Consider the following 123860-nt stretch of genomic DNA (forward strand, 5'->3'; position numbering starts at 1 on the left):
TAACAGTTTGCTATGACTATCTTCAAGACATGTTATTTTCAATGTGGTTTTGCATTTGGTATATCCGTATTTGCCACAATCTTTAGGATTTATAGATTCTCCGGATGTGTGCTTTATCTATACACGTCTATTATTGTGTTGTCACAAAGAAGTTTGCCTTCACAAAATATGTTTTGTTTTTCCACAAACATATTTTCGTGCGTGTATAAGTATGACAAGATTTTCACCATGCTGTCTGTTCTTAAACGTAAAATGCATTTAATTTTCAAACACATTGCTGGTATTTGTATTTGTCTAAGTAAGACTTTTAAACTATTTTAGTGATGTCTTTAAGAAGTTTGCACTTACAACATGGTTGTTAATCTGAATACACAAATATGCGATAAACCTTTTTCGCCAGTAAGTGTATAATACATGTACTTGAAGACAGGTTTTTCACCATGTTGTTTGTTCTTTGACAAAAAGTACCTTTGCCTCAACGTTTAAATATAATAGACTAGTATGCTGTTTATTGTGTGTGTCTAAGTAAGACTTAATCTGTACATGTATGTTATAGTGATGTTTTTAAAAGTTGACATCACAACAATTTGTTTAACCCCCAACCACAAACATGTAATTTATATATTATCGTAAAGTGGATATGATTTCTTCTAACAATTATGAGCAAAGTCAGCTTAGAATAGGGCGTTTTAATTAATTTTGTTTTATATTGTTCATTGTTTTATTTCTGTTCAAGATTGAGTATTGAAAGGTTTTGCTGTTGTTGTATTTTTGCCATGCATTCATAACAGCAAACATTTATTATGTAGATTTTGTAAATCATGGACAACATTGATATGGTTTATCAAAATGGAACTACGTTGTTTTAGTGCAATAAATATGCAAAGAAACTGTACATTATTGTAGATTTGGGTTTGATGAATGTTCATTATTTTACAAATCTCACTACAAAACGAGCAAATAAAGACAGAAACATACCTAACTTAAAACTTGCAAAATTCAGATGCAAAACAAACAAATTCAACAAAGCTATAATAATTGTACTATATTTTGAACATTATATTATATATGATCGTTTTTCAATAAAAAACTATTATTTGTTTTATTTTTTTTCTATCTCCTGAAAAAAGCGATTTTTTGAGTTAGGCCTTTTACGTCCGAAAGCGACGATATGTATTTAACATTGGGTTAAACATGTATAGCCTTGCCAGGATTCGAACTCCAGACTTTCTGTAAAGACCATCTATACCGAAGGTCGTGAGCTCAACTCCCTGCTTGGCTACATATAGTTTCTATTCATCTAACCCTCTCCAAACTGTGCTATTCAATTTACATCAATTCTATGTATTTGTTTTTCAATTGAGTTGTCAGTTCAGAAGCAAAAATATCTGTATTATACTGCATTGGTTTAATACGTCGGTATTAAAGCCATTAAACTAGCCAACAAGTTTATTTGAAGTTCGTATTCCCTAATAAACATGAAATTGTCAAAAACATCTTACTCTCTGACATCAATATTTGACAGAATGAAAATCCATATCTAAGCAACAAATATATATGGAAGTGATTTAGCAAGACAGTCTCATTTGCACGAAAAATACCTTCATGACATACTTTGTATTTAAAAGAAAATAAACAAAAAAAAATAAAAAAATAAAAATAATAATAATAATAATAATAATAATAATAATAATAATAATAATAACAATAATAATAAGAAGAAGAAGAAGAAGAAGAAGAATAAGAAGAAGAAGAAGAAGAATCCCTACCTACCCTACATAGTAGGTTTGGGGATATTACCCTAATCAAACAATTGTTAAGGCCTTATTAAAAGACATGAAGAATGACGGAAGTATTTGGCCATATGTTTATTTTTGTGAACATGCATTCGTTTAGAAACATTTAGAGCATTCTATTTGACGTATTAGTGAATAATTATTTGGACTTCAAAAGGCGTTGATTTAAACAAGTATACAGTGTTCCTAAAATTACTCTTTTGTCATGACAAAGAGCTCATCTAAAAAGCCATGAGTTTCTTCAAGTCAGTCATACACACAAGAAAGAAAGAAAATCATCGACCTGTTTTATTGCTGTTTGCTTAACAATCGTGGAAAAGCTGGCGCCAGAATGTGCAGTATTCAAATCAATGTAATAAACATGGCCTACGTGAAAGACTACTTAAAGTGACTTTTACACTAAAATGCTTTTAAAAAATATATTGTGTCCGATGAAAGTGTCTTGCGTGGAAATCTCCTAAAAAAGTCTGAATATTTGAATAAATAACGTGACAAAACCAGTGTTTTACTACTAAATACAATGCTTCAGATGGCTCCTTCTTGTGTATAGATGTCTGTCTTTTTTGTTCTGGTCGAATCTTTTAAAAACCTTTTGCAAGATTGTATCTAAAACGTGTCTTTATTAGAATGATGCGAAGCATGTTTTTGGCATTTGTTTCCAGTAATGAATCCATCGCTGTTGTCGCAATAATACAATATAATACAATACAAAATACAGGGATAAGCAGGAAATTCCAATATTAAACCCTTGTTAGGGGCAAAAGGCAAGGACCCAAACGTTAAGTCATGCTAAATGCCAGTCATATGATTAAACACATTTGTAAAAATATCAATGATATACATGAAGATAAGAATATGATGTAGATCATAAAAAATACAATTAACCACATGCATAAACATAACTTATTTCTTAACATAAATGTGTTCTATCATATTTTTTTAAATGGGACGGTCAGAAATAGTATATAACATAATATCAAAAGTATATATTCAACTTACACTTCTAACATGCTTTGTTATTATGTAAAATCAAAAGAAGATGGTAGAACAGTGTTTTGTTCGTGAGATAAATCTCCTACGCAGTAATCGCTCTGTGTCGTTAAAGTAAGAAACGTTGTTCTGTCCACCATGACATTGTTCGAGTGATAGCTGTAATAATGCAATTTGTGCAAAGTATTTGCATCAATATTAACTATTTATGTATTGTCCAAGGTCAAGGTATTAAGTCACAGGCCGTTTCGAACTCGTATGGATGAAGGGAAAACGTAACACTAGCTTTGAATGAAAATAGAGAATTTATTAAAACCATTATTTTTTTTTCGAAATATCGTCAAATGAAACATAAGTCAATAGCACGTGTAAAATAACATTTCCCGAAATTCATATCTGGATGGACCAATACGCCCGTCCTGAAATGTGTTATGTGAAAATAAGGCTTGACAAAACTTTTGAATAGAAAAGAAACAAGATACTGTAACAAAACATATGGTGAGGAAATATGAAAACATGGTAAAACAATGTGTTGTACTATCAAAATAGGGCATTATGAAACGAATATAGTTTCTCGAAATATCGTGACTTGAAACAAAGAGTCAACAGCATGTGTATAATATCATTTCTCGGTTTCCCAATCCGCCGCCAGGAGAATCCTCCGCCGCCACCGATTTATCGCATGTACAAAAAAATATCAGTGTTAGTTGCTCCCATGTTGATACCATTTCTGGTCATTATAATATGGAAATTGAAGTCAAACACGTCCATATCTTACAACCAAGGCTGCAGTAAATATAACAACAAGAGAGCCGCGGGCGGATGGCAACGTCTGTCCGTTTTGTTTTGTTTTCAATTGGTCATCGGGTAAAGCCTTACAGATGCCTAACTAATTAATGTTTCTGGTCACGCGTGTACTACGTTTTATATCAGCGGTTTTATCGTAACTGTAAGTTTGTTCTTTTTGCATTTTCACGAACACTATCTCGATAGTGTTTCTTCTAAACCCAATGAAGCTTTAAACGCTTCTGACTAAAGAAAATATGTTTTCAAGTATAAGTATAATGATTGAATGTATAAAAAGAATATGACATATTTTAACTGTGTTAGTACTATTCCATAAAAGTAAAAAAAAAAACAATGTATGTATATATAAACCAGTTATCAGTCAGTCAATGAAGGAACTTAACTCGACATATAGCTTAGTCATTGCTTAGAGATATTCTGTCTTGTAATGAACAATGTTCTTAAATTTAACCACCATGCAAACACCAAGGCTATGACAATACCTCTAATCTTTTCATCGCGAAATATACAAGCTTATTCTTAGTAACTTGAAACTTTTTGGTGATGCCACACCAAAACGCAACATTTGACGTGCCGAGTTGTTTCTAACAGTTATTTATGCGAGGCCTAGGTTCGGCATGAGTTTAGCATGTCACCATAAAATACATAATCCCGTATGACCATTGTAACTCTACGTATCGTCTCTAGGCAATAAAAGGGAAATCACCTTTCAATCTTCTTCGGTATCTTCAACGAAATAAATACCTTCTTGTTTCTGTATTATCATAATTGTAGCATAAGTATATCGAGGGTATTATTTCTGACGAAATGTTCACGTCTAGTTCGGTGTGTAAACGCGTATCCGCGGTCAAGACAGATGCACGTTTATACACTGAACAAGACGTGATTCAGATCGGGGACGAGAGAGAGAGAGAGTGTGTGTGTGTGTGTGTGCGTGCGTGCGTGCGTGCGTGCGTGCGTGCGTGTGAGAGAGAGGGGAGGGGGGATGTGCATAGTAATATACGAGGATGTCTTGGATAACCTTGCTCTTAGCAAATGTTCGTCTTGGTTCTTTAACGCGCTCGGTGTAAGGTTATTTTTTGCTAATATGTTTTAACATATACTATAAGCTATCTGGGCGGTTTTACCATATCAGAACGAAACGCATGTACAGTTAGAGATACCACAGTATAAAGCTATGCGTTTGTGATATTTATCAACATTTTCAACATTTGACTATAAAGTTTACTTAGGTGAGTAATATTATGTTTTGGACAATACGCGCTTGGATCATGATATCGTTGAAGTATAATCAGTAACGTTACCACTCATATATACTGATATATTATGCAAGGCCGTAATTAATGCTTCAAATGCTCACCCACTGATCAATATGGATGAGTATATAAGATATTATCTTTAATTATATACTCAAACTATATTTTTGATATGTATAACTGAACAAAACAATCATCGGTACATGGATATTATCAACCACTGTGTGCGTGCAGTTTCGGTGCGCCCTAAAGTGCTGACCATTTAGCTGACGTTTTTAAGAGGTATTTTGTTTAATTGATGTTTTATTAAGTACTCCTTTAGCGAGAATAGAATAGGGTATAAGCCTTTTTTACCCTCATCATCAGGTTATACCCATTTGGCGAGCAGGCTACAATTTACAATAATTCTACTTCGAACGATGATAATAAAAACAATCTTCAGTTAAATGTTCAATTTAAATTATCTGACTCACTCACGCTCACGCTCCCTCGCTCACGCTCCCTCGCTCGCTCCCTCACTCACTCACTCACTCACTCACTCACTCACTCACTCACTCACTCACTCACTCACTCACTCACTCACTCACTCACTCACTCACTCACACACACACACACACGCTCCCTCGCTCACGCTCCCTCGCTCGCTCGCTCACTCACTGTTATGTTCAGAATGAATTGAGATATAAAACTTCTCATTTCAATAATAAAATGTTCATTTTTTATCTAATACGGTCAGCAAGTGGTCAGCAATCTTACTCTATTTCTATGAAGGGCGCTAATTTGGTCAGCACTTTAGCACGACCCGTTTTTCCTTGGGACGTTTTGATGAACTAATCGAAAACGAAAGTTGGAAGGTAAGAATTTCGATCGTTGAATTTTTGCTATAAAATTATGTTAATATAGCAAATAATACTGTGATGTAATGGGCTTGAAATGTGAAAAATGGTTCTTGTAAAAAACTATATATTTCATGTTTAATCTAGCCAGTATGTTAAAATATTAGTAACTTTCACCCGCCACGAAAATGCATTACTCCCCCCCCCCCTTTTCAATAAAGACTGCATTGACCATTGTTTACACCGTTCCGTATCTATAACATGGCTCATAGTCATACATAAGTTCTAAGTGTTATCTCATTGTTTATTGAGATATCTTAGTGAAACACTTTGTTTTGGGGTTCCCTATTACTCATTTAATCTCTGGTTGTAAGGGAGCGAGACAAATCGGCCCCTTACCAGATCGGCCTACTACCAAATCGTTCCCTGAGACGTTTCGGCCCTGCCATTTTGTCCACTTAAAGCTGCACTCTCACAGATTGAAGTTTTGACAAGTTTTTTTATTATTTTTTTGTCTTAAAACAAGCCAATTTTGCGAAATTCCATGGCAACCAGTTATACAAGACTGCTGACAAAAAAATAGATCGCAAATTTTAATATTAAAGTTCAAAAATTGATGTTTTATGCAGTTTTCTTAAACCGTTAGTAATGGTTTAAGCCATTAAATATTAATTTTGGAATGGAAATATAAAAATCTGCGATCTGATTTTTTTGTCAGCAATCTTTAATCATTGGTTTGCAGATATTAACGCAAAATTTTGATCTTTCCAAGACAAAAAATAGAAAAGTTGTAAAAATGGTAAATCTGTGAGAGTGCAGCTTTAATTAAATTGACTCGAGACGTTTTGGCCCCTTACTGATTTTCAACAGAGACATTTCGGCCCCTTAATTTTATTTTATGTTTTATTTTGAATATAAAGAAAAAATATAATTTGTCAAATTTTGATTTCAAAAGAAGTTGTAAATGAGATCTATAAATTCACAAATAAACAAATATTCATGAAATACATTGATAAGATTGATAAAATCATTTAAGTCTAAAATTAAACCCTTTTTTTTAAAAATAAAATTTAAAAAAAATGTAAGAATGTATTTTGTGACTGTGAAAAATTAATTGATCAATAAAGAATGCATTCTTTGCCAGGCAAACTGCTGTCGTTATGGGTGTGAAAACGACATTCAAAGACGTGTGAATGAATAAGTTTTTTTAATTTGTTTAATGTTATTTACAGTTGATGAAAGAAGATTTCAAGTATATATATTAACGGGGAACCACTGGATCTGAGAATATGCAGATTATGCCAGCAAAATCATATTGAAGACGAGAAACATTTTCTTTTTGAATGCAATCGTTACACTGATCTAAATTCCGAGCTTTTAATTTTAAATATAAAAATGCATACATAATAATGAAGTTTAGTTGCTGAGTACTTTTAGACGAAAAAAACTTGGAAGCTTGCAACCAAAAGCCATGGTCAACCATGTATTATTCTATAATTAAAGATTATTTCAAGATTTTTTCAAGTTTAAAGATTTTTTTTTTAACTTTATTTATTTTTATAAAAAAATCTCATGAATAAATGTCTTTGTTGAGATGTATATTTGTGTTCAAGTATAAAGATATTTTCTTTTAAATCTATTTTGTTATGCATATTTATAGCTTTATGTGAATAATTGAAATTTTATGTTTTTTTCATGTACCTGGTATTTAGAAATAAAAAAACAAAATAATAATAAGGGCCGAAACGTCTCCGTAATCAGGGGCCGAAACGTCTACAGGATGGGACCGATTTGGTAAGGGGCCGAAAAGGTAACCGTTTTAACTAGGGGTCGATTTGGTAAGGGGCCGATTTGTCTGGTAGCCGTTCGTAATACATGCATTAAAGGTAAATGCTATACCTCTATCATGCAGGTTCATGTAAAAAATCATGATTTACATTGTTGACATCATTGTGGATCATGCTTTCAGGAGACCAGGATGTAAAATAGTAAAAAAAATCATAGATATTTAATATCAATTTATCGAATATATTTTATCAAAGACATACAGGTAGAGGTGCAACGATTCTCCGATGCATAAAAAAACCGGTTTTAAAATCACCGATTTGCTTCAATACAGAAACCCCGAAATTTGATTCTATCCGCATATAAAACATGCATGCCAAAAATTTACCAGTTGTAACGGCATTCTAAACATGTCAACTTTTTTTAACGCGGCAGGGGATTGGTTAATAGTTAATCTGGCATCCAATCACTGATGAGTTTCATTCTTAATAGCCAAGTAACATGGCGTCTCACTCATTGTAAGTTGGTCTTAAAAAACTAAAATCAAGAGTTTGGGCATAACTTGATAAAAAGTATTTGAGGACTTTAAACCTCATATATAGAGATCGGTTTCTTTGAGGAGAACTCTGGGTGCAGTATTTGTTTGGTTATTACCCTCTGTTGAATTTCATATTAATTTTTGTCCTGAGCATAACTGAAAAAGTCTTGATTTATTGACTTCAAACCTGATATATACTGGTAGATCTCATTGAGGAGAAGTTTAATGTAGTCTGTACATGAACTCTGGCTGCAGTGTTTTTTGAGTGTTTGCCCATTAATTTTTAGCTTCACTATTTAAAGAATAAGGAGAGCTATATTACTCACCCTGGCGTCGGCGGTGGCGTCGGCGCAGGGCCCTCGCTCTATTTCGGGGGAAGGGGCCCACAGCCTTTTTGAGGGGGAATTTTCGCGTCGTTTTCCCAAAATAGGGGAATTTGAATTATAGGGGAATTTGTATTAATAGTTAACTACAAAGGTTTCAAACAAACATTATACATTTAAAACAATCTTTAATCACTGAGTAACATTGCAAACAACATCAATTCAATCACTTGAACAGTCAACTTAGAATTTAACCATTCTATCTTTTTTTCTACCGAAGTAGGCAATGGCTTCGTTCAATTGTTCATCAGTCAAACATTCCTCGCTGACGACCCTCATAAGCTCTTCAATCGTCTTCTGGGACATGGAAGCCTTAAGTGGCGTACACAGCCTATTCATTAACGAGAAAACTCTCTCGACCACTGCTGTTGAGGTCGGGATCAAAGCCCCGACCAACATTAGATACCCCATGGCTGGGTAGTCCTGCTTGATTCCGACATCCTTCTGAATCTCCATCAGCATGAAGTTAGGGTCAGCTATCTGTTCAGGAGTAGCCTTTCTCCTGAAATTATATTTAAAAATGATAATTAATACATCATTAGTATAAATTAATTTTAATCATTTATTTAAGTTAATATTTGAAGTACAGTGTCGATGAGTGAGCTGAAATAATTATTTACAGGGCTTAAAGAATATCATTTGTTAACAAAACATAATTAAAACAAAATCTTTACAGCATACTTCCAGTAAATATATTAATAATTATTTAATATTAATGCAGTTAATGGCAAAGCTTTTTATAACCAACAAGAAACTCCTGAATATGTATACTTTCTGAATCCTGCTTGCTAGCATCCTCACGGTCGATCTGCGATCCGGATGATGCGAGAGCGTGCTGCCTCAAAAGAACGTCAATCTTCTTACATGAAAACGCCGTTTGTTTCGTTAACTTTTTTCGATATGATTTCGAATTGTGCGACATTTTTCACAAACGGAAGTAAACAACGGAATGAATTAGTGCGCATGCGCATTGGCAAGGGAACTAACACCGTTAGATACAACGCTACTTATTATTCGACAATCGTAACAACTCGGCCATCTCCGGCAAGCTTCGAGATAGACCTCGTAAATAGTAGTAAGGATATACGAAAGTGCGATGCGGCTGCCGGCGATTAACACCGTTTTCAATCCGCGTAAAGAAGGCCCATTGTAACAACAAGGAAATGGATTGTGTTAAATTAAATGTGCTTGTTTAAGAGAAAATATTTATTGTAACCTCAAAGAATGTTCGTTTTATGAATATTTAGATGTTTCCTTATGGTTGAAGCACTCTTTTTCCTCTAGAAAAATCGTGAGCACACAGAAAATGTACTTGACAGTCATTGAAATGATCATACGGTTCATGGCATGCATGAATCATTACATCGGATTAAATGCATGCATGGACTAAATGTCAACATTTTCTCAACAGTTATAGGAATACCCTATGAAATGTAAGTTTTAAGTCATACTTTGCCGTGTTATTTTTCACACCATTCCTTGCCATTAAAACACTATTCAGTAAAATCATTGATTGCCTTGTGCAGAGTTTTGTGGGTTGTGGTAGGATGGGTGTGAGCTTGGCACCCAGTCAGCTTTACCAGCTGAAATCTATTCATGCCATTACTTCAGCATTGTTGGGTTTGGGCTGCAGTTTTTTTTTGTGTAAACAGTTCTGTGGGGTTGGGGTGGGGCGGTGACTATCCACGCAGTAAGCTCAATTGTTAGAGTACCAGTACAACGTTCATGTGGATATGCACCAGACAATTGTAACCACGCCCCCCCCCCCCAGGTCTGGGGAATAGTGGGGACTTTGACTTTCAGTACAGCCAACCCCGGCTAAAATCCCCACCCTGCGCGGACGATCCTATGGCAAAATCCCTGCCAAATGCCCCCACACCCCTGGGACTCTAGGTAAGGTCCATTCCCCTCTATATTTTAAGCGAAGATAAAACCACCGCATTCACCCAGCACTGCAGGGCCACCTGATAGGTAAAAACGCAGCCCATTTCCCCGGGTTAACCCCAGTATTACCCGGACCTGGGGGGGGGGGGGGGGTTACAATTGACTGGTGCACTAAGTTGACAGAACTTGTCTTAAAATTGTATTTGTTCAAGGCAGATCATGCTTCACTTTACCTCCTAAGCTGTGGATAAAACCCACTCATTAGAAGTTTCCTTCCACATTATGTTTGTCTTAATCTATAATTATTAGTATCAATATCTTTGAGTAAATTGTCATTTTTTATTAAAAACAACAACACCAAAAGAGTTACTGATAAGATACTCAACTTATTTATTTTTTTGTAAATAAAAGCCTTAAACAAATATTTAGCCAGGTTACTAAGCTTTTCAGCAATGTATACCAGAATTTTTTCAATAATACTTAATCTATTTTGAATAATTTGCCTTTAGATCACTCTTCACCAAATGACTCTTTTATGTCCAACTTCATAAAATGCAAAGAAGAATAGTTACAGTTTGAATCAACACGTCTCTTAATTTTATTTTTAATATTAGTCAAGTAATAACAGAGCCATCTGTATGCAATCCAATGTAAAATTAATGATAAATTAGGTTTTGCTCCCATTTTTACTTTCATTTCTGTGTCATGCCCTTTTAAGTGCATTGAGTCTATTGGGAGACTTCACAATATTTCTGGCATTTAATCCCCATATATGGCTTTAAGTTGCCATACAAATTTAAGTCTTCATTACAAAAAATACTGTATGTCTCCACTTTAACCATAAACACACAATGAGAGGACTAAAGCATTACCATGTGTCAGAATTATAGATCTTTCTTTGCATTTTATTTGTCTAAATGTATTACTGGTCTCTTTAGCAATATCCTGGTGCCGCTTTTAGTGCTTGGCTTGACAGTTTGGTTTTTATTACATTGTTTTATTTGTACACAACAATGATGATGATGATGATGATGACACTATGCTATGCCAAAACCTCAACACATTTTCTTCAAACAAAAAAGGACAGTCATTCAGAATAACTTTTATTACATCATTTGAGAAAATAAACTCATACAATCAACGAAATAAACATGCATCTGTAAAATCACAAGTCATGTTATGTGTTCGTTAAATTTAACTTAATAAAGAAAATAAATATTGGTTGCAGTAAGCAATGCGCATCACTTCTAATAAACATTCCAACAGAATGAAAAATAAATCAACACAAATGGAAAAACTGTTTGCAAGTCAGCTAGTATCTTATTTTATGCCTTATCAGATTGCTATGCAAGCTGGAAGCTTACAAAATCACTCTTAAGTCTGTTGCCTAAGTAGAAACAAGTATGGACATCCTTTTCCTGAGGTCAAGAGAAAGTATCTTGGAGGTCTTGAACTCACAACCTTGAATTTGAGGCTTATCCTATAGACCTTTTTCACCTTTTCACATTTTAAAGAGCCCAGTTTACAATATGGCATTTGCAAGGATGTGCCCTATTAACGGATTTTCTGAAGTCTTAAAAATTGAACTGAACAAAATAGTTCTCCTTTATTTGGTCTGCCGATGCCATCTATTTCTGTTTTTGTAGTTATTTTCCCTCCATAATATAGGAAAACCACTTTAAGCGTAGATAAATCCTTTACCATATTACCCTTTTAAAATATATGTTCGGATTTATTTAATAATCACGGACCAACAGATGACTTTTATCTTCGACTTCACATTAGTATGTAAGTCATCAAATATTTGAGATGACAAGATGTTCCACTGAACGCTTTGTTTCCATCTTGCACTCATTTTTCCAAGGTAGGAGTTGCAGTTGTGTTAGATGATTTCCATGCATTGCAGGTCAATCCTCATACAATGGCATTTTTGATTACATTCGGATTCCAGTGCCTGAAATATAAAAGAGAAAATACAACAATAATAGGAATTATATTTTCAGATCAATTATTTTAAAAGCCTGTACAACAACAGAAAAGTATTCACAAAACATTAAGTGCAACACCGATTTAAAGCTGCATCCTCATGGTTTTACTGTTCTGACGCCTTTTTTATCTTTAAATGAGCCAATTGGCAATTATTGTGCAAATGTATGGAAACCAGTGATATTAGACTGCTGACATAATATCAGATCACAGTCTTTCATATACAAGTTTGAAAATTTGGTAAAAATTCCTCCAGCTAGTCATATAAGGTCATACATCATAGAACAGATTTCAATTGTTTGGAAAATATTTTGTTGCTATTGCATTAAGCCATATAATTAATAATATGTGTAAATTTAATTTAATTACTCCTTTGGGCTTTTGAAGAATGACCAAGAAGAACTGTCAATCTGTGAGAGAGCAGCTTTTAGCTCTGGACTACTGGTTAATTAAAAAATATGAAATGAAATTGTTTTCATGTTTAAATTAATCTACAATGTTGATATTTTAAAACTTGTTGGTTAATTGTACAAACATGCAGGTACTTTTGGGCTTAAAACCAATAGGATAATTGACTGTTAAATTATTGTCCGAATTTCGAAAATAGCACACTCATTACCTCATCTGCCTTTTTTCATTAGAACAAGCTGGGAATCAGAGTCAGCTGCACCCCTGATACTATTCTCTGAAAATGACAATAAGATTAAAATTTAAATGTCTGCATTTCATTGGCAAAGTAAAAATGTCAGCATTTTTCAATGTTTCTGCCACTGGTGGTTATCAAAGAATTTAGTCTTGAAAGAAATGTGTGCTGGTTTATGCGTTCAAACTCATTTTGTTAAACCAATAGAATGAAGATCTAATTTATTTAGAGAACTATATTAGTGAACAGGGCCGAGGTATTCAATTGTGCCATTACATTAAGTTGTTCGCTACCAACACTCACGGACATATAAACCATACATCCTTGGTTAAAAGAATGTAAATTTTAATTATAAAAAATTAAAGTTAATGATATGAAATGTATGAGATAAATACACTGAGAAAGAAAGTCTAACCTATTATCGATCTAAGTAAAGTCAGATTCAGACTTATTTGTTATTAAAAAACAACAAATAGAGTATATGTTTTCTTAATTTTTGCCACTGATCACTGGAGCTTTAAAATTGTTATTTACTAAATTAGAATCTGTCAAATGAAAGAAGACTACCCCACCCACTAAGAATTAATGACATTTCCTATTAGTTTCTCATTAGGGCTCTTTTAAAACTATTTTTATATTCTATCAAAATACAATAAGTATAAAAATAACACTTACACACAAATAAGTGGTAAAAGTTCGCTCCTCATTCTGTCTTTGGACTAACATATCTCTTGGTTGTTTGAACATCTTCTTGGTCGGCCATGATGGACTATTTTCTTACGACCCGTATTATATCCGAGGCCATATCTTGATACTAGCCGAGGAGTTCCGATTGATTATTCGAGTTACTTCCCCCAGCGCACAATGGCGCGTAGTTTAAAAAAAAATGACGATCTTTTTGCATTTTTTAAACCAATTTTTTAGGGGGAATTTTCAGCTCTGAAGGGGGAAAAAAAGATACTTTTTCGAGGGGGGACGGCAGCCGAATTTCGGCGGTAATTTTGGACGATCGAGGGCCCTGCGGCGTCACACCTTGGTAAAGGTTTTGCATGAAAGCAAAGTCAATATCTCAGAAAAACATCATGTATTGCATTGAGACTTTAGATATTTATTTCCAACTATCTAACCTACTTAATTAATGAAGTTTAAAAGATAACACTTTTTGAATATAATGCAAATGATTGGCCTTTATTATTTGACCAAGAAATTCTGGTTAAGGTTTAGCATGTAAGCATACATAGGTTAATATCTCAGCAATTACTTGATGTATTGTGTTGAGATTTTATACAATGGTACTCAACCATCCAGTCTACTTAAATAACCTAGTAAGATAACTCTATTTTGCATTCAATTCAAGTAATTGCCCTTTTTTATTCGACATAGAAATTCTGGTTAAGGTTTTGCATGTAACCACTTTTAAGTCAATACCTCAGCGAATACATCATGCATTGCATTGAAACTTTATACACAGGCTCCCAACCATTCATCCTCTTAATTAATCAAGTAAGATAACTCTATCTTGCATATTATACAATTTTTACCCCTTTATTATGCACTTAGAAATACTAGTCAAGGTTTTGCATGTAAGCACATATAGGTTAATTTCTCACCAACTACTTGATTTATTGAATTGAGACTTCATACAGTGATCCATGCATGTTTTGCCAAAACATTTCAATCCACACACTGTCTCTCTGACAGCTCTTTTTAGAATATTTTTTTGTCTGGTGCATTACTTGAAAAGTCTTCGAGGCATTTACTTCAAACTTCATATACAGATAGATCCCATTGACGAGAAGTGCAGTGCAGTGGAACCGTAACTTAGGCTGCAGTAAAAAAAGATTATGCTTTGTTTATGTTAATTGGTATCCTTTGTTAAAAGGCAGAATTAGTGCTGTTCTTTACTTAATATGCAGTGATTTTTTTATTGTAATTTACTGCCTTCTAAAGGTTGTACATTTTTCCCAAAATTTTATTTTTTTTTCCCGATTTTATTAATGTAGATTGCGTTAAGGAATAAAAAAGCAATGAATTTCATGATGTACGTATAAACAAAATCTTGACAACACTTACTCTTTCTCAACATAATGTATGCAATAAAAAGTTAGAACATATATAGTTCTTTACCAAATTATATTATCTATTTGGGCCTGATTTTAGCTTGACTATCCGAAGAATAGATGGGCTAGTATACTACTCGCCCCAGCATTGGCGTCGGCGTCCGGTTGAAGTTTTAGGGCAAGTTGGGATTTTCACTTATAAGTCTAATACCATTCATTCAATTGAGTTAATACTTCACACAGTTGTTCAGGGCCATCACATGATGAGGTTAGATTGACTTTGAAACTTAGGTTAAAGTTTTAGGGCAGGTTGGGATATTTATAAATTACTTCTATCGCCTTTTATCAATTGACTTAATACTTCCCACAGTTGTTCAGGACCATCACACAATGAGGTTACATAACTCCATATTATCCTTAATACAAGTTATGGCCCCTGATTGACTAAGCTTAAAGTTTTAGGGCAGGTTCAAGTTTTAGGACAAGTTGGGATTTTCACTTAAAACTCCAATACCATTCATTCAATTGACTTAATAATTCACACAGTTGTTCAGAGCCATCACATAATGAGGTTAGATAACTCCATATTATCTTTTATACAAATTATGGCCCCTGATTGACTATGGAACTTAGGTTAGTTTCAGGGCAGGTTGGGATATTTATTAATAACTTCTATACCCTTCATTCAATTGACTTATACTTCACACAATTGTTCAGGACCATCACCCAATGAGGTTACCTAACTCCATATTCTTAATACAAGTTATGGCCCCTGATTGACTTAGGTTAATGTTTTAGGCAAGTAAAAGTTAAGGGCAAGTTGGGATTTTAATAAAAAAAACTTCTATACCTTTCATTCAATGTACTTAATAAAATTCAAAATTATTTACGACCATCTTACAACAAGAAACATAACTCCATTTTAACTCTAAATACAAATTATGTCCCTTGAATATATATATTTATTTTTTTAAATTATTTTGACAGGCACATTTTTACATTCTTAACCAGTTTTTTACCAAGGGAAAACAAGGAGGGCTATTCTATATGGCCCTTGAATTTTTTTATTATTATTATTTTTTTTAATTTTATTTTAATTTCTTTTGAAAGGCATATTTGTATATTCTTTACCACATTTTCAAGATGCGAAATTAAGTTATTTGAATGACTTGCGTCATTTTTCGGGTGGTGGGAGGGCAGTATCAAAGTCACCTTAATATGTATTGAATAATTTTAGTTAGGTTTGACATAAATAGACCAAACGTGGTAATATTACATTGTTATTGTATTCACTTCTAAGTCAAAGCGGCGAAGTCGAGTGCGCTGTCTTACGACAGCTCTTGTTCCCAAAGTCATCTTCTTTCCCAATTTGCAAGGCACCCTTCCCTAAATTTGCCATGAATTGGACGTGGAAAATGGGTGGCAGTTGGTGGAGTATTGGAACGGGTGGCACTTGGTGTAAAACGATGAAAAACAGAAGAAAATGGGACTTTGATCTAATTTTTCACCATTTTCCACCAAATGCCACCCCAACGTGGCAGTTGGTGGAGTATTGGAACGTTTTCCACCAAATGCCACGTGGCAAATTTTTCCACCAACTGCCACCCCAACGTGGCAGTTGGTGGAGTATTGGAAAGTTTTCCACCAAATGCCACGTGGCAAATTTTTTCACCAAATGCCACCCCAAAGTGGCAGTTGGTGGAGTATTGGAACGTTTTCCACCAAATGCCACGTGGCAAATTTTTCCACCAACTGCCACCCCAACGTGGCAGTTGGTGGAGTATTGGAAAGTTTTCCACCAAATGCCATGTTCAGTTTCTTTGATCTTTTTTTCACCAAATGCGATGCCAATGTGGCACTTGGTGGAAACTATGTGGCACTTGGTGGAAATAAAATCATGGGATTTATAATGAAGTATGCATACAACAACCTAAGAACAAAAAACAACAACAATTCTTTGCAGTCATTTAGTTTCATATGTACACAAAATTACAAAGGACCACAGTTGATGGTGAAGAGCTGTCTGCATTTCTACATTTGGAGAAATCCTGAAAACAGTTTTAGTATTATTTATTTTGGAGGTTTCATTTTAGCTATCATTATTCAAAATTTATTTTAAAATTACAACATTAAAAACATATACTCTTAAATATGTTTTTTCAGCTTTGGGCCTAGCCAGATTAATACCAAGTATTACAACAAAATGTTATACCATAACAAAATATATAATCCAGACTTATACATTGAATCATTGCAAATATGTTTTACAAGAGCACTCCACTGTTGTATTAGCAATGACAATACAGGTAAAAAGTTAATTTAACTACCGGTTTTGGTATTTGAATATCGAAATGTCAATAACCTGTTTCTTTTCTTTAGTGATGCACATCCGGTTGTTGTTTTCTGCAAGTTTGGCTATACTTCTTCTGCTATAGAAGTCCTCTATTCATATTTGTTTCTGAAAAAGGGAACATTATAATAAATCTGTTCAATGTAACAGGGTTTGCCTCACAGAAGAATGTTATTTGTTCTACAATTTGTTCTACAAATGTCTTTGGAAACATGTGTACACCAAGATTCACTTGAATATCTCTATTTTTTCAAAATCATGCAACCAACAACATGAATAACACCAAGGCTTTGTCAACAATTTTTCTTAAAAATACACACACCCTTTAGATCATATACATCTTCTACATCTTTTCTTGACGGTCATTTAATATTGTTTATCTCACCCTTTTTAGCACAAATATGATAATACTATGAGGTCAGTCTTCATTTTCAGTTATTGTAATATTCAAATATTTACCAAATAGGTCTTAGAATCTTGTCCAAGTACATTATCATCGTTATGGGGGGTTTTGTCTGGAAAAAATGTGTATAACATTTCTTTATACATCTTCAACTTCATTGTACAAATTGAATGATACTTTTCAAACTTAGTACATTCCTTGACTGAGTATTTGTCATTTCTTTTGGGAAAAAGTGAAACATACTTGACAGTACATGCATAAAGCTTATCTCTTAATAGTCAAACTTTAAACAAAGACAAAGAGCCTAATATGTGTAAAATAAAAAAATAAAATGATAAGTCATGATCTTTTTTGGTTGTTAATATGATAAAAAAAACAGTTACCTTATTATCAATCCATTTAATTAAACAAAACTGCACAATTTTTTTTTCTCCCTATTCAAAGTTCCACAAAATTAATGCTAGTAACTGTCAGAAGATTCAAATATTTTGAGGAGATTTTCCAGCAGAGAGGTCATTCCAAGTTTAAATCAAACATTAATGGGGTCCCTGCACCTTTGGGGAAATAGCAACAGAGAACATGTACACAGAAAACTTAGTTTAACTCATCATTATCATGATCATGATAATCATCATCACATTGTTGTTGTCATCATCATCATCATCATCATCATCATGATCAACATCATCATCATCATCATTCATCATCATCATCAATAACAACATGTTGTTGTTGTCACCACCACCACAATCATCATGATCACTATCACCACCACCACAGTCGTCATAATCACCAATATCACCACAATCATCATATTCACCAACACCACAATGAACCACCAACAACACCACAAATGTCAAAATCAACCACCACCACCACAATCATCATAATTACTACCACCACCACCACCACCACCAAATTATCATTATCAATAGAACCACTAACATCATAATCATCATCAATGGAACCACCAACATCGTAATCATCATCAATAGAACCAGCAACATGATGAAGAGTAGTGGGACATGTAGTTATAGTAGTAGTGGGAGAAATCCCCAAAAGTAGTATTACCAGTTAAATAGTAGCATATGTAATGATGCTAAAACAGCAGCATGAACTTCAACAGCAACTGAATGCTATTCTTATTCCGCGATGATAATTAATGGTGAAATTTGCTGACTTCCATTTTACAGAACTCTTGAGATTTTCTAAGTCTTTTTTCACCAAATGCCACCCAAAAAATTAACTAAGTTCATTTTTCCACCAACTGCCATATGAAAAATTAACTAAGTCCAACTTTTTCACCAAGTGCCACATGAAAAAAAAACTGAGTTCAATTTTACACCAACTGCCACCTCCAGTTGGGTGAAAATTTCATGGCAGTTGGTGAAATTCTTGATTTTCCACCAAGTGCCACCCATTTTCCACCAAGTGCCACCCATTTTCCACCAAATGCCACCCAAATCCATGGCATTTGGTGGAATTTGGTGGCAAATTTAGGGAAGGACGGTGACAGGCGGTAAAAATAATTCCAAAAAAATCACTGATATGATGGGGAATAGGAAAACGTGTCTGTGATTGCTCTTGTTTAAAATAAATTCCTGTTATATAATTTGTGTGAGGTTTATTAAGTGCCTGGTGAAACTTAATTAGGTGTTAATGATGTATACTTGTTTTTATACCACTGTTTAAAAAAACAACCTGCAGTGTGTGGGCAGTTGTGCGGGCAGTGTCCAGAACGTTTTCCACTCAATAACTTTAGAAGCCTAGCTATCCTGCAACCATAACAAAATAAAGTTAGAATGTGTATTGGCATATAATATCTTAGACAAGTTCGAAAAACAGCCACATCGCTTAAGTCACTCAAGAGTTATCACCCTTTAATTCTAGAAATAACCTAAAATTGGTTATCAAATCACCATCAAATTTGGTCAGAATGTGTATTGGCATAATATCTTGGAAAAGTTGGCTATTTAAAGTCACTCTAAAGTTTTCACCCTTTTAAGTATAGAAATTACCTCAAATCGGTCTTGTCCAATCTGTAACTTTTGAAGCCTTTGCTCAATCATCACCAAATGTAGTCAGAATGTGTAATGGCATGGTATATTGGACAAGTTTGATAGCCTGCGGTATCATTGAGTCATTTAAGTGATATTGCCCATTAACTATAGACGTTACCTAAAATTGGTCATGTCCAATCCATAAGTTTAGATGCAGTGGTCCAATCTTCACTTGATTTGGTCAGACTTTGTATGGGAATTATATATCTTGGACAACTTCATTAACAAGCCGTATCACTGAAGTTACTCAAGAGTAACCGCCCTTTGATTATATAAATTATCTAAAATTGGTCTTGTCCAATCATTTACTTTAGAAGCCTTTTTCCTATCAGAATGTGTATTGGCAGAATATGGTGGTCAGGTTATGTTTTGTCTTATGGTTATGAAAGGGGATACATTATATTTTGTACTAAATAATTGTATTTTATTTCATGTTAAGGAAAAACTAAAGATTTGCTTATAATACTTAAAATATTCAAATAATAAACAGAAAAAATGATGAAACAAATGTTTATGTAATTGCTAAAGAATGTCTGAGAACTACATTTGTTTATCTTATTCAAAGAAATGACATTCAAATTCACCCATTAATCTTGTATGTTTCTCACCGAAAGGGAGCTGAAGTTGACTGTTCAGAACAAACTATCTGATACATGATATATATCTCAACAAATCAGGAAGGCTTCTTGAAAAAAGAAAGAAAAACAGTCACTCTTTTAGTGGTATTATTAATTTCTTGTGAACTTTTCAACTATGCAAATGGTAACTTTTTTTCTAGTTTCAGGTCTTTTTTAGTAAGTTTGAATTTCGAAGAAAACAAATGAGGACTTGTCATGGCATTGGTGTTGTTGTTGATGTGCAAGCGTTTAATCTTGGCCAAAACTGAAAATGTACCTGATATTCACATTTACCTTGGTACACATATTTCAAGAAACAATTTGCACATGACATGTGTAGCAAGGCCCATAAACTTGGTTTAAATAATTTAAATAGTTATGCCCCTTTTTATCAACCACCCAATCAAAGGTTTTGGGAGGGATATACTACTGTTTTGGAATATTCCATCCGCTAAGTCGATTTATTTCTGTTGGGAACCATATCTTTGTAGGGATTGGTCTGATACTCATTCACTGATAGTGTTCAAACTTGGTCAGAATGTTCTTGTTCCTTGGTGGAAACTTGACCGCTTGTAAAAGTGGGTCATTTGGGGTCAAAAATAGGTTACTTCATGTACTTGTAGGTCAAATCTAAATGCTACTATATATATATATATACAATATTCATTTAATTCAAACAATTGCATCACTATAGAGTCATATTGTTTGTTTCAGTTGAAACAATTTACCAACACTTGATTTCCAATCCATCTACTTTGCCTAATCAGACGGGGATATCTGATTATCAATTTAACAAATTTGCTTGTCAGCATCCGTTTTGTTGGCATAAGCACCTGCCTTTGTTTCCAATTTATAAGCGTGAACAACTTTGTCAATATAACTCAAACTTTGTTTGCACATAAGTCATGGTCAGTAGATTGATTATAATATTAAGGTCAAGGTCATAATCACCTTCATTAAAAAAGAAAAGAAAGAAATTTTAAGACTAGCCTTGAATATGAGAGTTATTTAGACATTATACCCCAAAGTTTAAGATTTTTCTTTTGTAGACTGCGACTCTCCGTGCACCCACTCCATATTCAGACTGGTAGATACGCTAGAAATAATGTTGTTCGAAACCAAAGATATTGTCTTTGTTGTAATTCCAATGATATTGAAGATGAATTTCACTTTATCTGTGTGTGTCAAGCTTTTAATGATTATAGAAAAAAATACATTAAGAAATGCTATTATACAAGACCGTCTGTATTTAAATATTTACAACTGTTGCAATCAAATGATAAAATAGAGCTTATTAAACTATATCTGTTTGTTAAAGATTCGCTTAAAGTAAGATCCACGATAATTAATGTTATGACTTAATACTGTAATATTAGTTCATCCTCTGATTTAGATGGATGATTTATTTATTTTTGTATTTATATATACTTATTAGTATTACATTATTTGTTATTATGCATACACGTTGACATTGACTAGTATAAACATATGTGTTGTTGACGATGTACATTGTACAAGTCGAAATAAACTGTCTGCCTGTCTTCATTGACCTAGAAAAAATAAAGTTGCTCTTGACAGGCAATTAAATTATGAACAATGTTTAAATCATGAACAAAGTTTGATTTTTATCAAAATTGTTCTTGAATTATATTTTTGTAGATTATATAGGACATTAAAAGTGAAAGCTTCATGGAGGTTAAGAAATTTTGGCAAGTGTATTTATTGATAATCAATGATATAGTACTCTTCTGGACCTACGTATGTTTTACAGTGCTAAACATGGCATCTCCTCCAAAGAAAAAGAGGAAAGCAGACTTGACAGCCCTTTCACAATCAGATGATGATGAGGTGACTGATGCCCTTTCACAAGAGCTTGGCCATGCTGAACAGGTTCGCTCTAAAGAAGTGTTATGCTCAGTTTGTCACTTTTTTGTAGCTGGATAAAATAATCTTTGTGATTGTTAGTTGTGTTTAAAAGAATTTTGGGCAAATTATTTGAAAGAAAATTATTAATAAACTGTATATTCTCAAAAGATCATACACAAAAGTTGGTAATATACTGGTAGTATAATATGAAATTAAATGGTAAAAGCTGGGAGCGTAAAACATGATTTCTTCCTGTTGTAATAGCTCACTAAATACTTGTTTTTTCTTCAAAATTAAAAATCATAACTGTTGTCAGTGTGCAAAGTTAACTTTTGTTTTACATGGTAGCCAATGAGGCTACAGACTTTGAGATTTCAGTACCCCGAGCCAGATTTCAGTAGCCAACCAATTAACAGAAAAACAAATCTTGAGTTCCTTTTATGGTTAGCAACAAGGAATGATATGACAACTGTGCAATTTCTTATTTTATTTTATATGAATGCAAGTATGGTAGTGGTGTGGTCCTGTAGTACTTGGGGGCAGGGAGGCTGGTGGTGGTTCGATTGGGGTGAGGCTGGTTCTATAAAGATAGTTGGATTGTACTTAGATTGTTGATGAAAGGGAGTATGAAGATCCTGTCAACATGTGGTACTTGTTGCATAAGTGACAGGATTTAACTTACATCTATTTAATATTTTTCGGTAACTAAATAATCCCACAGGCTGCAGTTGCGTTGACATAATCTACTCTATGGTCACACCCCCTCCTTGAAAAAATAGTCAAAAAAAATTCAAGACCAAAATTATTTTGAACATGATCATAGATCTATCACAAAACCCTAAATATCAACCAAAAATTCAAAGCATTTTTTCTCCAAGTTTATCTGATTTTAGGAAGGGGTCATGGCCATAGGGCGGGTCATTCATGTCAAAGCAACTGCCAACTGTGAATACTTCCAAGTTTATTTGAAAAACAACAACAACAAAAAACACATCCAAATTTGACTACCAGTATCTCACTATATCTAAAAAGTATTGACCGTTTGAAATTTGATTTTTTAACCAACAAGCCCAATGATTTCATAGCCAGTCTCATCGCTATATTAAAAGAATTTTGGTAGCCCGGGTCATTTTTTCGTCGCTGCAGACAATCAGGCCACTGTTAATGTTGTACACTGATATCTCTTTAACTTAAATTGTCTTTCAGTCTGTTTCTACACCGGTGGAAATTTTCAAAAGTGGGGACAAAAATGAGGATTCTGCTGCTAACGGTGTTGAGGTATGATACAACTGTCATCTATTAAGGTTTTAAAGGCAAGGTTAATAGACCTTGCAGAAGATGAGGTGGTCTAGTCTACTTATTAACCATAAAGTGACACTCTTATTCAAAATCAATGCATGTATAACATGTATAACAAACATAAATTTTGAATGATAAAACTTTAACTACTTACTAAATAATGCAGTAATGGAACATATTAATTACTGAAAACAAGATTATAACTGTGTATACCGGTAAATAGCAGAAAGTGCAAAAATATTAAATGATTGGTGAATGCTGAAAGATTTACTGTGATCTACTATACTCTCCTAGTATAATACCCTGTTCTATGCACATTTCTTTAAAATTAAACTCCGTATCTTAATAAGAACCATTGTTTTCAAAATTTATTCATCCTTAAAGGTATATTAAAACAAATAATGAATTATGGTCAATCTTACATTGTGTATTTATATTGCTTTGCACATGTCGGAAGGTAGGTCTGTCGGTCTATAGACCAAAGCATGTCCGATTGATAACTCAACATTTCCTTGACGTATGGTCATCCAACTTGACTGAAGGTTGGGCCTGACCAGTAGATGACCCCTATTGATTTTAGGGCTCATCGGGTCAAAGGTCAAGGTCACAGTGACCTTTAATGGTAAAAGAATTTTAAAGCTTGTCCGAGTGATAACTCAACAATGCCTAGACCTATGGTCATTAAAATTGATATGCAAGTTGAGCCTGACCAGTAGATGACCCCTATTGTTTTCGGGGGTCATCAGGCCAAAGGTCAAGGTCACAGTGACCTTGAATGGTAAAAGGTTGTCCAAGTGATAACTCGACAATGCCTCCACCCATGGCCCTCATACTTTACTTGGAGGTTGGGCCTGACCAGTAGATGACCCCTATTGTTTTTATGGGTCATCAGGCCAAAGGTCAAGGTCACAGTGACCTTGAATGGTAAAAGGTTGTCCGAGTGATAACTCTACAATGCCTGCACCAATGGCCCTCATACTTGACTTGGAGGTTGGGCCTGACCAGTAGATGACCCCTTTTGTTTTTGGGGTCATTGGGCCAAAGGTCAAGGTCACAGTGACCTGGAATGGTAAAAGGTTGTCCGAGTGATAACTCGTAATGGTTGCACCCATGGCCCTCAAACTTGACTTGGAGGTTGGGCCTGGCCAGTAGATGGCCCCTATTGATTTTAGGGGTCATTGGGCCAAAGGTCAAGGTCACAGTGACCTTGAAAGCAAACTCAATAATTCCTGGACCTATGGTCATCAAACTTGACATGAAGGTTGGGCCTGACCATAAGATGACCCCTATTGACTTTGGGGGTCATTGGGCCAAGATCAAGATCACAGTAACCTTTTACGCAAAAAAGTTAACAAATCTTCTCCCAGTGATATCTCAACAATGTCTGAACCAATGATCATCAAACTTGACATGGATGTTGGGCCTGACCAGTAGATGACCCTTATTGATTTTTGGAGTCATAGGGGTCAAGGTCACAGTGACCTTGACTGGTAAAAGGTTGTCCGAGTGATAACTCAACAATGTCTGCACCCATGGCCCTCAAACTTGACTTGGAGTTGCATCTGACCTGTAGATGAACCCTTATGATTTTAGGTGTCATCGGGTCAAAGGTCAATGTCACAGTGACCTTGAACGAAAAAAGCTTGTCTGTGTGATAACTTGACAATACCTGCACCCATGGCCCTCAAACTTGACATTTAGGTTTTTGGTAACCAGCTGATGACTTCTATGGATTTTGTGGTCATAGAGTCAGAGGTCATGGTCATTACACACTCTATCCTCACACTTGAATGGTCATAATCTTAAAACTTCCTTTACGGCATCCAATATCAGTGGCAAATCAGCTGTCATTTCGGTCCATGCATATTTCATTCAATTGTCCATATAATCCTGACAACATGGCGCTCAGGGGGGGGGGGGCATAATGTTGAACAAACATCTCTTGTTGGGAGTATATTAAAGCAATGTAAAGCTATTTCATGTCATTTCAATAAGCCCAACTTAAACCTCTACCTTATGCAGTCTGATATTTAGTCAATAAAACTATTTAGATTAATTCATTTCAAAAATGAGATTGTCAAGACCCTGACTATGCAATTTATTCTTTTTGTCACCTGTGAAAAATCGATGAAGGCTGGAGTTGAGAGAAAAGCACTCTTAAAATATTTTAAGTAAAGGATTATGCTTCAAGTCTTGAACGCCATATTGACTACGAGTAGCAGTTTTCAGACGGAATTATTGTTTGTTTCAGAATGACAGACATAAGGGACAAGACCGTGAAGATGACCCTGGTCAGACCAATCCTTCCGGTGACTCAGAGGATAAGGTATTTAGCAAGCTTAATGCTTAATTATACAATTGTTTAAAGTAATATTTTAGGTGCCATCAGTAAATTATAACACATTCCTGAAGAAAGATCCCTTGAAAACCAACATTATCCTACTGTCAACCAATGCCTATGTTTGGATGACAATTACAAACTTTATTTATTATATCTACCTCTGCTAAATAAGAGAGACATATTGTTAGCATTACTTATGTGAAAAACTACAGAAACAGTTTTAGCTCAGTAGCAAAAAAAGTTTAAACATAAACCCGGTTTAATGGCACTGGATAAACGCCAAAGACATAGAACATAAACACACAAAAAATCACAAACAAGAAACATGGAAGAACAGCACAAATTCCACAAACAGCACAGTGCATACAAACTATGTATATAAAAAATATGTTTGTTTATCAAGGATTGTTAGGTACCGCCTTGGAACGGTCAGTAAATTGTATATTTACTGTGGGTTTAAACCAGTTTACCTACAGAAACCCCACTTTTATCCCAACAACACTAAATAAAGAAAAAACGTAAATGGTAAATCTTCTCAGAGTATGCAGGAAACTTAATAATGATACAAATAATAATAAACTCACAGGTAAACCCCATGTACTTCAATGATTAGATATCTCAACTCTATCTGCAGACGGAGGGATACAATTCAGAGCACCTTATGCAAAAACTTTTCAAAGATACGATGCAGTCATAGTTTGAAACTCTTAGCATTACACACAGTCTGCTTTATAAAATAAAAGTATTAAAACTGTGTGATCATAGAGTTTCAAAATAAAAAGTATCATTGTACTAAAACTGGGAACAAATATAGTAAACATTATTAAAAACAAAAGTGACATATATTAGCTAATCTTTTCTTCCAAATGATTAACTACCTATGTAAAATATTTGAAGAAAATGACGTCACATGCCAAAACACTCGAGTCAGCCAAAGAAGGTTTTAAAGATAACATGAATTTGCCAAATTTACATAAAATCAATGAACTTAATTATTATGTAAGGGTGCTATATTCAACCCTACTGTCAGTCTATGTCCGTCGTACGGCGTCAACAATTGATTATAAAGATTATCTTTTCCTAAACCGCTTAAACGATTTTGATGAAACTTTTTAGGGATGTTCCTTGGGTGGTGCTCTTTAAAATTGTTCAAAGAAATGAATTCCAGGCAGAACCGCTTGCCATAACAACCTAAAGGGAACGCTACAAAACTCTTCTTGTCAAAACCCATGAGGCTTAGAGCTTAGGTATTTGGGGTTTAACATTGTCTAGCAGGGTTTTGCGATTATAGGTTAAAATCGGGGGAAAGCCGGGAAAAGTACTAAAGTTCGAACCGTTTTGGGTACGAAACTAGTAAAAGTAAGTAGTCTCGATCATCTACACGCTTGCATCTGACACTGTTCTGTATTAGATTGACTGATCAGAGCGGCTGAATGATCAAGACTAAGAAGGTTTCCGTTACCACATGCAAGCGTTTATTTGTCATAGTAGTTGTGTCTGCACTGCCGTCTGCATTTAAAAGTTATTTTAAACGAGAAATTGGCCGCAGTTTGTCGTGATTCGCTTTATATACGCTGTCAGTAAGAATCGTGGGTGCTATAATACAGTCTTCCCGAAATGTGCCGGTCTGCCGGACATGTCCGGCAAATTTTGTACGGGTCCAGCAGATCTTCCAAAAATGACGGTCCGGATGACCGACATATTTTGAGACAACTAAATAGCGAAAAGGTAATTAAAAGCGAAATATCTATAAAAACTTTCGCTGATTATTTGCCTTTGCGGTATTTAGTTGATTTAGTTGATCCCATTCTGATATTGACGTCACATAACATCGCCAAAAGTCGGCCATTTCAGATTTCCGATATGCTATCATGATGTTGATTTCCGGGGATAAACGAGTAAATACGATTCATCAGTAAAGGCATTTTTATTATAACAGTTTTGATTGGTTCTTGGTTTGAAACAAAGTACAATCAAAATTGTCAGCACTCAATTTATTTGTCTGCAGCCAAAATGGCGGCGGTTGGTGGAATTACCGGACGACCGAAACCAGAAAGCACCTTAATGGCGGCGGTGTTTAAATATTTTTTTGCGAGACCAAGTGTGTTTATTTTTACTAAAAGACATGTCAACGTAGTGTTTATATGTAGTTGTTTTTTTGTGAACGAAGTCAGGAAAGCATTAAAAACAGTTGACATTCATTTTTTTTTACTCTTTATGTATACTTTGACATATTTGTTCGGTCAGGCAAATATTTTTTCGGACAGGCAAAAACTTCCAAATTGCCTGTAAGGCGGACAGGCAAAATTTTTACAATTCGGGAAGACTGCTGCTATATACAACGATCTTTTTAATCTACAGTATGCTAATGATCATGGATAATTAGCGATCTCTGCATTCATCGAAAGATATTTTGATACGTGAAATTGGCCCTAGTTCATTAAAATAAACTTGAGATACGCTGTCAATAACATACATGAATGCTAATTGCAATGATCTCACTATAGTATGTGAAGTGCTACACAGCCTGACAAATATTTTCTATTCAAGTGTGAATCTATGAATGATGCCTTTAGACTGACCTTGCTCATATTTATAGACATTGAGAAGACCACAGTTCTTTGGCCAGTAGACATCATAATAGTTTCAAACTTGTTCAAAAAAGTCACTTATTTTGCATTTTCACCCATGGTTGAAGCGAAGAACATGGATTAATGAAGATTGATGTACAGTTATAACTGAATTGCATGCTCACTGATGCTAGTAGATTTTTTTTTAATGAGAGTTAAACTCTTAAAATGACACAGGATGTTATGAGTTCAAGTTGTTCAATAAATGTTTAAAGCTTCCCTCTCACAGATTGAACAATTTGACAACTTTTTTACTTTTGTCTTGGAACGAGCCAATTTTGGCAAAAATCCATGAAAACCAATTATTTAAGGCTGCTGGCAACAAGATAGATCACAGATATTTATATTTATTATAAGATCAAAAATTGTGTTTTATCCATATTTCTTTAACCGTTGATAAACCATAAAAAATAAATTTTCGAACAGAAATATGAAAATCAGCGATCTGATCTTTTGTTGGCAATCTTTTATCGTTGGTTTGCAGATATTTACGTCAAAAGTTTATCTATCTAAGGCAAAAAATGAAATAAGTTGTTAAAATAGTATATCTATGAGAGTGCAGCTTTAAAAAATGTTCAGAAAGTAAGTTTTTGTTCAGAGAGTAAAACTTTTTTAATGTGATTTTTGATTATATTTACCTTAAGCATGCATTTATCCACCAATTACGATAATTGGTATTGTATACGGAGATCAACTGGCACCAAACCATGCTGGCTGATCAATGTCCACACTGTTCTATTCACAGATAATAGGTAAGCCTTTAAGTTTCCAAGTAGCAAATACAAATAGCCCAGACCCTGATCATGTCAGCTGATCTGTGTCTACACTGTGCACAGAGGCCAACAGTATTCAGCATGCTAAAGGTTAATCATGTTGTTCAATAAATGTCTAAGAAGTTCAGAAAGTGAAAGGTTTTGTTTTTGAGAATAAAACCCTTTGAAAATGACATTTGATGTTATTTAACAAGTTGTTTAATAATGTTAAAAATGGCAAATAAGTTTATTTTTAGCATGTGAAAATGTTAACAATATTTCACTGAAATGTTTCGTGAGAAAGTCTGGAAGTTGTAAAAAAAAAACCTGGAAAAAGTCTGGAATTTTACTTGCAAAAAAATGTGGGAACCCTGCTAGAGGTTGTCTACCAAGTTTGTTCAAATTATGCCCCTGTGGTAAAAACTGGCCCCACCCCATGGGATACAAGTTTACTATTAACACTTTTTTTGTTAAAATTTGATAATTATGTAAGTTAACTCTTGAAGATCATGTTAAGTTTACTCTTAAAGCAAGGGCAGCACATCTTGCTATAAGGTCTTCTTTTCTGTTTTGAATTATTGTCTATTTTAAGAAACAAGGGATTAGATTTTATTTTTTATGAATTCAGCAAAATAGTCACTTCTAAAGTAGTAATTGTTCTTTTTATAGGTTTATAGGTTAAAGTTTTATTATATATCTTTATTTTATAGAAGTTTTTGTTTTACTCAAGAATGAATATAATAATGAGACTTTTCCATTGAAATAAACCATTGTTATGTTACAATCTAATACTTTGCGTGGATTGTTAATACATCTTACAGAAGAATGCATATAGAAGAAAAACTATGCTACATGTATGTATGTTGGAGGTAGAGTTATATTCTTATCTGACCAGTTTGCAACTCAATCAAGTGTAAGACAATTTATTATTTTTGGATGGTCCACTATCCGCCGTGTGTGTGTCTATTCTTAACACAATTGTTTGCGATGATTTATTTATGCCCCTCTGGTCAAAACCGGCCACATCTTGAGGTTTTCTGTAGACTTATTTAGGGAATTCTTGCAAATCTTCTTGTCTGAAACCACTAGGCCCAGACCTTTAATAATTTGTATCTAGCACCATATAGTGGTCCTCTATCAAGATTGTGCAAATTATGCCCCTTGGGTCAAAGCCGGTCCCAACCCTTTTGACCTACCTTCTTATTTTTGAAGCTACAGCAAAGAAATTTTGACCATATTCACAATTTTGAAACCAAATATCAATGTTGTACTTGGAGACCCTTGACTGTGACTTTTCCACCTACTTTCTTGTATTAGAAGCTACAGCAGTGAAATTTGGACCATGTGTACAGTTTTGAAACCAAATATCAATGTCATCCTCGGATGACCTTGACTGTGATACTATGACCTTCTTTCTTATTTTTGAAGCTACAGCAATGAAATTTTGACTTTGTATTTTTCCTCATTAACCTTAAAGGCCTAGTTTAAGCCTTCTATAAGTGATCCCCCACCCACACCGGTATATAGTACACAACCTCTGTGTATTGATCTTAATATTAACTGCTTTTTGCTATCAGATCTCCGATCTGAGTATCCTGCAGTGAAGTTTTGGAGGTTTTATTATAGAAATAGACAATACATCTTGTCTTTTAGTTGTTGTTTTTAGCTATTGTGATCGCCCTGTGTCCATCGTCACAATTTGACTGTTAACACTCTAGAGGTCACAATTTGAGCACTATCTTAATGAAACTTAGTCAGAATGTTACCCTCAATAAAATATTGGATGAGTTTGATATTGGGTCATCTGGGGTTAAAAACTAGGTCACCAGGTCAAATTAAAAAAGAAAGGAAAAGCTCGTGAACACTATAGAGGTCACATTTATGACTGTATCTTCAGGAAACTAGGTCAGAATGTTAATATTAATACTCTCTAGGTCAAGTTCGATTCTGGGTAATTTATGACTATCTTAATGAAGGTTGGTCAGAATGTTTATATTAATAATCTTTAAGTCAAGTTTAAATCTGGGTCATGTGCGGTCAAAAACTAGGTCACTAGGTCAAATCATAGGAAAAGCTTGTTAGCACTCTAGAGGTCACATTTATGACTGTATGTTCATGAAACTTAGTCAGAATGTTTATATTAATTAGCTCTAGGCCAAGTTCGAATCTGTGTCATGTGCGGTCAAAAACTAGGTCACCAGGTCAAATTAAAGGAAAAGCTTGTTAACACTCTAGATGTCACATTTATAAGTGTTTCTTCATGAAAGTTAGCCAGAATGTTTACATTAATTATCCATAAGTCAAGTTTAAAACTGGGTCATGTGCTGTCAAAAACTAGGTCATAAGGTCAAATCATAGGAAAAGCTTGTTAGCACTCTAGAGGTCACATTTATGAGTGTTTCATCGGGAATCTTAGTCAGAATGTTTATATTGATTAGCTCTAGGCCAAGTTTGAATCTGGGTCATATGCAGTCAAAAACTAGGTCACCAGGTCAAATATAAGAAAAAGCTTGTTAACACTCTAGAGGTCACATTTATAACTGTATCTTAATGACAGGTGGTCAGAATGTTTAAATTAGTAATCTCTAAGTCAAATTTAAATCTAGGTCAATTGTGGTCAAAAACTAGGTCATTAGGTCAAATCATAGGAAAAGCTTGTTAGCACTCTAGAGGTGACATTTATGACTGTATGTTCATGAAACTTAGTCAGAATGTTTATATTGATTAGCTCTAGGCCAAGTTCGAATGTGGATCATATGCCGTCAAAAACTAGGTCACCAGGTCAAATTTAAGGAAAAGCTTGTTAACACTCTAGAGGTCACATTTATAAATGTTTCTTTATGAAAGTTGGTCAGAATGTTTATATTAATAATCTCTAAGTCAAGTTTAAATCTGGGTCATGTGCGGTCAAAATCTAGGTCATTAGATCAAATCATAGGCAAAGCTTGTTAGCACTCTAGAGGTCACATTTATGACTGTATGTCCATGAAACTTAGTCAGAATGTTTATATTGATTAGCTCTAGGCCAGGTTTGAATCTGGGTCATGTGCGGTCAAAACCTAGGTCACCAGGTCAAATAATAGGAAAAGTATTTTAACACTCTAGAGGCCACATTTATGACCATATGTTCATGGAACTTGATCAAAATGTTATTGTTGATTATCTTTATTGGATCAGGTGAGCGATTCAGGGCCTTCAGGGCCCTCTTGTTTTCAAAAAATTATAATAATATTATTGTTACATTGCCATAAGATAAGATTTATTTAATATATACAATAGCCCATAAGTATGATTAAACCAGGATGCTTCACAATTTGGATATAACAATGTTGACCATGCATTCAAAATGGATTTAAATATATATATATATATGTTATATAACGATTTAAAACGTATTACTCGTTTGTTTATTTTTTTCCAATTGGTTTAATTAATAAATACATTGGTTATACATATTGTTTATATATTGATGAGACAATGAGATTATCTACTCGAAAAGTGTATACCCTAAATGGCCCTGAGCCAATAAACAAATACACAGGAAATTGGACCCTACTGTGACACCAGTGCAATTAACTGGAGAAGCACAGCAGGGGATTATCATGCCAAACATTCCTTAAACTAGGCCTTTAGGCAATGTCAGGCTATTGCATGTCATTTCATTAAGTCCAACTTAAACCTCTACCTAATGCAGTCTGATACTAAGTCAAGGTAAAACCCTTTAAATTATTTGAATAATGAGATGGCAAGACCCTGACTTTGCATTTTAATCTTTTTGTCACCTGTGAAAAATCGCTGAAAGCTGGAGCTGAGAGAAAAGCGCTCTTGAAATATTTGAAGTATATTGAACTATAAGTAGCATTTTTCAGACATAATTATTGTTTGATTCAGATTTACAGACGTAAGGCACAAGACCGTGAAGATGACCCTGGTCAGATCAATCCTTCCAGTGACTCAGAGGATAAGGTATTTAGCAAGCTTAATGTTTGTATTTGTGTGTTTATAATGGCATTTTAGGTGCTAACCTGAAATCATAATACATTCCTGAAGAGAGTTCCCTTGAAAACACGACATTATCCTACTATCAAACAATAGCCTATGTTTGGTTGAAGCTGTTCATATATATAACGGGCTTAGCGCAAGATAGTTGAAATGCAGTATAAAATTAAAGGCGTTACAACTGTCTTGCGTAAATTTCCCGATTTATATTATATATCTCAAAGGTAGAAGGTGTACCGGTTGAAGAAAATTATGAATAAAAGAGAAAAGAAATTACATAGTAACGTAACAATTACAAAATATATTTATTACATCTACCTCCGCTAAATATGGGAGACATATTGTTAGCTCACCTGAGCACAAAGTGCTCAAGGTTTGTGCTCAAGGTGAGCTATTGTGATCGGTCTATGTCCGGCGTGAACAATCGCTTATAAACATCATCTTCTCCTAAACCACTTAGACAATTTTGATGAAACATTTTAGTGATGTTCCTTGGGTGGTGTTCTTTCAAAATGGTTCAAAGAAATTAATTCCATGCAGAATTCTGGTTGCCATGGCAACCTAAAGGGAAAACTACAAAACTCCTTTTGACAAAAACCTTGAGGATAAGATCTTAGATATTTGGTGTGTAACATTGTCTAGTGGTTGTCTACCAAGTTTGTTCAAAGTATGCCCCTGTGGTCAAAACTGGCCCCACCCCTTTGGTTACAAGTTTACTATAAACACTTTTTTGTTAAAATTTGATAATTATGTAAAGTTTACTCTTGATGATTATGTAAAGTTAACTGTTGAAGCAAGGACAGCACATCTTGCTATATTGTCCTCCTTTCTGTTGGAGATTAAGTTTTGAATTATTGTCTACTTTTATAAACAAGGGAATAGATTTTATATTTTATGGATTCATCAAAATAGTCCCTTCTAAGGTAATACTTTTTCCTTTTATAGGTTTATAGGTTAAAGTATAATTATATTTCTTTATTTTATAGGATTTTTTTTTTACTCAAGAATGAATTTAATAATCAGACTTCTCCATTGAACTAGACCATTGTCTGTTATGCTTGAAGGCTTTTAATATAAATGACACAAATGTTCACCATAGTGAGACCATGTGCAGAGCGCATATACAACCAGCTTGGATCAAGGGTAATGTCGCACTTAGAGGTCAAAGGTAGTATGACTACATTTTGTGTCCGCTGCATATCTCATTAACCGCATGAACGATTTTGTAATATTTCGCCACATATGTTCACCTTATTAAGACGACTTGCAGAGTGCATCTTACAACCTGCTCTGATCGAGGTCGAGGTATCACTTAGAGGTCAAAGGTAATATGATTATAATATGACTATATTTCTTGGCCGCACTTCTTTTGAACTGCTGTCACGATTTTGAAATTTATAACAACCCACAAATGTTCACCATATTGAGACGATGTGCAGAGCTCATGTTACAACCAGCTATGTTCAAGGACAAGGTCACAATTAGAGATCAAACGTCATATGATATATTTTTATTCACTCCATATTTTTTTATGTTCACCATATTGTGACTATGTGCATGGTGCATGTGTCAACCACCTTGGTTCAAGCTTAAGGTCACAATTACAGGTCAAAGGTAATATGGCTATAATTTGTGTCCGCTCAAGATCTTATGAATCACTTAAAGGATTTTGAAATAACTTGCCACCAACGTTTACAATATTGAGACGATGTGCAGAGGGGGAGACATCTGTTTTTGATTATAAAAACAACTGTCTGTTATTGTGATTTGCCCTGATGAGATGTAATGTCAGTTATTTTTAGCTCGACTATTCGAAGAATAGGTGGGCTATACTACTCGCCCCGGCGTCGGTGTCGGCGTTCGGTTAAAGTTTTAGGGCAAGTTGGGATTTTCACTTATAAGTCCAATACCTTTCATTCAATTGAGTTAAAACTTCACACAGTTGTTCAGGGCCATCACATGATGAGGTTAGATAACTCCATATTATTCTTTACACAGATTATGGCCCCTGATTGACTATGAAACTTAGGTTAAAGTTTAAGGGCAGGTTGGGATATTTATAAATAACTTCTATACCCTTTGTTCAATTGACTTAATACTTCACACAGTTGTTCAGGACCATCACACAATGAGGTTACATAACTCCATATTATCCTTAATACAAGTAATGGCCCCTGATTGACTAAGGTTAAAGTTTAAGGGCAGGTTAAAGTTTTAGGGCAAGTTGGGATTTTCACTTAAAACTCCAATACCATTCATTCAATTGACTTAATACTTCTCACAGTTGTTCAGAGGTTAAAGTTTTAGGGCAAGTTGGGATTTTCACTTAAAACTCCAATACCATTCATTCAATTGACTTAATACTTCACACAGTTGTTCAGAGCCATCACATAATGAGGTTAGATAACTCCATATTATCTTTTATACAAATTATGGCCCTTGATTGACTATGGAACTTCGGTTAAAGTTTCAGGGCAGGTTGGGATATTTATAAATAACTTCTATACCCTTTGTTCAATTGACTTAATACTTCACACCGTTGTTCAGGACCATCACACAATGAGGTTACATAACTCCATATTATCCTTAATACAAGTTATGGCCCCTGATTGACTTAGGTTAAAGTTTTAGGGCAGGTTAAAGTTTTAGGGCAAGTGGGATTTTCACTTAAAACTCCAATACCATTCATTCAATTGACTTAATACTTCACACAGTTGTTCAGAGCCATCACATAATGAGGTTAGATAACTCCATATTATCTTTTATACAAATTATGGCCCATGATTGACTATGGAACTTAGGTTCAAGTTTTAGGGCAGGTTGGGATTTTTATTAATAACTTCTTTACCCTTCATTCAATTGACTTAATACTTCACACAATTGTTCAGGACCATCACCCAATGAGGTTACATAACTCCATATCCTTAATACAAGTTATGGCCCCTGATTGACTTAGGTTAAAGTTTAAGGCAAGTTAAAGTTAAGGGCACGTTGGGATTTTAATAAAAAAAACTTCTATACCTTTCATTCAATGCACTTGATAAAATTTAAAATTATTTACAACCATCTTGCAACAAGAAACATAACTCCATTTTAACCCTTAATACAAATTATGTCCCTTGAATTTTTTTAAAATTTCTTTTGACAGGCACATTTTTACATTCTTATACAGTTTTTTACCAAGGGAAAACAAGGAGGGCTTTACTATATGACCCTTGATTTTTTTTATTATTAGTATTTGTTTTTAAATTTTATTTTAATTTCTTTTGAAAGGCATATTTGTATATTCTTTACCACCTTTCATAATGGGAAATCAAGTTATTTGAATGACTATCTCATTTTTCGGGTGGTGGGGGGGGGGGGGGGGGGGGGGGGGGGCAGCATCAAAGTCACCTTATGTATTGAATAATTTTAGTTAGGTTTGACATAAATAGACCAAACTTGGTAATATTACATTGTTATTGTATTCACTTCTAAGTCAAAGCGGTGAAGTCGAGCGCGCTGTCTTACGACAGCTCTTGTTTATTCTATATATATATATATATATATATATATATATATATATATATATATATATATATATATATAGTGTAAAGACTACAGTATATATAAATACAATGGTTAGCACATTCATATGGTTGGCGATGAGTAGTATGTACATGTAGTAAGATACAGGGAAAGGAGAGAAACAGTTACTTGCAATACAATAAATAATTATTTCAGGCAGAACTCAATGTTTAAGTTTTAGGAAGGTACACACATAATGTCACTTATATATATATTATATATATATATATATATGCTCATATATTCTTGCAGCAAATGCTTTATGACAAAATGTTGCTAATTTTTTCAAAACAACACAACTTCCTGATTGTAATAACTCTTTGAACTTTATAACATTAGTGTTGGAACGGTAATATCTGTTAATAAGCGGTTGTCTTAGTTCTATGAAATATTCACATTCGAAAATAAAGTGAAATTCATCTTCTAAGGGGTTACCAAATAAACAGACTCTTTCATTAAATGGAATAGGTGTAAGTTTGTTCCCTCGACCTGTTTCTATACAAAGTCTATGTGATGAAACACGTAATTTAGTTAATGAGATTCTATACTTTTCAATGCTAACAATATCTAAATATGGTTGAAATTCAAATTCAGCAAACAGTCTATACGTTAATGCTCTATTTGAACTTTGTATATTTGCATTCCATTCTTGCTTATATTGGTCACTTATTCTTTGTTTAGCATGATATAAAAACAAATTTACATTTCCTACAGTCTGGAATAACCAAGCATCTTTAAGTCCTAATCGTTGTTATATGTTTCTAACATGCTTTGCCCAAGATGGCTTATATGGAGATATACCTAAGTCATTTAACATCATATTATATACAAGTTTAGCATACTTTATATCTGATGTAAATATAATCATATATATATATATTAAAACACAGGTCTGGTATTCATAAAACGTCTTACATATAAGTCATCTACTAAAGTTAGTAATTTTCCTAATTGAGATATCTCACTCACAGGTCATATGGTATAATTTCTTGATAATGTCAAAATAATTATTTCATACTACTTACTTTAACTCATTTATTCTTATGTAAAAACATAATGATTAAGAAATAGTACACACCGCTAAGGGCCATTTTGAAAATCGCATGGCCGCGCCTAACAGTTCTATGACATAGGCGGTCCATAATATTTTTTGGAAAGGTCCGGAACAGTGTTACAACTGTTTGAACAGTTTATACATCTTGTTGTCTGGTAATTTGCCCAAGTGACATTTTTATTCATATTTTATTATATGCTTTTAATAACTGTTACATAACTGTTTCAAACATAAAAAAATCACTTTTACTCTTAAATACTTTGACCCGCTGTAGCATTCACTCATACGCTAGCGCACACAGGGTTTAAACGCAAATACAACACCGTCATTTCCACACTGCTGTTACATTTTTGTTTGAATTGGCGCGCTTTTCTTAAAACTACAAATAAATGTCATTTATATCTTATTTAGGCATGAAATTACAAAGTAAATTGCCTCTTTTAATGTGAGATCGAAATTCATTTCGTTATGTGAGAACCAAAAGTGAATATTTTACTCGTGGCTACACCACTCATTAAATATAGATTTAATGTTCACTCGATGAAGTAAATGGGGATCTTACATTAAACACATGTCCTCTATGTATTGTATTTCAGTTGTAATTAACTGGACAACAATCTCAATACTTTTGGTAATTGTACACGTTCATTTGTTTCAGTGGAAAAGCATTAATGAATGCTTTAAAAACAGGAATAACTGCCCATTTGATGGAAGGCTTCGTCGGCTTGAAAAGAAAGAAGTGAAAATGATTAAGGCGTTTTGCACTGATTATGAGATAAAGAAAGGACGGTTTGCAGAATTTGATGATTTTGACAATGATTCAAAAAGCAGTGAAAAGCAATGCGTCTCTGTTGTGTACTTTTGTGAGTATCTGCCATTCAGAAATTGGTTTGGTGATTGGAAAAATCATAAATGATAAAAAATTAACAAACAAAAAATGGAAAAAAATGATAGCTAAGTTTAAATTTGTTTCACGATCATATTTTTCTTTTAATCACATTATCTAATGTTACTCACGATCATTTATGACAATGGTCCAGTAAAATGTAAAAATGTTGTTTTCTTCAGCTGGTAAAGATCTGCCGGGTTTGAATGTGCGTGTAGCGTTGAAAAAGATCACAATGGGAGATGTTTCCGACAGTTCTAAGGAATACATTAACTATTCTTTTAAAAATGTATGTAACAGATTATTATTATTGTTTAAATAAAAAGTACTCACTTTAATAGATCAGAGTATAGTTCAAAGTTGTGTCAAACCTGTCGTCATTGGGGCATCATCAGGGAAAAACATAACCGGGGGCTAATTAAAACAAAAATTCCACATATTAGCATGAAACTTAGTATAAATTATAACACTATGACAATAATTATGATCATGTGTAGCAACAGCCATAACTCATCTTTAATAATTGTATAGTTATGCCTCTTGATTGTCTGTAAACACAGATGTGTTTTGACATCCGCTTGTGGTGTGTTAAGAGTATTGTTTCGTGAAGAAGCTGAATGAGTTTCTACAAAAGTTATGCCGCTTAACCTAAATGAACCTGCATAGTGGGTACCAGTTTTAGCTCGACTTCTCGAAGAATAAGGAGAGCTATACTACTCACCCTGGCGTCGGCGTCACACCTTGGTTAAAGTTTTGCATGTAAGCACCTTTAAGTCATTATCTCAGTAAATACATCATTAATTGCATTGAAACTTTGGATATGTATTCCCAACTATCTAACCTACTAAATTAATGAAGTAAGATAACACTTATTTGAATTTAATGCAAATAATGGGCCTTTATTTTTGGACTTAGAAATTCTGGTTAAGGTTTTACAGGTAAGCACACATAGGTTAATATCTCAGCAACTACTTGATGTATTGTATTGAGACTTTATACAATGGAACTCAACCATCCATTCTTCTTAATTAAAAAAGTGAGATAATTGTATTTTGCATTAAATTCAAATAATTGCCCTTTTTTATTCGACAGAAATTCTGGTTCAGGTTTTGCATGTAACCACTTTTAAGTCAATTCCTTAGCAAATACATCATGTATTGCATTGAAACTTTATACACAGGCTCCCAACCATTCAACCTTCTTAAATAATCAAGTAAGATAACTCTATCTTGCATATTATATAATTTTTGCCCCTTTATTATACGACTTAGAAATTCTGGTTAAGGTTTTGCATGTTACCACACATAGGTTAATATCTCAGCAACTACTTGATGTATTGCCTTGAGACTTTATACAATGGTACTCAACCACCCAACCTTCTTAATTAATCATGTTAGATAACTTTGTCTTGCATATAATATAAATTCTGCCCCTTTATTATTCGACTTAGAAATTCTGGTCAAAGTTTTGCATGTAAGTACATATAGGTTAATATCTCACCAATAACTTGATTTATTGAATTGAGACTTAAAGCAGTGATCCATGCATGTTTCGCCAAAAATATTTCAATCCTAAAAAGCGGGGGAATAGTTGAGCGCGCTGTCTCTGTGACAGCTCTTGTTTACAATTACTTTCAAAAATCCCCTCTTTGTTCCTGCTTTGACAAGTCTGTCTAGTCTGTAACTTAAACTGTTACTATATTTAAGGGTTACCTTCAGTGAAAACGATTGCACTTTGTATTATAACAAAACAATTGTAATGTGCAAGTCGTATATATAAAGTTGAACACTTATCTTTAAGGAGGAAATTGCAGCCCGTATTCGCCATTTTGCTGTTGCTCCTGTCTTTGCAAAATATGAAGACCCAAATGGAAGGTTATTATTTGATCTTGTTTGTACAAAATTGTATTGACAAAGATAAAAAACAATTCAGCCTTTGATGTAGCACTATTATATCCTGGAGTTGTAGTTGATTGTTGGGTTTTGGGATATTATTATTATTATTATTATTATTATTATTATTATTATTATTATTATTATATTATCATAGAAAATGTTGTGGCTATAAAATTAATTTCATTTTAATAAGTGCTTTAGTGTTTTACTCCCTAAATAAACTTGTTCATATTTTTAGCTCTACTGGCCAAAGGCCAGAAGAGCTGATGCGATGGTAATGTGTACGTAGTATGTGCATCCGTGCGTTCGTGCGTCTGTAAACAATTGCTTGTGAACACAATACAGTCTTCAGTTTTGATTGTATCTCGATGAAACTTGTACATTATTTAGATATCCATTAGAGCTGAGTTCCTTTCGAAAACCAGCCAGATCCGCCCATGCATGCCTAGATTATGGCCCTTGATAGTATAAAAATGCTATTGTGTAAACAATTGGTTGTGAACACGATACAGTCTTCAGTTTTGATTGTACCTCAATGAAACTTGTACAGTATCTAGATATCCATTAGAGCTCGGTTCCTTTCGAAAACCAGCCAGATCCGCCCATAAATGCCTAGATTATGGGCCATGAAAGTTTTAGCCAGGTCTGCATGTACATGTAAATTCAAGTCTAGAGTTAAGGGAGACAATTTGCAAGTCGCGGATTTTGAGAGACAACTTGCTTTTTGCTTCTGCAGTTGATTTTGTGAATTACTCTGCCTTGTTCTTGTTGAAAGCCCAAAGGCCATTTTTTTTAGCTTTAAGTTCTGTAGTTTGTGCATTCATCTTAACAAAATTGGTTGTGAATGTTTAAGTTATGCACCTGGTGTCATTACTGGCCACACCCAGGGTTCACAGGTTTGGTAAACATAAATCTGTAAAGGTTTGAAAATCTTTTTGTGTGTTGTGCATCCATCTCAGCACAGTTGATTGTGAATGTTTGTTCAAATTGATCAATGTTGTCCTAGGATGCCATTGACTTTGACCTTTTGACCAGCTTTTTTTACTTTTAAAACTACAGAAATTTTTACTATGAGTACAGTTTTGAAAGCATTTTATTTTTGTCAGATGACTTTTACTTGGCACATATTAAAATAGTTCATGCAACTAATCTGCTTACAATACTTTCTGGGCTCAGATGTTGAACGTGCTACGTTTTCAGGTAACCCAAACACAAAACATAAACTATATGTCTGTTGCCTTTTACCCATACATACATGCTGTGGATTGATTTGACCACAAAAGCCATGCCAGTAGAGTATAGGCCCTATTGGGCCTCTTGTTTTATTTAGTGAAAGCTCCTTGATTATTTTGTAATAACTTAAGATTAAGCTTTCCACACATTTATTCTCGACAAGCATCACAGTACAACTGAACGCATTTAGACAATGAAAACCATAAGTAAAATCAACATGTAGTCTATTTCACATTGCTTTACAGGAAGCTTTACTTATTGTCTGCGTTTATGGACTATGGGGACCTGCAAGACGTTTTAAAGGACCCCATTCTAGACGACTTGAAGCAACGTCTTCGAATCCTTTTTCAAATTGCTTCAGCAATACTGTTTTTGCACACCCCAGTAGCAATTTATAGGTAAGAAAGTAAGTGTAATAAGCATAGTTGGAATAAAGAATATTAATCACATTTTACTTTCATTAATTGGAAAGAAAACATCCTTTACGACTTTATCGCTTGTATCCTCTTCAAAGATTGTTAAATGATCATTTGAGTAAATACTGTTAAAAATGTTGTTGTTTTCTCGTCTAGGAAAGCATTGCTACACTTGGATATAAAATCTTCGAACATAGGTTTGGATGGAAACTTGAACGCAAGATTGATAGACTTTGGTCTCGCTCGGGAAATTGAAGGCGATGAAGGCATCAAGTGCCCTGAAGACACATTTGATGTAAAATACATTGGGACTCCTGGATATTTTCCTACAAACCCTGTCAGACGTCTGACTAAGCATTTGGATTACTTCAGTTTAGGCGTTGGTATGCTATCATCTCAATAATTACAGTCTTTAATTTAAGTTGGCTTGCTTTATAGTGTTGTTTTTAGCTCACTTGACCACAAAGTGCTCAAGATGAGCTACGAGAATCGGTTTTCTGGGGCGTCCGTAAGTCCGTCAAACACTACATCTCTGAAACCATCTGGTCAATTTCAATGAAACTTCACAGAAAACTTCCTACAGTGACTCTGCAATAAACCAAAAACAACTTTAAAATGGCCGAATTCCTATTTTACGTTAAAGATTAATCCTCTGAACTTACAGAGTCAACTGCATTGACACTTCACGGGAAGCTTTATTGGGTGAGCAACAAGGCGTCCTGATTAACCTACAACAAAAACAACAAAAAATGACCGACCTTCGGTTATAGATTAAAAAAAAAATTCTAGCTATATATAAGATACAGCAAAAACAAAAATACCTGCTTAAACGTCCATAATTTCTGAAAAACTTTTCAGCTGGCTGTTTATGGTTTACTTGTAAAACATTATTTCATGCAGTGAAATTTCAATTATGTTAAAATGCATGTATTCACTAGCAGCAAGGGAAGGGGGGCAAATTTTGCTACATTGTGTTGGCCACATAAAATTGAACTGCATGCACAATGCATGTCCACAATACAAATGTTAAGCCCTAAGACTTAGGCAAAATATAATTGGTTAGGGTTACATCTTTTCCAAAAACAGATAGGGTAGTAAGTATTTTTTTAAGGCTTTATGTAAGATCGTTATTGGTATCATTTGGGAAAGGCGTTAAAGTCATATTCTGTATATATTCTGTATAAAGCTTTGAAAGCTGCACACACACACACACACACACACACACACACACACACACACACTTTTAACCAACGGAATGTAACAACGGTTTGGTTTAGGTAGGATCGGCTTACCTGTACCAGAAGCATTTTAGGCCTAGTTTAATTATACAATAAAGAAGAACACAATCCTTAATCTATTGTTGGGTACGTGACTGAACTATTAGGTGAAAGAGACCATGTTCGACAATTTCTGTTCAAATATTCAATTCATTTGGTAAAATAAATGTTTTATTACAACTTACATTCCTCTTGTTATCACAATGTAATAAATATACAAAATACTTTACATAATATGTTTACCATATATTTAGTTTAGATGATTGTGTTCTACGAAGATAACTCTGCCTAGCTGTTTTCACAACATGCATTATTAACCCCCACAAATAAACTCCTGTCATTCAAATATATAACAGCCGACCAACCTACTACGAATATTTTAACCCTGAAAGTCCTGGATTCATTTCAATTCCAGACTGGAAGAACTATTGTTTAAGAGATGTTACAAAACCGTTTAGCGATTAAAAAATGAATATTGCATTTCAGTTATGCGTGAAACAATAACTGGAGCAAACCCTGGGGACCCATGCACCAAGCACAAGTTTTGGCTAAGAAATAAACAGACTCTCTGTGAATGTTTGTGGGAACAAATTAAGGTTAGTCTTTTACTTCATTAAAATAAATTGTTCGTGTCATACAACATGTATTTGTTTTGCTTGTGGCGTCGGGCAATTGTCCGACACCTTACTGTTCAAGAGGTGTTAATTTTGTCACATTAATGTAAGACGTCAATACCTGCTTCTTTTTCTATATGCAGTTATTCAGTTATTGCACTAGGGCGAAGATGTGTTTGTGTTTGTATTCACCTTGTTTTACTTCAGAACAATCCACTAGGCGGGTGTTGGCATCCACATGCATGGCTCTTTGTTATGCCCCCACAAAGTGGCGGCATATAGGGTTGCCCTTGTCCGTACGTACGTACGTACGTACGTCCCGAAGATTGTTTCCGATCTAATTCTTGAAAACCGTTTGTCCAATCCTCACCAAACTTTAAACACATGTTTGTGACCATAATATCTTGATCAAGTTCGATAGTCATGGAAATCGCTTTAGTCATTTAGGAGTTACGGCCCTTTTTTGCCAAAAATTCCCGAAGATTGTTTCCGATCTAATTCTTGAAAACCGTTTGTCCAATCCTCACCAAACTTTAAACACATGTTTGTGACCATAATATCTTGATCAAGTTCGATAGTCATGGAAATCGCTTTAGTCATTTAGGAGTTACGGCCCTTTTTTGCCAAAAATACTTCAAAAATATATGTTTCCAATCTAATTCTTGAAAAGTATGTGTCCAATCCTCACCAAACTTTACATACATGATTGTGACCATAATATCTTGATCAAGTTCGATAGCCATGGAAATCGCTTTTGTCATTTAGGAGTTACGGCCCTTTATTTGCAAAAAAAGACTTGAAAAATACGTCCCGAAGATTGTTTCCGATCTAATTCTTGAAAACTGTTTGTCCAATCCTCACCAAACTTTTAACACATGTTTGTGACCATAATATCTTGATCAAGTTCGATAGCCATGGAAATCGCTTTAATCATTTAGGAGTTAGGGCCCTCAGATTATCCTGAATAATCATTATGGCTTATTTTCTGTGACAAAAAATCGAAGTGGGGGCATCCGTGTCCTATGGACACATTTCTAGTTGAAGTTTAATTTACATTTTATGATTTTCTCATTTTAAGAGTCTATCTCTACTTTTATACAGAGCAAATGGAAGACAACGTCTGATTCTAAAAGGGCTTCGTCTATCGAAAAAATAGCTAAAAATTGCATCTCGTCTTGGGCACCTGAAGGAAAGGAAACATTTAAATTTGAGAAAGAATACGATACTCTGGAGGTGAACTTAATTATAAATTGTAATAATTATTGCCCTAAGAGAGACTGAGTCCAAAATTCTTTAATTAAAAACATCATAGTCTTTATTGTTAGGTCTTAGCTTTGTCTTTGTTGAAGTTACGGCTACTAGACTTGTCCCTGTAGTTTCTGTTGTATTACTGATATTATGCTGAAAAATAAATATTGGGCAAAAGATAATCTTAATAATTTATTCATGTTGTTCTACAAGCATTTCAAATTATTGAAAGTAATGTTAAATGAACGATTTTACGCATATGTAAGATGAATTATAATGGATGATTTAAGGATTTGGTGCGTCACGATGGTTATAGGAATACTGCATCTGGTGTAATGCCGAATGAATCAGACTCCGCTATGTGTGAGATGTGTTTGGTCAACAAAGGTAAACACAGTGTGATTCTGTTATGTTAAATTGCAAGAATTTTGCTGTAAAGGATATAGAGCGGTTATGAAACCAAATATCTATATGTTACGTATACAAGATATTTAACCATTTCAGCATCAAAAGACAATGAGGATATGGTAGAGCATGAGCTGTCTTGTAAGACAAATATTAAGCTGTGCATGCAGTGTGTCAAGAGCAATTACCTGAATCCAGTGAAGTGTCACTCATGTAATAAGTGCAAGCCTAAGATTGGAGGTAATATTGTGAAACATTTATCGAATATGTTACTTGAAACAAACTCTTCGACAGTGATCTTTTTTGGTATGACTTACATTGAAAATGAAATTAATAGTAAGACCTACTACAAATTTTTGGTTTTGTTTATAACACCAAAATAAACGAAGTTTTGAACTAGAAATGTATACAGGAGTCGACATGACAATTTTGCTGTTCTTAACACGTAATTTACCATGAAAGTCTTCTGCCTCGAACCATTTCTAGATTTCAATTTTGAGCTTTTTTTGATAATGCACATTTTTAGTCCAAACAAATCCGCGTGTTTCTACCTTTTTCAATAGGGCATAACACTGCATGCATAAGCATCGCTGGGGATGGCGCTGGGCAGAAAATATATGAAAAAGATGCAACAGACTTTTTGGAAATCCTTTGTGGAAAAGCCCATCATACAGTTTGTGTGCGGTAAATGATTTTTTATTAAAAGATGCCAATAATGATATTTTAAACTTCCAATATTCTGAATAGTAAAACAAACAATATTAAATACAAGATCAATCACCAGTTTTATGAACTTCAGCTTGTGATGATGACTGACACAGTTTGTTTTGAATGACTTCAGAAAGCTGAAGAATAGCCAGATAAAACCAAGTGCTGCGAAATCCTCGATGGCACAACTTGGGGCGGCATTAGATGAAGTCAATGAATCATCTGGGATTGACACTTTGATTCTATACTTCTCGGGACACGGAGACAAGGACAAAGGTCTGCAATTAAACAAAGAACTGAAAGAGTACATGTGCATTCAGCATTTAAGTGATATGCTGAAGAAGATGCTAAAGAAAAAGCAACTGAGGAAAATCTATATATTTTTTGACTGCTGCCACCCCCCTATCTTAACTTTACCTTTTACTCCTCTCCCTACTGGGGTTCAAATTATACAATACTGTTCCTCAAGACCCGACCAGGAGTCATCTGCTGGGGATGGAACGGACTATAGCATGTTCACTTCTTTTCTCTTAGGCGCAATCCTAAGAAAACATAAATGTTTACTGACTGAGAAATTGAAGAATGAAGACTGTAAACTATGTATCAAATATTGGCAAAAATGTGAGAAGAAAGATTACCTGAAAATCGATAAGATTTTTGCAAATGTACGGAAGCACATGAAAAAAATGGGAAACCAACAGCCAACTGGGTGCATTGTGCCATATGCTACCAATGAAGAAATCTTTTCATTCAGTAGCAAAAGTACTGTCAGTATGCAGCTGAAGATTGTCCGTGAGAACCTCAATGAGAATCTTGTCCATGTCGACCTGAACTTTTTCGCAACTCTAGACAGCATCAGGACTGACGTGTTTAGGAAATGGCTTAGTGAGTTTTAATATTACTTACTAAAGAAGAACGTTTTTAAAGATAAGTGAATACGTAAGCAGAATAAACTTACAAAATTTTGAATATTACTTTCTGAATATTTCTAGGAGAAAGATTGTATCAAATGTTAATCATACATGCCAGTATTTAGTATCGATAACCCATGTTATATTCATGTATACAATAATACTTATATAATTTTTGGAAACATGTGATATTTGGAACTATGTTCTTGTAAGCCTAAGTGAATCAGTTTGCGTTTGTGAAAATTATATTATATCAATATGTATAATAAATAGGCAGTGACTGGGAAAACGCCTATGCTGGGTATGCGGATGTTCTGAGCGTAAAGAACGGAACATTGCCATCAGACCTTACAAATACAAACGATCTACTCCACGTATGGAACTCCAAACAACTGCTTGACGTTACGCTACGGTCGTATACAGGACTGCGGACTGGCAGAGTCGGGCTGTTTCCCAGGACTTCGAAATTCGGTGGTGTTGTAAGTAAACCTACTTATATATCGGTGTCTTGATTTCATAAATGTATATAAGCCGGCCGGGCAAATGGAATTTTTAAAGTGTAACAATTTTTTAACTTCAAGCAGATCCATAATGGATTATTTTTGGTTTGACCTATATATCTTAGACCAATCATATATATATGCTGTCTTAACAGTGTGCGAAATAAACTTCAGCCCAATCACCTGAAGCGACGCGACGGAAATATGACCCGGGCTACGAAATTCTTTAATATAGCCTGAGTGGCGATACAATCATCAGGCTTGTTGGTTTTAAATATGATAGGTCAATGTTTACCTCAACAATGTTTACCGACTTCCAGATAATTTCTTATCGGTACGAATGTTTTTTTTGATGTAGTGATCTCCCTTGTTTTGCAACTCTATACTGCTTGAAAATAATTATTTTGACGGAAATCATATTTCAGCCTGTCAATACTTCTTTTGATTTAGTGAGATATTAAAGTTTGGATGTTGTTGGGGTTTATTAAAATCGCACCGTCCGTCTATCCGCCCGTCCGTCCTTCCGTCCGTCCGTGTGTCCGGCTCAATAACTCGTGTCCGGGCTGTAACTTTCCCTTGTATGGACAGATTTTAAAATAACTTGCCACATGTGTTCCACATACCAAGACGACGTGTCGCGTGCAAGACCCGTGTCCCTGCTTCTAAGGTCAAGGTCACACTTAGTGTTTATTCACAATGGAGTGCTGCATATAAGGACATAGAGTATAGGTTGTCGTGTCCGGGCTGTAACTTTCCCTTGTATGGACAGATTTTAAAATAACTTGCCACATGTGTTCGGCATACCTAGAAGACGTGTCGCGCGCAAGACCCATGTCCCTAGCTCTAAGGTGAAAGATACACTTAGTGTTTATTCACAATGGAATGCTGAATATAAGGTCATAAGAGTGTAGGTTGTCAAATATGGGTGGTATTTTTTTATGTTCAGAGGCAATTTAAAATAACTTGCCATATGTATTTGATATGTAAAGGCAAGATCAACTTTTCATGTACTGACCTTGTTCATAGGTCAATGTCACATTCGGGGGCATTCGTCACATACTGTGACAGCTCTTGTTTTTAAATAAACTTGGATTATGTAGTTACCCAAGAATATGAAAATTAATAGATGTTAGTAAAATTCTGTCACAAGCATCGCAAGCAGCATACTATTATGTTGACAGTAGCCACAATAATGCGTGTTTAGGGAACTTTTTAAGAATTTGGATATTCATCGCCAAATCAAAAATCGTCAAAGACTCTGAAGCGGCTGTTTATTTGTTTATTTGGACTATTGTTGAAAGGACCTTCATCCCCCCCTACACCAACACTCCCTCATGCAACACAGGTTGACAGAACCAGCACCCCTCCATCAAATCAGCTGCAGCCTCCCATACCCTGGCAACACAGGACCACCCAACCACCATACTTGCATTTCAAACAGAATAAAAAGATAGTGTACATTTTTCAAATCATTCTTTAAATTGGTGGGCCATTGAAATCTGACTCGGGCTACAGAAATCTCAAAGTCTTCAGCCCCATTGGCTACCAAGTCAAAAAAAGGTTAATTTCGCACATTGTGGCTATGAAGAGCGACGTTTCAGAGGGTGTGTCTCTTTAGGTAGAGGAGATGATTTAAAGAGAAATAATGTATCTCTCTGTTCTAGGTCCGAATCGCGTTTCAACCAATTTAGCTATACTTGCCAAAGACGCAGTGTCCGTCATTCGTCAGTCAGACAGTCAGCCAGTCTGTCAGTATGTCAGTAAACAATTGCTAATAAACGCGATGAAGACTTCATCTTTTATTCAAAGTCTACCAAACTTATTCAGTAGCTAGATATTTTAAGAGCCCTGATCCTTTGAAGACAGCATGATCCGTCAATGTGATGGGATTATGGCCCTTGAATGAATTCATATTTGCAATAATTGAACTTCTAAACACGATAAAATCTTCATTTATTATCTGACGTTTACCATATTTATTCAGTAGCCTAATATTCATAAGACCTTTGGGTTCTTTCGAAAACCAGCCAGATCCGTCCATGCATGAAAGGATTATGGCCCTTGGAATTGTCAGAATTGCAATAATTGAGCTTCTGAACACCATAAACTATTTATGATCTGATCTTTTCCAGACTTAAATAGTTGCTAGATTTCTATAATAGCTCGGTTGGTTTCAAAAACCTGCCAGATCCTCAACATGCAGGTCCCTCAAATAGTCAAAATTGCAATGATTGAGCTAGGGAAGATTATACAGAGATAGGATATATTGCTGTTATGGAAGTTAAAAATAGTTACTATCTTGGAGTGTGTAGATTCACGTAAGTTTTGCATAATATGGCTTATTATGTGTAAAATAGACATTACAGAAGGAGTTTAATAGTGAGATTTATTTTGAGTTTAATAGTGTTTGCATCCATTTATAATTTATTATAAATTGCTTAACTACAAGTTTGACATTGAGTTGATCCTTAATGATTGCAGGATTTTTTTAAACAGTTACGTTGATTCTGAAATCAACATGCCTCTATTGTTACATTACAGTTTAAAATAATTTGCAACACTTAGTAATTTTGCCAATGAGGGGAAATGGTTAAGTATGTATCCCCAAATGAATGGGAGAGACATATTGTTTTTACCAGTCTGTTTGTCAGTCAGTCAGTAAGGCCGTAGAATACTTAGCATGCTGGTTGATCATGACCAGTAGATGGACCCTATTGATTTGTGAGATCAGAAGGTCAAGGTCGCGGTGACTTTCAGGTGAAAAACCATACATTGGCGGTCACCTTAAGCTGGAAATTTGTTTCCGCTCAATAACTTAAGAACGCTTGCACCCAGGAACTTTATACTTGGAATGCAATTTGGTCATGACAAGAAGATGACGTCTATTGACTTTGAGATCAGAAGGTCAAAGGTCGAGGTCGCGGTAATCTTGAGGTGAAAAAAAAAAACGGTTTCCGCTTAATAACTTTAGAACGCTTGCACCCAGGATCTTCATACTTGGAATGCCAGTAAGTCATGACTATTTGATGACCTCTATTGATTTTGAGATCAATAGTTTAAAGGTCAAGGTGACCTTCAGGTGGAAAAAAGGTTTCGCGTTGAATTTCTGAAGAACGCTTGCACCCAGGAACTTTATACCTGATATGCCAGCTGGTCATGATTTGAAGATGACCTATTGATTTTTGGATCCGTAAGGTCAAATATCAAGGTTGCTGTGACATTACGGGGGAAAACAGTTTTCATTAATAAATTAAGAACATAAGAACCAAGGAACTTCATACTTGAAATGCCAGTGGGTCATGATAGGTTAATGACCCCTATTGTTTTTGAGGCGATATAGGTCGCAGTGGCGGTGAGGTTATAAACTTTATAAATGGAATGCCAGTTTGATTATTTGGCCAGTAGGTCAAAAGTGAAGATGACCTTTTTGGTGAAGTAACGGTTATGCGCAGAATAACTTAAGAATGCTTGGGCAAAGGAACTTCATACTTGGTTTGCTAGTTGATTTTGATTATATGATGACCCCTATAGATTTTGAGGTCAGAATGTAAAGGTCCCGATGTCTTTCGGTTGAAAACAATTTGTCCTTACAACACACTTCTTTCCGGTCAATAACTCAATATCGCCTGGACACAGGAACTTCATTCTTATTCTTGGACCCAGGAACTAAATACTTGGTTAATGCAGGTTAGTCATAAGCAGAAGATGAGCCCTAAGTTTGTTCGCCTCCAGTTCAAAAGTAAAAAAATCATGTCCACATCGAGGGAGACAAGTGCTTTTTCAAAAAATCATTATCTAGTATTATTGTAGGTTTAAAAGTTAATTTTTGCACGAAAATGGCATTTTGTCGTGAGGGTAAAGCAGATAGCATACTTGATCAACAATGTATAGGCCTGGATAAGATTCCCGGCTGCGCATTTTTTGGAAATCTAGATCATTTGCAATGAAGATGTCAGATTGCTTTAGAGACAGATGATATTTCCAATTAATAGCAAAACGGATGTATTTTAACCTTACTACAATTGACAAAAAAATGCTGTTTCAAACACGCACACAATTGCACTCACACACACATACACACATACTGGCACATGAGTGGTATTTGGCTCGACACTTTGAATATGGGGCTTGACTATTTGCCCCGGCATGAGCGTCGGCGTGCGGGTCAAGTTCGAGAGCAAGTTGGCATTTTCACTTGAACTCCAATACTCTTCACTCAATTCACTTAATACTTCACACAGCTGTTCATGATCATCACACAATGATGTAACAGAACTCCATTTTATCCGAAATACAAATTATACCCCCCTGATTGGCTTAGTTACTAAGAAAAAAGTTTAAAGGCACATGTCAGGTTAAAGTTTTAGGGCAAATTTGCATTTTACCAAGAACTTCTTTACCCTTAATTGAATTGATTTTATACTTCACACAATTATTAACGATCATTTAATAGTAAGGTTATTAACACCATTTTATTTGTAATACAAACTATGGCCCCTGATTGATTTAAAAACTTTGGTTAAAATTTTAATTTTAAGTAGAGATTTTCACAAAATACTTCTTTACCCTTCATTCAATTGGTTTAATACTTGACACAGTTGATAACGACCATCACTCATTTTGCTAAGATAACTAGATATTTTCCTTAGTACAAATAATGGCCCTTTCATTCAGGTTGTCCGGTTTAGCACAGTGGTAAGTGCACTCGCTTCTCACCTAAGCGACCCGGGTTGGATTCCCGGCCTGTGCGCAAGTGACTTTGGTTTGTGGTCACCAAGTCGGACAAGTTGGTTTTCTCCGTGTACTCCGGTTTCCCCCACAACACAAGACAACACTCTCGCGCAACATCGTGCCAACGAGAGTGATTAATATAAGTTGCAAAAGCTTGTTTCACAATCGTTGTAAAATAAATAAGTTTAAACTAAATAATGGCCCTTGATCGACATATTTTACACAGTAGAAATCGCACATATAAGGGAACATAACTTCTTCTAACATTTATGCAAATTATGTCCCTTGGTTGATTAACCTTGTTTTTTTTTACTGTTTTTTTCCTTCTTTTTGGGGGGTTGGGGGGGGGGGGTGGCGGGGTTTTTGACAGGCACATTTTTATATTCTTAACAAGGTTTTCTCAAAGAAAACCCAGTTATTAGAATGACAAACGTCGTTTTTCGAGCGGACCAGCGGAAGGGTGACCTTAAACTCACATATGGTATCGAATAATTTTAGATAAGTTTGCCATATTGTGACCAAACTTAATATGATGGAAGAGTTTTTACTATCACTAAAAAGAAGAATGGTTGGTACTGAATATCTTTAGTTAGGGTTGACATATTGCGACAAAACCTAGAATAAAGGAAGAGTTTATGGAGAATTTCACTAGGCAGCATATATTCAAGTGCGCTGTCCTACCACAGCCTTTGTTAAAGTAAAATTATTTATAGTTGTGATTTCTCAATTCCTTTGAAATACTTTAAAACATATTCATCTCTTTTTTAGACTTGTGTCACCGGGAAAAAGCTTAAAGACATAGTGGACAATGCTCAAAAAATAAAGTCAGACTTACATAACAATTTGGAGAAGATCAAACAAAGCATACACCAAGCTCAGGTTTGTAAATGCCCTGTTATATTGTTTATGTAGAGAGTGAATATTTCTAATTTTATTGATGGTCTGAACATTTACTCTATTAAGTCATTATTATTATATTCTTACAAATAAAAGAGCATGCCCGTCGGTTGATATGGCGGTCGGACCGTCTGTCGGTCTTGTTCGGATGGTCACGCATGAAAGGGTTTACAAATACTTGTTACTTGTTACACATGTTAATCACCATAAAATAACGACTGAGATCACAAACCCTTACATTTTGACGAAATGACGGCCTCTTTTTAACTTAATTGTTTCCGGAAGTGCGATGTTCTGACAATGGCTAATGGTTAATTAGTTTTGGTACTCAGGTTTAATACTTTAAAACACAGATCAAGTTCGACTTAAGTTTTGAATGACTTTTAGACAATATTTAATACTATGGAATCATCCGAATGCTAGTCAAATTAAACTGGTTATTGACCCCTAGATATTGACGCAGGTATGTCCCTTTTTAACAAGGTTTTCACATAGTGAAACCTTCCTTTTGAGCAAGTTTGGTCAAGATATGTCAAACCTAACTGAAATTAAGGTTTGACATATCTTGACCAAACTTGGTCTATAGGAAGTGTTTATGGATACCTTTCACGGGGTTGCTTTTTGGGTCCCTAGAATCAGGTCAAGGTCTCTGTAACTAAAAATAGAAAAACGGTTGAGACTGAATAACTTGAGTAAAGGTCATTGTATATCTCGACCCAACATGGTATAACGGAAGAGTTTATAGATACCTTTCATAGAATTGCGTTTGTGGTCCCCAAGGTCAAGGTCACTGTTACTAAAAAAAAACAAAAACGGTTGTATCTGAATAACTCTTGCTGGGGTTGACATATCTTGAACTTGGTATAAAGGAAGATTTAATGGAGACCTTTTGGGATATCATTTGGGGTCCCTAGAGTCAAGGTCAAGGTCACTGTTACTAAAAATAGAAAAGAAAAACAGTTCAAACTGAATAACTTTAGTTTGGGTCAACATATCTTGACCAAACTTGGTATGATGGAAGAGTTTATGGAGACCTTCCATGGGATTGCATTTCGGAACCCTAGGGTGAAGGTATTTGTTACTAAAAATAGAAAACAGACACAGGCTGAAGTTCTTCTGTCAGTCATTGAAAACCTGATTTCGTCGCATTGCGGCGTTTTTGTTCAATTTTAAATTTGCAAATCAGAACCACTTATGGCATGGTCGACGGATTTAAATAGTTTTGGTTCACAATTCATGCTTGTCACCATTAAAAGCAGGATGACTTTGTTTACAAGTACTGACGAAGTAATAGTCCCTTTGTTCGTGTCTGGGGCGTTAAATGGATTTGATTACTTTTTGGTTCACATGTTTAACACTATAAAATACAGGTTTATCTTAATTTTAGTTGCACTCCAGTAATGTTTGACAGAGTTATGGCCCAATTTCTGAAATAGCTGACAGTTTCTGTTTCCAGGCGGCGTGTTGAGTAATTAACACCCCTATAACAGCTTTATTTATAATTTGTTGTCAGGTTTAAATATTGATCTATGAATTATATTTTGTCAAAATTCCATTTTATTATATGCCTTTGGTTGTGTTGAGTGTAATATAACCGTTGCCTATTTTTTATATTAAACTTGTGTTCTATAACTTGTCATTGACGTCGTTATGCTCTACTAAGAAATGTAGAGTCGAACCTTTTATCTGAAAAATAAATAAATTTCTTCAATATTCGGATAAGTCATTCGATAAAAATAATCATGCATTCGTTCCCAGTTAATACAAAGTGTTCGTAACCAAAAAGTTATAGAGCGAACCTACTTACCTTATTACTAACATTACGAACTCATATTTCACATAGAAATGATAGAAGGGTAATGAAAAACATGTGATGAAGTTGGATCCTTATAGATTACACACACTCTTTCATACAACAATTGGAGGTAATTTTTTGTTTGCTTCTCTTAAAAACTTAAAATGGGAGTTTTATTTTCAAAGTTGGGGGGAAATAAGTTTTAGCATGGGGAATGGGGCCCATAAAATGGTCAGGAACAAATGTGTTATCAAAGCCCGCTTTGTACATAAACGTGTATAAAACCGTTTGGCGTGAAACCCTTTGGATTAAAATTTTGTCAATATTGTTGCAGAATGTTTAAATTACTTTGAAGAGATATTTAAAAATATGATCGTCCTGTTCCAAGTCCGATGTCCGAAGCTCAAAAATCAACTTTACCTATACCGGTTACAAAAACATGTTGTGAGTTATTTTACCAAAGAATGGCTTTGCTTTACTCAAACAATATCACAAGTATGCTCATGACAATGTAACATTTGTCTCCTAGGTACTTGCCAAACGTGTGAGCAAAATATTAACACTATACTCGCACTTAGTTGCCAATATCCATTCAATATCAAAAGCAGGCATCTCTTGAACGCCATACGATTAGCTCTCAAGCACACGCATTTTATGAGGTCTTTTTATGAGGTATTGCGATTCCCAAAAACTAAATGTACTATAAAAGCCTTGGCGTGGTGTATTGGCATCGTCAGTGTCTACTTAAAAAACAACAACTTTGATTTAACCCAAAAACCTTAAAAGATGTTTGAATGAAACTTAATTAATCTGGCTTAATATTTATTTGTCGAGTTACGGTCCTTTTTGGACTGAAGTAATAAACAGACGAGCATGGGCTTAGGAAATACCGTGATCCCTTTCCCACTGCATTCTGCCAATTTGCATGTAAAAGGCCTGAGGTTAAATGTTTTGATTACATTTAAATGACGTTCCCTTCAATGCGCTAATACAAGCTCGAAATTAAGAGTAATATTCTATTTTCTAGAGTAATATTCTAAAATATGTTTCAGAATTCCGGAATATACATTGGACTTGTACGTGACCTTGTTTCTTTGTTTGATGTAGAACTTGGCAAGTTTGAAAAGTCACTCCGTGTGCTGTCGTCTTTTCGCATTATCGAGGTAATAGCAATCAAAAGTAATGTCTAATTAAACTTTTTTGTCCGGGCCATATCTTTTTCATTATCTGTTTTAATCCAGTGACTAAAAATGCAAATAAATGGGGGGAAATCCACAGAAATGATTTCTGCATATTTGTGTATATAGTGAAATGTGATATTTGGGTAAAATTTAAAAAAATGTTAACAAAAGTACGAATATCAAAATTTTATTTAGCAATAAATGTATCAGAATAACTTTGTTAAATACTTATTATACAGCACCATAACAAATCTTATATATATTGACACATCATCTATTGAGAAATATGAGTTTTGGTAAAAATCTTTAAAATAAAATAATTTAAGTGGGAATTTCAGGACATTGCCAATAACTGGACGAAATTGAGCTGAAAAGGTTCCTAAATAACTGTATTCAATTGAGAAATGAGAAAGGTGATTATTTTGCTAAAGTGTTATAACTATAAATGAAGATGATAATTACTTGAATTGCCAAAGTCATAATAAATGAAATTTCACATTCAGAGAAACACGTTAAAAATATAAACAGAAGTTGAAATTTCTGGTCTTTGCTAATACTAAAACATCATATAAAAAATGACATAAATACGTTTATTATTATTATTAATATTATTGTTAAAAAATATTCGTCATATTAGATAAAATAATCAATCATAGAAAGGAAGAAAAGTTAACGTCATACAATGTTTGATAACTGCGCATTTTCGCAGCAAACCAATGACACTGATATAAACCGAAATATGATATAGACACAAATAATCGGACGTATTATCAGATATTATGGGTCACAAGTGATACAATAGCCTATTAACAATTGTTTAATAAAACATGATAATAGGCAGATATGTTAGAAAATATGTAACTCAATTAAATATCATATAGATATTAATGATTTAGACCGCTGAACTATAATAAACTACATGATATTTAATCATGAGGACTTAGGTATTGAGCAGATGTGGAGTGAACAGATGTTTATGTGAAGTCTGAAAGTGTTGGAGGTTTGACAAGGGGTCGGGGTATGAATAAGATTTAAAATGATGTATGGATTCTGTCGTGACCTTCATGCTCTGACATAAACGAAGATAGAAGCTTGTTACACTGCACTTGCAAGAAAGAAAATGTGAAGCAGATACGAACAGTATAACCATTGGTGTTGCATCATATGAGAGTAATGCTGATGAGGCAAAACAGATTGGTGAAAATGTGGTAGCTAGAGTGTTTGGCAAAATTTTGAAAGAATTCACGTTTAGAAAAAAAGACAACGTTGTGCTAATGGAATGACATTCCCGGGATAAGAGTGATTATGAAGTACTATGTATTAGGTATTACAGTTTGCAGGCATTTTTAAAAGTTCAGGACTGCAAAGGACACATTGTTTTGCATAACCAATGATACATATGTTACAAAATATGTTCAAATTCACTTTAAGTATAAAGCATGAAATATAAAAAAAAAATACTTATTTGGGGCTTTTATTCATTGTTCACTCTACAGTGTTTCTATACTTAAGGTTTGTTATACTGTACTATAATATCTATCAATTATAGTAATTCTTGAAATTGTATTGCAATAATTGACACAATTCTTGGAAAATTCCAGAAAGTCTCATTTTTATTTAATTTTTCAAACATTTTACACCAAAACTCACATTTCACACAATACGTAGTTTCCAAACCTTAAGTATATTATACTGTAGTATAATATATATTAAATACATCTATGATAATTCTGGTAATTTATTGCAAAATTTGACAAAGTAATCAGCAAATTCCAGAAATTCTCATTCTCATTTAATTTTCCAAACATCTTACCCCAAAATTACATTTCACTAAATTACGTAGTTTCTATTCTTTAGGTATATTATAATGTTACATGATATCTATTTTATACAACAATTCTGCTGATTTTCTTGCAAAATTTGACAAAGTTATTGGCAAATTCCAGAAATTCTCATTTTCATTTATTTTTTTAAACATTTTAACTCAAAAATTATACTTCACAAAATACAGTGTTCCTTAAATTTCGGTATATTAAACTGTATTAGAATATCTATAACATACAGTAATTATGGTTATTTCATTGCAAAATTGGACACAGTTATTGGCAAATTCCAGAAATTCTCATTTTCATTTAATTTTCCGAACAAATTAACCCTAAAATCACATGTCACAAAATTACGTAGTTTCTGTTCTTTATGTATGATTTACAGTTGTATAATATCTATTTGATACAGTAATTCTGGTAATTGTATTGCAAAATAAATGACAAGGTTATTGGCAAATTCCAGGAATTCTCAGTTTCATTTATTATGCTCCCCTTCGAAGAAGAGGGTATATTGCATTGTACATGTCGGTCGGTCAGTCGGTCCGTTGGTAGACCAAAGCTTGTCCGAGTGGTAACTCAACAATTCCTTGATGTATGGTCATCAAACTTGACATTAAGGTTGGACCTGACCAGTAGATGACCCCTATTGATTTGAGGGGTCATCAGGTCAAAGGTCAAGGTCACAGTGACCTTAAATGCTAAAATAATTTCAAAGCATGTCCGAGTGATAGCTGAACAATGCCTAGACATTTGGTCATCAATCTTGACATGGAGGCTGGGCCTGACCAGTAGATGACCCATAGAGATTTTGAGGGTCATCAGGACAAAGGTCAAGATCACAGTGACGTTGAATGATAAAAGGTTGTCCGAGTGATAACTTGACAATGCCTTGCATCCATGTCCCTCAAACTTGACTTGGAGGTTGGGTCTGACCAGTAGATGACCCCTATTGATTTTAGGGGTCAAAGGTCAAGGTCACAGTGACCTTGAAGGCAAACTCGACAATTCTTGGACCTATGCTCATCAAACTTGTCATGAAGGTTGGGCCTGACCAGTAGATGAACCCTATTGATTTTGGGGGTCATCAGGCCAAAGTTCAAAGTCACAGTGACCTTTAATGCGAAAAAGTAAACAAAGCTTCTCCCAGTGATATCTCAATAATGCCTATACCTATGATCATCAAACTTGACATGGAGGCTTGGCCTGACCATTAGATGATGCGTACTGATTTTAGGGGTCAAAGGTCGCAGTGACCTTGAATGATAAAAGGTTGTCTGAGTGATAACTCGACAGTGCCTGCACCCATGGCCCTCAAACTTGACTTGGAGGTTGGGCATGACCAGTAGATGACCCCTATTGATTTTGGGGGTCATCAGGTCAAAGTTCAAAGTCACAGTGACCTTTAATGCGAAAAAGTAAACAAAGCTTCTTCCAGTGATATCTCAATAATGCCTAGACCTATGATCATCAAACTTGACATGGAGGCTTGGCCTGACCATTAGATGATGTGTACTGAATTTAGGGGTCAAAGGTCACAGTGACCTTGAATGATAAAAGGTTGTCTGAGTGATAACTCGACAGTGCCTGCACCCATGGCCCTCAAACTTGACTTGGAGGTTGGGCCTGACCAGTAGATGACCCCTATTGATTTTGGGGGTCATCAGGCCAAAGGTCAAGGTCAGAGTGACCTTGAATGATAAAAGGTTGTCCGAGAGATAACTCAACAATGCCTGCACCCATGGCCCTCAAACTTGACTTGGAGGTTGGGCCTGACCAATAGATGACCCCTATTGATTTTGGGGGTCATCAGGCCAAAGGTCAAGGTCAGAGTGACCTTGAATGATAAAAGATTGTCTGAGAGATAACTCAACAATGCCTGCACCCATGGCCCTCAAACTTGACTTGGAGGTTGGGCCTGACCAGTAGATGACCCCTATTAATTTTATGGGTCAAAGGTCAAGGTCACAGTGACCTTTAAGGCAAACTCGACAATTTCTGGGCTTATGGTCATCGAACGTGTCATGGAGGCTGGGCCTGACCAGTAGATGACCCCTATTGGTTTTAAGGTCAAGGTCACAGTGACCTTAAATGCGAAATGTTGTTTGAGTGATAAGTCAACAATGCCTGCACCCAGGGTGACCCCTATGGATTTTAAGGTTATAGAGTCAAAGGTCATGGTCATAAGTCATATTCATCATTAAAGTTTTGTCATATTTACTTATTCCCTGCTGCTAAGCGGACACACTTTTATCTGCAAATATCAGTCATCTTCTGAACATGATTAAAAAAATGTACTTATTGTTTTCACACTTTGAATGGTCATAATCTTAAAACTGCCTCGAAGGCATCCAATGTCAATGCAGGGGATGATAAACTTCCGCATTAATCCGGAATTCCGGATTGAAGGCCTCACGGATCGATTTTGAGATTAATGTAAATCCGTTGAGTTTTTTTCTAGGGGGGGTACAGGGAGCGATTCGAGCTCAGTTCGAACAATATGGGTACGAAAGGTGAGTTTTCCGGAAGCGTAAAGCCGGAAATTAAAGAACCTAATTACGTCTTGGCAATCGAGCTATACGATCCGGTGATTACGGAAATTACCGATGGGACCAGAAGACAGTATCCGGATGGTCGTATCCGGATATGACAGACGACGAAGACGAATAAATGGGTATTTGATAATCGGGAAAAAACGACCACCACCAACTTCAAAAAACAACGATTCGTCGATTTCAAGGGTATATTTGCCATTTATTTTGAAGAGAAATTCCGGAAACGTTTCTTTTTAAGTTAATAGAAAGTGATCAAACTGAGAATGAATTTTGCGCATGTAGCATTATTTCGGACATCCCGATTCGGATTGTGTCATAATAAGCGATTTTTATTTTACAAATTTTATTTGGCCGATGGAAGTTTACGCTGTAAACCGTTTCTTTATTATTCTCATAATGTTTGAAGCATTGTTCTCAATAAGAAGTGGCTGTTGACCTTTATGGTTCAAATGAAAATTGGTTTGGTTAAAATTAAAAAAAAAAAATGAATAAATATTTTGTAGTAGTAATATATATTACGTAGAGGCAGTCATTTTTTTTTCTATTTGAGACAGTTCAACAAAACTTCTTGAGGACCCAGTTTGAGTGAGATTTAAATTCTATAGTTGTAATTTGTATTTCCAGGTATGTTGATAGTTACAAAAGTCAGGGATGAACAGACACCTCAGCCAGTGCATCCAGTTGTTCCTGTCATTGACTGACAATTCAATCCAGAGGCCATGATACTTGGATTTATGGCTGAACATGCTCCCTGGCACCACAGTAGTGTGTCTTACTTAAGACACTTGCCAAATATACAAAAGCTCTCAGTGAATTAAAACTTCAAAGGTGTACAACATCATACAAGATGACTAAGGAGTGGCTAGCCATTTCAATGATGAACATGTGGAGGGGTTAATGGATCTCGGTTTTGTTTCAACTAAGACAAGTCAACAAACACAAACAATGAGAAAACTGTTGCAGCTATTTTTCTGCTATAGAGAAAGAAATAGTGTTGAGACATTTGGCCTCCTTAAAAATCACAAGGGCTGATTCTGAATCAATTTTTATGGAATTTGAAACCCTGTTTGAGAGACTTGAACTGCCGTGGGACAATCTAGTTTGTATGCTACAGGACTCGTGTAACACCATGAGGGGAAAAATCTGGCTTGGGGACCAGAATGTGTCAAAGTCCACCATGTCCACAACGGCTACGCTGCCAAAGCATTTAAGTCCCGTTTGGATATTACTTGGAATAATATATATATTAATTAATAACATTATGTTCCAATCAAATGTGCAGAAAATGGAATAAATACTCTTATGATGCATAAAAATTGAATAAATAACACTTTTACAATAAACATTTGCAAGCATGATAATTGATATGTTGTTCATTATTATAAATCAAACATCCCACAGTGTATACTGTTCATACACAGGCATTTGATCATAGCCAGTTGAGTTTTATGGGAAGTGGACAACTGAACCAAAATGTCAGGTATATGTCTTAATGCCCGTGACTTCAGGTAAAAAAAAAGTAAATTAAACTTTGTTTAAAGACAAAGGTGTTAACTTCACTGCAAAGATACCTGATAATTGTTCTGATTGTGGATGTCTCGTGTTGAACATAATTATATCTACTAAACCGAAAGGTGTACTCCTTGAACACTGTTCTAAGGCAAAAAAAGAGTATTAGAATCCCTGAAATACGGAAAGCTTCGGGGGGCTTCGCCCCCCTTGTCCCCCACCAGGGCTTTGCCCTGGACCCATCGGGGGCCTGGAGCGGCCCCCTGAACCCCAAGCAGACATTTTCAGGATTGGCAGCTTGGCTCTGTTATCATCCCTGTCAATGTCAAATCAGCTTTCATTTCAGTCCATGCATTATAATTTCATTCAATTGTCCAAATAATCCTGACAATATGGCGCTCGGTGGGGGGGAGGGGGGGTGGGGGGCCAACATCTTTTGTTTTTCAAACATTTTACCCCAAAAATCATATTTCTCAAATTACGGTGTTTCTTAAATTTCGGTGTATTATAATATCTGTTACATACTGTAATTCTGGTTATTTTATTGCAAAATTGGGCACAGCTGTCGGCAATTCCAGAAATTCTCACTTTTATTTAATTTTTCAAACATTTTACCCCAAAATCACATTTTGCAAAATGTGATTGTTCTATTCTTTTAGTATGTTAAATGAGAGTCTGATAAGACACAAATCTACCAAAATAAATCTGTGCATTTTTCCCCCATTTTTTATTTTCCCTGGACTATTTCTGCTTCAGGACGATGACAATAAAAGACATATCCTAATAATGAATGGTGAGGATTTTTGCTCACATCCTTTCATTTTTGGCAGCGATGGTGGAGCCTCCGTCCTTGTTGATATTGCTCGACACCTGAGGTGTACCGAGGTATTTTGATGTTGCATCTTCTTAAGAATATCTTGGCCTATACTTGTAGATAAGCGAAAAAAATAAACAATTAGGTTAAGGAATAGATTAAATGTTTTGGAAAAAGTGTAAATATCACACTTATTATTTTAAATCGTATTTTAAAACTTTGTTCATTAATTACATTATCACAGCAGATATATGTTGTGCAGGTTTCACAACTACTTCTGAGTTTAACTGTAGTTATTGACCCTTTGCAAAATCCGTACAGTAGATGACCCCTATTGATTTTGAGGCCAAAAGGTCAAGATCAAGGTGACCTTGACTTGAATAAAGGGTTTCTGCTCTATAACTAAAGGATGTTAGAGCCCAGGAACTTTAAAATTGTTATGCTAGTTGGTTGTGAGAAGTAGATGTCAATGTAACAGTGACCTTCAGGTGAAAACAGATTTGATGGTCACCAGTCCGTACGTTACTTTTCATTTCTACTCAAAAACCTAAGAACGCTTGCACCCAGGAACTTCATACTTGGACCAAAGAATTTCATACCTGGTATGCAGGTTGGTCATGACCATTTGATGACCTCTGTGTTGGTTCATCCCCAGTTCAAGTATACAAATTGTATGTCCATCATTGGTTACTTCTGGTTACTTCTCACCTTCAACCATACAATTGGGGGAGAATATCCCTCTAAAATATTTTGAAGTGGTATAAGCAGCTCTCTTCGGAAGCTTCAAAGGAAAATATAATGTAATTTTGCTTTGTAAGGCCTTTGGTTGTAGAAAACGAACTGCACTTATAAGACATTGTTTTATTCAAAAACTTGCTAGTTAATTTAGTGCTTTAGGATGTTTTGCCCCTCCATTCAGCTTTATTCAACAAAATGTGTCTATGTCCAGTAATAATGTAGTAAATGTAAGAAAAAACAATTTATCTAAACTGAAATAATTATAAGCAAATGTATTTGTCTCCAAAGTCTTGTGATTCTCGATACAAGGTGAACAAAGATGTTTATTACATGGTATTTTATTTCATTTAGATACCGAGCAATTTCGACATCGTGTTGTATATTCCGAAAGCGAATATTGACTTTGTTTGCCTGGAGTTGGTCCGTAAAGATACGATGGTCAAACAGGATTACGTCTTCTATGGTGACATGTCGAAAATATGCCGGGCCTACGCTATGCATAGAGAATTCTGAAAAGGAAAATGCAACACGGAAGCATCCTCGATATAAGTGTTGCATTTTGTTGTGACTGACTTAATAACATTACGTTCAAATTACCATGTCATCGGCAGGAGTGAGGTCAAAGCTCAATATCGAATTGAGCGTGTAATGCAACATTACAGCGGAGTACGTTTTTGCGTTAGAAATATTTTGCTTGTCAGTTTCTCGAAGACAAAAGTTGAGACCATGCAATTTAACAGTAGAGTAACGACAGCGCAATCATGTGTCACAAGTGAATTTGCTCAGACTGAATTTGGTGTTTGTCGAGGTCTGCTCTTTGATCGATTGAGGAAATTGTTTGGTGTCGAAGAATAAATGTTGAAGTTTGGTTATTTGTCATAACTAAGTTGCCATGCACAAAACTTAACCTTTGTCGTTTCTACAAACCCGCACAATATATTCGCGTGAGAGTTAGTACAAACGTTACCAGTACCTCAAACCAGAAATACAGACGGGCATTGTTATTCGCTTGGGCTTTAATGCTGTTGTTTTTCTGCTGCCCTGATGATAACCTATGAACGTTTTAAAGTGAATCGTCCTTCATTGATCAGACATTTTAATTAATAATCTCAACATGTAATTTTTTTATTTGCTTTTTTTGCAGAAATATAATCGCATATGAATGCAAAAATTGTATATAATATTTGTCAATTTACAACCTTTGGTTGTTAATGTCCCTACTCTTACAACGGGGATTTAAATTTTGCTATCGTACGTCTGTCAGTTCGTCCTTACTTCCGTCAGTCCATCACAATATATTGTATCGGGCGTATAGCCAAAAGATATTTAGCCTGATTTTTAGCCGGAGTAATAATTCTTTACAGGATTGTTAGGCAACATGTTAAATTGTGTAGTTAGGATTTTGTGTGTGGCTACACTAAGTGCAGAGTAATGGCACTTGACTAAGAATGTGCGATACAATCGATAAACTGATATATCGCGATACGGAACACAAGTGATACGTATCGATACGAAGGGGCAATTCTATCCATATTTTATTTTATGTTTTATTTTATTTTGCCCGTTTTAAAGGTCTTTTGATTGTTGTTAATCTCTATGTACATGGACAAGTTTGTAATACTAAACAAAATTATTTCACACTAGCCTTTTTTCTTGCATAAGATTAGCATGTATCTATCAAGTACATGCAATTTTCGTTTTTTAGCTCACCAGTGCACCAAGTGCTCATGGTGAGCTATTGTGATCGGTTTTTGTCCGTCGTCCGTCCGTCCGTCAACAATTGCTTAAAAAACATCTCCTCTGAAACAACCTGGCCAAATTCAATGAAACTTCACAGTAAGCTTCCTTGGGTGTCCCTCTACAAAAAACAACAGCAAGGGATCACGATTGATTAACAGAACAGAACAGAAAATTTATTTTGACTTAAGAATATAAACAGCTCATCGTCACATCACACAACATACACAATACGCATACACATACAAATAAACAATAAATAGATGAATAAATGCATGAATCATTATTCAATTTCTATATATAGTGATAGATACAAAAACAAACAAAAACGGCTTTCATCTCGCCTATAAATACCTGTGAGAGTGTTCACTCTCTACTCTCCACGTTTAGGCAAATGTTAGGCAATGGTACTTTAAAAGAATTAAGTGGTTTGATAACGGTGCTAAATAGTTATAAGAGCAAAGATAACAGTATAAATACAACTAATCTTAAGACATATACAAAACACATGGAATAACATCCAGTACAAGGATATAAATATTTCTAGAAAAAGCATATATGTATTCAATCATAATCATTTCTTTCTTTGAAAGCTTTTAAACAATAAATCGCTAGTTTAACCAGAAGAGATTTATCATCTCTTTGCAGTAGAATAATACATTTTTCCATACTAGGGTGTCTTGAATAGTAATTTGGCAAATACCTTCTACGAATATCAGCATACCGTGGACATCTTGAAACGAAATGGTACTCGTCATGTCTTGCAATACCATTATGTCGGCCAACTTCAATATTTAACCTATGGGAATATAGCCGTAATTGTGCAAGCACTTATCTGTATTTGATATTGTCTAATAAAGAAATATAATTAGAAACTTGGTAATTACATTTAAATTCTTTATATGTATTTAATGAACTACAGCTATCCATACCCACTCTCCATTCTGAAATATAAATATCTCGTAATCTATTTCTAAGCAGAGGTACAAATGCAGACATATTCACTGATTCGGGGAATAACCAAACATCATTAAAACCTGAGCGTTGTAATACATCTCGAACATTCGTGGCCCAATTTATACCAACAGGATTTAGTTCTACTTCACTCACTTCCTTTAAAATGAACTTCTTAAAATACAATTATTAGATTTGCATGTAAACAATTTAACAAAATATTTAATGCATCGCATGTGTCTTTCAATATACAATGGGAACCGGCCCAGCTCGCTATATAGCGAAAGAGTATTTGTCGACCTTTTCACTTTGAGGATACATTTACAAAACCTTTTTTGCACTCTTTCCAAACATTCATACTTACCAAATCCCCATACCTCAGATCCATAATTAAGTATAGACATAACATATGCACCAAACAGATTAAAAAGAATATGGACAGGGGCGAGTGTATCTTTTATAACCCCAAATAAACTATTCATAGACCTTATAGCTTTGCCAGCTAAAGTTTTAGCTGCTTGAGCAAATGAGCCACCAGATGAGAAAACAACACCAAGATAATTGAAGGAATTAACGATTTCTGCAACAACACCTTTATATTTCCATTCAATATTTTGTGACAATCTACTGCCTTTTCTAAATACAACAATTTTAGTGTTTTCAACATTTACAGTTAGATTCCAGCGATCACAGTATGTTTGTAAGTTATCTAATGGCATCTGGAGGCCTTCTTGCGACTCTGACATTAACACAGCATCGTATGCAAACAACAACAGCAATATATTTATTTTATCCAGAGAGATCCCGGCATAAGTTCGTTGTTGGATATGTAACTCTATATCATTTAAAAACAGTGAGAAACAAATCGGGGAAGTTATTTCCCCCTCCGACATTACTATCAAGGAAATCAGACTATGTCCCAATATGTTTGACACAAAGCTTCACTTCCTCGTACATTGAGCGTAAGAGGGCCAGTAATTTACAATCGACGCCTGATTTGATTAGTTTATACCATAGCCGGCTCCTACTTATACTGTCATATGCCTTTTTAAAGTCCACAAAACAACAATAAAACCTCTTTTTATTTAGAGTTTAACTGTCTTTGAATGAATGATTGTAATATAAATATGGGATCTACCGTACTACAATTGTTCTTAAAACCAAATTGTGCATCCGTGAGAACATCGTACTCCATCGCCCACTTCTTAAGCCTTTCATTTAATATACCGGTGAACAACTTTGCAAAGCAACTGATTAGTGTAATCCCCCTGTAATTGTTAGGGTCCGAAAGATCTCCTTTCTTATATATGGGAATAATAGCCCCGTTAGCCCATGACTTAGGAAACGTCCTCTTATTAAGGATAGTGTTGAAAAACAAATGCAATAGCTTGATCAAAACCGGAACACTGGTTTTAAAATATTCGTATAAAACAACCACAACAACAACAACCACAAAATGGCCGACTTCCTGTCTTGCTTTAAAAAGCATCGTCTCTGAAACTACCAGTCCAAATTAAATGAAACTTTACAGGAAGCTTCCTTGGGTGACCCTCTACAAAAATACAACAAGATGTAACGATTGATCAACAAGAACAAGAACAGCAACAACAAAATATCTGACTTCCTTTTTTTTCTTTAAAAAATATCTCTTCTGAAACTAACACTCCAAATTCAATGAAACTTTACATGAAGCTTCCCTGGGTGACACTCTACAAAAATACAACAAGGGTTCACGATTGATCCACAATAACAACAACAAAATGGCCAACTCCCTGTTTTGCTCTAAAAAATCAACTCCTCTAAAACTACCAGTCCAAATTCAATGAAACTTTATATGAAACCGCCTTGGATAACCTTGTACAAAAATACAACAAGGGTCACGATTGATCAACAACAACAGCAACAAAATGGCCGACTTCCTGTTTTGCTTTAAAAAAACATCTCCCCTGAAACTACCAGTCCAAATTCAATGAAACTTTACAGGAAGCTTCCTTTGGTGGCCCTCTACAAATATACTATACAACAAGGTGTCACGATTGATCAACAGCAACAACAAAAGCAACAACAACAAAATGGCTGACTTTCAGTTTTGCTTTCAAAACATCTCCTCTGAAACTAACTGTCCAATTTCAATGAAACCTTACAGGAAGCTCCATTGAGTGACCCTCTACAAAAATACAACAAGGGGTCACGATTGATCAAACACAACAACAAAATGGCCAACTTTCTGTTTTGCTTTATAACACATTTCCTCTTGAACTACCACTCCAAATACAATGAAACTTTACAGAAAGCTTTCTTGTGTGACCCTCTACAAAAATACAACAAGGGGTCACGATTGATCAACAACATCAAAATGTTTTGCTTTAAAAAAACATCTCCTCTAAAACCACCAGTCCAAATTCAATGAAACTTTACAGGAAGCTTCCTTAGGTAACCTTCTACAAAAATACCTCAAGGGGTCACGATTGATCAACAACAACAACAACAATCCGGCCAACTTCCTGTTTTGCTTTAAAAAAACATCTCCTCTGAAACTACCAGGCCATATTCACTGAAACCTTACAGGAAGCTTCATTGCATGACCCTCTACAAAAATACAACAAGGCATTGAGATCAACAACAACAACAACAAAATGGCCGACTTACTGTTTTGCTTTTAAAAAATCTCTGAAACTGCAACATTTTTATTAATGCTTTATCACAGAGTTATGGCAATCATGGTCCTCTTGTTTTTAATAGTTTTCCAAAATTTGGTTGAGGAGAAGGTAATATCCCGTAGTAGTGAAACAAGTGTTTCATAATATGTTTGCTTGGCAGTTCTTAAGATATGGTTTGCATGATTGCGTATCAGCTCGCTAGTGGTGTTCATTGTTCGAGCATCTTGCACATTTATTTATGTTCTTCATCTTTTATGGAGTAACTTACGAATTTCATTATGAAACCACTGTGGGTTACGAGTGCGAAAACATGAATTCCACTCAAAAGATGACACAAGCGATCGCTGTTCGACAGAGTCCCCATGTGAAAATTTCCAGACTTTCCGTTTAAATGTTGATCCGACCGTTTTGCCAAATTTCAATATGCAATAGGTAGGCAGTGGTAACGAACTAACTGATCCAGGAATGGTTCCCCTACACCACATTTTAAACAATAGCTGATGATGAAACTAAGAATAAGTCGAGAAGAGAGTCTGAGGTTTCGGTAAATTGAGTCACGGATGTTTTGTGAGAGATTGAATTGTTGACATACGGACTCAATCTTTAATCTAAATAGTGATTTATTCAAATCAAGGTTAAAATCTCCAGGGCGAAGGTGAAACCATCTTTTCAAAAACAATTGAATTTATAAATAATGATACCTAATTAAGCAATTATAACTTTATGTTGCTGAACGGAAAAACCCACACAAACTTTATAATTAATTCTTTAATAATAATAATATATATATATATATATATATATATATATATATATATATATATATATATATATATATATATATATATATATATATATATATATTTCAGTCAGAAGTACTTATGTCTTCTGGAAGTTGTCATAGACAAAAAAATATTTTTTTACATTTGAAGCAGCATGGCTTACAAGCCAAGCGTTTTCGGCAAATGTTTTTATTTGTGAAAACAGGAGCGATAAAAATAATAATACAATTTGCATTTTTCTGGAAATAGGTGCGTTGATCATCATTTTTGGCGTGGCTTATCATTAAATATTATGACGAAGTTAATTCCTTTCTATCAAATAAGTATAATATACAAGTGTTAATCACTTGTTAGTTAAGAAATATCTGAGATACTTTAATACCATACGCATTCTTATCGGTGTCGCTTTGAATATTGTTGACATTTGTTTAAAAAACAATATTCTCCATTTCGACAGTAATAATAAGCAAACAGTTAACATAACTATCCTAAGTATATCAGTTTTCTCATTAGAAACAACGATGCTCTTATAACCACTTTCTATTCGAAATCAAGATACAGTTGGGCAGTGATTAGCGCTATGTTGCATATTCCAAGCTAATATCGGCACAATCGCTGAGAAAATAGAATTCCAATTCCATCCCTGTTACTTAAACTGCTGATAATACGAAGTTGTTTTCAATATTGGCTCCTGGCGGTGATCTCAATGGTTTATCTTTGGTACCTAGTGTCACACAAATACATCGGTCAATCCTCATTTTTGGTGTCAACTCATTGAACCACAACAAAACAATTGTTTTTAACTCGTTTTAAAATAAACAATAATATCTTATTGAATATGTTCATAAATCAGATCGTTAATATTATAAACAAAACTAATTCAAGAGTAAATATGTACTTGAGCAATTGCTCAAACAGAAAATGTTGTTCTGTGATGATGCATAAATGATGACGTTATTTATGACGAAATGCAGTTTTAAAAGGAGGGAAACATGTATGCTTTGCTGTTATATGGATTGAGAGTTAAGTATCTTAGTGATATTGGGACCTGTTCTACACTCCCCTCATTCTGGTTGGTTCATATGTAAAACCACATAATACCGATAATATATTAGCGAAATAATGTAACTGAACATTCAAAATTTTAAAGTTCCTGAATAACTAAAAAGACATGTTTTTAAATGATTCAAACTCACCAAAACATGTTATCATGATGAGATTTTACCTCCTTTATCAGGGTTGCGTTGATCTTTTTTAACAAGATATTTCTTGACAGTTTGCCGCTACTAATGTATATGTGAAGGAAAGTTTAAATGACTAACGTGTCCTAGAATATTTTCATTTGAATAAAGTATTAACATTTTCTGCTTTCCTGGTTTTCGATGTGTCAAATGGCGTACTTTTATATTACTAAAGGATTTGGTCGAGGCAGACTCCATTAAAGGAGCACTCTTAATTGCTTCTTTTTCGTTTTTTTTTCTGCTTATGCCCGTCTAACGTCACCGTTTCGTCCCGTATGTGCGTAAACCAGTCTCAGACGTGTTAAAGAGAAATCTAAAAGGAAATCAGAAAAAAGATACCGAAAGCGAATACAAAAACAAACTAAATCAATAACCATTGTACAACTCCATCATATATATTTTTTGAAATATAATTTTCTTCATTTTTACACTGCCCTGAGCGGAAATGAGGCTTGTTGTGGTAGCTAAAGTAACAAAATACCTGAATTACAAAACGCATCCTTTCAGCTCAGATAATGATATACCTTGACTTACATATCCACGACTAGCATGTATTTGTTTACATGCTCACTCGGTTCAAGACCTGGTTTATTAAATACAAAATACAGCGTATAATCAGATAAGAACATACCGATGACCACGTGCATTCTGCAAAATACCCACTGAACGAATATCGATTATGGGCAGAAGTATCAAACGTAACAAACAGCTACTGAAGAAGCATTTAAAGTTTACAATTAGGAAATAAATAAGTCAGACTTTAAACATATATATAACAAACTATTCGTATCATTTTTACTCTTTTTTAATTGTCAGTACAAACTAATAGCTAAATCTTAAACACACCTTATGTGAACAGCGTCTTGGTTAAAAAGACAGCTTGACCATTAGGGCGAATTGTTAAGCAAAGAAGTATTAGCCAATAGAAATACGCAAGAGCGTTAAACAACAAGTGACCTTATTTGACTTGAGTTTAAACCAAATAAAATTAAATCTGCCTATTACATCGGTTACTCTGGGGTGTAACCGAAAACAAATATTTAGTTGCCTCTACTCGATGATTTATTTTATATTCGATTCCAAAGTATTAACGTTCATTTCAAACGAAAGATCACCGCAAGTGATCCTGATGGTGTATACGTATTATACACGTCAAATACCATGTATTAAAAACATCGTCATGAGCATGAATGAGCTTAATATTATGACTTTAGCACGGGGAAATAACAGCAGTAAAACTCGTTGAAATCCAAATAAGTACCTGCTGCAGTCATATAATTATACAAATGCTAATATCTTAGACTGTTTAATATAATGATAAAGCTTTTAACAAAGCTTAAATAGAACTCAAACTGAACCTGGAAGTTAACGAAAATCAATGCCCATATTCACTAACGCCTTAAGTCTGATTTTGAGACAGCGACAGCTTAAATGTTACAAAATAGCTTTATTATAAATTAATTCATCAAAGGCTGTGTAAAGAACTGTGGAGCCAGTTATGTGTGACTAATACATATATTTTTAATAGTATCACACTAATTATAGCCCATATTATAATTTGCAGTTTTGTGTTTTAAATTTAGACTCAAGTGAATACAGACCCTGATGTTTTAGCTAATCTACTAGTACAAATCGAGATATTACGAAAATATGATGATTTTTTTTTAAAGAATTAGAGGAGGGGGTGGGCTTAAATTATTGAAGGGGATTTTGCATAGTAATATACGAGGAGGTCTGGTTGCGATAACCTTGCTCCTTGCAAATAAACGACTTGATTCTTTACAGCGGTCGATGTAAAATTATTTTTGTTTACGTGTTTTTTTTTCATATCTAGAATGACCATGCAAATGACATTCGGTTTTAACATATATTATAAGCTTTTGGGGCGTTTTTTCCTTAATCAGAACGGAATGCATCTACAGTTATAGATACCTTAATATTAAGCTATGTTTTTATGATATTTTTCAGCAATTTATTATAAAGTTTACTCATATGAGTAATTGTTTCTGGCATAATTTGCGCTTTGAAATTGAAACAAGTAAAATTAGAACCGTTATCACTCCGAAACCGGTATATGCTGCAAGGCCGTAATGCTACTTGTAAATGTTCACCCACTGATCAATATGAGTATATAACATACAACCTGTTTGCCTTTTACCCAATAACAACAAAGTTAAAATATCACCTCAAACTTTATGTATAGATATGTACCACTTAAAAGAAACCAATTTAATTATTTATGATACAAGGGATATAATCCAACACATTGTGTGAATTTCCCGTTTTTCCTCTGGACGTTTTGACGAACTCATTGAAAACGAAACTAGGAAGGTACGAATTTTGATTGTTTCATATTTTCTAAAGAATTATTTTCAAGTATAACAAATAATATTGTAATTTAATTCATAATATATTTATAATAGTTCTCGTTTAATCTAGCCGGTTTGTTTAGATATTGCCTGTATTCGTTGTCTACAGTAACTCGCCGGCCGCGAAACTGCATTCCACCCACCCCATTCACCCACCCCATTCCACAGGGGTTTCTCTCTCGAAAAAAAATTCTTATATATATTATATAGACGAGGGGTTGAACTCAAATTTTGCAATCCTGACACAGGTTCGCAAACGGAAACAACGTAGGTAAATTTACCTTTTTCTACAAAATGACGAATATTAAACGCTATAATTCATTAAAATAACAAAAAATAATCATATTAAATGCGCAAATTTTACCGATGCATTCCGAAGAAGAGCACAAAACACCGAAAATTCCCTCAGCATAGTTAAATCTGTCAAACTCGCCATTTTCTGCGCGTGCGTTAAACTTTGTTACAAATTAATTAATTGGCTATTGTAAAAACCACCGCCGTAAACATTATGGCAGTATGACGAGGGAGCCAGCCATCAGCCAATGAAATCGCTGGATACAACTGGAGTGTTGGAAATCAAAATGGCCGAGGAAAGACAAAAATAAACTCGATGTTTGTTTTTCGCCAATTATAGTGGTGTAAATCATTCAATTACAACGAACAAAGTGGTTGGTGTTCAAATTTATGATACTTCATCTAACTGGATACATGTAATCGTACAACTTTACATGCATCGTGATATTTACTGAGGTAATTTCATATATTGGATTTTTGCGAACGTGTGTCCAAATGCGATGATATATGGATTTTTATGGATAATTAAATACTCTGTTGATTTCGGTCTTTTAAAAGTCATTTGTATATTGACATTAGTCACTTTATTTATAACAAAAACATTAATTTAACTGTAATACAATTGTTTACTTCATTTTTTGGAGGATTGCAAAATTTGAGTTCAACCCCTTGTCTATATAATATATATAAGAATTTTGTTTTTTGAGAGAAACCCCTGTGCCCCATTCAATAACGACTGCATTGAATAAACCCTTCAGTATCTATAAAAAGGTTTATGGTCATAAGCTACTTTTATTTGTTGATATCTTGTTGCTTATTGAAGTACCGAAGAAAAATTGTTTATTTTATGTTATCACAATCTTCCAGAAATGTGTCATATTTTTTGTTATTACAATCTTCCCGAAATTAGTTGGTCCGCCTGACAAGACGAAGTATGGCGATTTTGTTTTACGGGGCAGGCAGCTCTTTTAAATGACGGTCTGTATGACTGACATATTTTGAGATGACTAATTAGCAAAAAGGTACTAAAAAAAGAAATGTATGCAAAAACTTTTGCCTTTTGTCTCTTAAAGCTGCACTCTCACAGATTTATTCCCTACATACGAAATACTGGTGGTTACCTATTATCGGTGTTATCCAAAAAATCTGAATATCCAGTTCATGAAGAGCTTTTCCAGTATCCTTTGTTTACAATATCTCTTGGTATTGTAACAGTCCGCTGTAAGCGGATGTGTGTTCATAATGATATTCCGTATAAAACGGAAGTACGTTCGTAGTACGTATGTTAACTTGGTAATATGAAAATTAGCAAAGCCTGGGATCTGTAGGAATAGAGATTTTAGTGTATATAAAGACCAGTGGACCCCTTCAGGGTCGAGCATGCTTTTCCCTGAAGGGATCTGTTGGTGTTTGTTTCATTATGCCAGAAAGCTCGGCTATCTGGTGTTTGTTTGTTTGACGTTGCACGTTACAGTATATACAGTCGAACCCCGTTGGCTTGAACTCCCAGGGACCAGCGAAAATACATCGAGCCTCGTAAAATTCGACCCAAACGGGAATTCTCACCTTCAGTATAGAGAAATTTGTCCTTCTTCGAGCCAATGAGGATATCGAGCCAAGCGAGTTTGAGCCAACAGGGTTCGATTGTATGTCAATATGAAACTTTCAATAAATATGTAGTTCCTAAAGGTAAAAAACACATTCATCATAACAAAATTCTTTGGAAACATAATTTTTGATTTTTTTCTTTTCTTATATATGTTACAATCAATGAATTAATTTTGAATAATTTCTAAACAAGTTTTGACAGTCGGCATCCATCTTGTTGATTACGTCATCATTGAGCGTGTGCTTTTTGAGAACACTGTTACTCGACTTAACTTCTGACTTTTTAATGTTGAAATCAGAATAAAGATACCAATATTGAATTCCAGAAATGGTGATGGGATCCTGTGATAAGGTTGAAATGACATTGTTTAAGCAAAAATGGGGAAAATATTAGCATAATTTATTTATTGTTAACTTTTTTTCCATACTTTTCATTTAACTAACCTATCAACATTCTCATGATTGGCACTGTATTGCTACATTTGATAAATGTAGACGTCTATTTCCCATGATTCCACCGGTAATTGGTAACTGAAAAATCCAAGATGGCAGCCACGGTCGGCAAAAGGCAACTAGAAATCGATATTATTTTAAATGGTGTTCTCTGGTATACAAAACTTACTGTAACTGATAGCAAAATGATTTTTCTTAAATATGAGTGAAATTTAAAGAAGCTTGCATGTAGCCTGGTCAAAATTCCATTGGTTAATTTCCACCGGTAATTGGTACATCCAGGATACTGCTTTTACAACTTTTTTATTTTATGTCTAAGCAAACGTTTGCATAAATATCTTCAAACCAATCATAAAAGACTGCTGACTAAATATTACATTGCAGATTTTCATATTTCAGTTCAAAAACTTGTTTTTATGTCCTAGAGTGTTATGAAATGCATAAAACATCAATTTTTGAAAATAAATAGTTACTTATGTTACTTATTTTTTGTCAGCAGTATTATGTGAATGGTTTACATGCATTTTTGCATAAAAGGGCTCGTTCCAAGACAAAAAATAAAAAAAAGGTGTCAAAACGTTTAATCTGTGGGAGTGCAACTTTAATTACCTAAGCGGTAATTAATTGTTTCCTCATTGATATTTGAAGTCACAAAATGTTGACAAATGATTCAATATGGTATCATGATGTTGATTACCAGAGATAAAACAAGTTAATATGATGCATTCGTAACAGCATTTTATTCCAACTGTTTTGTTGTTTCTTCATTTGCAATGTTGTGATAATGCTTTTGTCACTAGAAGTATGCAGGGGTGTAGCTAGCCCTCTATTCATGTGGATTCATAGGCCCTAGGGAGTTCGGGGGGATGCCCCCTAGGAAAGTTTTGAAAACCATGGTGTAATCTGGTGCATTCTGGGCATTCTGAGGGGCTTTGTATATTACTGGAAAATGAACAGCTTTAGGATCATGTAGTCACGCTGCAACTTTGGCTGATTTTTTTTTTTGATTTTTTTTTTTTCAGAAACATGTGGATTCAGGCGAGTACTTGCGTATAGGCAACTACGCGCCTGCTATGTAACCCAGCTGACTGTTAGGTAGGTTTTTTAGAGAAGCGCATGTGCTCCCTTGGATGTGTGCCTTGGAACACAATGGATGTGTTCTGGAAATAAGAAAACAAGAAAGGATATATATGTAACTGGGTATTACATAATATGTATATAAGGACACGTTTACTTTCTCACTATAGAGCTAGCTTTTGTTCAGTGTCTGCCTGCACGGCAAGATGTTGTGGGTTCGAACCCTTACAGTTGCACATAGCAATGTGTGCAGATTGTCACATATATATTGTGGGGTCTAAAGGGTTCAAGGGTATATTATAGGACTAATGGAACCAGGAAAACACATCAGCAACAAGGCAAAATCAAAATTGTCACCACTCAATATGCTTTGGCTTCATCGTCAAAATGGTAATGATGTTGAATTTTATTTAGTATCAAGGATGAACTTCTCAGTTTTGAGAAATTAATGTCATATTTGCTTGACTATTTTAGTGTGCGTGTTTTTACAAGAGGACATGTCCATTTAGTTTTTATGTTTTTTTTGTGAATTAAATTAATTAAATAATTCATTTAGTTTTTATATGGTTGTTTTTGTGAATTAAATTAATTAAATATGTATATTAATTATTATGCCCCTTCGAAGAAGAGGGGTATATTGCTTTGCACATGTCCGTCTGTAGGCCAAAGCTGGTCCGAGTGATAACTCAACAATTCCTTGAAGTATTAGGGCTGTAACAAGTACCCGAGTACTCGAGTAATCGCGAGTCAAAGCAAAATATTCGACACAAATACTCGCCAGTGCTGAGATCGCTGAATCGCGATTCAAGTGCAAAATTTTATAAAAGAATAAAACAAAATGATTTAATTCAATTCCAGCAAATATTGTGGTTGTTTAAAAAAATAAATCATGCATGGTCTATCCAAAATGTCCGAAATATGTTACACTGATGCAACCGGAAGTTAATTCATACAGAGCTAGCATTCAATTCAGTGTGCGGTGTTCGAATGGAGCTTCTTGTCAAGGTTTTAAGGGAATATAATGTTTCAAAAAGAATACAAATAAATAAAAAGTTAAAGCATAGGCGGATCCGGGGGGGGCGGACCCGGCGCGCGCCCCCCCTAAAATTTTCCAAGTATATGTATAAAATATTAATATCGTTCCATCATTGTAGATAGCTGTTAAGGTTATGATTTGCTCCACACATAAAATAGATCTCGATTTACCGTGGTTGTATCGAACATCTATTTGGCCACATTGGACTCTTACGAAAAATTATTGGTCCGAGACGTTGTGGAACGCTCTTTTCGATTAAATTATCTATTATGACGTATTCAGTAGAATGTGACAGCGTTTGGCTATCCTCCGTTTTTACGGCTATACGCAGGAAGTAAAACGCTGTTCAATCGGACACATGCATAGTTTTGTAGTGAATATCGGACGGCTGAAATACATGCGGGGAATATCGGACACAACAGTTATATTAATAAAATATGTTCTGGTTTTATTCGACATTGTGTTGAATGTATTAACCCTGAGAAGTCAGTGAAACAGACGTTTGCTCGTCTGTTTCACTTTTCGGATCGTTCGTCATAATGACTAAATACAGTGTACAGAATAGCAACCAGCAGACTACGTTCTGTGCAAACAGTTTTTTTATTTGTCTTCAAATTTGTATGACTTTGAAAGTATTTTAAAGTTTATTCCTATAAGCGACTGTCTTATGCTAAACTAATCTGTTCGAAAGATTGATATGGGGGGAGTGTCAAACAGCTTTGAATCATATCAGACGCCGAGTAGCTTGTCATCTTATATGGATCCAAGCTGTTTCCATATTAATTATATCATCAGCCGGAAAGGAGTTAATATTTCACCTTCTCTGAATATATATTTTCGCAAAAAGAAGTCAGTATAAAGCGACTGTAGTTGAAATGTACGCTACACAACATCCACGAAAGATGCATCTGATAAATCCTCTGTCTGAATAGCAAGGTATTCTTCAAGGTATAATGAAAATATGAAGTGTTGGATTTTGATTTGGACAGAATACTTCGTCAGATCCCCAAAGCCATGAGTATGGCAATGACAATGCTCATTTGTTCTTGTTACAAAATTACAGGCAATTTTGGTAGATGCTCTTGGTGCCGTGTGATATTTTACGCAGACGTGTTAAATAATTGCATTTCTCTCACTGTAAACGCGCTTTTCCACTGATTCTATGTTGCTCTTCATGCGACATAATACGTCGAGAGTAAGCTACCGGCTATTCTTCTGATTTAACAGTAAAACCTCGATTATTCAAATTGTGGGGCCTATTTTTACAAGCCTGAATCACCCAAATTCGCACCTTGGATGATTCGGACTTTTAAAAAGTGAGCTCAAACCTTGATGTGAATACATAAAGCATTAAAAACTTAATTTTTGTTCCGCTTATAAATTTAAATTGTCTGGAATTCGAGTAATCCGAGTTCGAATAATCAAGGTTGGATTTTTCATGATTATGTTATCTATACAAATAACTATGCACTTGATTTGGATCCAAGCTTTTAACACTCAAACTACATTTTTTTTGCTCGATTTAGATCCGATTCCGGTTTCCATAGCTCCCAAACTGTAATGGTTTAACCCTCATCCTGCCTTCAAAGAAATAGTCCGCTGAATTATCATGTGTTTGGTCATTAAAACTTGTTTGGTCCGTCTGAAAACTGGTAAAACAGTTGACTGAGTGTAAAACAGCTTGGATCCAGATCAGACGCCGAGTTAGTTCGTCCAAGCTGGTTAACTTTAAAATTACTATGGTCGCGATCGGTATGATAAGGGTCAACATTGTTTATAGCGGTAAGGGACAATTTACGAGAGGCAATTCATTTAAACTCATAAAAAAACAATTTCCCACTACGGCGTCAATTTCTATCTGTTCGAGATGCTAATACATGCATATCTATGAAGTAAATGGTTAATTTCGATAAAGTTTTGTTTGTAACCCTAAGCATGCTGATAGCGACCGTAGTGATGTCGTCAACCAGATTGGATCCGGATCAGACGCCGAGTAACTCGGCGTCTAATCCGGATCCAAACCGTTTAGCAATCCAGTAACATTTTCACCAAATCCGATAATATGAAACAAGATTAACTTAAGAGATCAAATACACGAGAATTCAGCGGACTACTTGCTTAAAGCAGACACTTTCACTCGGTGTCACTGTGATTCAATTTGATTGTGTTATGCCTTATGCGAAATGCTTTTTGGGAAATGATTTTTGTGCAAAATGCGAGATGCTAAATGCTTTAAAAATGCTTCATGCGAAATGCGAGATGCAAAGGAAATCCGTTATTCAGGAGGTGTTACTATATTCAGATTTCACATAGCACGAGCTTCCGTAATTCCGTACCCGGCCATTCGATTGGTCGAAAATGAAACTATTGTTCTATATATAGCATTTGCATAACGCATTTCGCAAGAAGCATTGAGCCCCGGCGCTCCATAGTAAACACATGCAATAGTCGCGAAGGCCTCCGACCCCCTGAATTACCATGAAAACACATGGGGGCCTTGGCGACCAACAGAAGTCAATTTCAGAAGTTACGCCCCCCTAACTGAGAAACCTGGATCCGCCACTGCAAAGGGCATGAAAGGAATTATAAAGACAAGATCTACAATAATAAAATAAAATGCGAAACTTATGTACAGCTATCATTTATTTTCTTCTGCAATTCAATGTCAACATGGAATCCCCGTCAACAAAAACATCAAATCCAGGCTATACAGAAATGACCCAGCTTCCTATTCTTCTAAAATCTGGAAATATTTCGGGTTGGATATAAAGGATGACAAAAAAATGTAAACTAAACACAAATGAAGCTTTTGTTATACTTTTATTATTCATTTACTTTCAGATATGTATTGCTTTATAACCAAGTGAATCGTGAATCGATTCGTGGATCGCAAGTCAAAGATCGCGATTTGAATCGGATCGCCTTTTGTCCGGTGATACACAGCCCTATGAAGTATGGTCATCAAACTTAACATGAAGATAGGGCCTGACCAGTAGATGACCCCTATTGATTTAAGGGGTCATCAGGTCAAGGTCACAGTGACCTAAATGGTAAAAGGATTTTAAAGCTTGTCCAAGTGATTATTCAATAATGCCTAGATCTATGGTCATCAAACTTGACATGGAGGCTGGGCCTGACCAGTAGACGACCCCTTTTGATTTAGGAGTCATCGGGTCCAAGGTCAAGGTCACAGTGACCTTGAATGATAAAAGGTTGTCCGATTGGTAATTTGACAATGCCTGCACCCATGGCAGACAATGCGAATGTCCGTCGGACAGTCGGACATGTCCGGTATATTTTCATTTTGACCGACGAAACTTTTGTTTTGGTCGGTCACAATGTCCGGTGAAAAATTACAGTCAGCACCGTTTAATTTTCGGAAAATTTACTTTCAGTTTCTAAATAAATGTTCAGAGTTATTTTTAACTATTATACTGTATCATGATCATTCAGCGTGTTAATCCGTGTATCACTATTTGTAAACCCCGTTTCGACATGTTTCCGTAAAAGCCGATAAAACGCGTAAGGTTCCGATTTCAGCTCGTACTCTAATACTGTTATTTTACGGAAATGTTCGGAAATTACAAAATTTCGTATGTATTTTTTTTCGGCGAAGTGGTTCCCGGCAATCGTGTTAATTTAAATATGATGATTAATATACCGAGCTGACTTTCTTTCCGCTCTGTTTAACATTGCCAATAACAAGAACTCTACTTTTGTTTTTGCATAAATGTTGTGCCTGAGTTGACTTGTAGTACAATTCGTTACATTTTATAACCGTACTGTATCTTTAATTTAAAGATGAATTAAAAGAGTAAGATCTAGCTGTTCCATGGGTAGACGAACCAGATATGAGTTTTTTTTTTGGGAGGCAAGGGAAGAAAAAAATTATGACATAAAATCCGAATATTGATTTTTTTACATGATGTTTAGCTTTTTTTTGTAATTTATTATAGTACTGTAGGACAAATCTAACCAAAAAGATCTAAACCTGTTATAATGGGGAATTACAAATCTTATTTAAAAAAGAGGCTTAAAATCAAGGTTTAGGCTGATGTAACTGAATACTGTTAGTAACATTGCGACAGGTAAAAATTTGTTGCGACAGGTAAACTTTCAGTGTTTACCTGTCGCAATGTCCTGTGAAGAAGAAAAAGTTTTCGCGTTGTCTGCCATGGCCCTCAATGTTGACTAGGAGGTTGGGTCTGACCAGTTGATGACCCCTAGGCCTAAAAAATAATACATTTGGTTTAGGTTACCCGACCCTACCTACGGAATAGGCGCCGACCCTACCGTTTTTAAAGCAGTTTGAAAAAAAATTGAAAAACTTTTTTTTTTTTTTTTTTTAGATATGGAGTTTAAAACCTTAAATGCTTATACAGGAGATAACTTTAACAACAATCTCCAATGATGAAAATGACATTCTTATATAAAGCCTAATAAAAAAATAAAATAAAAAAGAATATTTTTTTTTATTTTTTTAAAGCCTACCTACCCTACCTATTTTTGAAAAGGATGTAACCAAACAATTTCTTTTTAGGCCCTATTGATTTTGGGTTTCGTCGGGCCAAAGGTCAAGGTCACATTGACCTTGAATGATAAAAAGTTGTCCGAGTGATAACTCGACAATGCCTTCACACATGGCCCTCAAACTTGACTTGGAGGTTCAGCCCGACCAGCAGTTGACCCGTTTTGATTTTGGGAGTCATCGGATAAAAGGTCAAGGTCACATTGACCTTGAATGATAAAAGGTTGTCCTAGTGATAACTCGACAATGCCAGCACCCATGACCCTCAAACTTGACTTGAAGGTTGTGCCTGACCAGTTGATGACCCCTATTTATTTTGAGGGTCAAAGGTCAAGGTCACAGTGACCTTGAAGGCAAACTCAACAATTCCTAGACCTATGGTCATCAAACTTGACATGAAGGTTTGGCCTGACCAGTAGATGACCCCTCTTGATTTTGGGTTTTATCGGGTCAAAGGTCAAGGTCACAGTGACCTTTAACCTGAAAAAGTTAACAAAGCTTCTCCCAGTGAAATCTCATCAAAGCCTGGACCTATGATCATCAAACTTGACTAGGGGGTTGGGCCTGACCTGTAGATAACCCCTTTTAATTTAAGGAGTCATTGGGTCAAAGGTCAAGGTAATAGTGACCTTGAACACAAAAAGCTTGTCTGTGTGATAACTTGACACTGCCTGCACCCATGGCCCTAAAACTTGACTTAGAGGTCCATGCATATTTCATTCAATTGTGACAACATGGCACTCAGGGGGGCATAATGTTTGACAAACATCTCATTTTTTTTCTATTTTTGTAAACTATTGAATGTCATGTTTGTTCAGACAGGCAAATATATTCCGGTGGACAGGCAAAAATTATATAATTTTGGGAAGACTGCAGGCAATGCATTTATAAACAAATGTTAAATCAAGAACAAAGCTTGTTATTTCATCAAAATTGTTCCTGAAATATATTTTTGTATGAGTTAATGTTATATGGCTAAATTGTAATATTGACATCAAAGGTAGACTTCAGTAAGGTGTTTTTATGTCTCCCCCTCTCTGGGGGAGACATATTGTTTTTGCCCTGTCCGTCAGTCCGGTAGTCCGTCAGTCCGTCCGTACGTCACACTTCGTTTCCGATCGATAACTGGAAAACCGCATGACCTAGGATCACCAAACTTGGTAGGGAGGTTGGTCATGAGGTGTAGAAGATCCCTATTGTTTTTGGGGTCACTAGGTCAAAGGTCAAGGTCGCGGCGACCCCCAATGTAAAAAACATTTCCGCTCAATATCTTGAGAATGGTTTGACCTAGGTTCACCAAACTTGGTAGGGAGGTTGATCATGAGGTTTAGAAAACTCCTATATTTTGGGGGGTCACAAGGTCAAAGGTCAACGTCGCTGTGACCTCTAATGTAAAAAAATATTTCCGTGCTATAGCAGTAGAATGCTTTGATCTAGGTTCACCAAACTTTGAAGTGAGGTTGGTCATGATGTCTAGATGATCCCAATTGTTTTGGGGGTAACAAGGTCAATAGTCAAGGTCGTGGTGACCTTCCATGTAAAAATCATTTGCGTGTAATATCTTTATGTCTCCCCCATTCATGGGGAGACATATTGTTTTTGCCCTGTCCGTCAGTCAGTCCATCAGTCTGTCAGTCAGTCAGTCAGTACGTCACACTTCGTTTCCGCCCAATAACTATAGAACTCTTAGACCCAGGAACTTCATACTTGGTATGCTAGTTGGTCATGACTAGTAGATGACCCCTATTGAATTTGGGGTCACTAGGTCAAAGATCAGGGTCAACGTGACCTTGAGGTGAAGAAACGGTTTCCACTCAATAACTAAAGATCCTTTGGGTCCAGGAACTTCATACTTGGTATGCTAGTTGTTCATGACTATTAGATGACTCCTATTGATTTTGAGATCAAAAGGTCAAAGGTCAAGGTTACCTTCAGGTAAAAAATGTTATGTTGGCAGTGACCTTAAGCTTAAAAATGGTTTCTGCTCAATAACTAAAGAAAGCTTGTACCCAGGAACTTCATAGTTGTTCATGACTAGTAGATGACTCCTATTGATTTTGAGATCAGTAGGTCAATGGTCAAGGTCACCGTGACCTTGAGGTGAAGAAACTGTTTCCGCTCAATAACTAGAGAACGCTTGCAACCAGGAATTTCATACTTGGTATGCTAGTTGGTCATGACTAGAAGATGACCCATATTGATTTTGAGATCACTAGGTCAAAGGTCAAGGTTGCCATGACCTTGAAGTGAAGAAAAAGTTTCCGCTCAATAACTAAAGATCCTTTGGTTTCAGGAACTTCATACTTGGTAAGCTAGTTGTTCATGACTAGAAGATGACCCCTATTGATTTTCAGATCAAAAGGTCAAAGGTCAAGGTTACCTTCAGGTAAAAAATGATACGTTGGCGGTGACCTTAAGCTTAAAAATGGTTTCTGCTCAATAACTTAAGAACGCTTGTACCCAGGAACTTCATTCTTGGTACGCTAGTCGGTCATGACTAGTAGATGACCCCTATTGATTTTGAGATCAGTAGGTCAAAGGTCAAGGTTGCCATGACCTTGAGTTGAAGAAATGGTTACCGCTCAGTAACTAAAGAACACTTGCACCCAAGAACTTAATACTTGGTATGCAAGTTGGTTATGTAGATGATCCCTATCGATGTTGTGATCAGTAGGTAAAAGGTCATGGTCACGATGACTGTGAGCTGAAAAATGGTTTCCGATCAATAATTGAATAACGCTTGCGCCCAGCAACTTCATACAATGCAAACTTCGTTTACATTTTCCATGATTAATCAACAACACTTTCTTCTCTTCACTATTTAATATAATCGAATAAACCAAACTTCACTGTTGGTTTGTCTCCAGTCCAAAGTTACAAATTTCATGTCCATCATTTATTTTTTCTCAGCTACGACCACACAATAGGGGAGACAAGCGCTTTTTCAAAAAAGCAATCTCTAGTTTTGTAAGTGTTTGTATTGATAATCAATTATATAGTACTTTTCTGGACCTAAATTGTTTTTGCAGTGCTGCATATGGCATCTCCTCCAGAGAAAAAAAAGGAAAGCAGACTTGACAGCTCTTCCACAATCAGATGATAGGGAGGTGACTGATTCCCCTTCACAAGAGCTTGTCCATGTTGAACAGGTTGCCTCTAAACTAGTGTTATTCTCAGTTTGTCAAACCCTATCACTTTTTTGTAGCTCATCTGAGCAGAAGTGTTATTTGTAGTTGTGTTAAAAAAAATTTAGGCAAATTATTTGAAAGAAAATTATTAATGAAATGTCTTTTCTCAAAAGATCATATACTCTGACTGTACCCTAAGGCTGGTGATATAGTTAAATTTGGAAAAAAGCTGAAAGTGAAGAGCATGTGTTCACCACTTTTATCATTTTAAGATCTTACTTTAAAAAATAAAATTGAATTGTCTTTCAGGTCATTTCTACACCAATGGAAATTTTCAAAAGTGGAGACAACAATGGGAACAATTCTGATGCTAATAGCAGAGCGGTACATGTATTATTACTGTCATCTAAAATAGGTTTTAAAAGCAAAATTCCGTTCCGAAAAAGAGGGTATAGTCATACATGTATATATATATGAAAATGGCGACATTTTCTCAGGGAACGGAGTCCATTGTCATTCTATGGGCTGTCAGCTTTTACCCGTTATTGAGCTAAAAAGAAATTAGTATAGAGTTATTACCCTTGAGTCGTGTCAAAATGTTTTATGTCATTTCATGTAGTCCAACTTAAATTAAAATCTCAATTAATTGCTGTCTGATATTAAGTCAAGGTAAAAGACTTTAAATTAATAGATCAAATAGAGTGCCTTGCAAGACTATGAACTTTATACTTTTTGCCACCTGAGAAAAAGAAAAAGTCTCGGCTTAGAGAAAGACGTTCTTGAACAATTTGTAACAATAAATAAAGGATAATGCTCTAAGCCTTTACTGGCCACAAGTATCATATTTGAGACATAATTAATGTTTGTTTCAGATTTACAGACGTGTCTCACAAAGCCAGGAAGATGATCCTAGTCTGAACGAAACTGTCGATGACTCAAATGTAATGATACTTTTGAGTACTATTCCACCTAAATGGACATCATAGAGTCTTTTAACCTTTTTAGCTCACCTGAGCACAAAATGCTAAGTGTTCACTATTCAGCATTGTGATAGGGTGATTGTCCATTGTCATACGTCATCAACATTTTCCTTTAAACAACCTTTTTAAACCACTGAGACTATTTCAGCCTTCACAGGAATGTTCATTGGATGGTCCTCTTCCAGATTCCTTCAATAAAAGTGGTTCCATGGAGAACCCTGGTTGCCATGGCAACATGGCAACCAAAAGAAAATACTTTAAAATATATATTTTCAGAAACCGCTCACCTGATTTCCAAATCATTGCACAGAAATAATCCTTGTAACAAATTCCATCTCCCTATGTTTGTAAAAATACATTTCTGCCAGGGGTTGGAGGTACTTTTCACCATATGTCTATATGGACAACTGTGAAAATTCTCTCCTTAAAATGCACTTGCTTGTTTTTAAATGAATATCACAGAAATGATCCTTAGGTGACCCTCGTTCTAAGTCCTTCACCCCAAATTGATTCCTAGAAAAACACTGCAGAGCCGGGGCTTCTTTTCACTATATGTTTATATTTAAGAAAACTTTGAAAATCATTTCCTCGTAAATTATTTTCTCCCAACTCAGATAAGTAGATCCAAACATTTGCATGATTTGGCGTTTCTAGAAATCCTTACCTTGCCCACGGGCAAAAATAAAACAAGTACCGGTATGGAACTCCTTTTTTATTGTCATTATACAATTACCTTCCTTGTTAAAAATGTCGTCTGTAGCATCATTGAAACCTTGTATTGTGGCAATATTTTAAATCCAAATCAATTATTTCTGCGACTTCAAATGGTACCACAAAAAGGGTTTCACACTGCATTCAAGAAATAATGCTGCACTCTGTCAGAACTATTTAAAGAACGATTTGACTATTAACATAAGCTGATTGCATATCCATGACAACTATGAATTATCACACAAATTATTTTTACTACGCACAGAAGAGTTGCAACGAAAAAAATATTTTAACTTTATTTTGTTTTACTGAGGTGAGAGAAAAAGCATCTACCATAGCTGCTCGTGTAAGATAGGTTCATCCAAACCCACGCGCAGGGTTTTCTACGAACACCCTTCGCTCGGGTTGGGATGAACCTATCTTATGCTCTCGGCCCTGAAAGATACTTATAATCCCGATTTCAAAATCATTTAACAGAAATATTCCTTTTGGTGATCCTGTATCAAATTCCGTCTTCCCATATCGATTCGTAAAAAAATGTTGCCAGGGGCAGGCTACTTTTCTCTATATGTCTACATGTTTATGGAAAACTTTGTAAATCCACCTCTCAGAATGGGCTTGCCTGATTTTAAAATAATTTCACTGAAACGTTCCTAAGGTGACCCTCTATCAAATGCCTTTACTCCATGTTGATTCATAAAAAAACATTTGTGCAAGAGGCGCGTCTACTTTTCACTTTATGTCTACATGAAAACCTTTGTAAATATTTTCTTCAGAAACTATTAACATAATAAGTTCACAGTAATGCTCGTAAGGCAACAGACATCAAACTCCTTCACACTATTGTGATTAAAAAAAAATTTGAGCGCCATGGGCTTGGCTTGTTTTCACTTTTGGCCCGTTTTAAAAATATTTACCCAGAAATGTTCCTGATATGACCCTTTTATCAAAATTATTTACAAATTTCGAAAAGGATAAATTATTAATCATATTGAGTCATTTCCTAACATAAGTCCTTTTCCTAATTAAGGTTTTTCACTTAATTGTCAAATGATATCATTTCTTGATATTGGTAAAATAATAATTTCATTGACTTGAATCAAAATTCATATTTTCTTATGTAAAACACACTTATTAATCCTTTTTAGTTTGACTATGAAAATATGATTCCAGGAAATCAATTAAGTTAGGAAATTACTTTGATTTGTCTTTTCCCAATTATATTGACTTAAAGGCTTTAGATTTCTACTACTCATCAAGAAATTTGTCAAAATACATTCTGAAAAGGTTTTTTTTTTCAAAAGGCTATATTAAAGGGAAAAAGCATCCAAGAGAACACGAAGATAAATTCATACTAGATCATATACTAATGATTATTTAGTGTTACAACTGTTTTTATGTAGCGGCCAAGGTCAAAGTTACATATATGTACAGGGAAGTCGAACTAGTATGGATTGAATGAAAACAAACACCGGTTGATGAAAAACGGGCATTTATTAAAATGCCATAAATGTTGAAAAGTTACTAAGAAGTTATTTTAGAAAAGTTTTCCGAAAAAAAAACATATCTGTTTAAACAGTTAATACTTGGCTGTTGTCTGGTAATTTGCCCAAGTGACTGTTTTCTCAATGTTTTGATTGTATCATTTACTTTTATTATATATTTTTATATAATTTCTTCACTTTCAAAGTGACAATATCTCTTTAACATTTGTTTACGCTTTAAAATTTTAACCGTTCTCATGAGCACATAATGCTAGCGGGCACAGGATATGGAGACAAATACAACGACATCCATTTTTTTTACTATTTTATGCTCGCATACATTTTTTGTGCGCTTTTCTGGAAAAAAACTACTGTTAAATGTTACGTTATATCAATTTATGCCACCAATGGTGGGCATATTAAAATCGCATTGTCCGTCTGGCCAGGCCAAACAACATGTCGCATGCAAGACCAGTGTCCCTACCTCTAAGGTTTAGGTCACACTTAGTGTTTGTTTTCTATATAATGCTGCATGTTAGCACACAGTATAGGTGGTCGTGTCCAGGCTGAAACTTTCTCTTTTAAAGACAGTTTTTAGTTCGACTATTCGAAGAATAAGGAGAGCTCTCCTAGTCATCCGAGCGTCGGCGTAACCACTTATGTTAAAGTTTTTGTAAGAGTTTTTGTATCACCTCAAATATTTTCAAAGTCCATTGACATATGGCTTTGAAACTGTGCACACTTGTTCACCATCATGCCCCCAACCTGTACACGGGAGGAGGTAACTCTATCAAGTATTTTGACAAAATTATACCCCTTTTTCTACTTAAAATTTACGTTAAAGTTTGCGTACCACCTCAAATATTTTCAAAGTCCATTGACATCTGGCTTTGAAACTTTGCACACTTGTTCACCATCATGCCCCCAACCTGTACACGGGAGGAGGTAACTCTATCAAGTATTTTGACAAAATTATACCCCTTTTTCTACTTAAAATTTACGTTAAAGTTTGCGTACCACCTCAAATATTTTCAAAGTCCATTGACATCTGGCTTTGAAACTTTGCACACTTGTTCACCATCAGGCCCCCCAACCTGTACACAGGAGGAAGTAACTCTAACAAGCATTTTGACAAAATTATACCCCTTACCTACTTAGAATTTTCGTTAAAGTTTGCGTACCACCTCAAAAAAATTCAAAGTCCATTGACATCTGGCTTTGAAACTTAGCACACTTGTTCACCATTATGCCCCCAACCTGTACACAGGAGGAGGTTACTCTATCAAGCATTTTGACAAAATTATACCCCTTTTCTACTTTGAATTTACGTTAAAGTTTGCGTACCCCCAACCTGTACACAGGAGGAGGTAACTCTATCAAGCATTTTGACATAATCATACCCCTTTCTCTACTTAGAATTTACGTTAAAGTTTGCGTACCACCTCAAATATTTTCAAAGTCCATTGATATCTGGCTTTGAAACTTTGCACGCTTGTTCACCATCATACCCCCAACCTGTACATAGAAGGAGGTAACTCTATCAAACATTTTGACAAAATTATGCCCCTTTTTCTAGTTAGAATTTACTTTAAAATTTGCATACCACCTCAAATATTTTCAAAGTCCATTGACATCTGGCTTTGAAACTTTGCACGCTTGTTCACCATCATACCCCCAACCTGTACACAGGAGGAGGTAACTCTATCAAACATTTTGACAAAATTATGCCCCTTTTTCGACTTAGAAGTTATGTTAAAGTTTGCATACCACCTCAAAAAGTTTCCATTCAATTCATGAAAATATCGCAGCACATCATGTTTTGCATTGAAATCTAATCTAAACGTGATCCATGCATGTTTCGCCAAAACGTTTTAATACATACACCGAAAAGCGGCGGAATAGTCGAGCGCGCTGTCTCTTTGACAGCTCTTGTCTTAAAATATCATGCCTCATGTGGTCGTGTCCAGGCTGTAACTTTCTCTTTTATAGACAGTTTTTTTTAAATATCATGCCTCATGTGCATGACCCGTGGCCCTACCTCTAAGGTCAAGGTCACACTTGCTGTTTGTCCAAAATGGAATGCTGCATGTAAGCACATAGAGTATACATATTACAGTGACCTTGCATGGTCAAAACATCAATGAGAGGCAATTTGTGTTTCTATATATCCCACTTGTTCATTGACATTCCTTTCTTTATCCACACATTTCATTGCTATCTTTCCTTCTTCTAAATTACCTTTGACTTGAGTACCACTTCGGGGGCATTTGTCACTTACAGGGACAGCTATTTATAAAGCATAAAATAAAAAGACACATTGTATTTTTAAATGTAAGATCGCAATAGATTTCACCATCGTGAGAACCATAAGTAAATATTTCAGTCATGGCTACACCATTCATAAACTATAGCTTTTTGTGAACTATATTTTTCGATCTTGCACTGAAACATATAATTGTATTGTATTTGAGTTGTCAGCAACAATAAAATACTCTTAATACTTTTCTTTGTACAATTTCATTTGTTTCAGCAGCAAAATATTGAAGAGTTCTTTGAAAATAGGAATAATTGTCCATTTGATGGACGGCTTCGTCGGCTTAAAAGAAAAGAAATAAAAGCTATTGAGGCCTTTTGCATTGGAAATGAGATCAAGAAAGGACGGTTTGCAGAATCAGATGATGTTGACAAGGATTTGCAATGCATCTCTGTTGTGTACTTTTGTGAGTAACATTTTTCAAGACTTTTTTCAGAGATTGGTCTTAGCCCTACTTTTCGAAAGATAAGGAGGCTTTACTACTCGGTTGGTGGTGGTGATGCCATCCGCATCGGCGTCCGATTAAAAATTTAGGGCAAGTTGGCATTTTCTCTTGTTACTCTAATACCATTCATTGAATCCACTAAATACTCCACACAGACACAGTTGTTCAGGACCATCACACAATGAGGTAACATAATTAATATTATCCTAAATACAAATTGTAGCCCCTGATTTATTATGGAACTTAGGTTAAAGGTTTAGGACACCTTGTGTCAGGTTAAAGTTGTGATTTTCACAAATTACTTCTTTATCCTTCATTCAATTGACTTAATACTTCACACAGTTGTTAATGGCCATCACACAATTAGGTATAATAACACCATTTCATCCTTAATAGAATTTATGGCCCCAGATTGACTTCAGAACAGCGGTTTAACTTTAAGGGCACATAGGGCACATAGTGGTAGGTTGAAGTTTAAGGGCAAGTTTGGATTTTCACTAATTACTTCTATACCTGTACAATGTAATACAATTTATATAATTTTAGTAAGGTTTGACAAATAGTGACCAAACTTGGAAGAGTTTATTGGGAGCTTCCATGGGATTGCGTTTTGGGCCCCTAGGGTCAAGGTCACTGTTACTAGAAAAGCGATTTGTACTAAATAACTTTAGTAAGGGTTGACATATTGCATTGGGCTTATAGAGACCTTTCATAGAAATGTGTTTGGGGTGCCGAGAGTCATGGTCAAGATGTCACTGTAACTAAAAATAGAAAAAAATAGTTAGTTCTGAATAACTTTAATTAGGGTTGACACTTTCTGACCAATTGGTATTTAGGAAGAGGTTATGGAGACCTTTCATGGGATTGCATGTGGGGTCTAGTTTACTGTTACTTAAAATAGAATAGAAGTTGGTACTCGTCGGAATAACTTTAGTAAGGGTTGACATATTGTGACCAAACTTAATAAATATGAAGAGTTAAAGGAGACCTAATGAGACCTTTTACAGGATTGCGTTGGGGCTTCTAGGGACAAGGTCAAGGTCACTGTTACAAAATATAGATAACCATTTGGTACTGAATAACTTTAGTTAGGGTTGACATATCCTAAAACCGAACTTGTTATGTAAGAAGTGTTTATGGAGGACTTCCATGGGGTAGCATTTGGGGTCCCTAGAGTCAAGGTCACTGTTAATAAAAAACAGTTACAACTGAACCTCACAATGAAGGCTGAAGTTCTTCGTTCAATCATTGAAAACCTGGTTGTAACCCATTGCAGCGTTTCTTGATTACCTTTAAGCTTGACTGTTCGAAGAATAAGGAGAGCTATACTACTCACCCAAGTGTCGGCATCGGCGTCACACATTGGTTTAGGTTTTGCATGCAAGTACCTTTAAGTCAACATCTCAGTAAATACATCATGTATTGCATTAAAACTTTGGATATGTATTCCCAACTATCTTACCTACTAAATTAATGAAGTTAGATAACACTTATTTCAATTTAATGCAAATAATGGGCCTTTATTATTTGACTTAGAAATTCTGGTTAAGGTTTTGCATGAAAGCACACATAGGTTCATATCTCAGCAACTACTTGATGTATTGCATAGAGACTTTATACAATGGTACTCAACCATCCAATCTACTTAACTAACCAAGTAAGATATCTCTAGTTTGCATTTAATTCAAATTATGGCCCTTTTTTATTCGACATAGTAATTCGAATACATCATGTATTGCATTGAAACTTTATACACAGGCTCCCAACAGTTCAACCTTTTTAATTAATCTTGCATATTATATCATTTTTGCCCCTTTATTATGCGACTTAGAAATTCTGGTTAAGGTTATGCATGTTACCACACATAGCTTAATACTTCAGCAACTACTTCATGTATTGCATTGAGACTATAAACAATAGTACTCAACCACCCAACCTACTTGAATAACCAAGTTAGATAACTGTATTTTGCAAAACAATAACGGCCCTTTATAATTGAACTTAGAAATTCTGGTTATAATTTTGCATGTAACCACTTTCATGTTAATATCTCAGCAAAAACATATGTATTGCATTGAAATCTAGTATAATTTTACAGTAATCCATGTTTCGCTAAAACTTTTCAATCCTTACACTGAGAGCGGCGTAATAGTCGAGCGCGCTGTGTCTGTGACAGCTCTTGTTAATTAGTTACCTTCTTTTGCCTTTGACAGGCACATATTACATCATTATTGTATTTATTTCTTAGACAAAACGGCGTATAGTTATGTGTGCTATCCTACGACAGCTCTTGTTAGACTGTAAACATTGAGGACCTAGTTTGAAATGTTTCAGTCTTGTTTTTCATGACATTATTTTATGCAGTAGTTTGTAATTTATTAGAATGATCCAGTCACTCCAACAAATATTGTTTTCTTCAGCCGAAGAACGTTTACCGGGATTGGATGTGCGTGTAGCGTTGAAAAAGATCACAATTGGAGAGGTTTCTGACAGTTCCAGGGACTACATTAACTATTCTTTTAAAAATGTACGTAGCAGATTTTTAACTCGACTTTTGTACTGCCCACCCTAGCGTCAGGGTCTGGTTTAGTGTTTGCATATTAGCGTGCATAAGTAAACATCTTAGCATATACTTGGTGTGTTTCATTGAATACAATGACACTCAAGCATCCAACATACTGAAAGTTTAACTAACTTAATTATAAAACAATGCAAATTAAGGCCCTTTATTTATAAATACTGGTTGAGGTTTTGCCTGGCATCATATTTAAGTCAATATCCCAGCAAATAAATCATGTATTGCAATGGAATTTTAGACAGGTGTCCGTTTAAAATGCAAATCATGGCACTTAATTATTTGCCTTAGAAATTCTGGTTGCGTGCATAAGTCATAGTCTTAGTATTAAAATACTTTGTATTGCATTGAAACTTAATACAAGGGATTAAACCACCCACTTCACTTTTTTATTAAGTAAGATAATAATCTTGCATGTAATGCAAATGATCGCCTTAAATATTCGACTAAGAATAAGAAAGTTGGTCAAAAGTGGTGAAATAGTCGAGTGGACTGTCTGTAAAAGCACTTGTAAATGTTTAAGTAAAATAAAACTGACTTAAATAGATCGGGATGTAGGTCAAATATGTGTCAACCCAGTCGTCGCTGGGGCTGAAACATGGAATAACTTAATCTTAAACCATAACTCAAGAATCTTGCAAAATGTTAACATGAAACTTGGTATAAAGCATAACCGTTCGCTATGACATCGTGTTTAGCAACTCCTGTCTCCCCCACTGTTTGTAGGGTTATGCCTCTTGATTGACTGTAAACATAGACATCCGCTTGTGATGCGTTCGAATTACACATTTTATATTAGCAGAGTTCCAGATAACTTTTGATGGCAATAACATTACAAATCAGTCAGATGTGTTCCTACCACTTAATCTAGGAAGTGTGTGATTCTGTAGATGATTTATAGTTTAAGGGGGATTTTTACCATGACTATTTTAAGAATAAGGAGAGCTATACTACTCACCCTAGCGTCGGCATCACACATTGGTTAAGGTTTTGCATGTACGCACCTTAAAGTCATTATCTCAGTAAATACATCATTTATTGCATTGAAACTTTGGATATGTATTTCCAACTATCTAACCTACTGAATTAATGAAGTTATATAACACTTAAAAATATTTGAATTTTATGCAAATAATGGGCCTTTATTATTTGACTTAGAAGTTCTAGTTAAGGTATGCATGTAAGCACACGTAGGTTAATATCTCAGCAACTACTTGATGTATTGCATTGCGTCTTGACACTATGATACTCAACCATCCAGCCTGTTTATTAACCAAGTAAAATATCCCTAGTTGGCATTTAATTCAAATAATTGCCTTTTATTATTCGACTTAGAAATTCTGGTTAAGGTTTTGCATTCAATATCTGAACAACTACTTGATTTATTGCATTGAGACTTTATACAATGCTACTTACCGTAACCATCCATCCAACATACTTAATTAACCAAGTTTGATAACTCTAGTTTGCATTTAATGCAAAATCATTGCCCTTTATTATTCTACTTAGAAATTCTACTTCTAGTCTAAGTCCTCCATATCTTCGAAATCTAATTTCTGTACGTCCACAAGATTCTAGATGCAATCTAAGAAACTCCACATATATTCCACTGACTGCAGTCAATTAAATTACAATCTCTGCGGTAAGAACATCGTTCCTTTGCAAGCATGTCTCTGTGGGAAAGTTCTTGACGTTTGCCCAGTTGTCCTGCTCTATTTAACAATAATACGAAACACTGACATATGTGAACAACAATTACTTCTTCCTGGAACAGCTACCACCTTAGATTATCTCTAAAATGTTTATGTGCGCTTTTCTGATTTTATAAATTCTGAAATATTTTCTACCGTAGACTCCTTAATTGATTCTACCAAAAGGTTTCACAGAGTTCAATTCTATTTTCTGATTTACATATATGACGTATTTTGAAACATGCTTGCATGCACTTATCTCTTCGAAGACAACAAAATGTTTTCTACATAAGAAAATAATCTTTATAAGCTTATTAGCTTCCAATCAAATTCTTAAATATATAATATGAGATATATGTTGTCATATATATATATTCATGAAATAAATATGTTAAAACCAACTGGGGTTACATACCACTAATTTTCGAAAAGGCGTAATACAATTTTAGCTCGACTATTCAAAGAATAAGGAGAACTATTCTATCACCCTGGCGTCTGCGTCGGCGTCACACCTTGGTTAAGGTTTTGCATGTACGCACCTTTAAGTCATTATCTCAGTAAATACATCAGTTATTGCATTGAAACTTTGGATATGTATTCCCAAATATCTAACATAGTAAATTAATGAAGTAAGATAACACTTATTTGAATTTAATGCAAGTAATAGGCCTTCATTATTTGACTTAGAAATTCTGGTTAAGGTATTGCATGTAAGCACACATAGGTAAATATCTCAGCAACTACTTGATGTATTACATTGAGACTTCATACAATGGTACTCAACCATCCAACCTACTTTATTAACCAAATAAGATAACTCTAGTTTCCATTTAAGGCAAATAATTGCCCTTTATTAGTTGACTTAGAAATTCTGGTTAAGGTTTTGCATTCAAGCACAAATAGGTTAATATCTCAGCAACTACTTGATGTATTATATTGAGACTATACAATGGTACTCATCCAACCTACTTAATTAACCAAGTTAGATAACTCTAGTTTGTATTTAATGCAAATAATTGCCCTTATTTATTTGACTTAGAAATTCTGGTTAAGGTTTTGCGTGTAAGCACACATAGGTTGATATGTCAGCAACTACTTGAGGTATTGCATTGAGACTTTATTCAATGGTACTCAACCATCCGACCTACTTCATTAACCAAGTTAGATAACTCTAGTTTGTATTTAATGCAAATAATTGCCCTTAATTATTTGACTTTGAAATTCTGGTTAAGGTTTTGCGTGTAAGCACACATAGGTTAATATGTCAGCAACCACTTTAGGTATTGCATTGAGACTTTATTCAATGGTACGCAACCATCCGACCTACTTAATTAACCAAGTTAGATAACTCTAGTTTGCATTTAATGCAAAATAATTGCCCTTTATTATTCGACTTAGAAATTCTGGTTAAGGTTTTGCATGTTACCACATTTAAGTCAATATCTCAGCAAATATAGCATGTTTTGCATTGAAACCTAAGATATGTATTCCAAACTATCTAACCTACTAAATTAATGAAGTAAGATAACACTTGTTTGAATAAAATGCAAATTATGGGCCTTTATTATTTGACTTAGAAATTCTGGTTAAGGTTTTGCACGTAAGCACACACAGGTAATATCTCAGCAATTACTTGATGTATTGCATTGAGACTTTATACAATGGTATCCAACCATCCAATCTACTGACATAACCAAGTTAGATAACTCTAGTTTGCATTAAATTCAAATAATGGCCCCTTTTTTATTCGACATGGAAATTCTGGTTAAGGTTTTGCATGTAACCACTTTTAAGTCAATACCACAGCAAATACATCATGTATTGCATTGAAACTTTACACACAGGCTCCCAACCATTTAACCTTATTTAATCAAGAAAGATAACTCTATCTTGAATATTATATAATGTTTGCCCCTTTATTATGCAACTTAGAAATTCTGGTTAAGGTCTTGCATGTAAGCACACATAGGATAATATCTCAGGAACTACTTGATGTATTGCATTGAGACTTTATACAATGGTATTCAACCACCCAACCTACTTAAATGACCAAGTTAGATAACTGTATTTTGCAAATAATGGCCCTTTATTATTAGACTTCGAAATTCTGGCTAAAATTGTGCATGTTACCACATTTATGTTAATATCTCAGCACATCATGTATTGCATTGAATTCTAATCTAACAGTGATCCATGCATGTTTCGCCAAAACTTTTCAATCCTTACACTGAAAAGCGGCGGAATAGTAGAGCGCGCTGTCTCTGTGACAGCTCTTGTTGTATGCGTTTTTATACGCTATTATATGGTTTTAATTAGGTTTTATTTTATTCATTTGCGTAATCACGCCTTCAGACGCTGTATTTGGCATTATTAAGTGGGCTATCAAAGTTGTCCTACTTAACACTCGGGTAAATTAGCCTGCATAGTGGGTACCCTTTTTGTACAATGACTTTCATAGATCTACATTTTGTAACTGATTGGCCTAGTCTGTAAGTTTAACTATATCTAAGGTTTACATGCTAAGCAAACGATTGCACTTTGTATTACAGTAAATTTTGCACTCTTTAAGGAGGAAATCGCAGCCCGAATTCGCCATTTTGCGGTTGCTCCTGTCTTTGCAAAATATGAAGACCCAAATGGAAGGTTATAATTTAGTCTTGTTTTTACACATATGGTCAAGATAATAAATATCAACCCTGATTTAGCAATTTTAATTAGATACTTAATTTGTGGTGGAAACTAGTTAATAATTAAACAAAACGTTGTGGTTATCAAATACATTTTATTTAAAAACAGATTAATAGTGTTTTACCTTCTCTAAATAATATTGTTGATACTATTTAAATGAGATAAAGCTTCCTGGTTATTTTTAGGGAACTCTACTTATTGTCTGCATTCATGGACAACGGGGACCTCCATGAGAGCTTAAAGGACAATATTCTGGATTTGAAGCAATGTCTAAGAATACTTTTTCAGATTGCTTCGGCAATCCGGTATTTGCACACCCCAGTTGCAAATTATAGGTAACAATTCATTTTATAAATACTAAAACCAAATCGGGCAAAATTTATGATAAGTTTAAACAAAAAGGAGGTTTTATTATCCGGCTAAGATCGAAATGAGTTATTGTAGATGTATTCGGTACTAGTGCATACAGTTTGTGTAGTATTTCCATTAGTAGCTATGCAACCAGACATTCTATATGGAGTTAAACTTTTTTTCTTTTAACTTACCACTGATTGATATTAGAATTACAGTAAAAAATTATATCATTTTTGTATTTTATAAGGCTTATAGAAGCATCGGGGCTTGTCTGTCTTAAAGCATGATTTTAAAATCAAAGGAAGCATTGATGAAAATATCTTAACAATCTTTATCACTTTTTTCAACATCAAAGACCGTAATTTGTTCATTGAGATAGTACATTCAATTGAAATTGTTTTAATTTAATTTTTCCTTGTCTAGAAAAGCATTGCTACACTTGGATATTAAATCATCGAACATAGCTTTGGACTTGAGCTTGAACGCAAGATTGATAGACTTTGGTCTAGCCCGCGAAATAGAAGGCGATGATGGCATCAAGTGCACTGGAGACAAATTTGATGTAAAATACATTGGGACGCCCGGATATTTTCCTACAGACCCCGTCAGATGTCTGACTAAGCATTTGGATTGCTTCAGTTTCGGCGTTGGTATGCTATAATTTCAATTTTATCAGTCTTTAATTAAAAGTCGGTTTGTAACTTTAAGCATTGCCGTTTTGGGTTCACCAGTGAGCACAAGTTCTTTGCTTGAGCTATTGTGATGAAGTGATTGTCCGTCGTCCGTCCGTCGTCAACATTTTCCTTCAAACAAGTTTCTCTTTAAAACCACTGGGATAACTTCAAGTTCGCAGAAATGATATTTGTGTGGTCCTTTTCCAAATTCCTTCAATAGAAGTGCCCCATGCAGAACTCTTTTGCCGTGGCAACCAAAAAGGAAAAATAAGAAGTCTGCGTCTCAGAAATTGCTGTCCCGATTTCGAAAAAATTTCACAGAAATGTTACCCTGTTTCTGTTCCTTCAACCCATGTTGAAAAAGGAAAAAATATTTTTATTTTCTAATTATTTTTTATGATTTATTTATTGTTTTACTAACATTGAATAGATCAAATTCAAACTTCATAAAATTATTTACAGTGACAGTATGCTGTTTTGTTTATATAAATGTTGTTGTTTTTTATAATTTCTTCCTTTTTTTACAATCATTGATGATATCATCTTCAAACTTCATGAACAGTAACAATTTGCTCTTTTGTGACAACTTATATGACTCCAACTTAAATATTGTAAGAGTTATGGTCCGTTGTATCATTTTAAACTATTACAAATTTGTCATTTTTAATCGCCCGTATATAAAACACGTTAGTATTATAGTATCACCTGTGGTGTAGGGGCGGAAGGCGTCCAGTATGTTGTCTGTTCAAAAACTATAGAACCCTTCGTCCTCTCAGGTGAGCGATATAGGGTCATATTCACCCTCTTGTTTTGTCGAACGCCTTTTTTAATGTTGTATAAAGCTATTTTTAAATAAACTTAGGCTTATAATCATGACATGTTATATGTTATGACAGCAAAGTTAAATATTGCATTTCAGTTATTCGTGAAACGCTAACTGGAACAAACCCTGGGGAACCATGCACTGAGCATAACTTTTGGCTTAGAAACAACAAAACTCTCTGTGAATGTTTGAAAAAAAAATTGAAGGTTAGTCTTTTATTTCTTTAAAATAAATTGTTCTTGTCTTACAAGTAGTTGTTTTGCTTGTGGCGTCGTGCCAAAACATTGACCTTAACCATAAATCAAAAACCGTTCAGGATATCTACATTTATCTTTGTGCATTTGTTGGTGTCAATGTGCCTGACATTATAGTAATGAAAAGCGCACTAAAAGAGCGTTGGCATCCGCTTTTGGTTTGATCACTTTAAAAGTGTATCTCTCTTTTGTACAGTCGAAATGGAAGGGAGAAGCTGACGCTTTATCTGGTGAAGAAATAGCTAAAAAGTGCATTTCGTCCTGGTCATCTCAACGGAATGAAGTATTTACTTTTGAGGATGTATACAAATCTTTGGAGGTAAATTTAATATTATGGTTTCATGATTTTAAGCTTGCAAAAACTGAGTTTTCAATTTATCCCATGTTGGTAAGGCCATTTCTTTCAGTCTGTAAACAAGGTATTTGTTGATTTTGTTTAGTAAAACCACTATCTGCGAAATATACTAAAAATTAAAACTAAACCAAAACTATATATAGTTAACTGTTTTTCGTAATGCACATTTCATTTAAATGTGAAAGTTGATTTATTTTTACTTTTATAGCTTACATTAACGATATTAAGATAATGTAATTTTCTCATATGTTTTTTAATGTTTAGAAACTATTATCTCGTTTACTGTATCTAAGTGTTTCGACTAAAATATAGTTGACGATTATAGTTGAGATATGTACAATTAAATACATTTGATCATTTAAGGAGTTGGAGTCAGTGCGTGGCAATTACAAGGATGAGCTTCCTGTCGAGCGTGGCAATTACAAGAATGAGCTTCCTGTCGACAAGTGTGACATGTGCTTGATAAACAAGGGTAAATGCAATATGAGACTCGAAAATGCTAAACTACAAGGATTTTGGAATTAAGTATTTGAAAAGTGGATATGAAACCAAAGATATACATGTTACTTATAGATGACAAAATAACCATTTCAGCATCAAACGAGGATATGATAAAGCACGGGGAGTATTGTCGCGGAAAAATTCAGCTGTGCATACAATGTGTCAAAAGCAATTACTTGAATCCAGTAAAGTGTCATTCATGTGATGAGTGCAAGCCAGAAATAGGAGGTAATGGTTTGTGAAAATATTTCAAATATGGTACTTGAATTTTTTCAACACTGAGTTTAAGAGTAACTTACAATGAAAACAAAACTAATAGTCTGATCTACTACAGCATCGTGTTGTGCTAATAGTCAATAACTAACCATACTCTTCTGCCTTAACTCACTTTTCGATGTAATGTGTTTTGGCGCTCTAAGTATTGTTTCTATTTGTTGCGACATCGGCCATATCTTGAACACATTTTTATGACCCGTAGGAATAAAGACAACTTGTCGCGAGACCAACAAACCTATCTTAAAATTTAACGTTACACTAGGAGTTTAATAATTGTGGAATACTGCACATCTGCACATACGGAATAGTTGCTCGAGTTCGTGCTGTATGTGTGTTATGTAAGGAGGGATATTATATTGCTTTGCAAATGTGTGCGGTACATACAGACATGGTGTCGCTTGCAAGACCCATGTCCCTACTTCAAAGGTCAAGGCAACACTTACTGGTTTATCATTATGGGATCCTGCATATACACTGTAGATCGTCGTTTTAAAGCAGAAACATTGTCATGCACAGTGAGATATTAAAATGAAATAGAACATGTGTTATGTATATAGATGCGATGGTTCACGTGCAAGACCCACGAACCTAGCTCAAAAATCAAGGTCACACTTTGTTTAATCATTATGGTATTCTGTATATATGCACAAAGAGTACAGTTTTTTCCTGTTCGGGCTGTACCTTTGTTGTGCAGGGAGGGATTTAAAATTACCCGAGCTTTGTGATCAGTACACAAGGTCTGTGTGTCACGTGCAAATCCCATACCTTCGCCTTAATGCTCATAACATGTTTATTATTATAGAATGTTTTACAGATGAATACACAGTATAGTTGGCCGTGTCCGGGCTGAAACTTTGTCATGCACAGAGGGATATGTCACGTTCAAGTCCTATGTCTCTGCCTCAATGGTCAAGGCCACTTTTTAAGGTTTATTCATATAGAATGCTGTATATATGCATAAACAGCAGAGTTGGTCGTTTCCGGGCTGAAACTTTGTCATGCATAAAGGGGTTTTAAAATGTATAGGCACTTGTGTTCACTACACAAGGGCGATGTATCGCATTCAAAAACCTACCTTAAAGTTTATGGAAACACTTACAGTTAAACCACTTTGATATGCTGCATATACACATAGAGTATAGTTTATCAAGTCCGGGCTATTTGAAAAATAATTTGGCACATGTGTTGAGAACATAAAGGCGATATATTGCATGCAGAACACTAAATTCTTCCTCAAAGCTCAAGATTACATGTGGAACTAAATCCATATGGAAGCTGCATGTATGCATATACAGTATGGTTGGTCGTGTCCGGGAAGTAACTTTCCCATACACGGAGAGTTTGGGAAATCAATTTATACATGTGTTGGGTACACAAAGACGATGTGTGGCGTACGGGACTCATGTCCCTACCTCATACTACATCACTTCTCGACACTTGACATCAGCCACCATTGGGGGAGGCATTTTCTTTAAATTTATGATAGCTATTCCTAAATGTAGGCATATTAGTAACTGCATAATCAACTGAACTGGGAAAACACTTTAGGGGCATTCGACACTTGCTGTGACAGCTCTTGTTCGATTTTGAACGTGTATCAGGCGGATCGTTTGTATTCCAAATTCCAAACCTAGTCACGTTCATCTACTTTTTTCGACAGGACATAACACGGCTTGTATAAGTGTCGCTGGAGATGGGAAGGAAGTATTTATAAAAGATGCAGAGCATGTTTTGGAAACACTTTACAAAAAAGCCCATTCTACAGTTTGTGTGCGGTAAACGATTTGTTTTATTAACAATGATATTTTTGGATCAAATATCATGCTTGATTGAAGTCATAAGATTCAACTGTTAAATTATCAATAAAAAATAAAACATTTATCGTAAGATTTTATAAATGTCAGCTTGTCATTCCTACTGACATTATTTGTTTTGAATGACTTCAGGAAGCTGGAAAATAGCCTTATCAAACCAAGTACAGAGTCGTCGTTGAAAAGAATTCAGTTGGCTCTAGACGAAGTAATTAAATCATCTGGGATTGACACTTTGATTCTTTACTACTCGGGAGACGGGTTCAAAGAAAAAGGTCTGCAATTAAATGGAAACTTGAACGAGTACATTTCCGGCAAGAATTTAAGTAAAATGCTGTTGGAGATGCTGACGAAAAAGCAGCTGATGAAAATCTATATATTTTTTGACTGCTGTTATCCCCCCACTGTAACTAACTGTTTCGGTAATGATTTTCCTAGCGGGGTTCAAATAATACAATTCAGTTCCTCAAGACCCGATCATATTTCCTCCGCAGAGGATGGAAATGAGTATAGCATTTTCACTTCATTTCTCTTAGGTGCAATCCTAAGAAAACGCAAATGTATACTGGATGAAAAATCGAAGGAGGACGACTGCCAAGTATGTAAAAAATATTGGCAAAAGAATGAGGAGAAAGACTTCCTCAAAATAGTAAACATTTTTGGAAATATACGGAAGCACATGAAAAAATGGCGGGATTGGAAAAAAGGGCAGGTTTGGAAACAACAGCCAACCAGGAGCGCTATACCACCGATGACCGATGAAGAAAATTTTTCATTCAGTATCAAAAGTACTGTCAGTATGCAACTGAAGATCGTCCGTGAGAACCTCAATGAGAATCTTGTCCATGTCGACCTGAACTTTTTTGCAACTCTAGACAGCATCAGGACTGACGTGTTTAGGAAATGGCTTAGTGAGTTTTACTTTTGCAAACTTAAGAACACATTTTTAGAGATAAGTGAATACGTATACGGACTGTGCTTTAAAGTTTTAAATCGCCTCTATTTGAGTTTGAACATCTTGAATTTTATATTCTTAAATGTTTAGGTAATAGTATTTGTGAGGTTTGAATATTACATTCTGAAAATTCATACATGCCGGTAATTAGTTTGGACTATTAATGACATTATATTTTGAATAATAATAATAATCTATTTTTGGAAACAGATTCGTATACGCCATAATTTTGTTTTGGAAAATTTAATATTTTTTAGCTCTACTGGCCAAAGGCCAGAAGAGCTTATGCGATGGTAATGTGTACGTAGTATGTGCATCCGTGCGTCAGTGCGGTCGTGCGCCGTGCGTCTGTAAACAATTGCTTGTGAACACGATACAGTCTTCAGTCTTGTACAGTATATAGATATCCATTAGAGCTCGGTTCCTTTCGAAAACCAGCCAGATCCGTCCATAAATGCCTAGATTATAGGCCATGAAAGTTCGTGCATCCATGCAGTCGTGTGTCTGTAAACAATTGCTTGTGAACACGATACAGTCTTCAGTTTTGATTGTATCTCAATGAAACTTGTACAGTATATAGATATCCATTAGAGCTCGGTTCCTTTCGAAAACCAGCCAGATCCGTCCATAAATGCCTAGATTATAGGCCATGAAAGTTTTAAAGAAATGCTTTCTATTTTTAGCCAGGTCTGCATGAGCGAATTCTATTTTTAGCCAAGTTTACATGTACATGTAAATTCAAGTCTAGAGTTAAGGGAGACAATTTGCAAGTCTAGGATTTTGAGAGACAATTTGCTTTTTGCTTCTGCAGCTGATTTTGTGAATTACTCTGCCTTGTTCTTGTTGAAAGCCCAAAGGCCATTTTTTAGCTTTAAGGTCTGTAGTTTGCACATTCATCTTAACAAAATTGGTTGTGAATGTTTAAGTTATGCACCTGGTGTCATTACTGGCCACACCCAGGGTTCACAGGTTTGGTAAACATAAATCTGGAAGGGTTTGAAAATCTTTTTGTGTGTTCGTGCATCCATCTCAGCACAATTGATTGTGAATGTTTGTTCAAATTGATCAATGTTGTCCTAGGATGCCCTTGACTTTGACCTTTTGACCAACTTTTTTTAACTTCTAAAACTACAGAAATTTTTACTATGAGTACAGTTTTGAAAGCATTTTTTTTTTGTCAGATGACTTTTACTTGGCACATATTAAAATAGTTCATGCAACTAATCTGCTTACAATACTTTCTGGGCTCAGATGTTGAACGTGCTACGTTTTCTGGTAACCCAAACACAAAACATAAAGTATATGTCTGTTGCCTTTTGCCCATACATACATGCTCTGGATTGATATGACCACAAAAGCCATGCCAGTAGAGCATAGGCCCTTTTGGGCCTCTTGTTTAGTAAGTATACTTATTAGGCAGTGAATGGATGGACGACTATGCTGGATATGCGGATATCCTGAGCTTAAAGAACGGAACATTGCCATCAGACCTAAGAAACACAAATGATCTTCTCCATGTTTGGAACTCAAAGCAACTGCTTGACGTCACACTGCGGTCGCTGAAAGACCTACGAACAGGCAGAGTCGGACTGTTTCCCGTGGAACGGAAATTCGGTAGAGATGTAAGTAAATCTACTTGTTTAATGGTGTCCTTACTTTAAATTGATATAAGCAGGCAGGGCAGAAGGTATTTGAAAATCAAGACAAGCTTACCAACTACAAGAATAGTATTATATTTCTTTAACTGTATAATAAATAATCACTGTTGACCTAGATTTAAGACCATTTATAGGCTGCATATGAATAGCGGCGTTAAAACTTGAAGCAAAAAATACTTTGATTGGTTCATATGTTAACGGTGAGGCACTAAATTGTTGGCAGTCGAATGCCTGATACATGATTAATAAGGTTTCTGTTAAAACATGACTTTAGTTTATTTCCATTTAATTATATGTAAGTGGTATTTGTTTTTTATTGGCCAGGCATTACCTATTATTTACATTTAAGAGTGATGAAATTCGTTTTTACCTAATCAACTTTGGTAGTTGATGTGTTAATCTGATGGAGTTGTATGCAATAAAAGGAGGGCATATTTAAAACGCACTGTGTGTGCGTCCGGTTTGCCGTGTCTAGGCTTGGGATGATCATGCAGGGGATGATTTTTTAAAATAGCACATGTTCAGTACACGAAGACAACGTGTCGCGTGCAAGACCCACGTCCCTACTTCAAAAGTAGCTTCTAATGCATAGGCATAAATAGTTTGTTGAGTTGGGTCTGTAACTTTCTTATTCACTGGGAAAAAAATGGAACATGTCTTCGCTACTCGACAACATGTCGACAGCAAGACCCACAACCCTACCTCAAAATTCAAGGTCACTCCTTGTGTTATATCATTATGGAATGATCCATATATTCACTTTGATTCTAGTTGGTCGTGTCCGGGCTGTAACTTGTCCATGCATGGAGATATTTTAAAATTAATTAGCACATTTATTCATACATAAAGGCGGTGCATTGCGTTTAGACCCATGATCCTACATTTAAATTCATGTTCACACTAAGAAATTAATCATTATGGAATGCTGCATATATATACACAGATAGTATCTATGTCCAGAATTTAATTTTGCCATGCACAAAGGCATTTTTATATAAATTGGCACATGTGTTCGGTAAATAAAGCGATGTGCAAGAACCAAAACTTTGAGTTTAATCTGCATATATCACATATATTGAGTAAAGATGATGTGTCAGGGCTGTGACTTGCACGAAGAGACTTTGAAATTACTTTGCAAATGTGTTCAGTACATAAATAAGACTTGTATATCCCTACCTTTTAACTGCAAAACGCCTCCACACATAGCTTGTCCAAATGATGACATGACAATAATTTCATGAACCTCAAACTTTACATGTAGGTTGTGTGTGTCACCATTATATGCCCCCTCATGATTTGTGTTTAAAGGCAAAGGATCTTGTTAAAATGTCAAGGTCAAATGATCTTGAACTTGACACTGCCTGCACGGGCGGTTCTTAAAATTGACGTGGATGTAATTTGCGAGACCAGAAGATGTTCCTATTGATTTTTAGTTCGTCAGGTTAAACCAGCTAGAATTTCGGTTCATGCATACGATTCAATCGTCCAAATATTCCTGACATTATGCCGCTCAGGAGGAAATATTATTTGACAAACATATCTTGTTGCAAAATATATTGAACTGGTTTGGGGCATTCGTCACTTACTTTGTTAACATGCAGATGTTTAAACAATTAGTTTGAAACATTCCAAGAGTGTATCTCTAGGTATATAAGACAAATTCAAATAGAACATAGTTGTCTTTCAAACTATCCAACCTACTTAATTTATAAAAATATAAACCATAGTTTTAATATTATGCAAATAATTGGCCTGTATTATTCGACCTAGACATTAAAGGTTTTGCATGTGAGTACACATATATAATTATCCCAGCAACTAATGGATGAATTGAATTGAGACTATATAACGCTACTCAACAAACGGACCTACTTTCTCAAATAATGGCTCTTTGTTATTAGACTTAGAAATTGTGCTTAAAGTTTTGCATGTAATCTTATTTGACTGTGACCCATGAATGTTTCACTAAAACTTTGCAACCCTTCAATTTAAAAGTGGCTGAATAGTCGAGCGCGCTGTCTTTGCGACAGCTCCTGTTGTCAGCTATACTATCTTGTTTCAATTAATCATTGACACTTTACAATCATCAGTCAAACATTTGTGTATTATATGGTACCGTATTTTTTCCATTTTAGGAAAAGGAATTAGCATAAAATGAAGACAGACTATCAGTTGTTCATAACTTCTTATCGGCTGAGCTATAACTTTTAAATATAAATATAGATGTCAACAAGTCTGTGTCAGATCTTCCTGTAATTAAGATGGTACACTAAGGTCAGATTTGATTATGAGCCAGATGATTTTTTTTTCAGTTTATAGCTAATTGGGACCTTTAAAACTATACCACAATAAATATTCAAATATGTGTAATTTTTTGGACAATCTTCATTCAATTATATTTTTCAGAGCACAGACATCGCTGCATCTGCGCCCTGTATAGTTTTATTAGTTATTTCTTGTTAATTTTTCATAGCGTTAGTAACTTTACTAGCAATGTAATATACACTTTTTTAAAAAGCTAAAATCATCAACATATAGTTAAAATCAGGCTACACTATGAGATTTATATCCAAATTTTTAAGATTTTTCACCATTAATTAAAAAGTTTTTTGTGTTTTATTGTGTCCACCCCCTAAACTTCATAACAACACAGATAAACAAGTACATTTTTGGCTCGACTATTCGAAGAATATGGAGAGCTATACTACTCACCCAAACGTCGGCGTTGGCGCCACACCTTGGTTAAGGTTTTACATGCAAGCACACATAGGTTAATATCTCAGCAAGTACTTGAGGTATTGCATTGAGACTTTATACAATGGTACTCAACAATCCAACCTACTTAATTAACCAAGGTTAGATAACTCTAGTTTGCATTGTATGCAAATAATAGGCCTTTATTATTCGCTTTGAAATTCTTGTTAAGGTTTTGCGTGTAAGCACGCATAGGTTAATATCTCAGCAACTACTTGAGGTATTGCATTGAGACTTGATACAATGGTACTCAACCATCCAACCTACTAAATTAACCAATGTAAATAACTCTAGTTTGCATTTAATTCAAATAATGGCCTTTTTGGACAATTCTGGTTAAGGTTTTGCATGTACATGTAATCACTTTAAAGTCACTACCCCAGCGAATACATCATGTATTGCATTGAAACTTTACACGCAAGCTCCCAACCATTTGACCTTCTTCTTTAAACAAGTAAGATAACTCTATCTTTCATATTATTTAATGTTTGCCCCTTTATTATGAGACTTAGAAATTCTGTTTAGGTCTTGCATGTTAGCACACAGAGGATAATATCTCAGCAACTACTTGATGTATTGTGTTGAGACTTTATACAATGGTATTCAACCACCCAGCGTAATTGAATAACCAAGTTAGATAACTGTATTTTGCAAATAATGGACCTTTACTATAAGACTTAAAAATTCTGGTTAAAATTTTCCATGTAACCACATTTATGTTAATATCTCAGCACATCATGTATTGCATTGAAATCTAATCTAATAGTAAGCCATGCATGTTTCGCCAAAACTTTTCAATCCTTACATTGAAAAGCGGCGGAATAGTCGAGCGCTCTGTCTGTGTGACAGCTCTTGTTTCACTTAATTTCAATTAATTATATATCAAAGTCAGATAATGAGACATAAAGACAATATTTCCTTATAAAATAAACATAAATCTAGAGGAAAAAATGTTTCAATGACAAATGTGTTGAAAAAAATGATGAATAAATCTTTTGACTGATCTTCGCACTTTGGAAAATAGCATTTTGTGATGTTTCAAGTTTTACAGCAATTTTACTAAATTCATAAAAAAGAGTTAAATATAAGAACAGCTGGTGAAATCATTTTAATTAGTTTTTATTATGTCTTCAGAACAATTTAAAATACAATTTATGATAGTTTAACATGTAGTTTTAAATCAACTTAAGTCCTGTTACATAGTGTAAATTTTAGTTTAATATAAGTAGTAAGTGTTTTCTTCCAAATAATGCATTTTACTCAATAAATTAAATCAGATTATAGTTTTTAAATAAAACTGAGGGACTCAAAATTATCATAGGTTGAAATAAATACTATAACCGGCTTAGAATACAGCAGCCAAGCAATATGGCGTGAAATTCAATGAAATAATTGAACATCTTAATTTAGTATTTGACATGTCTTTTTTTAATATGAGAACACTGAATACGAAAATATCATGCAATTATTTCTTAAACAGTTGTAATCATGTTATTGTTAGCATTAACTGTATATATTTGAACATGAATTGTACACATTTTCATCTTTTTTTAAAAAAGAAGAAGAAATGTGCAAGTTTAGGAACAACAACTTCCAGAGTTTGTTATGTTTGGTTGTCCTTCAGAGTTTTTCATTGTTAGTGTGCTTAAAATCCATCTTCACCAGAGCGTTCATATATTTTCTTTATATGTTGAACATTCAGCCCAGACCCAGCTATATTTTCTGCCAATTGCAACCAATCTTGATAAGTTTTGCTTGATCTTAATACGTTCTTTACTAGTTACATGTAGAATAAAAATTGTAGTGTGCTGCTTTTGCTGAGAAACAATTTTGATCATTGACAACTTTTAAAACAAGGGTTACTCAACATTTCACATCTTCTATGTTTGAAAGAATCACACTGATGAACATAAGTTTAAACTGAAATTATTACAGGAAAATCAAAACGCCTCCCACTGTAAGCAACAAGAAATGCATTTTTATGCCTATTAAGTCAGTTTAAAGGTATATGGAGGCTGATCTCTACGAGGTTTGGGTCACATGTATATCATGCACCATAATTTCCTTGTAACTGACTATGTTTATACTTGTCACCTGCTGAGCATTCTCTGAGATGGGAATCTCCGGCCGGATGTTGTTGTTGAATCTTTGTCCAGAGGACAGTGCAAGAGCAGCCAGTTGGGTAATGATAGGCATTTGTCTCCCGCATACTGAAATATAATTACGCAATTTTTGATTTTCATTACTTATTGGATAAAGGCTTTTGATGATATGATTTTTTTATTCTTCCCAAATAACAGTTGTTGAACAGTTGTTGAACACGGGCATATACGAAAAAATGAAAGACAATATGGAAATATATAGATGCTATCTATGTCAAACACAAGGCGTTGACAATGAAATGTTGGGATGATTAAAGAACATTATATAAAGAAACTGAGATCAGTTGCTTCTGTGTCAAATATGACATAGGAGGGGGATCCTGATGGCACTGTCAATAGCTTCAATTGTAATGTATTAGTACTATGATTTTCCATTATCGCGTCAAATATGTAATAGATACTTAATAAAACAAAATATGCATGCGCTTAATTCAATTACTACCTTCTTGAGGTGATTAATCTGGCATTAAACCAACTCTTAGGTCCTCAACATTTCTGTTTATGGTATTCATGACTGTTGCAGATTCCTGTTTGGCCACATCACTAAAAGAAGAAATTATTTTGTCAATATGAGTTCTAACAAATCATACTTTCAAAACAAGAATAAAACCCCCACTTTCGGCACAATTTGAAATATAAATTTTAATGAAATTCTACTTCAGGAAAAATACTGTGCGGTGTACAATGTCCTGCATTTCGCTTAAAGCCCATTTATTATTACATGAATAATTTGGACATTGATAATTTTATTTTTTTCATACATAATTTGTTAACATAAATGAAATTTTAGCAACAACTGAATACACTTAAAAGACTTAAACACCTACATGTAACACGTTTTGTATTTGCAGCAAAGCATGTCATTCCACTTAAACTAGATTTGCGTTTTTCCATACGAAACATGGTTGATGGCAAGACGGTCATGATGTTGACACCTGACGTATAAATAGCCTCTATATCCCTTCTGCAGCGAGTCGAAAATCACAGCAATTATTTCAATTGTTCAAGTTAAAAAAAAAACTTCAACGATTCCCCTTCCAATTCTACACCAACTTTTGTCCCCGTCTTGTGGCAGATTTATGTGCCTTTCGGCATTACACTTGTTTTTCAAACAATACCTGACATCGCAATTAAATGTATTCGTATAACTACGTTCTATTAAAACTTTCTTATCACGTTTGTTGACTTTTTTGGTAAATACTGTTTATTAAAATGACAGGGGATGTCTCGCTCCGCCATCTTGGATATTCCAATGACATTATAATCATAGCGAGAAAATACCTTCCGTTACTAAAAGTAGAAAGTGGCATATTTGTCGATGTTATTCGATGTTTATCGAATTGTTTTGCATGGCTAATACCTTAAATATTATTTTGAACATTCTTTATCTTAACCCTGTGCTTTGCAAGTTTATTTATAATTGTGATTTCTAAATTTCATTTAATTACATTGTACATGTAATATATTTTCTTCTTTAGATTTGCTGCACCGGGCAAAAACTGAGGGAAATCGTTGAATTATCTCACGAAATCAAGAACAAAGTGAAGAATGAAGTGATGGATATCAGACAACGGATAAATCAAGCTCAGGTTTGTAAATAACCTATTGTATTGTTTACAAAGAGTGTGCATGTTAGAATATTACATATGATTATGACTATCACGGTTATAACTCTTCTCAGTCACTATTTTTATTAACACCTGCACAAGTTTTGTGGGTATAAAGGTGGGAGCTGGGCAGTATGTGGGTCCGTCCGTTTTGTGAGGATGTAACTGGTGAAAGGATTGATAGTTGATGTATGTTACACTGCTTAACACCATAAAATAAAGGTTCGACTGTTGTTATCAGACACTATATCCCATTTTCAACTTAGCAAAGGACTCATGAAAGTATTGACGGTTTTGAATGATTTTTGGGAAACTTGTTTAACACTATGAAATATAAGTCATGTTCAACTTTGGTTACAAATCACTTAATTTGACGCAGTTTTGTCCCCCATTCAATTTGCGAAATACAGCGCTGTTTGAACAATAGCTTATGACAGTGTCGATAGATTTAATGGCTTTCTGGTACTAATGTTAATCACAATAAGATAAAGGTCAAATTTGACTTTGTTTACGAACTAACCATTTCTGACGGATAAGAAGAGCATAATTATGTTCGTTTCTGGACGATTTCCTTTGCGAAATTTAATGGATTTGAATACTTTTTGATATTCCTGGTTTTACACTATAAAACACATGTCAGGCTCGACTTTGGTATTAACCCAAAATTGTTTGGCGCAGTTATGGCACATTTCAAAGAAATCGTTTACAATTTATGTGTCCATACGGCGTGTGGAGTTTTCGCCACTCCTGTGTAGTCTGATTTAAATATTGATATCTGAATGATATATGTTGCTTATTAATATTATCACATGAGCTTGCTTGTTTCGTGTGAAATATATCCAAAGCGTATATTCCATCTTGCACCAGAGTACTATAACTTGACATTGGCGTCCCTACTAACTTAGAGCCCAACTGTTCACCGAACATTGTTTATTGTTCCCTACGAATGAGTTCGATCATTTCTTGCATTTTTAGCAAAGAATAAGAAGAGCTACACTACTCAGCCTGGCGTCGGTGTCAGCTTCACACCTTGGTCATTATCTCACTAAATACATCATTTATTGCATTGACACTTTGGATATGTATTTCCAACCATCTTACCTACTAAATTAATGAAGTTAGATAACACTTATTTGAATTTAAGCAAATAATAAGCCTTTTTTATTTGACTATGAAATTCTGGTTGAGGTTTTGTATGTAAGCACACATAGGTTAATATCTCAGCAACTACTTGATGTATTGCACTGAGACTTTATACAATGTTACTCAACCAATCAACCTACTTAAATAACCAAGTAAGATAACTCAGGTTTGCATTAAATTTAAAAAATGGCCCCATTTTTATTCGACATTCTGGTTAATGTTTTGCATATAACCACTTTTAAGTCAATACCTAAAGCGAATACATCATGTATAGCATTGAAACTTTACACACGCTCCCAACCCTATAATATCTCAGCAACTACTTGATGTATTGCGATTAGACTTAATACAATGATATTCAACCAACCAACCTACTTGAATAACCAAGTTAGATAACTATATTTCGCAAATAATGGCCTTTTATTTTTAGACTTAGAAATTTTGTTTAGAATTTTGCATGTAACAACATTTATGTTAATATCTCAGCACATCATGTATTGCATTGAAATCTAATCTAACAGTGATCCATGCATGTTTGGCCAAAACTTTTCAATCCTTACACTGAGTACCGAATAGTCGAGCTCGCTGTCTCTTTGACAGGTATTGTTAAAAAGCAAATATAGTGCCCAAAATAAATGTGTCCCTTAACTGTATATGATGAGGCATAGTGTTGTATGTGCCATACATTGTTTAACTTCATGTTATGCTGTGTAAACATTTCATGGAAAAGCGCTATGTTTGTGTCAGAGGCTCTTCCGACGGGCTCTACAGGTCGCCGTTTTGCGTCTAGTTTAACTTTGCAATTACTTAAAACCATTTCAGATTTTTAAATGAATCTTAGTTGCCTGCGTTATAACCCTTATATATAAAACGGCCAAGTTATAACTCTGACTTAGATATGTATTTGTCCAGTTAAGTGGAAATACCGTAGTCTATTTTCACTGCATTATAATTCTAATTTCACAAGACTAAAAAAGGGCTTAGGCTTACTGTCGAGATTACATTTTCAATGACATTTCTTTTGATTATACAGGCGTAATTATTACAAGTTGTTTCTCAATCGCCGTGTTCTTAAATTCTTGCAACTATATTTACATATATTTTTTCGTATTTCAGCACTCTAAAAAATACATAGCATTTATAGGTCAGTTGGTATCTGTGTATAAAGATGAACTTGACAAGTTTGAAAACCGACTCCGTGTGATGTCGTCTTTTCGCATTATCAAGGTAAGAGCAATCAAAAGGAGAATTATTTTATTTAATTATACGCTTACAGTCCATGGGTTATATAATCATACCGGTACATTTCATCAATATTTTTAGTACAACTTTTTTACAGAATGGTTATTATGCCTTAATAAAATGCATTGGATCCGTTGGAGTGTGTGATTCATTATTAAAACAAAATAGTATTTTAAAAAATATCGTATGTTTACCTGTAGGAAAAACAAAACAAACAAAAGAACAACAACAACTGAATTCCCTTATTTTTCCGTAAATTATATGGTCTACTTTTGCTTATTCTGACTAGAATGACCATTGATTGTCACGTTGTGAACGTTAGAAGACAAAGCATAAAGTTAAACAAAGTTTATGCAATAGAAGGTGCCATGTGCAGAAAGCAACATCTGCCGCTATATATTTCATCGAATTCGAGTATTTCTCGAAGCAAAAGGGGCCAAATTCAGTTAAACCCTTTAACCACTACGAGGGAAACTTCATTACTATAGAACTTATCCAAAGATATTCATCTTTAGATAAAATACCAACTAATATATTCATGTGATCCCTTTATTTAGACGTTCAAACACAATATTAAATGAGGTACACTTTAACACTTTACTATTTTAGATTTTAATTTGTAGTGTCTAGTTTTACATTGTATGCATATTAACTTAGATATTGATAAGTAGATATCAGTAAATATCAGATAATGGGCTTAACGGTCAATGTACTAGTCATCAAACATGACGCCTGTCTTTTATCTTTTGTTAAATATTGAAAAGGTGAATAACAATCATACAGTGATAATGATGTACACAAATTATACAGAAATGTTATTTATTAGTTAACAATTTCCATCGGCTTGAATTTGCTTTCTCGTTAGCATATTGCTTGCAAGTAACTTGTCCAGCCGTTTTGTATGGTATCCGAACAGTTTTTTCGTTGAGTTTCACAGCCTTTTGAAATGCACTTACTTCGTCACAATGAGACACGTCCTCGTTTTCTTACAATCCAGTCGCAATGTTCACATCTCCATCTCTGTTTCAACTCTACTGCTCGTATGGCTCGCTTACAGTCCAAATGACTTCATCCTCGGAACTTTTTCAAAAATATTTAATGTGAGACGGGAATCACTTATATTTGCACAGCTAGATTCCGTTGAGAAACAAAACCGCTCGTTCCGGTCAAAACTATTATGTTCCTCAATTAAAATCGTGTAATCCAATGTGTCATTTAAACTACACTGCTCTCAGTCACAAATTTATAGATCCATTTCGCTAATTATCAAGATCATCAAAACAATCTTCTGCAACCTCGTTTATATCTTTGTTAGCTTCTTACTCAACCCCTGCCTGCGTTTCGTCTTGTTCATTGATTTTGAAACACCCTTTAATCGAATTTGCATAGAAAGCCTCATAATTGATCAATTTCTTCTAGAGTAAAGATCGATGGATGTTAATGATTTCTCAATCATTGTTGTGTAGTTTGTTTCATAATCAATAAGTTCTGTTATGATATCGTTATCATCATTAATGAGATACGTTCCTCTCTTTCACGAACATTCATATCACGATATGTTTAATGCATAAAACAGTCAAGTTACGAGTATTACAATATGTTTATTGCATAATATACATTGTAGTTATTTTATTAACGAAAGACGACGTTTAATTGATAACTTTAATTTTAAGACCCCGACTATATTGTCATTTAAACGTGTTTTGAAATTAAACCCAGAATGTATTATGATTTCAAAGTTGTGTAAATTTATGAAATGTATCATTAAAAAGTTAACTTAAGAATATAATGTACTCCTCTTTATGCCATGGTGTTTATTATTATATTATGGTTAAAGTTCATTATTCAAAGCCTCTTTATGTGTAACTCACGTATACTCATTTTGTCATGCATGTATGACATGAGTTTACTGAATAAACTTGAAATATAAAAAATATGGAATTGAAGAGCATTTCTGTTTTTGATGATTTATGTCATAGGTGTTAACCCCCTCTTCAGTACTGACCGGCCAGTCAGACTACTCGTTCTCTTTCACTTACACAAGTAAAACTAATTGATTTGATTTTTAATATTGTTTAGAGACGTGCGCAATTAAGAACATGGTTTTAAGACAGCATAAAATGTATTATATTGAGACCAAAATGTATGACAACGAATCATGTAAGAATAATAAAAAGTTGAAATCAAATAATTATAGAACAGAAGTATACCTATAAACCTATAAGTCTTACTGCTAAATTATTATTACGATCGACTAGAGGAAGATGGTAACAAAACATTAAATTTATCAACGACCAATACAAGTAAAGGACAATTTCAGCACTATAGTACAACGATTTTTGAAATTATTTGATAAAATGATTAGCCTATATTTGCATTTGTATTAAATACCAAACAAGAACTCAATTCTAACACATTGTAAATGCGATTGTAAAACGCGAGCCTACTAAAACGCTCGTTTTGGTTGTATGATAAAGTTAATGATAATAGATTTTTAAAATAATTATTAACTTACCATTCCGAAAAAATATTCATTCACTTTTGAAAATAAAGCATCCCGACACAATATGTGTAAAAAAACACTAGAGATTCATAAACAAGCAGACAATTTAAATGATAATTATCATACAATTTCTAGTAATTAACCCCAGCTTTACTCATATGATAAACAATTAGCCAGAAAAGTTCTTGGGAAAAGGAGATAACTGATTGTAGCACCTTAATTGTTGAATGAATAAACCCTCATTTCATTGGTAACAGATGCTAACTAAATTTAGCACATTTTTCCACTGTGAACATCTAACATGTTGTTGGCATAATTGTACCAACAGCACTTGGGCCCTTTTACCTGAACACATTTTCTCTGAAAGTAGTACGCTCCACGAATGCTATCAATTTTGCCCATATAAGGAATGAACTTAAACCTGAAAATTTAACTACATATAAAAGGTACTTTTTATGTTTGAAAAAAACCCACTAAATGTCTCATTTGACCAAAATTGATATTGGCACCTTTTACCTGTTGGCACCTTTTACCTTTGAACCCTCGATATATAAGTAGATACATTCGATATTCGGTGCATGGTTATAAAATTTAAATATCCGCATTAATTATTATTACTTAACTATAACAATTTCTTTACGGCTAGAGTGTTGTGGGGTTTTTGGGGGGAAAAATGTAAGAATCTCGAATGGTATTGACGTTTTCATTTTAGATCCGATCAATTTATTTTGGAATGATTAGATTGCTTCATAAGAATCTCTTGATATAAAATATTGGACATTCTTTTTGTCTAATGTGTCTATTTGTTGTGGTCCATTGCTCGGTCAAATCAAAATTATTGTCATCCTATTTTGGATGTAGTGTGTGCTGTCGAAGGGTCTATTTTCAAGAATGAATATTGCTTCAAGAATGAAGCATGTAGTAAAATCGGTGGTAACATTTTCAAACTGTAAGGTCTTACCTAGTCTGCTTCTGCTTCAGAACAAAAACAGCGATATTCTGATGATGAATGGAGAAGACTTTTGCTCAAATCCTTTTATTTTGGGCAGCGACGGTGAAGACTCCTCCCTTGCGGATATTGCTCGTTACTTGAGATGGACAGAGGTAATTTGATAATGCTTCTTCTTTTCGGAACATCTTGGCTTAAACTTGCAAAACATGTTTCCTTAAACATCTCGGCTAAGGAGCAGTTGAAGTTGTTAACGTGAAACTGTTTAATTGTTTGATTTTAATATCAAACTCGTATTAGATATGATATTTTGTACTTCGTTTACAAGTACATGATTACGACAGGTATGTTCATTAGTAAATGGCCACAACATGTATATAGTATGCAGTTTTCACAACTCTTTTGAGTTTCACTGTAGATATTGACCCTTGCAAAAACAATACTGGCTCAACAAAACTATTTAGTTTATACTTTTTAATTGTAGTTCTATTGTGACCAAAGTGACAAAATCACTCTGGCTTCTTTTTCCTGACTGAAACCAGTTCTGTGTCCTTTTTGAGAGACCAGAGGCAGGCATCTACACGACTAGAGCACTCTTGAAACCATTAATGCTTAAGGCAATGAATGGCCATATCAGCTATATCACGTGTATCATAATAGAAAAACATATGTCTCTGATTGGTTGTACATGAAAGAGCTACAAAGAAAGCTCATTGTCAATTTGATGCGTACAGATTATGGTTGTAAAAACGAAAACTGCCTGGGAAATTTTTCTGATTTAAAGCCGTGTACGTTAATGTAGAGCCTTGAAGATGTGCTTCCCCTCCAATCAGCTTATTCCAACAAAATATGTCTTTGCCTAGTAATGGTGTAGTAAATGTCAGTATATCTAAACTGAAGTGAGTATGAATGTCGATACATGGTAAACAACGATAATGATTCCACGGTATTTTATTTCATTTAGATACCGAGAAAGATTGACATCTTTTTGTATATTCCGAGAGGGAACATTGACTTCGTTTGCCTGGAGATGGTCCGTAAAGATACGATGGACAAACAGGATTATGTCTTCTATGGCGACGTGTCAAAAACGTGCCGGACCTTCGCTTTGCATAGAGACTCCTAAAAGAAAGCACAGCACGGAAGCATCTGCAGTATAAGTGTTACATATTGCTGTAGCTGACTTGATAACATTGTGTTCAAATTACCCTGTCATCGGCTAGAGTGAGCTGATAGCTCGGAATCGAATTAAGTAACGATTACTTACATTACAGCAATTTTTGTTTTTGCATTAGAAATATTTTGCTCTTCAGCTTCGCGAAGACAAAGGTTGTAGTTTTATCGTAGCCTTTATATTTGGCCTTATATTTAAAACCGTTCAATTTAACATATATGAAAACAACAGTTAAGAAAATATTATTTTAGTTTAAATTATTTTAAAACAAGTTGGATTTACTCCAAACCGTTTTAAGGTTGTTTAAAAATATTTTTGATAAACATGAACATTATAGTTATGAAACGTTTTAAGCTTGTTTAGTGTCAAAAAAGAAATGTCGAGGTATTGTTATTTGGCATAGCTAAGTTCCCGTGCATAATACCTAACCTCTGCTGTTTCTGCAAACCCGCAAAACATATTTACGTGAAATTTAGTACATACGTTACCACTAGCAATAACCAAAAAAACAGACGGGGTTGTTATTCGCTTGCGGCTCTAATGCTGTTGTTTTTCTGCAGCCCTGATGATAACATATCAACGTTTTTATAGTCAAGTGTCCTTCATTGATCAGACATATTGATCAATACGCTCAACATGCTATTTTTATATAAGATATATTTGCAGAAATATAATCACAAGAATGCAACAATTGTAAATAATGTGTGTCAATATACATCTTTTGGCTGTTTATGTCCCTACTCTTACAAAGAGGATATACATTTTGCTATCGTACGTCTGTCAGTTCGTCTTTACTTCCGTCAGTCCATCACAATATATTGTGTCGGGCGTATAGCCAACAGTTTGATTATTAGCCAGAGTAATAATTCTTTACAGGATTCTTAGGCAACATGTTAAGTTGTGTAGTTAGGATTTTGTGTGTAACTACACTGAGTGCAGAGTTATGGCACTTGACTAAGAATTTGCGATACAATCGATAAACTGATATATCGCGATACGGAACAGAAGTGATACGTATCGATACGAAGGCAATCCTATCCATATTTTATTTTGTGTTTTATTGCAGAGGTTTTGCCTGTTTTAAACATGTTTTAATTGTTGCTGATCTCTATGTACATGAACAAGTTTGTAATAATAAACACAATTAACACAATCGTAAAATTGCTATTACATGTACTTGATAGATATACATGTGTATGCTAATCTTAATATGCAAGAAAAAAGGCTATTGTGCAATCATTTCTTGCATATTAAGATTAGCATGAACATGTATATCTATCAAGTACATGTAATAGCAATTTTACGTTTTTTTCAGTTTTTTATAACGTATACGTTTTGTGTTTTGGATTTTTATTCAATAATATGTATGCATATACATTACATATAATATGACATATAGTATTTCACAGTAGCCAAATGTACATGCGGAAGTCTACGTCGGTAATACTACGCGAGAGAAACAGGACGCTTGTCGTCGAAATTAAATGGGGGGGACTTAAAGACAAAATATTGTTTAATGTTATCTTTATATTCAAAACTATTTTCTATGTATAAAATAAAAGACATACTATGTGAGTTGCTTGATCTGTGGGATCGTATCAATTGCGAAAGAAACATCGCACGCGACGCGGTGCAACCCAGGTACAACCCAATAGATCATCGACTAATATTACAGTCCCTATTTATCAGTCGCTGCGAGGTGGAGGTTTAAGACAAGGCAGGAACTTCGAGAAAATGACGGGTCAAGTCCTTTCTTGGGAAAAAAAATCATGTTCTAAAATGAGTTGAAAACTACTTTTGATCATGGTTTTATTATGCCAATTATTATGCTTTACATAATTAGTAAATAATCTAATCTTCTAATAAGTTTAGACCACCGATCATCGAAATCGTTGATTTTATTTGTATATATTTGTTTAATATCTAGACAAAGTATATATAGCATGTACAGCAATCTTCTACCGTTACTGTCACCGTTCTGATAGGGAATTTGATGTATAGACGAAGGCAAAGAAAACACTTTGAAACATTGACACGATGATCGATCTCTTGTTATGCGATATACGCGATCAAGTACTGAAACAAAACCTGGCCCCAATATCACGAAAATACTTAAGTCAAATCTCAATCTCAGTCTCAACTCATTTTACCACAAAAAAGCAGTGTTGTTCAAATTCTTGCATGTTTTTATGCTTTTTTGAAAACGTATTTTCTCATAGAATCTGTTATTGAAAGATTTTGACAATATTTTAGAGAAAACTTATTTTAGAGCAAAAAATATACTTGAGTAACTGTTAAAAGTCAATGAATTGTACTCCAGTACATTTTTCCATTGGAATCTAGACCAAAGGTTTCAATCAACATAATTATTCAATGAGAGAATGCGGTTAAAAAACGTGTAAAAAATATTTATTTTCAATAAATTTTAATGTTATATGGTAAAATGGGTTGAGATTGATTTTGAGATTTGACAAAAGTATTTTCGTGATATTGGGCCTGGTCGCAGACTAGAACCGCGAACTTGCTTTTTAGACAATCGATGCGCTCACAACTGGTCACAGCCCACAACGAAACTGCCCTTCTTGTTATATGTAAAATCACTCCAGTTCACCACTTTATTATGAATTTGCAGAATAGATTTCAGCTATGAAACTATTTTCCCACAAATTATGAACACTCTGTCTGTTGATTGGACACCAGAAAATCATTTCAAGATAGTTTCGTTTTTCTGCTATCATCACTTCTTTACAGTCACTCTTTATAACGTCCATGTGCCACAGTCATTGCCGCATCTCTGAATCCATCCACCCAAGAACGAGGTCCTGCAAAATATCATTCAAAACCACATAATTATCTTCAAATATGATATAAATCGTGTGTAAACTTGAAATACATACAAGAATACAATGTACACATCATCAAATGCTACCGGAATGGGGAAAAACATTTTTTTTAATAACTACCTGAAGTACTACGACCCGGAAGCATTTCGTTGTGGGCCGATACCCAATGCGCTACGGCAGAAACTGTGCTCGGAACTATGTGCGGACAGTTTATGTATACAAATTCGACATGCAACCGTTTAATACAAGCTGTTATGTATTTGATGTCGAACGATCATTGGTGATCAATACCTCCCGGTCAGTGAGGCCATAGTAAATTGAATTGATCTTCTTCAGGTGTAATAAACTATTAGCAAAATGAGTGACTGAGCGTGATAAGATACACGTTACCTTGACAGATCAACATGGGAACTTTTCATATTGAATCATTTTTGAAAGTTGTGATTTCGATAGTTATTACCGTACCGTATCTTGTTTGAATTGTCAGGTATTTTGTTCCGCTTTTATGTTGATGTGTGTACAATGGACCAATGAGAATGTAGTATTATTCATTTATTCGCCTGTTTATATTTTATAGAGCGCTTGATTTCTTTTTATTATTTAAGATCGCTGTTTGGACTGTTAATAAGTTATGATTGATGTTTGGCATTGTATTACTATGTTTTTACTAGATGTATTTTTATATATACTCGTGGGTCTTTGGTCTTGAAATAAATATGTAACCGTATGCGTTCTTTTTCACATCATGGTAAACATAAGGGTCCCGTCCTATAAATACTTTATTTAACACGTCGCTTTGATTTACATCAGCCTACGAAGTTGAAAGATTTTGTCTATAAAGGCTTTGATCCAAGCTAGGACTGTTGTACCATTATTTAAGGTAGTCGGTATACAAATATGAGTAGTTTTCTTTTAACGATGGAGCATAAGCATCGTATCATACCCTTGGCCTTTCAAAGTCTTAAATTCATTACCCTTAAAATGTGCCTCCCAGAGTGTCATCTTGCAAACCCCACCCCCAACTCAAGA

At 34.8% G+C, this 123860-nt stretch overlaps 2 protein-coding genes and 1 long non-coding RNA gene across 7 annotated transcripts; 2 read left to right on the forward strand and 1 right to left on the reverse strand.

The window, feature by feature from the left end:
* Window positions 1-5683: 5683 nt before the first annotated feature.
* LOC128205556 (uncharacterized) lies at window positions 5684-64906 on the forward strand. The gene is made up of 21 exons (XM_052907287.1): window positions 5684-5703; window positions 22166-22284; window positions 23467-23538; window positions 25811-25885; window positions 33174-33248; window positions 38561-38765; window positions 38971-39077; window positions 40589-40662; window positions 42162-42314; window positions 42489-42715; window positions 44096-44205; window positions 45325-45456; window positions 45762-45858; window positions 45976-46116; window positions 46440-46560; window positions 46718-47469; window positions 47769-47974; window positions 53495-53605; window positions 56471-56581; window positions 63243-63371; window positions 64390-64906. Exons 2-21 carry the CDS (start codon window positions 22174-22176, stop codon window positions 64549-64551), a joined length of 3171 nt encoding a protein of 1056 aa, XP_052763247.1. The 5' UTR covers window positions 5684-5703; window positions 22166-22173; the 3' UTR covers window positions 64552-64906.
* Window positions 11282-13796, reverse strand: LOC128205557 (uncharacterized). Its single transcript, XR_008256276.1, has 3 exons — window positions 13580-13796; window positions 12881-12946; window positions 11282-12229 (listed from the first exon to the last, which is right to left on the reverse strand). It is a non-coding gene; the product is annotated as an uncharacterized LOC128205557 (long non-coding RNA).
* An 8815-nt stretch (window positions 64907-73721) lies between the features above and the next one.
* LOC128205885 (uncharacterized) lies at window positions 73722-121555 on the forward strand. 5 transcript variants are annotated; one of them, XM_052907928.1, is made up of 21 exons: window positions 73722-73743; window positions 77159-77231; window positions 85807-85926; window positions 86215-86289; window positions 86778-86846; window positions 91611-91800; window positions 94260-94366; window positions 98675-98748; window positions 98979-99128; window positions 99571-99797; window positions 100741-100850; window positions 101095-101217; window positions 101617-101725; window positions 101848-101982; window positions 103691-103805; window positions 103977-104752; window positions 106213-106418; window positions 112849-112959; window positions 115237-115347; window positions 118847-118969; window positions 119779-121555. In XM_052907928.1, the coding sequence occupies exons 4-21, from the start codon at window positions 86230-86232 to the stop codon at window positions 119938-119940; spliced, it is 2958 nt and encodes a 985-aa protein (XP_052763888.1). In that variant the 5' UTR covers window positions 73722-73743; window positions 77159-77231; window positions 85807-85926; window positions 86215-86229; the 3' UTR covers window positions 119941-121555. The 5 variants fall into 5 exon arrangements, with proteins under 5 accessions (XP_052763888.1, XP_052763887.1, XP_052763890.1 ...); XM_052907927.1 differs by lacking the exon at window positions 73722-73743 and adding an exon at window positions 74984-75097; XM_052907930.1 differs by lacking the exon at window positions 73722-73743 and adding an exon at window positions 74984-75097 and having other exon boundaries at window positions 91614-91800.
* The last annotated feature ends 2305 nt before the right edge of the window (window positions 121556-123860 follow it).

Source organism: Mya arenaria, chromosome 10 (genome assembly GCF_026914265.1).
Source record: "Mya arenaria isolate MELC-2E11 chromosome 10, ASM2691426v1".
NCBI classification, from domain to species: domain Eukaryota; kingdom Metazoa; phylum Mollusca; class Bivalvia; order Myida; family Myidae; genus Mya; species Mya arenaria.

Coding starts and splice junctions, on each gene's coding strand:
- LOC128205556 (XM_052907287.1), top strand. CDS start 22,174: ATGGCATCTCCTCCAAAGAAAAAGAGGAAAGCAGACTTGACAGCCCTT. Junction 33,249..38,560: donor CCAGTGACTCAGAGGATAAG/GTATTTAGCAAG, acceptor CATTTGTTTCAG/TGGAAAAGCATTAATGAATG. Junction 46,561..46,717: donor CATCATACAGTTTGTGTGCG/GTAAATGATTTT, acceptor GAATGACTTCAG/AAAGCTGAAGAATAGCCAGA.
- LOC128205885 (XM_052907928.1), top strand. CDS start 86,230: ATGGAAATTTTCAAAAGTGGAGACAACAATGGGAACAATTCTGATGCT. Junction 99,129..99,570: donor ACCCCAGTTGCAAATTATAG/GTAACAATTCAT, acceptor TTCCTTGTCTAG/AAAAGCATTGCTACACTTGG. Junction 101,726..101,847: donor CATGTGCTTGATAAACAAGG/GTAAATGCAATA, acceptor TAACCATTTCAG/CATCAAACGAGGATATGATA.